Source organism: Periophthalmus magnuspinnatus, chromosome 10 (genome assembly GCF_009829125.3).
Source record: "Periophthalmus magnuspinnatus isolate fPerMag1 chromosome 10, fPerMag1.2.pri, whole genome shotgun sequence".
Classification (NCBI taxonomy): domain Eukaryota; kingdom Metazoa; phylum Chordata; class Actinopteri; order Gobiiformes; family Gobiidae; genus Periophthalmus; species Periophthalmus magnuspinnatus.
This window is the reverse complement of record NC_047135.1, coordinates 27599606-27731584: the sequence shown is the minus strand read 5'-3', so window position 1 is coordinate 27731584 and position 131979 is coordinate 27599606. Positions and strand designations below refer to the sequence as shown.

The window sequence follows — 131979 nt, the reverse complement described above, 5'->3', positions numbered from 1 at the left end:
TTTTTACTTAAAAGTACCTTTACAAGACTCAATGGGCCCATCTCTCTACAGATCTGACTTCACCTGGATGCTTCCATGGAGGAAGATATATTTAATGCCATATAATATTCCGGGTAAAACAAGAACATCACCATGGAGACAAACACCAAAAATGTCACATAGCTTAAAGTGCATATGACAAATTAGACTACTACTTATTTCACCAAAACATAATAAACAAATATGACAATTTTGTTTAAGTTTATCATTTTACTTTCTTATTGGACATGGACAGCACCATAGACATACAATTAGTTAATTACAATTAATTGGAAAATAAAAATAGACAAAGAAACCTTTATTTTGTCACATGGATGTTTATGTTAATGTGTTCCTTGTGAGTAAATTGTCCCCGCGTTTTGGATAGAATTTTGTACACTGATGACAGAGGGACACATCTTTAGAACGTCCTGCCTTTCTTCACAAACTGGCTCTGATGTAAAACTTGTAATAATGTTTACCACAGGTGTCCCACCGAGCAAGCCTAATAATTAAACAACAAAAAACAACAAAAAACCCAAAACATGATCAATCACATGCACTTTAACCAATCGACAACAAACTGATTCAAGGTAGGCCTAATTTATTAGGTCGGGTTGACCATGTCTTTATTTTGAAAACTTTACTAAAGTCTTCCCTTACAACAGAGTAACTATTTAACATAAGGCACTTTATTTTGCATTTAGGTCTATTTCTTTTTTATTAAATAGGGTATTATTATCCCCAAATTATTATTATTAGGCTATTTTATCTCTGTCTGTCTACTTTCCCATACATAAAAATGTGCTTGAATTTTGAGAAACCAAAAATATTGATGGAAACGCGTGTCTAAACTCTAAACCATACAAAGCACTCTCTTTTAAGGCTTCCAAAATGCAACTAAACACTGGTAACCACCTTCCTCGTCTGCGTAATACTTGGATTATAAAGGACTCATCTCAAATACGATTGCAGAAGAGGGATGAGTGGGAGCATCTAAACTCTGCACAAATCAAAGCCCGAGAGACGGTGCGGGTGCTTTACCCACAACCTGACTAGTCTATAAAACAGCAGACAAACCTAGAATATGAAATTGTTAAACATAACGAACGTAATGCAGTTTTTCAGGACGGTGAACACTCTTTAAGTCCCTATGCCATATTGCCAATTAAGGTTACAATTTGATCAAAACAAATCTCAAATTTCCCGGCTGTGTTTAATTAGCCTTATTAACATTCTGCTGTTATTATTATCATTATCATCATTATTATTATTATTCATTATTTATTTTTTTTTACACCAGCGGAAAATGTAGTAAGCCTACATTGTAACATTCATTTTAGCTATGCATGTTTGTATAGCCTGAATCTTAGGATTTACCGCATTATAAAATAGTAAATTATTAAAACTATTACGCGGGGATTATTGGAATATAACATGATTCACTTACATCATAGGTTCAATACGTATTATACCTTAGGTTATGAGATAAATATAGTCTATAGTTATGGAAAGTAAGAGGGAAAACATATTGGGAGCAACATAAAACGCACACACTTGTGCATAATGACGGTGTCATGGGCCTTATAAATTCTACACGTTTGATTTGAAATCTTCTGTCATTTGAACACTAGCCTTTCAATCGACCAAACGTAGGCCTATACGTTAAAAATAAGTAGAAGAGAGGAATGTGGATGTTTGCATTTCAGCGACGGCGGGTTGAAAAGCCAGGTCTTCTATATCGTACCTGCACATGCACATGCACATGCAGGTATGAGCTGAACTCACGGGATCCTTCCTGTCCTGAGTTTCTGTATGGACTAGTATCAGTGCAAGAAGTTCCGCTGGCCTATGGGACTTCTACACTCAAAAAATAGCCCCACAACTATGCACCACAGGGATGTTTTCATGCGTAATAATAATGCAAGTGTCTGGGTCGGACGCACTGTGGATTGTTGGGTACGCAGTGCCCATTTGTAGTGAAGGAGCCGGGCGTCTAGTTCTGCAGTTTCTAATGTTAAAGAACAAACAAACCAAAACAAAAAAACAAAAAAACAACAAAACAAACCCCCCCCCCCCCCCAAAAAAAAAAAAAAAAACCCAAAAAACAAAACATAATTCTAGGACGTTTGTAACAGGACCAGGACGTTAGCAACAAATTAAGCGCGCGTGAATTGCAATAAAATTGTGTGCGTAATATCGCTCCTAAAATCTTGTCGATGCCAAACCATCAGCAGCAGACGATGAGGGTGGTTCCTTAGTGCTTCGTGAACCTTTGTTCACCTCTCTGACTATAGAGAGCACGGTGACATGGGCCTCCTTAACCCCAGCATACTCCCCTCCTCTTGTTGACGCGCAACTTTAAAAGGTACCTGTCAGTTTGCCCTGTCCTGCAATCTCAGGGCTATTCATCATTGTCTGACAGGTGTATCTGGGAAAAGAGGGCAGGAAGAGAGAGTGGGGTTTGGGAATTCAAATTTGATCTTGTTTCAGACATTAGTTGTGGATTATAGTGCACAACCCTGTACAGCAAATATTTAAATATTAATTTGATCCAAATGTAAAGAAAAGGCCTCAAAAATGTAAAAAAAAAAAGATATGTAGATATGTTTTAATAGTTTCAAACAGCACATACATTTTAGAGGGTTTGTCTGTTTTGGTCCCTTTCAGCTACATAGTTTAGCCTGATGCATGAATACAAAATAAAAACGTTTATAATTAACATAGAAATAATGTGTTTAAGCTCAAAGTGCAGATTTTTATACCTTTCCAAACACAAAAGATACATTCTATAATACAAAGATTTTGCCTGTTGCCACTGCAGAGGTAGGAAGGTGAATCTCAAATAGAAACCAAACATGTTTTTTTTTTTCCTTTCAGTCAGAATGATGTTTACCACAGCTCCACTCCAGAAAAGGCCTTCAGAGGCTTACACACTGACACACAGTCCTCGGCCAATAGTTCACTTTGGAGAAGGAGACGTTTTACCACTGCCAATGGAAGATGAGGTTTTTGTTTATAAAAGGAATTGTATCTCCTCTTTAAACAGTTCAATTTCCTATAGATCAGTGGAATAAAACAAATGAATAAATATGATCTAATTGGAGGTGTTCTCACTGATTGCCAGTGCATGCAGATAATGTCCACGCAGGTAGGCAGTACGCATATGGATAGTAATAAGGCGGCTGCAGTGAGAGCAGCGGAGGCCGTAGGATCTCTCCCGGGCTGTACTGTCTCTGGTCGTCTCTCACCAGAACCTTCACTGCCACTTTCTTGGCCGCTGGAGTGGAGGCCATCAGGTCAGCGGCCATCTGGCGCCGCTTGGTCTTGTACCTGCGGTTCTGGAACCAGATCTTCACCTGAGTCTCTGTGAGTTTGAGAGAAGCCGCTAGGTCCGCCCGCTCCGGACCTGACAGGTACCGCTGGTGATTGAAGCGACGCTCCAGCTCAAAGACTTGCGCGTGTGAGAAGGCCGCTCTGGAGCGCTTCTTCCTCTGTTTGGGCTGGTCAAGACTTTTGTCCTCCATTGTGCTTGAATCTGACAGAAACAACACAACATTTGTCACTTTTGAGTTCCTGATCATTAGTTTGCATCCAGCCTACATCATCAGTCCACGAGACCATTAGTCTGTAAAGTAGACAATTTAACGATGTCAAGGTCAAAATAATGCAGTGAATCATTTACTAAGCCCATGTAAATATTTTTTAAACCATTCGATGCTCATGTTAGTGCTGTAATTATAGCAATTGAGCTTATGAGCATACGGCAGGAAAGATCTAAAAAACAAATAATGATACAATGGCACAAGAATCATGCTCAAACGGTCAAACCACAATCACAAGTTTTAATATAAAATAGACCTATTCCAACAAATAACAAATGAATACAGTCCGTGCGCTACAACAGCCTACAGATCGCTACCCAAAAATCAAAACTGTGTGTTGTAGTAAAGATGTACTGTATTACCTGTTGCGTTATTGGGCTCGCTGTCACTTTTAGTGTGTTCCACACACGTGGACTCGTGGTCCGTCTCTTCGTGCAGACTTTCTTCTGGAATATCTGACACATTGTCCGCATCTTTCTCAGATTTACACGCAGACAGAGGTTTGCTCTCGGTGTCGTCGCTCAGTCCCGAGTCAGAATCGTAGATCTTCTGGTCCGCGCGTTCACAAACTTCGCCGTCGTCTCTTCGAGAAACACTGTTCATATCACCAAATATTTTCCAGCACGCTGCCTTAGAGAAGCACATGTCAACCTCAGCAAAGTGTCGACTGTCGTCCTTTTTGTTCAGGATGGCTTGGATGGAAAAAGGCATTAAGGAATTGCCATGAACGGCCATTTTAATAGAGCAAAGTTGCGCGATCTTCAACTAGAATTGACTAACCGTGAACGTGGAAATATCGTCAGTTCATCCGTGTTTTCAGCTTAAATCGCATCAAATGTACTTCCACCAAAGCTGTTTCTTAGTCGCACTCCCCGAGGATAAGCGATGATAAGTTGTTCCTACATCCGCGGGCGTCAGTCGGCTCGTCCTCATAGTTGTGCCATGGACACAGTCGCACTCCGCTCTACGGCCCTTTTCACTACAGCTTCACTATCCCCCCTCACCTGTGACTGACAGGCTCGTACAGCCGCCTCCTATTGGTCTGCAGAGGAGGGCAGGCCTTGTGCGATTGGCCCCTGAAAGCCACGCTACTTTCAATGGGATGAAGCTGAAGTAGGGTATTTGGAAACTTCATATGGGAGAGTTTTAAACGCAAATAAACACTTTGGCTTTAGTGTCGCCTCACGACAATAAGACACAAGCAAATTAACAAATTTAATTAGTTTATGTTAGGCTGACTGTCCTCAAACAATTACACGCACACGTCACAGACACCACTGAGCCCCTACCGTGGATATTCTGTGCGTAAAAGAAGAACATTCTGCTCGGGATTTAAAATTTTAAATATTTTGGTTTAGCTCATCAAGTGATACTTAAAAGGATGATTCCTGTCCTCATGAATCTGAGCTTTTTAAATACAACATTATAACTATCACGGGTCATGCCATTATTTTTTCAAAGCAAGGTCTGTAATGTGCGTTTTAAAAAGGCAGAAAATTAAGATGGCAGATGAATTATTTGGCCTAATATTTTGGCATTAAAGGGGGTACTGAGCAAACGTCTGAACCCAAAAAGACGCAAAACAATTTTGCCAATCCAAAGTTCCAGAAAGAGTGGCACAAGCATCCACAGCGCATTCTTTCAACATCGTGTCATTTAGTTTGATTTTAATGTAGGCCTATGGTGTGCCGTGGCATCTTTAAAAACAAATAAGTGTGCCTCGACTCAACAAAGATATTGTTTGGCTTTTATTTTATTTAGTTTTTTTTTTTTTTTTTACAAGCGATGTCAAATGGCGCTGCTGTTTTCTTAAATCCCTTTTTAATGCTTCTAAATATTTTTCTATATCTTTGTGGCCTTCGTGTACCGCGCAGGTGGAGCGTAAGCACAGATCGGATATATTTCTCAAACTGCTGTATTATTAATAAAAGCTGAGAAGTCTATAAAACTGCTGGATTATATATATATATATTGATTGATTGTTGATTATGATGATTATAATAGCCTTTTCATACAGACTAATTGAGGTGAAAATACGACTGATTTTGCAGGGTGGTACAATTATGTATTAAAATTGTGCTGGTCTTAGATTAGACTATATGGAATCTACTGCATTATTTTAGTTCTGAAAAATATCCTCATAACATATTCAAAGAAATCAAAATATGAACAGGGAAAAAGAAAAGACAGATGAAGTTATTGGTCATCTTAATTACCGACTTGAGGGCAGTCATTAGAACTGTCAATAAAAACACAAATGTGTGTTTCTGAAGGAGTTACACTGATGCTTCTTCATTAACGAGGAGGAGCCCATCAAAGTCCTAGGCTGGGCCCAAGTGAAATAGTCTCGCGGCGGCTTTGACCTTGGATATTACAACTGGTATCAAAGCAGGCAAAGAAAACACAAGTGGAACAGGGGAACACAAACCGCCGACATCGTCTGGATATCTTCACTCCACGCGCCACTGCCTCCATCCAAGGCCTCAGGCATTTTCTCTGTAGGCCTCTTACTTTTTTTATTGCAAATCTGCTTACACCTCTGATAATAATGCAAATGAGTCTTCTCTGAATGCTTAGTGTTATCAGAGCATATCCTATAAAGGCTTAAACAGCGCTACAGCAAAAACACTATGGCTATTGGGTTGGAGTCTGAATGTAACATGAAAACTGTAAACTGATTTTTTTTTTTTTTTTTTTTTTTTTCAAGGCCTATGCCGGTTTCTTACATCAACATGCAGAGCATAGGTAGTGTGATTGCGAATGTACTCAGCGGATTTCTGGGGGCCACGTTAGGTTAAATGTTTTAATTAAATGGACCAATAGGCTATAACGGCTCAAATATAAACCTAAATCTTCCTTCAAACTGAGCTAACAGCCTCGCTATCCACTCATTTGGGTTGAGAGAAGAAAATTGGGATGATTAATTTGTTTTAGACCATTATGTTTTATTTCCTTTTAACGATGTGCAATACTGTCCGTGTGTGCGTATTTTACGCACAAGCGCGCTTCTTGTTAAAAGTACTGATTGTGCTGGTTTTATTATTTCGATTGATAGATTAATACATCAAAAGCAAATGTCGATTACCTTCGCCCTACATAAAGACTTGGCTCCCTCTGGCGGTGTGCGAGGGACTACGGCTCAGACAGAAGGAAGAAAGATGAGATATTAACTACATAATGACTGTGCCGGGAAAAGGTGTATTGTGGTGTCTTTTTCTATCTACAGTGACACTTCCTAATACGCCCAGACTCTTCGTCGACTCTCCCTCTTACAACCGTCCCCATAGCAGCCCCAAGTGAAGCACGGGGTGAAGTTCCCACCACCTTTCCAGTAAAGAAGTAAACTGTAATTGCAAATTACAGCACAGAGCATGGTCTGCCTGTGCACAGCCCCCTTCATCCTGCCTCCTCTTGTAACCATAATGCTAAATATCACAGAAATTTCTCCTGAAGCGGCAATTTGACAGTTTCCATAGTAACCCCTGTGTTTGGCCTCCCTTGCAGGGCGTGTTTATGACAGGTCTTGACTTTCTTATATGGGCCACTAGTCTACATGCGAGGATACACACCATGCCCTCACACGCACACATGTGAGAATAGCCACAAAATTGTATTCAGATGGTGCAAGACACGAAGGTCCTGTGTCGTTTTCAATAAAGGCTCCCAAAATGTCCTCTTTATATTTGTTGTCAGCTTAATATCAGAACCAATGGGAAAGAAACATGGAACAAACTTTGCAGAAAAAACAAGGAGAGGTGCAGGGTTACTACTAGCCTTAAGTGTGCGTTTAGCTGGCAATGTAATGACTGTAGACTGAAGAAACATATCCTTGCATGCAACAGTGAGAGCTCTTGGGATTCTAAACTTAATGCAATAAATGTAACCAAGAGACGTGCAAGGAATACCAACTATTTCCTGGAAGCTGTTCAGAACACTTTACTAAAGATTATGAGCGATACCGGAGACCAAGCACTTTCTTTTAGGGGTTGCCCAAGCTGTTACAGTCCAATTAATGTGTGTAGATAGGGCCGACGTGATTTATAGACAGTTCCAAGGCATGCTAAGCTGACAAATGGATCCTCATACTCTACAAGCATGCCATAGATAATGTACACAGCTCTGTCTGTCTGCTCTATTCTTCTCCACTCACTCTTGACTAAAGACATGTTTAAGAAAGCAGTCAGCATGGTGTAGTGATGATAAAAAAAAAAAAAAAGAAAGGTGAACATGTTGGTTAGTCTTTTGTATCTAACATTGTAGTATGTCAGGGTGGGTTTTCTTACAGGTATTTTTGTTTCCCATCAGATTCACAGGCACAGTAGTCCTAGACCTGGGTACTCTGTGCCAAGATTGTGGATCAACATCTGGAGATGGGTCACATACAAAGGACAATTTTATATGGACCACTGTCTAAAAATCTGATTCATAAATTAGCTTTACAGATCATTTTCATTCTAAAAAAGCCTCTCTGTCACTCAATCATATCCCTCATGTGCTCTAACAGGACTCCTGACATGCTAGATAATTTCTCACTATTTATTAGTTTCAGGCTCCTGTTATATGCAATACTTTTTTTTTTTTTATCATTCTTGAAACCCTTAAGATTCTCACTATTCATGAGTTTCAAATACCCATTACATGCAACACATTTCTATCATTCTGAAACCCTTGGATAGAACGTCAAATTCACACCTAAAAAAAACTAAAATTCAAACTTAGAACCTAATTTTGGTGTAAAGCTACATTTATTTCAACCAAAGAATGTCTAATGTGTATTGCAGATGTGAGATGAAATCCCTGAACTCTTGAATCGGACAAAAGGGAAAACAACTCTTCCTGGTGCTTGTCACTGAACATTTCTGTGCCTCTCATTGGAAACGGTTATGACGTTAAACACCTGTTCACTTTTATACCTTATGAGAGGGTCAGTGAATGGGCTAACATTATTTTCAGTGCCAGCGAGCTCCACCAAATCCCCAGTAGAGGAAAGACCACTCCCCCGTACAGAGAGGCAGCAGTGGGGCAGACGGAGCCCCTTGTCCCAGGCCCTGCGGTGCTCAAACGAACAGCACCACATCACCGGCTAACCACACCTGTACAACCCCAGTGACCTGCCGTACTAAGAAGAAGAGGAAAAGTAATTAGTAAGTAGCTAATAATACATAATGACATGCTATTGAATTGTTTAAGACATTTCACATCAAGTCTCAAGTATCAAGAAATATATTTGGCTCTGCAAGTACCACCACATCTACATTAATCTGTAATGCTATAGTGCAATGCTAGTCAAATCTAGGGCCAAAACAGATCTAAAATTGGAACGTCATAGCTGTAGTAGTCTAACCAAAAACATGCACAAAGGAAGACCAAAAAAATGGATACAATTTACACTTAATTAAGCTAATACGAACAGGGGAACACTAGTATGCCTTGAGGTATTTTCAGATGTGCCTTGAGTTAACAGAATTACACATGGATCTAATGAAATAATACACCATTTTAAAGTGTCCTTCTGTGCCGAAAAAGAAAGCAAAAAATAATTAAAATCACAAAATGTAAAAACCTGACAGTAGCATGAACATTACTGGTGACATTATATACACCACATTATTTACTAAAACGTCTGATTTGGTTGTGTTTTATAGGTGTGCCGTGGATGATTTTTTTCCAACCAAAAAAGTGTGCCCCAACTCAAAACAAGATTGAAAAACACTGCAGTAGAGCACCTCATGTACCACAGTTTGAGAAACACTGGTTTAAGTATTACACAAACAATACTTTTTACATACATTTAATCATCTTTAAAAAATGTACCTATTCAAAGTGGACATTAATAGTTTAAGTTGCCAGCAATTATTGACAACAGCAGCAGCAGCAAATTCTCTCAACATTACACTAGTCTTAATAATGCAGTTAAAACATTGGAAAACTACCTACGTAATAATCTGTAAGTAAAACACCTTTGAGAAAATTTCCAGTGCTGGAAAACTGTCTGCGTTTGTTCCAATTTTAGCATTTAAAAAGCATATTATCACCATTAGTTTTATTGCAGAGTTAAATACATTTGAACATTTATGAAGGCCACACATAGAATAAAAACCTAACTTAGAAATACTAAAAATTATGTGGTGGTGTCTGCTGGCAAAATGCAAAATCACTCAGAACAATAAAAACGCCTATAATAAAATGGTGCAAGTGAGTGAAAGGACTTCTGTTTGTCTGCCAAGGCTTAATAAGGAAATACCTGATATGCTAATACAGTGTGGTCAGAAAACTGCCGGCTGTTTGGAGGTACATGTGTTCAGGTGCAGCAGGATTCGGCCCTGGCGTGAAAAAGATGGTGAATATTTCATCTTTAGTTTGTCAGTTTCTCCTCCATTAGCAGACAGGAATGTCCTCTTCTCCCTCTCTACTCACAAATGTGTCTCTATTTAGGCTCTGTAGACAACACAATCACTTAGAAAGACTGGATAATGACCAGGTACTGATGCAGGAAAATATTTGATGTTTTGAATTTAACATTCCTTTTTAAACAGTTATCTAGATTTTTCATATTTTTTCTGCTGTTGTACTTTGTGTTGAAATGCATCGACTAACAATCTTTAATTAGATATTTTTCCCAAAACCCTACTTTACATGATTGTGATTTTTTTCTGATGAGCAATGTGATTAGATTTGTAATTTAAGTTATAACAAGATTCTGTTCAAAGTTCACAATTTAATGCCTCTAGAAGAAATGACAAAAGACTGAAATATGAACTGCCAATCTAATACAAGAATCACATTTCAGAACATGTTTGTACAGATCTAAACCACAGGGTTAGCAGTTTTTATGCACAATAGGATGAAGAAATTGTGGTACTCCAAAAACAGCAGCCTTTGAGATTTGCTAAATGCATCGTTTCACATAGCTATTTTGATACGATTATGATTAATCTTGCATAGAAACAGACCATTTAATTTACACAAAATGTGTTCACTGGCTGAAATTTATAGATTCAATACACTCAAATAATGAGAAAGAACAACAGGTTTAAACAAAAACATTTATGTAAAAGTTAATGTTCTATTAACATACTGGTAAATGACAAAAACATATTGCGTTTCACTTTTGACAATGTGAAACATAAAAGTATAAAAAAAACAACTGCAATAACAGCAGTATTGTTGCTAATGGACAGACCTATCATGTATAAAAACAAAGTCATTCACAGAATGAATAATATACTTAGAAATGTCTCTGCGTGGCCACTTGGTACAAGGCAGAGATAAAACAAATGACTTGAAACAACATGACATATAAAAGTGAACCTGGTATAATTTACAATTCTACTCGGTTCACTATCTCCAAGAACAACACTACTCCACTACTTACCATTGACCCGAGACTCTATTACAGAGTATTACTGTGAACGTACAGGAGGACTGATTCAAACCATATGGCTGTAAAGTCAAAGGTATTCTGCACAAATCTACAGGTTTAGAAGGAATCAAATTGACTTATACATTTTTTCCCCCAAGTATCAACAAGTTACCTTTTTGTTGACAGCTTTTTGGTGGAATAAACCTGCTTCTTCCTTGAATATGCAGTGGTGAAACAGAGTGTTGAAGGCAGCAGTTTTTCAGTGTCAGACATGTTAGCGTTTAGCTCGCTTAGAAGGGGGCTCCTCTGATTTCTGAGCTCCCCGCGTGCGCACCACGGGGGGGCTGCTCTCCTGTTTGCGGCCCCTCGCTCCACCGCTGCACGGAAACAAGGAGCAAGTGTCAGTCTGTCTGCGAGTGTCATGTTTAAGTGCTGTAAAAACTTGTCTTTGTTAATTCATGGATTACATGCGGCCTATACAAAAAGTGGAACTGACGGGCCTACATGAGAGGGGTCGGAGGAGAGGGAGACACATTTCAAATACGGCATTTGCATTTTGGCTAGCTGAATAGACCACTTGTTATGTTCTGTTTTGTAATAGTTCAACACTTCATGAAAATATGAAATGTGAGTTTAAACTATGACCTCACTATAACCTGATAACTTATTTGAGTACAACTAGTTCCAACTGTTCTCAAATGCTTATAAGTAACAGTACTACAAGTATATACTACAATATTGTCCCTGTGGTGCAATGTAATATCCTAAAATATCTGGTATTTTCCTTTTTTAATAACTACACCTTAATTAGCATAAACAAAGACTTAAATCATAACAAACAGTTAATTAAGAATGCTTCAGGCTCAGTAACTACTTAATAAATACCCTAACGCCTAACTCCTAACCCCAATCCCTTCATTAATGGTGTACTATGTAACTTTTGTGATGGAAGGTCAACTACCTGCTTGTCCCTATCATGTTATTGCTTTAATGTGGTTGTTAAATTAACTTATCTATCTTGTATTGATTTCAATTACAGGTGATTCAATTTGTTAAAAAAATATCTTGAAAACATGCCTCCTTACTGTGACCTCTCCACAGAATTGGCTCATAATTTGGCCTGCTTAGCTCACTGGAGGTGAAAAAGTTTAATGCCATACTGTGTAAAATTCTAACAACTCCTTGGAGAGCAGATGGACCCGAACGTTATAGTGTATGTTTAAGTAGTTACTCAGCCTTAATCCTTCTTAATAAACTATTTGCTCCTAATGAAGTTTTTATTCATCATTTATTAAGACTAATTAAGGTGTAGTTATTATAAAGTGATACCAAACATCTTTTATTTGGACTACACTGTTTACTTTAAAATGTTTTTATTAAACATAACACTCGACTAACTGAAGTTCCAGGAAAAATGCTAAATGTCCTCCTTCGACCTCAATAAGCCCGTAATGGTCAGATTGCTGTTCTAGGCTCGATCCTTGTGGCGTCCGTCGAAAAGCCAAACTCACCGTGTGCCAGCGGTGGTCTCCTCTTTGCCGCTCTGTCGACTTGCCCGGGTGGAGGGTTTACTTGGCTTGTTTCTAAGATCAATAAAAAACAAATATGTATCTACAGCCATTGGTTTAGAGACTTAAATTTTTGCAAGTTAATGTAATAAAATGTGACAGGAACGCTTAGAGGTACAAATACAAAAGCCTGACCACTGTGTGAAGTATGAAAGTTGATTCTTAAACTAATTCATCACAACAGCGTGTTTCTATTTTTTTCCCTTGTTCTTTTTTTATGTACCTCTCGGCCTCCAGACGAGATGCTAGCCGTGTGGTAGCTCGTGTCGCAGTCTCTTTTCCCTCCTCTTTCTCATCATCTTCATCCTCTTCATCCAGATCCCCCTCTTCTTCAATGTCCTCTTCCTTTTTACTCTTATCTGGGGAATTCAACCATTTGTGATAACATGTTTAGCCTTTGCATAATGTCAAAATATTATTTAAAAATGATCATTGAAGTTTGTTTTGTATAAACCCTTCTGATGGACATTGTAAATATGGCTCGGCTACTGGTTTTCAGCTTCAATTATATGCACCATTTTGAGGACTTTTTTTCCAGTCAAAAAATATAATTGTTTTAAGAGTTCAATCAATATAGCAATGACCCTACTTCTTTTATCATTATAAATGTTTGTGTGTGTATGCAGTGGCACTTTTAAGGATTTTTTTTTTTTTTTTTAACAAAAGATAATATAAATTATACTGTTTCCATTTGCTATACCATAAAAAACAAACAAATTAAACCAAACTGTCTAGATGCATCATGTAGTAGAATTTTTGCACCTGGATCCTCTGCCTTTGTGTCAGAATCCTCAGTAGAAGGTGTTGCTTTAGGAGGTCTGCCCCTGCCCCGTGCAGATTTCTTGAGGGTTGCATCTTGTTCCTCTTGTTGCTCATCTTCAGTCTGACGATAAAATTATACATTTATAAAAAACACTATTATAATTACAAATAGCAGCAATATTGTCCACTTACGTCCTCCTGTTTTTCACTATCCTCTTGTTTGGTTTCGGCTTGATTCTCCGTCTTGGTCTCTGATGGGGAACAAACTACCAAAAAAATATTATATCGTATTGTATTATATGATATCATTATAAACAAACATTACATAGTTCAACTGCAGTGTAAATTAACTGAATGTATTCTCACCAGTGTCTTTGACAGGCTGTTCTTCACCTGGTTCTGGTGTAGTGTCTTGCTCTACATCATTTTTAATATCAGGAGCAGGTTCCTGAAAGAAAAGCACACATAATACATATAACATGACTCTTTTTATCATGTGTAAAACAAAGAACAAACCCAACCTCCATAGTTTCTTCTGAGCGCTTCCTCTTTAGTGAAGGTTTCCCTGGTGATGGGTTACAAGTGTTAAAAGAACAATTTTTATAACCTGGATATTACAACTAACATATGCTTAATGAACTGTATAGAATATCCTCACCAGAGTCGGTACTAGAGTCAGTACCAGTGGCTTCTTTGGAGGATTCAGGTTTGCTATGTTCTGTAGGAGAGCTGACTGAATCAACTGCATCAGCCTGACTCAACTTTGCAATTTCTTCTTCAGTCTTCAACAAATTACAATAAACAGGCCATAAGAGTACAAGCAATATGAAATAGTAAATGTTTACATGTTAAATACTTTAAAGGTGCACTATGTAGCACTTAAGCATGTGCTAGCTGCTTGTTTCCATGGAGTCATTGTTTTTCTTTTATTGTTCCACAGTATGGCATTTAACTCATCTATCTACATGAAGACAAGCACGTGTCGCCTTCAGGCCATGCTGCTCACAGTAAAATTGTATGTTTTTGAGCAATGGAGCTAAACAGCCCCGACCACTTCAAAGTCTCCGGTTCTGGAAGTAAAATTTCCCTTAATTTTTCCCACACATTCGAAAATCCATTTTAAAAGTAAGATTTGTGGAAATGTTTCAATAACTTAGCAGGTTACCACATTTCAGAAAGAGATTTTAAATAAAAGTATAGTGAGGACATTATCTACCACATGGTGGATTAGCCCAGAGCAAGCTTTCAAACTTTTAATATACTTTTTTTTTGGAAAGTCTATGAGAAAAATTTATGGGAAATTTACTTCTGGAGCCAGGGACGGGCAGCCACTGGTGAGCTCCATAAACACCTGTATTTGTATAAATGCTTAAGAGATGGGTTTATTTCCATACTGTGGAACATTCCAGGCAAAGTAATATCACCTCCATGTTACCTAGTCAGTCAGAACCACACACTTTGACTAAACTTTGCAAAGACGAGTGGGTCTGGACAATATCTTGTCTCCCAAATGTGAGAAAGAGTGTGGATTTCTGCAGAATCAGCAATTGAAGCACCAAACTGTTATTTATCTGAGGTAAAAAGAAGTTATATATTTTGTTCTGAATGATAAGAGAATTTTTGAAAGGAGATGTATTCTTCATTTGAGAGACACGTGATACAAATCAGTTCCCCACGTTAGGACATAGGTTTTTCACTCTCTGCTAACCTTATTCGACCCCGCCCACTTTTGCTGTAAACTACTAAACTGCACTTTCTTTGTAGTGGCACTTCCGGTTAAGAGGGAATCCCATTAATTTCCCATTGGAGAATTCAAGAAATGTTTTGCGCTAAAATATGATATGAAGCATTTGTGTAAAATGTTCATGTGCACCATGATCTGGTTCCAGGCCCTTCTGGATTCAAATAGAAGGGGCTGGAAGGGACTGGCTGGTCAGGCAAATCTACATGTGCACAAACAAGTGACGGATCCCCACTGGAAAAGTTACATGGTGAACCTTTAGAGTAACACTAACCTGTTCTTCCTTCTCCTCTGTTTTATCAGAGGTAGATTCTTCCGCAATGTCCTTGTCTCCAGCTTCTGTTTTAAATCAAAATTAAATAACTGCGATGAAGCATTTCTAACCTTGAATATATAATACAACTGCCTACAAGTATAATAAAATAATCCAGGAAAGGTTAAAGATGTCTACCATCTATGGTCTGTTTTGCTGCAGCTGAGCGTCTTCCTCTCCTCGCAGATGTCTCCATCTTTTCACTTTGGTTGTTCTCTCCCTCTTCTGTCTTTGTTGACCGTCCTCTTCGTGCGGTTTTGACTTCCACATTTTCCTTAACGATATCATTAAACAATAAGATTTTCATTCATTCATTTACAGTCGTTCTTAAAGAAAGAACCAAACAGTCTACTCTCTCCGTACAGCACTCACCTCCTCTTGACCTTCCTTTCCATCACCTTTAAAAAGCAGAGAAAAAATTGTTTATGCCATCTTGTTATTGGCATGCACTATTCTAAATAATCATAATAAGAAAAAAAAATCGAAATACCAGATTCAGAAACGTTACGGGTTGACAACTTTCGCTTGCGCCTTCCCCTGCCCAAGGCTTTCTCCTCCTTAAAAACAAACAAACACATTTTTAAAAAGAGTAGCAGGAAAAAAAATGTGATTCCTCAAACTGGTTTACAAGAATAGACCTTTTCTGAATCCATTTCTTCTTGACTGTCTGTACTGGACATAATACCTAAATAACATGAGAACGAACATAGAATTATACCTTTAAATTTAAGTTGATGTAGGAAAACCTTAACTTGAAAATAACTTACTAGATTGTTTGAGTAATTTGGACTGATACTCCAATGAACTTTCAGGCATCTGATGAACACTGTCTGGCTTCTCCTAAGAAAAAAAAAAAAGATAAAACATGAAACTGGAGTATTTAAATACGTTTAAAGACTACCTTTTATGGATACTTACCGTCTGTGGCTCACTTTGCTCTACTGCGATGCTTATCTCCTCATTAGCCTTAGTTTCAACTTCGCCTAGTAAAAAGTGATACCTTGATAATAATAGCAAACTGCCTGCTCCAAATTACACCATTTTCTGATCTATGTTATAACGTTGTTACCTCGTCACAAACATACCTGGAGTTGTGTTTCATTTCATTCATATGTCTGACACACAAGCCCTGCACATTAAAGCTGATTTGTTCTCTCAAACTGAAAACACTTTGTTCCACCTTGTGATGTCATGAAGAAATACAGGAAGTGCTCCACTGTGTTTTTAAACTATACACCTTCACTAAAAACATTCGGATAACTTCAGGCCTGGAATTGCCCATCTCTTCTGAACAAAAGGTAAAAGGTAGCTGTTAACTTGAAAACTACTGCTCCATAACATCACAAGGTGGAACAGAGCATTTTGAGCTTTGAAGATGTAAACAGACTAATGATAAAGGGTTTCTCAAACATGCAGGAATGAAATAAAATACAACTCCAGGTGTTTTTTAGAGGAGGTAATAACATAACATGGCTTAAAGTTCACAAGAGTCCGTTTTGTGTAATATAAGACCTTTAAATGTATTTTGGACTGAAGTAAACATTAACCAGAGAAACACAGGTAACATATTATCGTCAATCATTGGCAGTAAAGTGCAGTAAAGATACCTCTTCTTTTTCCATTTTTTGCATTTAACTCAAACATTTCCAGTTGGTTGAAGTAGTATAGTCCTCTCCCTCATAAGAGAGTGTGAGCGCTAAAGTAGTTGTAATTACTATGTGGATACCATTCTGAACACTAAAACTGCAGAAAAACACAAATACCACCAGAGGGAGCCCATGTATCACCAGTGTTACTTTTTATATAGTGCACTTCAAATAACCTTTTATCTACTTACTTGTATCTATGGCCATCTTAGTTACGTGCTCTTCTGCAGTCCCCTCTTCATCCTATAGTTATTGAAATATTACCATTATGTGAAAATGGAATTAATATAGTTATTACGAAATGAACAATTTTGTCTTACTTGTGTGGATTTCTTTTCCGTGCCAATATCACTTTGCTCTGAAATCCACAATAAATCTATAAGCATAATTGGATACTCATTGGTAAATTCTTATTTATGATTGCATACCTTGTCCAAATGGCAAAGTCTCACTCTCACCCTCTCCTGCTGCTTTTTCTTCAACATCTTCAACATTTGCTTCTGTAATGCAAAAATAAACATGTATTAATCCACCCAAAGTATATAGAATGGACATTAATCTTTTAACAGAGACAACCTTCTTGTTTAGCCTCTTCTTGTATATCACTCTCCAGCAGTTGTGGTTTTGCTTCATTTGTATCCTCTTTCTTCTGTGTAGGAGTCTCATCGACTTTTGTACCCTCATCCTAAAATTGCCAAAATGAAAACAAAATGTCAATTTGCTTCCAGATTACTGCTGAAGAACAGGCTAAAAATCATGGAGCTGATCAATACAGTTTGAATGAATACCTTAGGTGCCACCTCTTCTTGTGGTGCTTCTGCTGTTGTGTTTTTAGATACATCTAAAAAAAAATGAAAGGACAACTTATTATATTGGCTAATGTTTCTTTGTATAAATGGTATTTTGGTCACTATTTTACCTGTTATAACTTCACTGTCTTTGACTTCATCTTGTGATATCTGAGCAGGGGATACAACAGAAAGCACACCTGCCTGGTCCGCCACATCAGCTGCACTTGCCTCTATTGGTTCCTCTGCTACATCCCCCTCTTGCCCGATCAAACCAGACGACACTGTACTATCTGGATCCATTGACAGCAGTGTAAGCGCCGCCTCTTTCATCTTCATATCAGCCTCCTGTTGCGCCCTATCCTCCACGCCCTCCGTCTGTTCGCCGGGCTCAGGTAGGCGGGCATCGGCTGAGGTGCACACGTTGACGAGGGCGAGCAGGGCATCGGCTTCAGTGGGCACGGCGGTCATTTTGGGTGGGTCAGTTTCGCCCTCAGAGGGTTCTGGGGTGATGTCGCTCAGAGCATCGCATGTGTCGTCTGATGCAGATGCGGTAACCATGGTAACAGGAGGCTCTGAGTCTTGAGTGCTGGTGTCCAAGAGAAGAGATGTTTTCTTCTGCTGCTCCTCAGTGGATATAGCAGTCTTTTGAGGTTTTGTCTTTTCGAGTTTGGATGGTTTGTCCTTCCGGGTGTCATCTTTACCTTCAAGATCCTTTTTGTCAGTTTTCTTTTTAGAAATTTTATTTTCAAGCTTTGCTGTTTCATCTTTTCGCTGCTCCTTTTTACCTTCCACTTTTTTCTTCTCTTTTGTTGCATCCACTTTGATACTGAGTGAACCTCCTGAACTACTATGACCTTTCTTATCGCTTTTGGATAGCGCAAGACTTTTTGAATCTTCTTTTGATTTTAGCTTAGTTTTCTCCTTCTCTGTAATCTTGGCCTTTTTGAGATCCTTCTCACCTTCATAACCAGATTTGTTAGATTTCTGTGGATCATTTGCTTTAATCTTTTCCCTTTCAGTATCTTTACTATCAGTTTTGGACTTGAGTTTATCATCAGTGTGACTCTTAGATCTTTTAAGAAGCTCTTTCGGGTGTTTGTCCTTCTTTTTAGTAGCATCTGAACCCGGCTCCAAGTCAGATTTGTCCTCAGAGGAGCCACCAGATTCTGGGCGAACCAATTGTTTTGAATCTGTTTTAGTTTTCTCTCCTTTACCTTTGTCCTTGAATGAATCCTTATCTTTCTCCTTGTCTCGTAATTTCTCTGCTTTCTGCTCCACTGACTGCGCTTTGACCTTCTTCACTTCTTTAGAACTCACATCTCCCATCTCCTTTTCAGTTTTCTTTTCAGTTTTGCTTTTTATCTTCTTATCTTCTTTCACTAAGGCACTTTCCTTTTGGGCATTTTCAGCTTCGGCTTGCTTCTGCTTGAGCTTAGCCCGCTGGTTCAATAAATGCCGTTCTTTTTCCTTGCGTTCTTTCAAAATGAGCTCTTTGCGGGACGGACGGTCAAATTTACTGATGGAGCGATACTTGAGGGCCTCTTGAGAACCCTGCTCCAGTTCCAAAATGAAGGAGTGTGTGCGGTTTTTGTCACTGATCTTTTTGGGTTCAGATTCCTCAGAAACGCTGCCACTTGTCCTCCGGCTCCTCTCATCAGGTGATGCCGATTCTGACATATGCCTCATGGGCTTTTGCTGTGGGGTTTTGGAAGAGGTGGGCTTCAATTCCTTGTTGGGGAGAAAACATATACAGTCAGTTACATTTACTAACAGTGCTATACATGCATACAACTGTGAGGTTACATACTACTTTCTTGGTGCCTTCTCCAGTTTCTTTCTTCTTGCTTGTTACGTCATCCTCTTTCCTGCAGGTCAACCAATGCGCAGTTAGTACAATTTAAAGGGTGCACGAACTATGTACCTTTTTGGTGGGTGTTTTACTACCTGCTTGTCTACATGCAGATATTAATGATTTGCCAGAAATGTTCCCCAGTATGGCATTAAACCTATTCATCGTGCATGTGTTTAATTACATGTATGGAACATTCCAGACAAAGCAATAACTTCTTCATGGAGACAAGCAGGTAGCGGACCCTCCACCTGAAAAGTTACATGGAGCGGCTTTAAAATCAACCTACCAACAAATCACACAAAACAATCAAAGTTTAAGGGCATTGGACACACCTTGAATCTAACTTCCTTTTCCTATTTAAAGCCATTTTTTTTTCCAGAACCTTTCGTTCTTTCCGTGCCTCCTTGGCTCTTGGACGCTCAGTTGCAGCAGTGTCTGCACTCTTCTGGTTTTTCTTATCTGAGAATAATTACAATATTTATTCATGGAAAAATACTTGCTTATAATAAATCGCAACACAAACACACCCACACACAACACTAGAAACATACTTTGTTCTTCAGTCTGTGCGGCCTTCTGCTTACGCTTCTCCTCCATTCGTTCTCTGTTTTGCTGCCTTTTCAGTAATCTCTCCTCTTTATCCTTAGCCTGTAAATGTCATAAACAAATGTTAATAACACAAGAACATATAGAAATAATGCATAAAATTCATTTTGTGATATTATACATGAATGATCAATGCAACAAACCACTGATCTCCGACGCTCCTCCACAGTCACTTCATCATCAGAGTCACTATAGTAACGAGAGTACAGAAAGGGCTTGTGCACATAGGCCTTTCGCCGAGGCTTTTGTTTTTCCTCTCCATCGTCACTTGTTTCTTTAGTTTTTTCTTTGTCATCTGTAGGGATTTGGAAAAGATTATGCCAAATAAAAATGTGCAATTTTCCTGAACAAATAAAACAAAAAGACTCACCATCTGGAAGCTCACCCTCCTCAGAGGAGTCAGAGGGTGTCTGCGCGTCATCACTTTCCTCCTCAAAAGATGACAGGTCACTGGTATGAACAGAGCTTACTGTGATGTCACTCAGTCCCTCCAGATCCGAGTCCTCTAAGGAGTACTCTGCACCAAAATAAATGGGGACAATCTACCTAGTACTCATAGAAAACTCTTCATATTCAAATCATAAATCGTAATAGGTTGTGTTCTGGAATCCCTGTAGTTTAAAAGTGAGTTGGAGGACAGGACATTCAAAAGTTGAATTTGCTGTTTATCAGTCAAAATACAGATTGTTTGACCTGATTTATGGTTAATCTCTCTGAACATCTTGCCAGTTTTTGCTTCAGCAGTTGCAGGTTCTTCTTAGTCAATATAAATAAACAAAAAAATGCTTTTTTTCATAATAGCTTCAGAATGTGATGCAATTTATCAACTCTGCAAATGTGATAGTTGCCAGTTAATAACAGGTTTGTGGAGCATATACCAAATAATAAAAAGAGGCAACACTGGTGGCTGCAGTCAGTGGCTCAGGGTTTCACAGAGACGGTTCTTACCAAGCCTCAAGACAAGACTTGAATTACTCAATTTGGACTGATTTTAAGAGGCAAATAGCCTCTGTTATTTTTTTTAATCATACAAGTTAGTTTGAAAGTTGGATGTAATAAGTAACAATTCAAATGTTTTAAATATTTAACATTTAAAGACTGAGTGTGGATTTGTGGATCATAGGCCCCTGCTCTCCACCTAAAAGCATGACATAATCTAATTCAAGAAATTTAACTACTACTTTAAACTACAAATAGTACAAAAGCAACTCACCCTCCTTAATCCTCTCTTTGGCTTTCTGTTTGGCTTGACTTGAGGATTTTAGCTCTTCATCTTGTTTCTCTCCTGTCTTTGCAGTCGTTTTAGTTGAAGATTTGTCCTTCTCCTCCACTGTTTCATCATGAACATCTGACACTTTCTCCTCCATCTTAACCTCTTCTTTGACTTCTTCTTTTTCAAGTTCTGGTTGCGTATTATTCTCACTCTTCACCTCTAATTCTTGCACCTTACTCGCCAGCTTCTCTTCGTCCATGTCTTCAGGAGCCTTGACCTGGGTAGCCTCTTCTTCCTCTGTATGACTTGTGTCCTTCTCACATTCGTCTAGCTCCATGGGTTCCTCTGATGGTTCAGGTTTGGGTCCTTTCTCAGCGGTGGCCCTCTCAGTTGCCTCCTGGCTCAAAGTTGTGATGGTGTCTAAGATCGACATTGCTCCACTCGTAGTAGTGTCCAATGGAGATGAAGGTGCTGCAGCTAAATGTTCATAATGCATTAGTATTTTTAAAGGTGCCCTATGTAACCTTTCTGATGGAGGACTTGCATCTTGCTTGTCTCCATGGAGATGTTACCATTTTGCCCTAATTGTTTTATTGTATTGTATTAAACTTGCATCTGCATCAGTTGCATGTATTTAATTACAGGTATTTTATTGCTAAAAAAATACTTTGAAACATTACTGAGAGCATGATCACATTTCCTAAAATCTAGCTTTTAATTTTCCTCTACTTACATAGAGCAACTTTAAATAATGATAGATATAAGATACAGACCTTGCTCAATGGAATCTGGTTTAGGTTCTATGGCAGTAGGCAGGGCAGTAGGTTCATCAACACAACTTCCAGGTGACAGAAACTCACGGACCACCCGCTCGACCTGGGGCCTAAAGATGTGATTGATTTTGGGATCGACCACTTGAGCCACTATTCTGTCCACTCCCTGCTCCAGCATCCCAGATCTGATGTAAATAATTACCCACATTAAACAATTGTTTGCTGGGACCGTATTTTCATTAAGGTATTCTGTACTATACTGCAACTTACTGCAATACCAACTGACGGATGTTGTTCCTCAACTGGTTCTTGTTCAAATGTGGACTCCATGTGTGATTGGAAAGGTGATTTGAGACGAAGTTGTCCACTCTTTGCTTCAGGTTTAAGTAAGCGGGCTGAAAGGAGAATGACATTTCTAAACTGGACAATATGGCAATAACCAATGTAAGAAAAATACTCCAACACAAATAATTGCAGACCAAACTGCAGAAATATGTATAACCAAGACGTAAATAGCAAAATAGCACAGATTACCTACCATGTTGAAATTAAAAATTGACATTTACCTTTGTATCCACGTCTGCCAAACACTCCCTTCGAAACTGGTCAAACAATCCTTGTGTTTTTAAATGGTTTACTATCATCGAGACCAACTGTGGGTCTCCCGGAGGTAAGCCCGCCATTTCTACACAACTGATGCAAAATAAAATGTATAAAGACTGAAAATGTTAATCATTCATGCGGACAAGAGACGAGTCTATTTTGGTTCTTGATGTTCGAAGTAGAAATAACCCGGAAGAGAAGAATAAGAAACCGGAAGAATATGAAAAATGATGTGGTGTTTTCAAAATAAGTGTAACTTGTGAGTAAACGTGGTTCTCTCAAGGTTTGGTTTCGTAATACATCTAACATTATATGATATGTATTTAGCTAGAAGAAATTATACTAAACTGTAATGAATACAAGAATGCAATATCAATTAGTCTAGCGAATTTACACCCACGAATCTTTAGCGCCCTCAAGTGGACATAGGCAGCCACAACGGGAACATGTTGCTAATTCTAAACTATTTACATTTCATCTGCATTGAAGCATTGTCGTGGTCACGCGGTGGTTTAGTATACTGTTAAAAAGAAATGCAACCGAAATATCTAAACAAAAGATCTGGCAGCGGTGGGATTCGAACCCACGCCCCCGAAGAGACTGGAGCCTTAATCCAGCGCCTTAGACCGCTCGGCCACGCTACCGTATAGGGAAACCATGACCTCGGTGAGATGTTGTTAAATTGTTTGTTGTCCGAATTTACTTGTCTACTGGATAAGAAAGATGGCACAGAATATCACTTGTATAAAGCCATTTTTTAAATTGCATTACAGGTTTCCCCTATAACTTAAGAGGGAACAAACGTTCCTTTTCTCAGTCTTTAATTTATCTCCGTTTATCATATGTTTGAGATTCCAGGCCCATTGCTAGAAGAATTTAACATCAATTCAGGATAGACGTTGATGTTTAGGTTTATACTGAGAAACATACACATGAGTATGTCTGTGTAGTGTGTAGACCCTCAGTCGTCCAGGTCTGATTCATAGCAAACAACGAAGTTAAATCTGTCAACTGGACAAATCTTGTAGGAGTGAAGACGTTTCGCTGCTCATCCAAGCCGCTTCTTCAGTTCTGGTCAGAATGCTGGTGGCCCCTGCCTCTAATCTATCTGAGGGGAGGGGCTAACCACTCTGACAGTGTAAACAGCTATTGTCTTGAGGATGTCTGGAGGATGGAGTTATAGATGGGGGAGAGATTATGTCTCAGGCCCCCATTTCTGTTTAAGGAAGGATTCTCTTTCCTAACAAAAATAGCTTCTTTAACTCCTCTTTCAAACCATTTCTTTTCTCTGGCTAAGATCTGAACTTCACTATCTACAAAAGGGGTGGTTAGTGGCTTTGAGATGGAGATGCACGGTGGACTGGGGTCCAGAGGAACTCTCCCGCCGGTGTTGGTACATCCTCTCATGGCGTAGCTGTTTAGTTTCTCCAATGTAACGCTTACTGCACTCTTCACTACACTGAATGGATTAGACTACATTACTTTGTTTATGGCTCGGGATTTTGTCCCTAGGGTGAACCAGTTTTTGCCTTAAAGTATTTGTGGGTTTGAAAAAGACAGTAATCTCATACTGTCTGAAGATTCTCTGAAGCTTTTCAGACACACCCGCAGTGTAAGGAATGGTAACACCTCTCCGTCTTCACTCCTACAAGATTTGTCCAGTTGACAGATTTAACTTAGTTGTTTGCTATACACATGAGTAGTTTTATCTCTACAAAGAAGTTTGATTTAGTTCAGCATAAAACACCACATAATCTGACATAATACAACATGTATCAGCTATGGGCACTGTAACAGGTCTCACCAACTCAACCAGAAAAAGTGTTTGTTTCGTTTCTGCGCATGTGTGCGTTTTATGTTCGCCCCACACAATATCTGTGGATGTAATAAGTACTGATTCAAAACGTTTTAAATATTTATTAACATTTAAAGATTGAACTGGAAATGTTTCATGCATGGCTCCCTGAACCAATTTGCAAAAAGATTGCTGCTGCCTTACACACCAGCACCAGAAAACAAACTGTGATTCCGTTTAAAAGATATTCTGAAGAGATAAAAACTGACATAAAAAACAACAACATACAAACAGCTAAATATGCCAGAATAATGGCAGTTTGGGGCCCAAGTCAGTACAGTGCATACTGACTAGTCCATTGTGAGAAGTTGCACAGGTACAAAATAAGAGTTTGGTTGTAAATCAGTTAGTCTCAGAACTTTTGGTTGGGCAGATCGGAGGCAAACATCGCCGTGAGTTTGCTTTGACCCAAGGATGATCAATAACACTCTGTAGTGAAAGACGGTCAGTGGGGTTGTGACGAAGCAGTTTTGAAATCAAGTCCTTAGCACCTTCTGAGACAATTCTTGGAAACTTCAAATCCACCTAGATAAAAGACAAATTCAAGTTAGAAATAAACAAAATGTAACAATATTAAAATTAAAAATTATAATTATTATATATATATATATTTTTTTTTTTTTTTTTTTTTTTTTTTACACACACACACACACACACACACAAACACACCCCATGTACAAACCAACCTTCATGATTCTTTTGTATGTTTCAGAGTGGCTTGCTGTTTCAAAGGGTGGGTTGCCAACCAAGCACTCATAACAGAGTACTCCAATGCACCACAAGTCAACCTTTTCACTGTGAGTGTGACCCTCAATCATCTCTGGGGGAAGGTAGTCCAGGGTACCACACATTGTACGACGCCTTAAAAAGACATCATCAAATTGAGGTGGTGGGTGTTTCACAGACACCAAAAATACAATTATAATTTTGCCTTACCTGAGTGATGGGGCATGAACAGACCAGCCAAAGTCTGCAATTTTTAGCTCTCCACGATAACCTAGAAGTAGATTCTCTGGCTTGATGTCACGATGAATCACTTTTTTCTCGTGACAGTACATGAGTGCATCAGAAATTTCCTCCATGTACTGAAATGACAACAAAAGCCAACAACTTAGAACACTAGAATCTCAACTACAAAAATACCACAAATAAAAGCTTACAGTGGCAGAGCGCTGGTCATCAAATCTTCCACATCTTTGTAACTCTTTATACATCTCACCACGTGGTGCATACTCAAGGACCAAAAACACCCTTTTGCGGTCATGAAAATAGTTGTAGAAGCGCAGAATATTGGGGTGTCTGAAAGAAAATGCACACTATAATCCATCCATTTCAATCATACCTTTAAAAGTTAAAACAGTACTTACTTGAGATGGGCTTGAATCTCAATCTCTCTCCTTAGTTGATGCTCCACACCCTCTTTCTCCATTTGTGACTTGAAGAGCACCTTTAGTGCCACTATGGCCTGTAGCTTCTTGACTCGAGCTAAGTAAACATTTCCAAATTTGCCTTTTCCCAGTGGCCGACCAATATCAAAGTCATCAATCGTAATTTTTCTGTGGAAGAGTTGGTGTTTAGTTACCAGATACAACAGCAAAATCTAGTCTCATTTTCAGTAAACAATATTCATATTGATAACAACCATAGCCAACTAAAGGAGTCTTCCACATCATGGACGATAGACATCCATGATGTGTATTGTGAAATAAGCTAACTGGGTGGTGGGAAAAAAAAATACTGCAAGTCTGAAAAGTTCTGAAAAGTGTGTTTGCAATGAATGCTTCAGATTCCCTTCTATTGGTCAGATTCTAGAATGTAATATCAAACTCCCAGATGGGGCTAAGAGCCAGTTTTCCATGAAATCTCAACATCGAACCTTTTCATTTGTATTTTTGACAAGACACAAGAACAGTATATTTCAACAAAAATATGCATTTTGAACAAAAATAAATTCAAGCCACCAATCATCTGTATTAAATATCACTAGCCTAATATCAAATGCAACCATAATATTTACCATTAATAGCTAAAAACTGTTGGTTTACGTGGACCTCTTTTTATGGATTTTTATTAGTTTCATGTCTAGTGGTTACATGGGCCAGTTTAGCAAGTGGATTGCCTTTGTTTGAAATCAAAAAGATGTTCCCATCGGCACCACCAAACCTACCTTAGGTAGTGCACATTTAATGAGAAAAAACGACAGCAGATACATTTCTTTTTTAGACCGCTCTTCATATAGGAAAATTAATTTATATTTCAACCTCTTTATATGGAATGCAGTGCAAAAGACATTATGCCTTGTTCTCTCCACATTCAGGAATCCACACAACCGTGAACTAATTTCTTGTAATCTACCGTTTGGAGTTGTGAATGTACCTTGCGACAGAACTGGACGAGGAGGCATCTGCTCTTGGTTTCACAATTGGAACACGCTGAGGACCTCCCATGTTTGGTGTTGCCATCTGTAAAAGAACAAATTTAGATAAATTTCCAATGAATAAGGAGAATTATTACTTTTATAACCGCAATACACTTTTCCTCAACTTACTGGTCTTTGAAAACCTCTGGGCTCATAATTTTCTTTGTTCTGTAGGGTAGAGACAGGAGAAATACAAGAATAGGTTACAATTAGTGATGGATGAAGAGCGATATATGTATATTTTTTACATTTATGATTGGAACAGTTAATTGTAGTTTTAAACCAAACTGGACACTTGTACCGGTATACCATTACATTTCAGTCAAGTATCAACCACACTCTGTAGCTATGATATCCCTGTTGTAGTACTGATGTAGTTATCAGTTAGCAGCTAGTATGTGGACTTTCAAGAGGAACACTAGTTTGATCCGTGTAGGACGATAGAACAAAGATGTTAGAACAACAGTCTGGTGAGAGTAGCTGTAGGAGCATGAGACGGAAGCCAGGTAGCGTTAGCATCTAGGCTAACAACATAAGCTATCGTTAGTTTTATTCCAGCCGCTTTGACGCGACGAAAAGATTCTAAACAAATAACACGTGTCTTAAGTTTTGCTGTTCAATATCAGCGTGAAAATAAGAACAATAATTACCTGCATTTTGCCACGACCCAACTATTGCACGGAGAAGTCAGTATATGTGTACGCTTGGACTCAACCGCCAACGTTTTCAAAAAGACAACATTGTCGCACGCGATTGGGTGAATGTTTATAAATCTGTCCTCCCCATTGGTCAGATGAGTTCCAGAGCCAGCTTCTGATTGGTCGATATGACCCTTTCACACGTGACCCGCCCTTGCTTTTGTCGCCGACATACTTCGTAAAAGTAAACAAAAAAGTGGTCTAGTCCACATTCTTTGATTGCTGATCTTATTATTCCATAGGCAGTTTACACATATATAAAATACAAAATACTACTTGTCATTTCAAAACATGTAAGTTTACATTTAAGTAAAAAAGACCACACTATGTTCAAAATACATTTATTTACCAAATCTGTGTTCAAAGACACACCTTCAAACGCACTAAAACACTATTGTCTTATAATAAGCATTCATAAAACTCTCCTTTTTTGTATAGTCAGATAATTATTTTTTTACGGGGCAGAAATTGGATAATACAATCCATCAGCCTCAGAGTGATAATTCAATTTGATAAAAATAGGGATACTCTAGCTAAAAAGACACTATTGTATTCATAATTGTGTTTCAGAAGCTTAAAAAATGTATTCACTTTAATTATAATTTTTTATTTCATTGTGTTGTCTCATATTTTTTGAAAGCAAACATTTGAGTAATATACAGTTGTTTGGAGTGTGCTCACACTTGCACAAACACCATATCAAAACTGGGACTAAAATGGAGCTAAACCTAGACCCTTGGCTGGACCAGGAATACCCTTGGCCTAAAACAGGACTAAACCACATTTACATCAGGACTGAACTAGGCTCAGACCAAGACCAAACAAGAACAAGTGTGAACACACCTTTAGTTTGATGTGATATAGCCTAATAACTGACTTCATTACAATTAGAAAGTAAATATACATGGACACATGTATAAGCAATTGAAGCAACTAGAGTAGTCTTTATTCTGCATTACTCTGTACTGAGCAGTTAGTGAAAACCAGAGTGCAACATGGCAGCATGGCTCCAAGTGTGCGACGCAAACTTGGAATAGGATCTACTACATCTTGTTTCCGTTGGTTTTCATTGGTACCGTTGTCTTCACTCACTGCTTCTTCACCATCTTGCTCCTCCTCAGCATTACCCTCCTCTGATGGACACTGGCGAGGCTGGAAGACTACATCTAAAAACTCAAGGCGGCTTAGGCCTCGAAGCATTCTGCAACTTTTGCATATTTGTAAATTACTAAGTGTGCAAGACCAGAGACATAGGCGTTTCAAGTCTTTTAGGCGGCTCGCACAGAGCAGACCTGGCCCTACTTCTTTACCTCCCAAACTAAGCTCTTCCAGGCCAAGCCATCCTGAGCCTAAACCAAGAGAAGCCATCTGCAAATGGTAGCCCTGTCGACCGGTGATGCCCAGCTCCAACTTCCTAAGCCTGAAAAGCCCTTCCACGCCAGACACACCATCTTTAGCAGCACAGTTTCTCAAACCATTTGCTGTTATTCTAAATGTGTCCCGCAACTCCAAGTGACTCAGTTTTTGCCATGATGTCAAACTTTGGAGGTGCTGGTCTGTAAACGATGGCACATTGTTAAGGATCAAACTCTCAATAGTAATCCCGGAATGACCTGAAGGTCCTTTCCCAACTCTTTCCCGACTAGTTGTAGCTTCTGAGTCACTGTTAGGGGGTACGGTCGGCAGTGTTTGCTCAAAAAAGCCACGGGGCAACTCACAGCCACGAAGCTCTAAGACCTGCAAAGATGGAGGTAGAATCTGGCACGAAGGGAGACTTCTGAGGTCAGCGTGGAGGAGACAAAGTCTTCTTAGACGAGGGCACTTGGTGGACAAAGCTTTAAGCCATGACTCAGACAGAAATGTCCCACCTCTGGCAGATAGCAGCAAACCACGCATTCGAAGGCACCGTAGGCCACATCCTAAGTATTGACGGAGCAAGACCCACAGTATCCGAGATGTGACCTAGCAAACAGAAAAATACAAACATACGCCACTAATACTCAATAAAAATTATGAAACATCTTGGTAAGGCTTCACATAAACATTCAGCTCATTAACTACTGTGGCTAGGATTTAAAAAAATAAAAATAAACCAATTAAGAGGCATATGGCTGCAGACCCTTATCTACCAATTGGGGTTTTAATTAGACATTACATAAGGACTTATTGTGTGAGAAGCCAAAATAAAAGTCCACAAGTGTTTGCCAAGTGTTAATGTCAATGCATTGTTTCCCATTTTAAAACAAAAAATGTTTCTACTTAATACACAGAGTATAACAGTAATAATGGCGACATAACTATGGGTTTCTTGTGTCATAATTTACCCCTTTCCACGCTGTCAGATCCACGACCCTCCAAAGCCTCTGGTCTTTCACAAGACGTCTCCATCTCTTACACACTCTACAAACACAAATCATATGACATGAATAACAGAGTACGTCGACAAACAAAACATGTCTTGGGTTTTGTTACACCTTGGCATTATATCTATGAATATTATTCTCACCTCCCAGCTCTGACAAGCTCTCGCACTCCAAGAAAAGACAATATATCTATTAAAAGGTTTTCAGGAAAATAATCAAGATTGTACCCATTTAACACATCCATTTTGTTTATAAAAAATCACAAGCTCTGACGGAATAGTTTTCCGGTGCACAAAGGGTTGCGTCCGGAAGAAAAATCCCAAGGAAACAATTTACTAAAGAGAGCAGTGCCGCTTGAAAAAAGAAGATGAAAAGTAGGCCCCAGTTCGCCGCTACATGTCTTTACCCTTTTAGGGCACTATCTATAAACACCTGGCAAACTGGGGCACAAGAGCGAAGCAAATATGCAAATGACAAACATAAACTCTGACAAAGGCATAAGCCGAATACGCCATCTATCGTTGGCTGTTAGTACAATGCAACACGCATGCGCATTGCATCGGCGAAGATGGCGACGAACGGAGGAGGAATGGAAGTGGACGGGGCAGGCGAGTTTTATTTAAAAAACACCCCTTTTAAGTTTCTGAATTAATGTAATCTATGCCGGGTATTCGTAAATGTTATGTGTACCCCAATCACCAGCGGCTTGGCATGCTGTGACTGATTTAGACCCGGATTATCCCCCTTTATCAGAGCACTCTTTCTCATTCTTTGCTCTTACTATGTTGTGTTTATGAAACTGATATATACTGATTGCAAAACTTCTCTTTTCAATTTGAATGTAACAGGTAGACTATACCTGAAGTAGCCTACCCACCTGCCCTGTATGCTTACATAGAGGGCCAGAACCTTATAGTAATATGGCTTCATATTATTCTGAATTCTGAGTTATTACAAATGAGTCTGTCATAACATACTCTGGACCATAATGTATCCATTATGGTGTGTAAATGTATTAATATCTCTGCAGACACTATAACAAAAAAAATCAAGGTTATAAGCTTGGATGAGCTATTGCACATACAGTTTAACTGTGTATGTATTTGTATGCTTGCAGCCAGCCCTAGTGTTATGGCTTCAGGGGTCACAGGGAGTGTGTCAGTAGCTCTGCATCCCCTCGTAATTCTCAACATATCTGACCACTGGATACGGATTCGTTCACAGGAAGGGCGCCCCATGCAAGGTAAATGGTAAATGGTAAATGGTAAATGGTCACATTTTTCTATAGCGCTTTTCTACCTTCAAGGCACTCAAAGCGCTTTACAACAAGGAACCACTCACCCATTCACACACACATTCATACACCAGTGTACGCAGACACTGAGGGCGAGGTGGGTTATGTGTCTTGCCCAAGGACACAATGGCAGCATTCATCTGTGTGAGTTAGAATCGCACCGCCAACCTATGGATCAGTGGATCTGACCACTCAACCAATGATGTTTATGTCGAGAGCGGGATTTGAACCACCAACCAGTATTATTGTAGTAGTATTGATAGATGTTCCAAACCTAAACTAGTCAGGTACTAAACACTTTTTGTTTGTTTTGATTGTTTCTTAGTGATTGGTGCCCTTATTGGAAAGCAGGAGGGTAGAAACATAGAAGTAATGAACTCCTTTGAGCTCCTGTCTCATACTATAGATGACCGAGTACACATTGATAAGGAATACTATTATACCAAGGAAGAACAATGTAAGTATCAAAAATGTATATATGAAAGGAAAATGAAATGCCACTTTCTAGCACTGTTATTGTTAATAATTTTATTCTTTGGCAGTCAAACAGGTTTTCAAAGAAATGGAGTTCCTTGGCTGGTACACCACTGGCGGTCCTCCTGATTCGTCAGATATTCACATTCACAAGCAGGTAAGCAATGCTTACAATTGTTGCACATAGATAACAGGAATCTGTTTTTTATTTTGTTTTTTGTTCGTTTAGGTATGTGAAATAATTGAGAGCCCCCTGTTCCTCAAGCTCAACCCAATGACTAAACACACTGATGTAAGTTTTCTCATGTAATGTAGAATTCAAGTCAAATTTAAAGTTTACTCAATTACGTTATTTGTTCTCCAGCTTCCAGTCAGTGTCTTTGAATCTGTGATTGACATAATTAACGGCGAGGTACAACTCTTTTATTCTATCAACCATAATGTAAATATAGTTTGTACATGTACAGTTGAATTATTTTTTTCTGTAATCAGGCCACCATGTTGTTTGCTGAGCTGACATACACTCTGGCCACTGAAGAAGCCGAGAGAATTGGTGTTGATCATGTAGCTCGCATGACAGCAACAGGCACAGGGGAAAACTCAACAGGTATTTTAAAAACAATTACACCAAAGCATTTTGTCAGCAATCTGTGTGAACGCCTGAATGGACAGTTAGAACTGCATGGAGCAGTAATGGGCAAAATTCCACTCTTCATTGTGTTTGTCTTCTTTTGTAGTTGCTGAACATCTTATAGCCCAACACAGTGCAATAAAGATGCTGCACAGTCGAGTGAAAATCATTCTAGAGTATGTCAAAGCTGTGGAAGCAGGTAAGGGCACCTTTTATGGGAAGAAAAGTGTCATGTGCGTGAGCATAAGTGTGGAGAACAGCTGTTTTTAAATCAGCGGCTTCCGATTTCTCATGTGTATGTTTTAAAAAGAGGCCTCAGAACATGTGTTCATAATTACAGACCTGTTTATCATGTGGAAAAGCACAATTTTGCCTCAACCCATGTCTGTTTTTTGTCTGTGTGCCACAGGAGAGGTGCCATTTAATCATGAGATTCTCAGAGAAGCAAACGCTCTCTGCCACAGACTTCCTGTCCTCAGCACCATGAAGTTTAAAACAGACTTCTATGATGTAAGATGTTCAATATTACATTTTTTTGAGAAGGCTCTTGAGTAGAACTGCAACTATTATTTTAGTAGTAGACTAGTTGGCCATTCCTTTTTTTCGATTAGTTGACTAGTCAAAGGATTATTTCTGTTGTACAGTGGAACTTCTTAAGTAGCCCACTTTATCAGCAAATAAAAGTTGAAATATGGTGACTGAAGGCTTCTAAAAAGAGAATATTTACGATACAAGTGTATTATTAACTAATCATAGTCATTTCTTTTATTTAAAAAAAAAAAAAATTTATATATATATATATATATATATATATATATATATATATATATATATATATATATATATATAAAATAGTGTATGCATTTCAAAATCTGTATTGTCCAGATAACAATTATGATTATCAAAATACAATTATTATTTTTGAATTTCCACTAGTCACAATTAGCTGATAAATTGTTGCAGCCCTACTCTTGAGTGCTTACCAATAGAGTGCTTTGTGTAATAATGGTCTTTTATAGCTGTACTTAGACATTACTAACCTTTACTGTAGGTGACTGTATGTGTATGAGACACCTGACTAATCAGATGGTAATGAGCTGATTGCTGAAGCCAGATACCATTAAAGGATATATAGTTGAGTCACTCCAATTACCTTATGCTTCTGCATAGTGCTGGGTGTTTCATGTGCTTGTTTACACAGTTAATTAATGGCTCCTAAACAGTGAAGTCTTGTTTTAGTCTTATGTAAAATCTTTGCCAGAGGGAGCGCTGTGTAACTGTGTCTCTGTTTCCCCCACAGCAATGTAATGACGTGGGTCTGATGGCCTACTTAGGCACCATCACCAAGACTTGTAACAGTATGAATCAGTTCATCAACAAGTTTAACGTCCTGTACGACAGACAGGGCATTGGCCGTAGGATGAGAGGACTTTTCTTTTGAGCTGGCATTAGCTAAATAGACAGACAAGCAGCAGTTTTGGTCTTTTTGGGTTTGTGAATTGATTACCACACCTCAACTTAAGAAACAGTAGCTACTCAACCAGATTGTCTTTTTCAACCACACAAACATAAAAGCACTTATTGATTCATCACTCAATACAAAATTGTTTTAGGTTCCAATATAGTATTTCACTGTTTGTTTTATTGTTCCACTTATCTATATGTAATAAATGATATGTTTTTCATGGGACTCGTGTCAGATTATTTGTAAGTTAAGTGCGGTGACTGTGCAGACAGGCATTTAAGGTCCTGTGTACCCTGCACTTTTGAATGAGCCTGTAAATCAGCTATGTGATATTACTGTAGTTGCAAGTTTAATGTCTGGAGCCAAGTGTTTGCAGTTAGCTGGATGTTTGAAGTGATTCTCCTGCTGTTCCATGCCCTCAGAGGTTGGAATATAGGCTTACACAGCAGGGAAGACCTATTAACAGCTCCAGACGTGTAGGAGTAGCAGAATTTATAAAGGTATTAAATATATAGCGGAACCAGGGATAATGACCATTGGCTTACACGTTGGCACTTGTACTTTACAGGAGTCACTAACTTTAGGCATATGAAAGAGCCAGCAAAAATCCAAAAAAGGGAGAAATTTACTTTTATTCTCATAGTAAAATGTTTAATTACATTGCTACTTGACATGTAAAAATATCAAAATCATATTGGTAGATCTTTAAATTATAGTATTTTACCATATTTATTGCATAAACCTTGAAGTTGGACCAATATGAATTTTATATTAGATACCTGTAACAAATAATGTATTCACAGTGGTGTTTACCTTGAAATGTCATTGAGGTCATATTCTTGGTCTTAACAGTAAATGTGGTAGACTCTACTAGAAACCTTTGATTTTTGACTTGTGCATGTTACAAACCAGTCTTTTTATTATTGTGTCTTACTCAGCATCTTCTGAGGGCTCATCAGCAGGGTCTGCAGGCTGGGGGTAGTTGAAGCGGGCTGGGTCATACAGCTCATCCCTCGGGTCATATGGCAGAGGATAGTAGTAGTGGTAGGGATATGGATACAAGGGAACTTTCTTTTCAATCGGAGCTGGAGGTTCTGGTTCCTCTACTGGCTCCTCTTTCTCTACCTTTGGAGGCGGTGGGGGCACTACCACTATCTTCCCTTTTACGGGCCGGGGTGGGTTGTCAATGAGGCAATCGGGATCCCAGTAAGGGTCGCAGTCGTACTCCATACCCTTTACCATAACTGGAGGAGGTGGAGGGGCCTTCTTTAACAGGACAGGGGGAGGGGGGGCAGACTTTTTGGTATACTGGATCACTGGCACTGGCTCGGGGGCTTTCTGCGGTGTGCAATGAGGGTGGTAGCGTGGGTCGCACAACACTGGAACAGCACCGGTAGGCAGGTACACAATGTGGGGCTTACACATGGGGTCTTTGGCGTTGCACAGGAACATGACATCGGCCTGGGAGGCAAGAGGGGGAGGAGGGGGGGTCACTGGAAGCTCTGTGGACTTTGCCTTCATCGGGGGTGGAGGGGGGAGCAATTTGCATTTCTTGTCTGTGGTGGGGTCACACATTAGCAGGGGCAGCCCCAGCTTGTTCTGGTAGTATGAGGCGTTGGGACCGTACACGTGCTCCAGGTATCTCATCTGTTGGTACAGCATACGCAGCTTGTCTGTCTCATACAGCTGTAAAAAAAGTGGTATGAGATTAGTCAAACATGTCAGAGTAAAGGAAACATGATTCTTCTGTAGCCATGTTCAAAACCAAGTGTCTCAGTATAATTTAACTAAATTATAACTCTATGTAAATTGGTTTATACTTTTCAAAGGTAGGTAGATTAGCCAAAAATACTACTCAAGTAAGAGTAATGTTACTTCAAAACAATATTACTCAAGTAGAAGTATGAAGTAGTGGTCCATGAAAGCGTGTACAAAAAAAAAAGTATTTGGGGAAACTACTACTCAAGTAAGAGTAATTGTAAGATTAACTGTTTGTACATATTTGGACAATTTGAAAAAAAAAATCAAATAATTAAATAATGCACAAAATGACTTGGACTTACTTGCAGTGGGAAGAGTAACCGAAACGTTTGCTGAAGTAAGAGTAATGTTACATTGTAAAATATATTACACCATACTTACACCAAAAAGGTACTCAAGTAATACTTTCACAAATAGTAAATTTTAGTAAACAGCTGAAGATATGAATTAGCTCCTGTTTGGCACATTCATATTTTACATAGATTGACCCAGACTCTTTTGTTCAAATAGACTGTATTCTCTTACCCCCTCTGTGTGACCAATGCTACTGTAATAGCGGTAGTAAGCCTGGAAGTCAGGGTTGGACCGGTACCACTTTGGATCCACATTGCGCTTGGGTCTGGAGTGACTCAGAAAACCATTTGCTTTTTCTGAGTCTATGTTGACATGGTCCACTGGAACCATCTCTGAATAAACATAAACATAAGCAAGACATTAGCAGACAAATAAAGTGGGTATAGAAGGTAAAGAAGACTGTGTCATACAATACCTTCTTGCTGGATAACATTCAGCAGTGACTTGGCATCCAGTAGACCTAAAGAAAAACATGATATTAATATTTTAAATATTTTATAACTGCACTAAAACAATTACTCAAAACTAACCTGGAAGCCAAAGCACACAGCATATTGTCAGCTTTAATGTTGAAATCATCTTGAACCACCAATCTAAATCAATAAACAAGCACAAATTAAAATCTCTTTTTAAAATTGTTGCAAATCTGGTGTGAAATATTGCTTTAAAAAATCAATGGCTTACCTGGCCCAAGAGGTTGCGTTGTCAAACGAAACAGAGCAAGGGTTTAAATACAAGCTTGAGTGTTGTCACTGAGGAATATTTTCACTCAACCAATGAGATTTCTGTATTTTTGAAGCCAAAATCTGTCTCCTCCCCTCTATAAATATGGTTAAACATGGGGCTTTGGCCACCAATTAGGGATAAAGCCCCCTGGTCCTGAACAGCAAACCTGTAAAGTGCTACTTCAAATGAAAACTCCCTGTGAAGTCTGGGGTAAAAACTCTTACCTGCTGTGACAACTGCTACGTTGAGGAAAAAACTGCCTACTAACAAGATGCAGTTTTCCAACCATACAACCAATTTAGTATGGAAAGGTGGAGTATCTCAACAACATGGCTGGTGTTTTGGAATTTTTTTAATGTATGCTTTGGGAGATTTTTCAGCTACAATTTGCTAGAGGTCAGCTCAAGTTGGCACATTTGAACTAATTAAGGTTACACCTAAAAAAAGGGTGTCAAACCAAGTATAAAAAGACACCTGTGTCTAGTCTCATTCCACCATTCTGCCCATTTTCTTATTCTACAGAATTGCCCCTTGTTTTAATCAGTGAATATCCAGTTGTCATATATGGTTGTGTGGTTAGTCACCTGCTTAAAAGATAGGAACAATATTTTCCATATCCTAGGATACCCAATTCGGTTAAAATAATGCAAAATGTAATCAGTAATAGTTACCAAACATTTGACCCAACTGTTTGGGGTTCATGTTCATAAAACTAGGACTGGTATTTTCCTATATTTCCTAAAAATGCAGTTAACTACCTCTGACCAAATTATTACTTTGCAGGTTTTTACAGCCAAGACATAAATTCTAAGTGGGTACAGCAGTTTTGTTGAGAAACTGCAGAAACAAACCAGGTGTTCATAAACTAGCGTGGCACAGTTCAGCTTTGACCCACGTTCCAAAAATAAGAAAGACCAAATAATTGAACCATCAGTTTATTATAACCAGCCAGTCACAATACAAGGCTCAATGTCAAGCTCTAGTCCAAATCCTCAATAAAATATACAGGAATACTATCAAAAGCTGGAAAGATCATTGCAGTTTGGATACTTCTTATGGCATACATATTTACAATAGTGACTTGTATTTTAATACAACATAAAAATCAACGGGCATTCTTGTGAACGTATAAAAATGTCCCATTATAGCATAATAGAAAATTTCGGCAAATCCATCAAAAACTTTTCCAAAGTTCTAGTTAGCACCAAGTTCAGTCAGTTCAGACAAAGGTGATGCGAGTGCGTGTGTGGTTGATCTGCCACACATTCAGTTCCTCGTACTCCTCCAGGGCCTCCTGGAACTGAGCTGGAGTATAGCCCCGTGAGATGCACCTCTGCTCGGCTTCGGACATACGGACCACCCCTCCGGCACCTCCACGGCCCGCCACACCTTCTGTGGCCAGCTCTCTCACCAGGGAGAAGATGACATCAGCAGGTCTCTGGGTCCTATAGTCAAAGTGGGGAAAAACACATTTTAAATGCAGCTCAATGCAAATGCAGCTGTTTTTAATGTTGTATAGCACTTTGGGCAGCTTTGGTTGTTGGAAGTCGCTATAGAAAAAGTTTGATTGAGCTCAAGTCTTTTTTTTTTTTTTTTTTTTTAAATTTAAAAACAAAAGTGACATATCCTGATTTTTTTTTATACTTCTGTTCCCAGGCTACCGTGTGAACCTTTGCCTGTAAACCAATTTACTGCTTCCTCCAGGATACAGCAACTCTTGTAGCTAAATATGAGAAGCCCATAAAGATACTTGAGGTGCTGCACCCCCATCCCCCTCACGTGTCTCATTAGGGTATTCAATATGTCCCAAACATCTTAACCAAAACAAACCTTGTGGATGTGGACTTGTCAGCCTGAAGTGAATCCTTGGACATTTCCATCAGTCTCATTGCCTCATTAACATCCTCCTTTTCCACTGTATCCATCATACGAAGGCGAGCCTGGGGACAACAGTTCATGATGATAGATGAAGGTGATTGTTAGTCTTCAACATAAAAAAGGTGAGCGCAAGATTGCCAAAGCTGCGCTGTGCCGGCACTGTCAGACCGAGACAAGTGCAATGCCCTCTAGGATGGCCAGCAATTGCCCAAGTCTCCGCCTCTCAACACCAGCTAGTCTCCACACACATTACATAGTACAGCATTACTGTTCATGTTGAGCCAATCTGCTGTCGATTCTAACCATGATCAGTTTTGCATGGGTTTGCACAGCTGCTCCTAACGCACAAAGGCTGACTGCCCACCCTGCAAAGCTGACCAGAGCAAGACTAATGGTCAAAACTGCTTAGGGAGGCACTTAAGGTGGAATAAAACTCCTGTAATCTTGACTCAAAAGTTGGAGTTTGCCCTCTTGTGGTCAAAGCGATAGTGCATCTCCAGTCTGCCTGAAGTGCTGGTTTTGCAGTAGGGTAGGTAACTACTACCTGCACAAACAGCACTTTTGGAAGCCAGGGACCAAAAACCAGCAAACATTAGTTTGATCAAGTTGTAGACCTTTCGCCAACGTAGGAAAGAAGTGCTCACATTGCAGTAGGATCCATTAATGCTACCTGCACTGTAAGCACTTTACCACACATTGGGTATAAACTTCAAAGTTTCAGCAACTGCCACAAAAACATGTTAAATGGAAAAATACAAATCCTCACCAGAGCAGTGGAAATTCGCAGAATGGACAGCAGGGTACGAGCGGAGGTGAAGGTGGTGTCTTTGCTAACACGTGCCTCTTTCCTCATCTCAACATAAGCAGCAGTGATGTAGTCTGCTAGATTCTCAGGTACCACAGGCTGTTTCTTCTTACAAAGAGAAATGTAGCGCCTGGACACAATTTAAAGAACATGCTTTCAAAAGGGGTTTTTACATCATAGTGAAGTTTGGCTGGACCCCACATACCTCATCAGTTTCATGTCAATGGGGGTGAAGTGGGTGGGCGGCTGCCGGGAGTGTTGATGGACATAGGTGATGTGCTGAGCTAGGCGCAGATCTGCATCAGCATCTGGTTTGTCTTGAATTAACCACAGGAGGTCAAAACGGGACAGCAGAGCTGCTGGCAGCTGGATGTTTTGCTCAATAGTTTTCTTAGGATTATAGCGGCCATAGGCAGGGTTAGCAGCTGCAAGAATGGAGCAACGGGCATTCAGGGAGGTCATGATCCCAGCCTGCAGACAAAAATACATTTGAGTAAAGCTTGTGTACTACAGTCTGCAGCATATTGTGGCAGTCCCAAACTCCTCACCTTAGCAATAGAAATGGTTTGTTGTTCCATGACCTCATGAATAGCTGTGCGGTCAGCATCAGCCATCTTATCAAACTCATCGATGCAGCAAATACCCAAATCAGCAAGAACTAAAGCACCTCCTTCCAGAGTCATTTCCCCAGTCAGAGGGTCACGCATAACTGCAGCAGTCAAACCTACACCTGATGATCCTCGTCCAGTGGTGTACTGGCCTGAAATTCACAGTTAACACTTTTAGTAAAGGGAAACTGAAAATCTGGGCCAAAACAAATTGTTTGGCACACTGTCTGACAGTACTCACTTCGTGGAGCTAAACGGTCAATGTATGACAGCAGTTGGGACTTTGCTACACCAGGATCTCCCATCAAACAGATGTTGATATTGCCTGAACAAAAAAAAGAACAATGAATAAAATGCTAGAACATGTAAACATTTCTTAAAATCTACAGGACCAACCAATTCAATACCCACCTCTTATTTTCATGCCTTTAGGGGCTTGCTCAACACCTCCAACCAGGAGCAAAAGAAGAGCTTTTTTAACATCTTCATGTCCGTAGATTTCTGGTGCAATTGATCCAGCCAGTTTCTCATAAAACCCTTCATCTGCAATTAACGACAATTTATATGGCTTCATTTCATCATCAGTATTACAGTTAATGTTTTGAAATGTAAATGGCAGAAACATCTCATCTGCCTCAATGGCATATTGTTTAAAACTGAATACTTTCCATTTGACACATTACCTGTGATGCTTCGCAGCTCTTCCTCACTCAGTTCCTCATTGCCAAGTTCATCGTCCTCAGTTTTATTCATAAGTATGATGCTGTGTGCTTCCATGTACGTTTCTGACAGAAGACCCTGGTACAATTAAATAAGTTATCAATTTTTTTTCAAATGACTGCACTGAAGTTAGAATATTCAGATCAACTACAATAAAGAAAAAGCATCTCACTTGAGTGGCCTGCGCAAAGCCAGTGCGCAGCAGAGGGAGGAAGACCCCTGTGATGGCCACATGGTCACCAGGCTGAGCCAGACGAGTGTTTTCGCCTCTGGCAAATACTGTCATACACCGCGGAATGTTTCCCACGGGCACCTGGTCACTCTAGTCACAGTCAAAAACATAACTCAGGATTTTTCAGTGCAAAATGTTAAAACTGTAATTGCTGTGCTGGAAATACATCCTTACATGTTCCTGAATTTTCAGCTCCTGGAACTTTACAAACTTTGAGCCTCTGGTCTGAAGGTATAAGCGCCCTCCAGATTTGTTGGTGACACACTCTTGACTGGGGCACATCACCAGGGGCATGAAGGAGGGGGACTGGATCTGAGGAACAGGACAATTACATTAGACACATACATAGACCAGTTTACACAGAGTGCCTTCAGTTACACTTACAGGCTGATAGGTCTCTGCACCGCACTGGTCACAGGTGTACGTTGCGACAGCCATCATTGGTTTGACCTCTGTGGCCCGGGTCACTATACCTCTGACAGTCACCAGATGCCCAATGCTGTCTGCTCGAACGTCACGCACCACTTTAGGCTTACCAGTGCTGGGAGCCTTAAAGTATACCTCACTGAAAATAAAAGTTCACATTTTAAAAAGGTTTGTTAACAAGCTCAAGTAAAATTTGAAAAGCTAAAAAAACAACAACATACAATCGTCTCATGAGCTCCGGTGGGTATTGGTTGCGTGGGTCCCGGGTGTCTGCAGGGTCACGTCCCCTTTGCTCCATCATCAGCCTGTGCTCAATGTATACATCCAATGAGTCCTTGGCCACCACCTGGATAACCAGTAAAAAATTAAAAGTCAACCTTAAACCATTGAAAGAAAAAATAAAATTCTTAATGCCGTACATCTTTCTCTTTATATTCCGGCAGCAGCTCATGAACAGCATCAGCTATGAGGCCACTGTAGCGTTTAGCGTTCTCACAAATGCTCTCAACCAGGTCAGGGTCCTCCTCCGCCACATCATCGAGGTCCACTTGAAGAGATACCTGCTCCCTATGGGCCAGAGCCACCTGCAAAACAGACCCATCAAGTTTCCGTACACTTACAAAATAAGTCTGGGGGGGGGGGGGGGGGGGGGGGGAAGTCCTAGTCCTAATCTACTCCAATTCAAACATGCTTACAAGTTGTGCTCCATATTTGAACTGCTTCTTCCCATTATCATCTTCTGTGTAAAACTCCTGCAGGAACCTCTTCAGCTTATCTGTGGGCAAAATATACAATAATTAACATGATTTCACACACCATCCAACAATGAAAGCAAAAAAATTGTTCGGAATCAGGCCCCTGGGCAGTGGGCCTATACACCATTAGATCGTTTGTTGTCCTGCTCCGACCCCCTTTGTTGAGTAACACGGCATCCTGTAATCTCGATGAGTCACTATTACCTTTAACGCAACGTAAACAGCCCAGGATGCGCTGTACACTTTTATTTTCTGCACCCATCAATACTTTGGCTGGATACAACAAAAAGCTGTCACTGTGCAGTAAAGACCTTAGATGATAGTGTAAACAAGACAGACGCACTCCGTGTTCGTTTGCGAAAGATACCCTACTTCCCGAAAGAACTACAACAACAAACCCCATTTCCACTGAAAATCCAACAAAGACGCTCTGAAAAGAACACGAGTAATAATCCACTTACTTTAAGGCAATCTCCGCTGATGTGCGCCTCTACTTTACCATTTCTCTGCTCGAGGATGTTATTGTAAACAAAGCAGCACATGGCTTTGTGCCTCGCCACCCCAAAATCCCTCCGCCACCGTTCCGCTTTTAAAAGTAGTCCTTATTTAAATCGCGCCTATGTCTTATCACCGGGATGAAAGATTAGAGTAAGACATAGGGTAATATTAGGCAATACTAGGGAATAATGAGACGCAAAGTAGCAATGGTTTAAGTTGGTGCAGGTGAGAAATATAGTCGATACATTTTTGTCACTTTTTACCCCCATCCGAGCTCCACTCTATTGCAATCATTTCAGCCTTTCTAATGAGATTTCTGCTGTGCTGCCACTTTGATTTACAACTACTACTTCTATGGTAGATCTAGCTTTGAATTGGGCTAGTTTTATCACCCCCTTTGAGCTGTGGCGATTGCATACTAAAAGGGTAAAATGGCTGGTGTTAAGAGACCACAACAATCGTTCTACAAACTTGAAATCCAAGGAACCGGGCCGCCACATTAGGGCCCCACCACTGCAATACAGAGTAAACCCACGCTCAGAATGTGAATACACCATGGTGCAAGTCACACATAAGCACAAAAGGAGGAGTAAACTGTGGCAGACCGCGCAATTGTACATTTAACACAACTTGACGCGTGCTAGTTTGGCTGCGCTCCTAAGCCCCACGCTATCGCCAACAAAGCTAAGTGTGGAAACCTCTCAATGTGTGATTTGCAAGCCAATCACTGCGATTAGTTTTCTTTATCCGATCCAATTCAATATTCTGTGATATTAGGTCATAGAGATGGGCCTTTCCCGGTCGTTAAACTGACACGGATAGTCATTTTGGGACATGTGCTGCTGCAAACACTGGCGCCTGCTCCTTTGTTTAAGAACATCCATCCGGGTCACTGCTCGCGGCGTCCTGCACTCACACAGCGAGGTGATTACACAAGACCAGTGCAGAAAAGTTTGAATGTAACAAGTTCATGCGTCCAAAAATCAATCAATCCTGCTTGTAAAGTGGAAAAAATAAAATTAAAAAATCTCCGTCAATGGCAACTGAACTTTGATCAATCAGAAATCAAAGTATACTCTTAACAGTATGATGTTAAACAAGAAAATACTCATAAAAGAAACACGGCGACATGAATGAACACAATGTCCACATCGATCTGAAAACTACACAACTTTTACCACGATTTCTGCTTACACTGGATGGATATAAAGTGCAGACAACCTGTTGCTACCATGTAACTGTGAAGCATGCGAGTACATTACCTTTCTCTGCCGCATAATCCTTACGAGCCATTACTGCAGCAGAGGAGAAGTACAAAGATCAGCGAGTAAACGTAAAAAAAAAACAACGCAAAAATAGCAGATCGTGGGTGAAATAGTGAGTTTTGCGCCGGTAATATGGACAAGACGAGCACTCATTCACACTAGTCCTCCCTGCAGCACGGTGAGAAGTGGCGCCAGTCTGACGTCTCCCGCAGCCAATCGCGTGGCTTAATCTGGTGAAAAGAGGCGGGTTTTAGACATGGCGGGAAAACTGGGGCGCACGCTGTGTCACGTGACTTACGTTACTTCCGTTGTGCTCATCACAGTTGGCGCGAAAGTTGAGGGCATTCCTTTCACCAATAAAAAGGGCTGTCATAATCACTGACAACGTCACAGTACTAAAACTATCAACAGTCAGGGCAGTAATCCTGTTATATACATGTATGTCAGAGGTATGACTCATAAGGCTTAATTACATTAGGTTTTTTTCAGCTGCTTGCATTACTTCATTACAACACTATACCTGTTATTCCTGCAATCACATACTTTCTTTCATTTAGTTATACAATAAGTGTCCAACTAATAATAATAATAATAATACAAGTTCATGACAAATATGCATGTTTAATGAAATACAAAAGTGCAACACCATTTTAAATACACAACAATAACAATATCTTAAATGACTATGTTATAGAACAATGACAGATTAGATGTGTAACATTAACAAAAACATTAGGCTGAACCAACTTAAACAAATCATTTCATTAGTGTTGCACATTTTCACATAAACGTCATAATCGCTTGACAACATCAAACATCTGAAACAAGAAGATGTTCATGGATTGTAAAGAAATCCAACAATCAAGTTTGCAAAAAACAATGCAGTAGGCACATTTTGAAAGAATTCCTTTGCTTCGAGATTAATGTCTTCAGTCAAAGAGTTCATCAAGGACACTTGGTGTTGTCTGACGGTTGGACACCTGATGAGAAAAAGCATTAATGCTTGTGGCCCCAAGTAGCAATTTATGTAGTCTTTTTCCTTCACCTGTGAATGAATAGTGTGATCACTGTCACTTTCATAATCCTCAATGTTAGGCTCCTCTTCTTCAATGTCGTCAATTAGAGACAGCCTGGAAGCGGATTTGTAAATTAGTATTATATAATCTCATCTCTATTATGAATGGACTACTTCCTAAATGTGTCTTACAAAGTGAGATGGGAGTTCAGATCAGCCTGTTCTGCTGTGCGCTGTCTGATGGTCGGCACGCATCGCTTGTTTCTCTTTACTGCTTTCATCTGTGTCCTACAAGGAGGCATCATGATGAGGCACAGAACTAAGCATTTTGGTTTGAAACATGCATTTCTCACCCAGGAAAAAACAAAACAAAACAAGAAATATCCCACAAAACCATTCTAACTACTAAGGGTTAAGACATTGTTTACAAAACAAAAAAGAGCTTAAGTGTAAATTAACATGAACCTATCTTACCTGGGTGAAAACTCCTCCTCAGACTGAGGCTCGGTTAAAGTGATGTCATTGTGGGACTCAGCACCTTGGAAGTCCCCAGATCCCAGAGCTTTGGAGGGCTCTTTAAGCACAGTGGAGGTTAGGACTGGAGTGGGCAGAGAGCTGTGGAGACTGCTGTTGTCCAAGGCTGATGCTGTGTTCAAAAGACATATCAAATCATGTATTAAGTAATGTTTAGGATGTATGTTTGATTTAAAGAGCTGAAATGCATTGTACCATTTGCAGTAGTTCTTTTGCGTTTTGTCACAGGACTGTTGTGGGCAGAGACTGCTTCACTTTGCTCCCCCCCTTCGTGGTCCTTGGGTTTAGAAACGGTTCGATCCTGTAAAGAGCGCTGGTACAGTCTGACAGACGACCAGCAGAGGGCAGCCTCGGGACACTCTGATTTCAGAAATGAAGCTCTGTAACAAGGGATGACAGGAATGAGGACAAAGAAAGAGGCCAGCCTAATGTTTGTGCACTTGGAATTTAAATGAATTTAAATAATAGTAATATATACATTGTAAATGAATGATATCAAATTACCATTCCAAGTATCCACTAACATAAAAGCTTGTAGTAAAGAAATCTGTATAAAAGATTCATAAATACCCTGACATGTATTTAAGAATTATTATGCTTTAATGAGTATTGCTAACAATTGGGCACGGTCCTTTGGCAGCAGCTTGAAACTAAACTCGCTGAGGACCTCTAGGAAAAGCACATTTTGGAGTTCCTCCTCTCCTTGTGAGGCCCGAAATGCAAAACGAATACCATCCCTAAAAAGCAAAGATAAAAAAAATAAATAACTACTTTATTACGCTTGAAACTGTGATTAAACATTATCCTCACATATGCAATGCCACCAGTGGTTTGCGGGCGCGATGTAGATCAATGCCAAAGCTCATAGCGAGCCTTTTGGCAAGATCCCGAATCTCGCTAATATCCTGTTTGCTGCGCTCCTCTGTTAGCATCTCTGAGAAAAGCTGGAAACGCACATGCACAATTATAACACGTAAGATATATGTAAATCATTGCAAACAAGTATTAATGTTCAATTAAAAACTGAAATGTGAAATAAACTGTAATTATCAATATTATTAAGGAAAGGAATTACCTGTTGCAAACTCAGGCAGATGGTTTTTGCGCTCTGAACAGAATTGATGAGCTTGGTCTTGCTTATTGTCTCCTTAATGATGTCACCGTAGTCTTTACAGTACTAATTGAGGAGGATAAGGAATAAATTGTTTTGCATGGTCTAATAAAAAATGGCTCTTCTGTAGTCAATGTTCTAACTCTTGTCACTTGTAGTTCTAAAACTATGACACACTCCACCCTTTTATATGTCCTTCAAAACTAAAAATGAAATTGCATAATTAATTTAACAAGACAAATCCATCATTATATAAACTAAATAAAAATGCTCAATTGTCCCTTCTATTAACCCTGTGTTCCCCAAACCTTGCTGTAGTGTTTGAAGACGTCAGTCGCAGCAGATAGATCGAAAACCCCATAGATGACTAGTTTGCAATAGCCAGCCAGCTGATTGCGCTTTCTCTGAAGCTGGATTATTATTGTCTCTTTGTCAACTTCTTCTGCAAACACAAAAATACAGATCAATAAATGTCAAGTCAAAGTGATATTATTGGACCAAACACAGAGGTGGCATTCACGTTGTAGAATTTGATGGTAAAATAATTTCAGAAGGAGGGAAACTCTATGGAAGAGGCACTGTTATTTGCTCCACATAGAAGGCACATATTTTGCCATTTTCTGATCGGTTATAATGTTGTTTCCACATCACAAACATACCTGGAGTTTTGTTTTGTTTCATTTACACATGTTTAACACACCAGTTCTTCATATTTATGCTGAGTTCTCTCAAACAAAAAACACTTTGTTCCAGCGTGTGATCTCATGTGGTAATACAGGAAGTGCTCCAGTGTGTTTTAAACTCCATACAATTTCACTGGAATTATTTGGATAATTTCAGCCCTGGAATTGCCAACCTATACTGAACAATAGTAAAAGGTTATGGTTTGAAAACTACCGCTCCGTGACATCACAAGGTGGAACAGAGCATTTTGAGCTTTGGAGATGTAAACAGACTATAATAATAAACTATTACTCAAACATGTGTGAATGAAACAAAACACAACTCCAGGTATGTTTTTGATGAGGTGACAGCATTATAACGTGACTTAAAGCTCACAACAATACATTTTGTGCAATATAGGATCTTTCAACTAACAATAATTACATCTTTAGGCTTGAATGACGGCACCACTTTGTGAAGCTATTGTTATTAATTATAATAATAATAATAATAATAATAATAATAATAACAACTAACTAAAACTAACCCTTCTGAGAGAAAGATGTCAACTTTTGTCTTTGTTGTTTATTGACCATAAATCAATTATAGGAATTGTAGAATGTTATGTGAAGGCAACCTATTTAAATTTTTTAAAAGCATACCATTTAGTTCGTCATCATCAGTGTCAGTGAATACATAATCCAGGAGGAAAGCAGCCATCTCTGAGCGCAGGGCGTCTGAGGGCAGGTGCACCAAGGTCTGCAGTGCGGGTTCAGAGCGCACAGAAGTCTCACTGAACAGCAGCAGCAGGTCACACAGCAGCTCAAATGCCTGGAGATAAGACAACACACCAGGTAGACTTTCAAATATATCTGAACTGACCCATGCAGTTACCAGTTGTGATGAGACTCTAACACATTGCCATACGTATTTAGATACACACGTTTCTAAATAGAGCCCCAATTGTTACGCAGTTCTTAATCATTTAAACATAACTAAGCACTCACCTGATTTCTGATCTCAGCCTGAGTCACAGACAAATAGGTCTGACAGACTTTACAGAAGGAGCGGACCTCTCTTTTAAGGATCTTAATTTCTTCCTGTGCAGGATATAGTCAAACAAAAAGCAAGTAATTATAGATCTTTTAAATACATGCTAAGATTTTAGAACTGAGATACCAGGGAAAAAAAGTGGAAGAGTTTCAACAGAGAAACTAAATACTAAAATGCAATTTTAAAGCTGTTAAGTTGTATTTTTCCATTCTTTGTAATAGAAAAACAAGATGGCTCTACCGTGACATTCATTCATTAATAATACTTATACTACATTAGCATTTAGATCTGGTGTCAATCATTTACAATGTATTCTGGGCAATTTAATTTGGCTTCCAGTTGTCCCCATTTTGAAATTTGAACATTCTGATGATATAACATGACTGTTTAAGTCAACAAATTGAGACACCTCCTCTATGTAACCTTATGGCTGTATCCACAAAACAAATAGCTTTTCTAATTGCCCTGTGTCTGTGCAGCTGGTGTGGGTCAGCTGTGATGTAGGGGGCTTTTACTTTATTTAAATATATGTCACACATCATTAAGCAAAGCAATGCATGTGAGAGTAATGTATAGGTGAACCTTTTTTGGTGTGGAGTTGACTGCTTTGACTTTGAACCACATCAAATGAAAAGCAGCACATTTGAGCGCAGAGACCATGAGCTACAATTTTACAAGAAGGGAGAAAAGCTAGTTATTGATCATAGAAAGATAAGTAAATGTATTTAATTTAGCCTGAAAGTGTAGCTACCTCTTCTTCCGGCTGTATAGTCTCTACTCTGCTGTTCAGGAGCTGGAGGCAACCATCAAAGAGCTTCCAGGCAGTAGGATCTTTAGCACTGGAAATGCAAGCCAATTCAGATATATGCACACTCACTTTGGTATCAAAGCTATGTGAGTGAGTGTTACAAATACTAACCAGCTCAACGCTCCAATCCTCTTCAAGGCAATGGCAGCACTATACACATCATCTTCATCGGCACTTCCCTATACAGGAACAAGCATTTTATTGTATTGTTTATAAACATGTAAATTGTGTGCAAAGTAAAAACTTAAAAACTGGGTCTACGCAATTAAATACAATTTTAAATCAAGATTGAAATTCAGTCATTTCAAATTGATAATGATCAGCTTGAGTTTTTTTTTTTTTACTCATAGGTCTACAGCCTCCATCACTAAAAACCATGTCGTTTGGAGCAGAGTTCAAACTTTGGAGAAAGAAATTTGACTTGAAAAAATATTATTAATAATTTCACATTTTTTGTGTTAATAATTAAAGGTCTTGTTTTTGTTCAAGAAAATAGTATTGAAAGACATGTTTAAGACAAAATACAACTGAAACAAAAACTGTGATGAATCAATGAGGGGGGCGGGGGTTCTGATTAATTTATCTCCCCGCCCTAATAAATATTATAATGGATTTTTGCTTTACCTGTAGTAGCTCACTCAAGTAGCTGTTGAAGCAGTCAGTGAGGGTGTCCAATAACTGACTAAACGTGGTGTGAGCGCGTGAGGAGAAGGTGTACCGGTCCGAGCACAGAATGCTGACTAAATGTGCACACGCCTCCAACACAGCCGCATCCGTGTGCTTTTCCACAATGACACAGACCTGAGCCAGGAGCTGATCCAAGTGCTGGAACAGAGATATTAACATGATGCCAATATGTACTAGGCCTGCAGAATATGTCACTAAATTAGTGATATAGCAATATTGGCCAATGTAATAATTATTACAGTAAGCAAAAAAAAATACAGCAATAAAAAGTAATAAAAATAAAGTGACAGAAATTTACTATTTTGTGAAAGTAAATTGTAAAAAAAGGTAGATTTGATTCATTTCAATTTTCCTTATGTCATATTTTTGCATTGTTTTGGTATAGTATGTTTTTCTTTTGACAGTTTGACTAGTAATTTTACTTCAATTACACTTATTGTGTCGCAAAAGTAAATTTAACTCCATCAACTGGACTGAAGTTTTTAAGAGTGTATAAGCTTCGCCACGTCATCCACATCCAAGAATTTTTTTCAGTTCTAATGGAGTTTGAAGGAAGGAACTAACTACATTGAAACTAACACCCTATGTGATGTTGAAATGTGCTAAAAAAGTGCTCATTTCAACATCACAATAATATTGTTCTCAGAAAAGAAAAACATAGTTATTATCAATATATTGCATCTCTTTCACATACAACCTTAATATGCACAATGTGATAACAAAACGACTGCTTTGGTTTCATTTCCAAACAGCGTGGCTTACATTTGACATGCGTGGGGCACTACTGAACAACTCTAGGTCGAAATAGAGGGGAACTTTCAGGAGTAGGGTCACCTTCGCTGCATCTGCTGAGTACTGCAGAAAAAGATCAGATAATGGTGACATGTTTTTTTGTTCTAAATAAAAGAAACAATAAAAGTGAGTATCACGCTTTACTTTGGTTAGTAATTGAGGGAGGAGAGGAATGAAGTGAGCTGTAATGCGTCCGCGGTCCTGCTCTTGGATCTTCTTGTCCTTAATACTCAGAATCTACACCCAGTTACACACTGGTCATTTTTTATACATAAATATACGACAGGTACACTATGTATCTTTTCTAGACGAGGGTCTGCCACCTGCTTGTTTCCATGGAGATGCTATTACTTTGCTTTACAGCGTCACCTGCTTATCTCCATTCCAGGCAAAGTAACAGGTCAGATCTTCTCCATGGAGACGAGCAGTTGGCAGTCCTTCCACCAGAAAACTTACATAGTGCACCTTTAAAATATTCAGTATTTGGTATGTGGATACAACCAAGCATATACAATTACGTTTCATAGAATATTTAATAGAGAACATGAGTAAAATACTGTATATTTTTATATTTCAAGTGTTCATACCTTTTTGCCCTGCGTTCTCCCAACAGGTGGTGTAGCCTGTGACGCCCGCTGAATGGCACACACCATCAACTCGATCAGGGCCCCCTCCTCCTCATCCAACAAACCTGACATTAGGAGAGGTGGAGATAGGCAGAAATGTGTGGGTGGTATGTAAGGAGAGACAGGAAGAAAACATAACAGACAGATGGGTGTGCTACAGCTGGCAATGCAAAACATGTGATTTATATTGAAACTGTGACCTCATACTTGACCCTCACCGGTTTCAACAAGAAGATATGCAGTCATAGTCTCCCAGTTTCTCAGCTCCGATCCAGCCACGTCCCAAAGGCTGTCTACCAGGTATGTACCATGCTCATGAAACTACACCAAACCAAAGTAAGCAGAATTTTGATGAGTAATTGCATTTGTATTGCATTGTCTATCTCTCTATATCCGTGGAATCATGTAAGTGACATGCCACCTACAGAAGGTTACATAGTGCAAAGTGCAATTTAAGTGAAAACGGCTTAGTCCATACATTATTTCAAAACAAGATCAAAATTCTGAAATCAAGCCACTGAATGTATGTTTTCTGCAGCGTAAAACTTACTTCACATTGGATGTAAAAAGCTATCATCATCTGAATAAAGGCAGCACTGTTACTCTTAAAACTCTCCTGATTTTGTTCAGCGTACATCAGTTTCATTCTGAGGAAAACACAAAGCAATTAATAATGACTTCTTAATATCTTAATGCTGAGATGTCGTTTTTAAACCAATATATTATAGCTATCATGCAAATGTATTAGATACTTGGAACCTGTGGTAAAGGAAGTTGCCAGCAGCACAAGCCAAACCCCGATGAGAAGCATATACAAGAGGATAGATGTGACCGTGCTCATCTTCCGTCAGACCTTCCTCTGTGCTCCTGTATGTGACAAGATAGGATCAACATAAATGTAGCAGGTACATCCCAAGTAGCACAAAAGAAATCGATCTGGACATTTATTTTGTACAGTAATTAGTTATTCATGTCTAATCTAATATGAGTCAGTGTTGCTAGTTGACAGAAAACCTGAGAAAATCGTGACACAAATGTGAATCACTGGTGGATATGACAAAGAGTGTTATCACAGCCATGAATCAGTAGTTTTATAATAGATTAGGTGGACACAGAAGCGTACATTTACCTCACAATATCAAATGCTTTCTGAACTAATATACCACATTTACCAGCTATACTCCTTATGTTTAGGGATGTCAGGATATACATTTGCATTAATGTCAGAAGAAACATCATGATTTCTTTTCCAACAATAATTAAATTCTTTCGTATCTATTATTTAGTTTATATATATATATATATATATATATATATATATATATATATATATATATATATATATATATATATATATATATATATATATATATATATATATATATATATATATATAATATGTATTTGAGTAAATTGTCTCGCAACAGTACAGGTATATTGTATGAGCATCTGGGTACTGGCTACATCTAATTCTAAGGTGTGTTAATCAGGAAGTGCGTGTTAGTATGCTAGGTACCATCACAGTAGTTCTGTTTTTCACATCCTTAAGACAAAAAAAAACAAAAAAACAACAACAAAAAACTCACTGTTGGATCAGCAGCAACAGACTGACGACTTCCAATGCCACGTCTGGTTCCTTGTCCAGTACCATGCTGAGGATCCTCTCCTGAACACACACAAAGCAATAATAAGCATAATCATATCACATATTTACACTTAGAGACACACTGATTGAAAAAGCCTTTATCAACAGATGCACATGTGGTTTCAATAAGGTTTTTTTTTGTATTTGTGAAGAGATTATTAGTCAATGACAGTAATTAACGCTCCAAGATCCAGACACAGACCCAGACAAAAATGAGAGCAAAAAGCTCACATGAATGACATAAAAAGAATGGAACAAAACACACATGGCTTCAAGAGTACCAACGCATGAACAATAGATGAAAAAGAGACAGACAGACAGAGGCAGAAACAGGCAAATGAAGGGTCTGGCTAATCCACCGGGGATGGTTTACTTTAAATCTGCTGGTGAAAAGCTCCAGGCGGCCAATGAACTCTTTCTCTTGGTACAGACCCTGCAGGGCGCGCACACACTGCAGACGCACTGGACTTTGCTGAAACACAAACAATATAACAACCAGCACACTTAACATTCAACATACACTTTCATACAGTACAACCCCCTTTAATGTTTATCTAGTATTGGTGTGTAGTGTGTGGGAGACGTAGCCAAAATGAATATAATATTGTGGCAGTTACTGTCATTGAGATGCAAAAAGGTGTCTGTACGATTTGGGTAAATGTCTAATTGCAATATTTCAGGCAAGCACTGCAATTGCAATTAGATTTGCAATTTATGTTTTAATAATACAATTCTGTTCAAAGTTAACATTTTAAACTCGTCCAGAAGAACTGACAGAAAGAATGAAATATAAACTGACAAACTAATACAAGAATCACCTTTCAGAACATGTTTGTACAAATCTAAACTACAGGGTAGCAGTTTCCATGCAGAATAAGACAGGACATTTTGTTGTTTATGGAGGAAATTATACTTGAACACTTGAAAAATCTCAGCCTTTGTAATTTACTGATAGAGTACATTGAAATTTGTGATTTCAAGTCAGTTGCAGTTTATTTTGCAGCCCTAACACAGACTTAGAATATAATTGTCTATAATTGTCAGCAAATAGCGACGATTAAAAATAAAAAGAACATAAACATGTTGTGTAATCTTCCAAATCAATATTTTTGACTTTTTGTGGTTAATTTCATGGTCCAAGTTTTGTGGGTGCACCTAAACCAAGGCATTTAAAGAAAACACTTTAGCATATTCACAATGCAATGTTGTCTACACTCACCTAAAGGATTATTAGGAACACCTGTTCAATTTCCCCTTAATGCAATTATCTAATCAACCAATCACATGGCAGTTGCTCCAATGCATTTAGGGGTGTGGTCCTGGTCAAGACAATCTCCTGAACTCCAAACTGAATGTCAGAATGGGAAAGAAAGGTGATTTAAGCAATTTTGAGCGTGGCATGTTTGTTGGTGCCAGACAGGCCGGTCTGAGTATTTCACAATCTGCCCAGTTACTGGGATTTTCACGCACAACCATTTCTAGGGTTTACAAAGAATGGTGTGAAAAGGGAAAAAACATCCAGTATGCAGCAGTCCTGAGGGCGAAAATGCCTTGTTGATGCTAGAGGTCAGAGGAGAATGGGCCGAGTGATTCAAGCTGACAGAAGAGCAACATTGACTGAAATAACCACTCGTTACAACCGAGGAATGCAGCAAAGCATTTGTGAAGCCACAACATGCACAACCTTGAGGCGGATGGGCTACAACAGCAGAAGACCCCACCGGGTACCACTCATCTCCACTACAAATAGGAAAAGGAGGTGTCATGATGTCAGTTTTCCCTGTCCTCCCATGCTCTCTCCCCCTCCCCTACCTGTGTGTCTGGAGCTGGGTGGAGTGCCTGACTCCTCCCGTGCACACCTGGGGTGCATCAGCCTAATCACCACCACCTGCTGCTGAGTACAAGAAGGCTTGGCAGTCTACACTCGGTGCCAGACCGTCCGCGTGTAAAACGTGAATGTTTCTAGCTAAGCTTTGTTATTTGGTACTTTCCTGCAAATGCTCATTTGGATTTATGCACCCTCCAGATTCCTGCCTCCACTCGCCCAGCTCCTGCCGTCACGTTCCAGTCCCGGTATCGTCTCCTGCTCGTCTCGTCTCCGGCTCGTCTCGTCTCCTGCTCGTCTCGTCTCCTGCTCGTCTCGTCTCCTGCTCGTCTCGTCTCCTGTCCGGTCCTGGTCTCTGGTTTGTCACCCGCTCCCCGCTCTGGTCTTCGTCTGCTCCGCCCGCCCTGGTACCGCACCTGCTTCTATCCCCGTCCTGGTCCTGTCCTGCCCGCCTCTACCTGCACCGCACCCGCCTGACCCGTCTCCCGCTCCCCGGTTCCTGTACCTGCTCTTGTGACCTGTTTAAAGACTGCATTTTCACCGCTGTAAATAAACACTGTTAAAACTGCTCTGGTCTGCATCCTTTGGTCCTATCCGCACCGTTACGACAGAACGGTCTGGCCACTATGGACCAAGCAGGCTCAGACCCGGACCAGACGCGCCGCCTCACGCACTCTCACCCCGAGGCGGTGCTGGGTCAGCATGAACAATCCATTCGAACTCTATTGGAGCTAAATCAGACATTGTCCCAGCAGGTGGCACAGCTTAACCACCAGGTGGCCGCGCTCCTCGTCACCCCGCCTGCTGCAGCTGGAGCGCCGCCACGCCTCCCGGAGCCGAGAGGCACGGATCCGGAGCCGTATGCTGGACAACCTCACCTCTGTCGCGGATTCCTGTTCCAGTGCGAGTTCATGTTCCAGCAATGCCCTTCTCGTTTCAGCTCGGGGGCCACCAAGATCCGGTATATATGTGGATTACTCCGGGGCAGAGCTCTCCAGTGGGCAGAGGCGCGCCTAATGAAGACGTCTGTGGATAGCCTGGATTTTAATGAATTTGTGTCCACGTTTAAGCTGGTGTTTGACCACCCGCACTACCAGGACAATGCTGCCTCCCGGTTATTGACTCTCAGCCAGGGCTCCAGGACGGTAGCGGATTATTCCATTGAATTCTGGACACATGCGGCGGAGCTGGACTGGACGGACAGCGTGCTGCGGGCTGTGTTTGTGCGGGGCCTGAACGAGACTTTGAAAGATGAATTGGTTTCCCGGGACGAACCCCCCGACCTGCGGACCCTCATCTCCCTCACTCACCGTATAGACAACCGGCTACGGGCTCGTCGCCGAGAGAGACGCTGGTCACCGGTCCCGCCGGAGCCACGCGCTGCCCCGCCCCCGCCGGATGAGCCCATGCAACTCGACAGGACCCTTGTGTCGGCCGAGGAGCGTCAACGGAGGCGTCGCCTGGCCGGGGCTTGCCTCTACTGCGGTGAGCACGGACATTATGTGGTCACTTGCCCAGTTCGGCCAAAAGGGGGGGCCCACCAGTAGCGCTGGGAGTACTGGTGGGCGAGCAACACATCCTGGACTCTACTAATAGACTGCGGCTCAGCGCCACCCTGTGCGTTCGCACAGAGACTTTATGCGTTTCCGCCCTTATCGACTCCGGGGCTGAGAAGGACTTTATTGATGCCCAAGTCGCGGAGCAGCTCGGGGTCTACCTGGAGCCCCTCGAACGCCCCTTAAATGCCCAGGGGCTCAATGGACGTTTTCTGGGGCACATCACCCACATCACAGAACCTGTCACCGTGATTCTGTCCGGCAACCACCAAGAGAACCGTCAGTTTCATGTCCTGTCCTCCTCCGCTTCTCCTCTGGTCCTTGGTTACCCCTGGCTACGCGCCCACAACCCTGTTTTCGATTGGGCCAGGGGCGGAGTTTCGGGCTGGAGTCCCGATTGCCACGCCAAGTGCCTTCGGTCCGCCCTCCCTCCGGCCGGGAGGTCCGTTCCTGTCGCCGATCCGTCCCCAGACACCCCCAATCTGTCCTCGGTGCCTGCTGAATATCACGACCTGGGGGAGGTTTTTAGCAAGAGCAAGGCCCTCTCTTTACCGCCCCACCGCCCATATGACTGCGCCATTGACCTCCTGCCGGGTGCCCCACTACCATCTAGCAGGCTATATAACCTGTCTAAACCTGAACGCGAGTCAATGGAGGACTATATCCGTGGGTCCCTTGCTGCCAGAATCATCCGCCCGTCCACTTCACCCGTGGGAGCGGGGTTCTTCTTTGTGGCCAAGAAGGACAAATCCCTGCGGCCTTGCATTGATTATCGGGGTCTGAACAATATAACTGTAAAGAATAAATACCCGCTACCCCTACTGGACTCGGCATTTACGCCCCTCCACGGTGCGACCATCTTTTCCAAGTTGGATTTGCGGAATGCGTACCACCTGGTGCGCATCAGGGAGGGAGACGAATGGAAGACGGCCTTCAAGACACCCCTGGGACATTTCGAATACTTGGTTATGCCCTTCGGTCTCACCAACGCCCCTGCCGTATTCCAAGCCCTCATCAACGATGTGCTCCGTGATTTCCTTAACCGATTCGTCTTTGTTTACTTGGATGACATCTTGATTTTCTCGCGGTCCCCCCAGGAGCATCACCAGCACGTTCGCCAGGTTCTCCAGCGCCTCCTCGAGAATAAACTGTTCGTGAAAGCTGAGAAATGCGAGTTTCACGCAGAGGAGGTCAGCTTTTTGGGCTTCATTGTGGGGCGGGGCCAAGTAAGAGCTGATCCTGAAAAGATCCAGGCTGTCACTGAGTGGCCCATTCCTACCAACCGGAGACAGCTCCAGAGATTTATCGGCTTTGCCAATTTTTATAGACGTTTCATCCGGGATTTTAGTAGGGTTATCTCGCCCTTAACTAAACTCACCTCTCCTGCTTTGCAGTTTGCCTGGTCCCCTGAGGCGCAGACAGCCTTCGAGAAGCTTAAGAGACTATTTACCTCCGCTCCCATCCTGCACCAGCCCGACCCTTCACGGCAATTCATCGTGGAGGTCGACGCCTCCGACTCGGGAGTGGGGGCCGTGCTTTCACAGAGGTTCGACCCCCACAACCGCCTCTGTCCCTGCGCCTTCTTTTCCCGGCGATTGTCCTCGGCCGAGGTCAATTATGACGTGGGGGATCGGGAGCTCCTTGCCGTAAAGCTGGCCTTGGAGGAGTGGCGCCACTGGCTCGAAGGGGCGGAGCAACCATTCATCGTCTGGACCGACCATAAAAACTTGGAGTACATCCAGTCCGCCAGGCGCCTCAATCCCCGTCAAGCTCGTTGGTCCCTCTTCTTCAGCCGCTTCAACTTTCTCCTCACCTACCGCCCCGGATCTCGGAACGTCAAACCAGATGCCCTCTCCCGCCAGTTCGCCCTGGAGGATAGCCCGGTCACCGCAGAAACAATTATCCCCTCCTCGTGTGTGGTGGCCGCGGTCCATTGGGAAATCGAGGACACCGTCCGAGAGGCCCAGACCAACGACCCCGACCCAGGTAACGGCCCTCCAGATAAACTGTTTGTTCCCGATTCTGTCCGGTCTCAGGTGCTCCAGTGGGTCCACGCCTCCCGTTTCGCCTGCCATCCTGGTGCCGGTCGCTCTCTCTCCCTCCTCAGGAGACGCTTCTGGTGGCCCACGATGGACACAGACACCCGGGCTTATGTCGCCGCCTGCCAGGTATGTGCTCGGGCCAAGGCCTCCCACTCACCCCCTTCTGGTCTCTTGCATCCTCTCCCAGTTCCTCGTCGCCCTTGGTCCCACATCGCCTTGGACTTCGTGACGGGCCTTCCCCCTTCCCAGGGGAACACGGTGGTTCTCACCATTGTGGACCGCTTCTCCAAGGCCGCCCATTTCGTTGCCCTGCCTAAGCTCCCCACAGCCAAAGAAACTGCCGACCAGCTGACCAGTCATGTCTTCCGACTCCACGGCATCCCGGTGGACATCGTGTCCGACAGAGGGACCCAATTCACCTCTCAGGTATGGCGGTCTTTCTGCGACAGTTTGGGGGCCACGGTCAGCCTCACGTCCGGGTTCCACCCACAATCTAATGGGCAGACGGAGCGGGCCAACCAAGACCTGGAGTCGGCTCTACGGTGCACAGCCTCCGCCAACCCCGCGACCTGGAGTACTCACCTGCCCTGGATAGAGTACGCTCACAACTCCCTCGTGAGTTCCGCCACTGGTATGTCCCCCTTCGAGGCATCGCTGGGATACCAACCCCCTCTCTTCCCCACGGAGGAGAGGGACCTCGCCGTCCCGTCTGTTCAGCGCCATCTCCAGCGCTGTCGCCGGATCTGGAAGAAGGCCAGGGCGGCCCTTCTTCGGGCTGGAGCGCGCACTAAGGCGACGGCCGATCGCCACCGTGTCCCGGCGCCCGTATACCAACCTGGCCAGATGGTTTGGCTCTCCGCCAAGACGGTCCCGCTGAAGACGGACTCCCGTAAGCTGTCCCCCCGATTCCTGGGACCGTTTAAGATTGTGAGGATCATAAATCCATCGGCGGTGCGCCTCCAGTTACCCCCGTCTCTCCGGATTCATCCGACCTTTCACGTCTCCCAGGTTAAACCAGTCCGGACCAGCGACCTGTGCCCTCCGGCCGATCCCCCACCGCCCGCCCGAGTCATTGACGGCCACCCGGCGTTCACCGTCCGCCGCCTGATTGACGTTCGTCGCCGTGGTAGGGGCCTCCAGTACCTCGTCGATTGGGAGGGTTACGGTCCGGAGGAGCGATCCTGGGTGCCCAGGGCACGCATTCTGGACCCCGACATGGTGAGAGACTTCCACCGCGCTCATCCTGACAAGCCTGGGGGCCCACCAGGAGGTGGACCTTAGGGGGGGGGTACTGTCATGATGTCAGTTTTCCCTGTCCTCCCATGCTCTCTCCCCCTCCCCTACCTGTGTGTCTGGAGCTGGGTGGAGTGCCTGACTCCTCCCGTGCACACCTGGGGTGCATCAGCCTAATCACCACCACCTGCTGCTGAGTACAAGAAGGCTTGGCAGTCTACACTCGGTGCCAGACCGTCCGCGTGTAAAACGTGAATGTTTCTAGCTAAGCTTTGTTATTTGGTACTTTCCTGCAAATGCTCATTTGGATTTATGCACCCTCCAGATTCCTGCCTCCACTCGCCCAGCTCCTGCCGTCACGTTCCAGTCCCGGTATCGTCTCCTGCTCGTCTCGTCTCCGGCTCGTCTCGTCTCCTGCTCGTCTCGTCTCCTGCTCGTCTCGTCTCCTGCTCGTCTCGTCTCCTGTCCGGTCCTGGTCTCTGGTTTGTCACCCGCTCCCCGCTCTGGTCTTCGTCTGCTCCGCCCGCCCTGGTACCGCACCTGCTTCTATCCCCGTCCTGGTCCTGTCCTGCCCGCCTCTACCTGCACCGCACCCGCCTGACCCGTCTCCCGCTCCCCGGTTCCTGTACCTGCTCTTGTGACCTGTTTAAAGACTGCATTTTCACCGCTGTAAATAAACACTGTTAAAACTGCTCTGGTCTGCATCCTTTGGTCCTATCCGCACCGTTACGACAGGAGGCTACAATTTGTACGAGCTCACCAAAATTGGACAGTTGAAGACTGGAAAAATGTTGCCTGGTCTGATGAGTCTCGATTTCTGTTGAGACATTCAAGAGGTAGAGTCAGAATTTGGCGTAAACAGAATGAGTACATGGATCCATCATGCCTTGTTACCACTGTGCAGGCTGGTGGTGGTGGTGTAATGGCGTGGGGGATGTTTTCTTGGCACACTTAAGGTCCCTTAGTGCCAATTGGGCATCGTTTAAATGCCACGGGCTACCTGAACATTGTTTCTGACCATGTCCATCCCTTCATGACCACCATGTACCATCCTCTGATGGCTACTTCCAGCAGGATAATGCACCATGTCATAAAGCTCGAATCATTTCAAATTGGTTTCTTGAACATGACAATGAGTTCACTGTACTACAATGGCCCCCACAGTCACCAGATCTCAACCCGATAGAGCATCTTTGGGATGTGGTGGAACGGGAGTTTCGTGCCCTGGATGTGCATCCCACAAATCTCCATCAACTGCAAGATGCTCCTATCAATATGGGCCAACATTTCTAAAGAATGCTTTCAGCAACTTGTTGAATCAATGCCACGTAGAATTAAGGCAGTTCTGAAGGCGAAAGGGGGTAAAACACCGTATTAGTATGGTGTTCCTAATAATCCTTCAGGTGAGTGTATATGGCCCACTGCAATTGGTATGTATTGAATGAAAACACATATTCCCCACTGTGAACATATTAGAGTAAACCTTGTCATGAAGAGTCCACCCAAGGTACTTGAGACATCCATCGTTGAGAAAGTCCTCGGGGTCAGTTTTCAGCCACTTTCCTAGTTCCTCAATACAAGCCACACGGATTTCAGGAAGTTTGTCCCGATAGCGATGAACAAACACTCCACGGAATGTCGCGTTCATCAAGGACGACAGCTCTTCTCTATTTTCATGCATCTTTATACATTTTGGAACAAATAGAAAATCTGTAGTAAAATGTTGTCAGTGACGATATACAGTAATATAGATAATTTTTTTTATAGGCAATTTTTGCTCATGGATTTGATCAAAATCTGTCTTGCTCCAAATATACAAACTGTACAGATATATTGTATTAGCAGCTCTTGACGTAAAAATATGTCCGCTGTGTAATCAGGAACTCTACTGAGAGTTGTGAAAAGCCCTTATAAACTCATCACGGTGAATAATTTGTGTGTTTGGAATGTATAAGGTAAGTGAGGACTAACTTTGGACCACAGTTAAAAATGTGAGAAACAGAAGTACTTCATTTTAAAGACCATAAAAATCAGGTACAGGTTCTATGTCCATATACCTGACTTAAGGTGCCCTGAAGCTCCTCTAGTCTTTGAGGTACTTTTTCAAATGCTGCCTTATTGTTCTCAATGTCATACCGCCTTTGAATGGTCTGTATTTGAACTGACAAGACAGCAGCAACCTCTACCAGCCCTGTCATCAGCTTCATGGCTGTGAGGGAACAAAAAAGTAAACAAGCATTAAGATTCATGCATTTTCTGAATTCATATTGTGGCTTATGGACTTACCAAGCAGAGTGCTGGTGTGTCTAAAAGCTCTGACCTGAGAGTCCGACAGACCAGTGAGCAGAGCCAGAAGTGAGGGAAACAGGTATTCATCATACACTAGACTGTTCCGACACGAACGCACTAGAACTTTTGCAAATTCACATAAACTGGCTTTGAAGCGCTTTAAGTGGGGTCCTGGGGTAGACAGGGGATAGTTCACTGAATCCTGAGAAGAAAATACAAGAGGACAAAAAAAGTCATATGAGCATACTGTTATTTGTAAAAAATAATAATAATCATGATGTGAAAAAATAGCTGTTGCCCATGTTGATAGATAGGTCTAATGCCATACTGTGCAACAGAATGGCAGTTCTAAGTAATAACATCTTCATGGAGACAATAAGGTGGCAAACAGTTCACCAGAAAAGTTACGTTATTGCATTTTTACTATCAACATTGTTTTTTTTTGTCTTTCATAGTTTTAAAGAAAAAAAAAAAAAAAGAATTCCCTGACTTCAAGTGTCATTTGGTTTAAACCAAAGCAATAAGAAAGTGTGAGGAACAGTACCATTCTCCCTCACCTCACTGAACTCTTTGGTCAGGGTGCTTATGATCTCTGCATTTTGCATACTGCTGAACATCTCCTCTGTAACCACACCTGTAAGAAGTGAGAACAGTACAGGATAACTGTAATATTTAGAAGATGAATAATTTACTCAAGTCACTTTCAGAGGGAAGATACCACAAAACAGTGTGAACAGAAAGGAGACAAAGAATGTGTTGATCTTTGACGCCTTTTGATGATGATGATGATTACTGACCTTTACAGCCACACGCCTGAACAATGAAGTTGATGAGCACCAGAAGTCCTGCCTCACGACTTTGCTTGTAGGTGTCCAACCACTCGTCCACCACAGTCTTTGTAATGACAGATTCAGTAGTTAGTTTGTATGATTTGACCTGCACTGCAACTATTGACGTATACCAAATTGGGACAGACCACCATTATTAAAAAAGACAAACATATTTACTAACAATTTTTTTGTTTAAATCACAACTAAAAGATTGTGATCTGTATGACTAAGCTGCTATGTACTATGGCAAGTGTGGACAATATTGTGACTAAGGTTGTGCAGTTAATAAAATTTTAATTCTGATCGAAATTCAGGCATTAATGATTTGCTCCTTGGAATTGAGAGGTCTAAGAATGGTGGAAAATTGTTGCCATAGGAAATGTTGTTGCCATAGCAATCAGCAATTCAAAACCAAATATTGTATCTTTTGAAGGGTCAACCATCCTCAAAATGGTACTATAAGAAGCTGAAAACCATTAAATAAAAGTATGTTGTAATCAGTCAATGAGGGAAAAAATATTAACTTTTGTTTTAAATCATATCACTCAGCCCTAACTGTAACCATTTTTCTTGTTTTTAGTAAAAATAGAAGACCACAACACAAACCATTACCTTCAGAGCCTAAAAAGACACCCCCCCCCCCTTTGCCTATCAAAGGATATTCTGAAGGGTCACATCCGTCAGCCAGTGACAACACATAATAATCGCCTCCATTGTTAGCGCTGAGAGCTTATTCCTCTTCAGCATTCAGTTATTTGTTCACACTTTTAAGCTGTGATGTGTTTGCATTTTGCTTACCACCATGGCACTCTTCCCAGAGAGCACTGCATTATAGATATTCTCTGCAGTTATATTCTGGTTAGCATCTCTGGCTCTGGCCACCGGGTGAGGAGGGGGCTGTCTGGATAAACCCCGAGAGGGCTTTTGTGGGGGGACGTCCACAGTGGACACAGAGCTGTCAGAGGGACTGGACACCTCCCTCACAGCAGCTCTAAGCCGGGACCTCTTGGGTGGCTGTGGATGAAAGGGGACAGAAGGGCAGCTCAGCAGGGAACATTGAGTGAATTGATCTAAGTGACCATATTACAGGCAGCAAAAACAAGGTAGAAGGCAATCTTTAATATCTGTTTTTTCCAGACAAAACAATGTACATTACTGAAACTGAACAAAAACACACTTATATTACCTGTATCCCATGGGTTGAACTCTTTTTTCGCTTAGTCGTCTTTAGTTCAGTCTCAGAATCACTTCCTACGTCTGAAAAGTCATCCATCTTATCTAGACTATAAGAAAGAAGGGAATGAATGCTTGTAATGCGTTACATTTTAAGTCCTGTCCTACCTGTCCACAGTAGTGTCTCCACCTGCCAGGTTTCTTGATTGGTTCATCTTGGGGTGAATAATCCTGCGGCAAATGGCCTTCAATAAAATAAAAACAAACGTTGGATCTTGGCTGCCTTGTATTCTCTGCTAAAGGAGAGGCCTAATGATAAAGGAACATTTTATTTGCATAAAAAGTTAAAAATGTATTTATTTCCATGCCACATTTTTTAGTTAAACGAGGTAGTTGTACCTCGTCATTGTGCTGTTTTAGCCTAATGTTAAGCACTACAAGAAAGAGCTATTTTAATGAATTCAAGATGAAGTTAACAATAACAATTAACGAAATACCTGTTGATGAAATTACTTATGTCTCTCCAAATAGTTTTATTTAAAACTTCTGGAGCTGGGTAATTGTTTTTTTCAGAAAGACGAAAACGCGCGCAAAAATCCCAATAATCTTCATGTTGATTGGCTGGTGCGTCTGTGGCTTTGGCATAAAAATTAGAAGATTAGAATATTGTTTGATATAAATCAGATTTTGTCGACACTGTACTATTGAGCCATACTGATATGCTTTGGCTTTGCTAATAGTAGTTCGCTGATAGTATTTCAAATAATTCAAATTCTTCAGTTTTGTTTCTGAGCACACACGCAAAACTTTCGCTTTCAAAATAAAATTAAATAGGCTTTTTTATATTTTTTAAAGCAAACAACATGATGAGGTTGGCATTTAGATTAGATGTTTCGAAAATATAACACTTATGGTGTTAAAATGGGTTAAAAAGCTCAGGAAGAAATATCAGGGGAAAGTGATATATTCTGAAGATCCCATATCCGGTTTTAAAGCGCTCCTCGCGTGAGCTTTATTGTTCAGTCTGATGATGCTCAGAGGATGCTCTGCTGATTCTTGGGGAGTGTCCCTCTGTGCTACAGACACTCGTTCTGTAGCGGAGCTCTTGTGAAAGGGAAACTAACTGGATACTGCAGTGTGGAAACATATGCGTGATGCCTAAACTGTCATTTCTTCAGTGTTCAGTGAGGACAAAGCAATGACCATTTTAATCGGCTGAATTTGTAATTTTTGACTTTTGCTTTTTCGGTGAAAGGCAGAGACAACGCTGTTCTGTTTCCAAGCTCTTCCTGCGGGTGTCCTGAGTAAAATGCATTTTCCGTGGGCTTTCATACACTGTCCCCTCGCAGTGCTTCTGTGGACTGCACCTGTCCTGCTGGGGGCAGGACAGCGGGTCTCTGCGCTCCGAGGCTGCGCTGACACGCGGCAGGTGTACGCGGAGAAGGGCTACAGCACTGCCAACGCTCCGGTCTCTCAGATCTCCGGTAAGTAAGGATGGTGTTTTAAAATGTGACAGTCCATTCAGTTCTTTAGAAGCTGGAAAAGTAGGCTACAAACTTAGACGTTGTATTTCACATTTTGGCCATCCCAACCTACCATAAATGTCAATGAGTAATTTCCAGAGGGAATGAGAATGCTGGTGCTCTAAAGCCGGCCACCCCGCCCCTCTTTTCATGGTGAGGCTCAAATTAGATGATTAGGGGATGAGCAAATTGCCAACACCGGTGCAACAAAGAACCTCGCCCCTAATTAGTCTTTTCCTAATGTCCTGCTATAACAAATCTCACTATCAGCTTACTTACAGCACTGGGCACTGATGATAAACTAATCTGATGAAGAGGCATAATAGCATATAGGTTTTGCATGATTTAATGTGAAGGCTATTATTCTGTGTGTGGGTGAGACTGATGGATGGAAGCACAATAAATGAATACAATATTTAGGGGAACTTAATGTTGATATCTTTTTATATCACACCATATGCTTTTATGTGGTGTATTCTCAAACTGATTAACGCAGCAGCAGTTTAGCCCATACTGAGGCAAGAGACCTATTGATTTATTTAGTGTGTGTGTCTGCTGCAGGGCTATTACCGCTTGGACCTGGCTCACCGTCCCGTGGGCCAGGGGAGCAGATGGCCTGGAGAGGAAGGGATGCGGGGAGGCAGTTTAGAAATGGAAATGGTGTGATGAGAGCAAACTAATAGTGAGACAGAACAAAAGAGCCCCCCACAAAACATCAACCAGGGTGGAGCGGCTGCAAGAAGTCTTTACACAATTATAACAACGGCATTCTACAGCAGTGCGAAAATCAACCATTCTATAGGCTATTTACTCTTACCTCAGTTCCCTTTGCATTTCATTACCTTTGACATATTAAAGCCTTAAAATGGGCTGACAAAGAGAGACAGATTGAGGTTGAATTATTCATGTAGGGACAATTTTCTGTTACATCTTTATCTTTGATTGTGCAATAAGTAAACAGAGTGACTGATCTTCAAATGGCTAAAAAAACAGATGCTTAAAGGTGCACTAAGAAACGTTTCCTTAGTATGGCATTAAACATATCTATCCCCATGGAGACAAGACCAAGTTACTGGTTAGATCTGTGGAGAGGTGACCCTACTCACAGTAAGAATACAAGTTTTTCAAGGGATTTTTGAGCAGTGAAAGCACACATAATAAATGCCATTTCCAGGGAAACAACCTTCCACCAGTAAATTTGGTGCACATTTAGTTTATTTAGGTTGGTGAATTTGAAGATGACAAGCAAGGGCAGGACCCACCCACCAGAAAAGTTACACAGTGCACCTTTAAAGAAATGTCTGCCCTGTAATATCGTCTTTATGTATTTTCTGTGGTCCTGTTTCAAAGTGCTGTTTGAAGATGAATCACGTTTACTCTGTACTTTCTCTGGGCTCAGGTGAGCACTTACGGCTGTGCCCTCAGGACTACACCTGCTGCTCCAGTCACATGGAGGAGACTCTCGCCCTTCAAAGTGAGAGGGACTTCCTCAAAGCAGTGGAAGATGGCAGCCAGTTTCTGCTGACTACTTTTACACAGAGACATCGTAGGTTTGATGGTGAGAAGATTTTGTTATTTTGGTGTTGTTTTATTTACATGTTTCAGGTGTCAGTATTACCCGTAGAACTGGGACTGGGACACTAAAATGTGCCATGATTTTATTTTTTAATCATATTGATGATTCTTGTCTTTTAGTTTTAGATTGTATGGTTTCTTTCAGATAATAGAATGATTTAAAGGTGCAGGTAGAACACAGTGGACTTATTTGGACATCAAGAGTTGCTTATACAATATATCTGTGCTGGGGAAAGACAAATGCATGAAAAAATCTGGTACAGGTCCTTTTAAGATGAATAAAAAAACAATTTTTGTACAAAAACAAGGAAGACTTTCTAACAAAGATAATTTGCCAGTTTATTCCCCCAGTTGAACTCCTCTTGAAACATGTTTGTACTAACTGAGGATTGGCATTAAAAACGCCAAGCCAAGTATGCAATCTAGATACTGGATACATCTTGATTCAATAAAAATGTGGTCAGTCCTATGTAGAAACATAAATCACAAAACATTACTAATAAATGACAAGTCTATTCATCCCATTTCTTCCTCTAACAGTACATACATAATCAAGATACATTATGTCTTCTCCTTTGTAACTGTTGTAACATCTTTTTTACATAAAGGGCATGATGAATCACTTAAGCAGGTTCAATGAGTGGGAGAGAGAGTGTACTAAAGATAATCTAACATGCAGAACATTTTGTTATTTACCAGTGTACAGAATATGGTGCAATGTAACACCATGTAGCTGTTAATTTTAGAGGGAAAAAAACTGTATGTGTTGATGGATTTGCGCATAATTTGTCCTGTATTTATTTCAGAGTTTTTCAGAGAGCTTATAGACCTGTCGGAGAAGTCAATGAACCAGATGTTTACCAAGACGTATGGGAGACTCTTCACTCAGAACTCTCACGTTTTCCAGGAGCTGTTTGTGGAGCTGCGCAGTTATTATTCAGGTTGGTTGAGTCACCGTTAGGGTTTTTGCTGCTGTCAAAGATGTAGGTGTCAAATTGTGTACATTTTATTGGCACATTTCAAAATTAGTTTGATCGTTTCGAGAATAAAATATTAAGCAATTGTGTAGTTTGTTCACAAAAGATCACTACATTGTAGAATCCTCATAGCTTAATATTGAGCTATTACTGGGCATATCCACATTAAACAAAATGGGCTCAAAGTTCAATGTCTTCTCTGTTCAGCATAAATACTTTTTTTTTTCACATTGGCTTTAGAATGTGGTGTCAGTATTTCAACCCAAAGATTGTTATCATTTGAAATTACTTTAAGTCATAAGATTAATATGGCAAGTTTGTTTCTGTTAAAAATAATGAGAACGTATAACATTTGTGGATCATATGTTTGGTTATTTCTTTCAAAAATGTAAATCTCCCATAGAGTTATATAGGTCCCTGCTCTCCATCTGAAACAGCTATTAAAATCTATGTTGTGAAAATTGCCTAATGAGATGATTTTGGTGTAAGGCAGTAATAAAAAGAATTTCATGCCAAATACAGACACCAAAAAGTATGTACTATTTTGGTTTCTTATGGCTATGCTTTGGCATAATCATCATGAAGTGACAGTATTCCCTACAGGCTGTCGCTTTGACTGCTTGGAGTCTACCAGACAGATCACAGATGCACTGCTTATTCAAGTCTTGTCTGACTGTTGACTCATTTAAAAACATGGAACGAAAATGGAGCAACAGGAAGTATTTCAGTACTTTCCTTCAGTATTATGTACTATGGCTGGGCAAAATGACATTGTTGATCCCAATTTTTTTCAATTCAATTTAACTTTGTCATATTAAAAACAAATAAAAGTTGCTATATTCATTTTGAAAACTGGAATGACAATAATCAAAACTCTGGATAAAGACATTTGACTATTTTTTTGTCTGAACTCTGCTCCAAACCACATGATTTTAAAGACCCAAGTTGATCACTGACAGCAGGAAATTTGTTTAACTGCACAACCCTAACCCTTATTCATTATCTACCGCAATGCATTACTGGGGAGACTGTTGAGAGTAACTGTATGTCACTGTTGGGTAATTGGGATGTAAACTCAGCTGGCACATGAACAAGGGTCTCCAGTCTAATGTGATGACCATTGCTTTCTACAGGGGGCAGTGTAAGTCTCTCTGAGGTCCTGTCTGACTTCTGGGCCCGTCTGGTGGAGAGGGTCTTCTCTCTGGTCAATCCCCAGTATCATTTCACAGAGGACTACTTGGAGTGTGTCAGCAAACACGCAGAACAACTACAGCCTTTTGGAGATGTGCCACGCAAGCTGCGCATCCAAGTGTGTATTCTCAAACTGGTCTATTTGCATCATTATGACCATGCATGCTAACATGGCAAAAGAAAAATTGTCAACTGAACGAAAGTTTAAGTGTGAAGATGTTTAACCGCTCATCCAAGCTTCAGTTCTGGTCAGATTGTTGGTGGAGACAGCTTTATATCTGTCTGAAGGGACACTGAAGCTAACCCAGCTTTATTGACCTACACTAAGTGTGAACTGTGCCTGAGTCATATTTTACATAATCATTCAGGCCCCTAATGGTTACACAATAGCAAGTATACTAACACCTATTAGTATACTTGCTATTATTTTCCTTGTTTTGACTTATGTCTGGGGATTGAGTTATAAATAGAAGATAAATGATGTCGAAGCCAACCGCTCCTGTTCAAAGATAGAAGAGAAGAAGGTTGTCTTTCCTAAAAAAAAAAAAATGCTTCTTTTACTCCCCTCTCAAACCATTTCTTTTTTTTTTTGGCTAAGATCTGTACCTCACTATCTTCTAAGGAGTGGTTAGTGACTTTGAGATGAAGATGTTTCGCAGACTGGGGTCCCAAGTGCTCTCATGATGATGGTACATTCTCTTATGGAGTGGCTGTTTTGTTTCTACAGTATAATGCTCACTTTAGTCTTTGCTACACTGAATGGAGTAGACCACATTACTTTCTTTGGTTCTCGGGGTTTTGTCCTAGTTTGATTTTCAGACACACCAACTGTGTAGGAAATAGTTACCTTTTCTCATATGTTTTGATTTTACGTTTCTTTGGTTTAATGTTTGAATAACTCAGACTTGTGCTGCAGTGGATGGTGTGAATCAAAGCATACATGCTAACAAAGTAAACTAATTAAACATCTTTGTGTTACTGTTTAGATTTCAAGAGCTTTTATTGCAGCTAGAGCTCTCTCACAAGGCTTGGCAACAGGCCGGGATATTGTCAACAAAGCAACAAAAGTAAGTGTATACTGCAGAAATCCTGTGCTCTGCTTATTTAAAGGGCTGGGGGCATATGTAGAATCTTTCATAAGCTTTTATCCATGTTATAACAGTGTCCCTTATAATTATATGAAGAGGCAGGACCATTCAGTTCTGCAGTGTTTGTGACATATGTTTGTTTCAATTATTAAGCCATTTTAGATCAACACTGCAGTTTACAATGCCATAACTTAATTCTAATTACTTAAAAAAATATCATAATGTCTTCAATAAATGTCTTGTTTTGTAGTTGACAGCAGATCCAGAGTGTGTGCGTGGTCTGATGCGCCAGTGGTACTGCCCCCTGTGTCGTGGGATGACCTCACTGCGGCCCTGCCACTCTCTGTGTCTGAACGTGATGAAGGGCTGCCTGGCCAATCAAGCTGATCTGGGCACCGAGTGGAACAATTTTATTGGTGAGTGAGATAATGTTCTGACTTTTTAATTAATATGCTGTTATCTTCTCTTATCGCACATGCACCATGTTTATTGTGCTAACATATTGAACAACAGTGGTACAGTGATTAAGCAGACAAACAGATGCCCAATGAAGGTTAAAAAAAAGATCTGGTTTTCACTTACACTTCACTTTTCTACTAATGAATTCTGCATTAATCATTCATGGCTCTCTGTTCCACCACAATTGATCTGTCTTCCTAAGTTTCCTTGCCTCCCTCGGCTCCATACGTTCCTTCCATTGTTCTTTTCATGTTCACTCCTTGCTGTCACTCCAAACGCTAACCAATAACCTTCTCCATTTTTTACAACTTCCATCAACCAACTTCCATTAACTAAATCCCTTCACATATTTGTAACTGGAGTTTTTCCCTGTGTTGTTGTCCACATGCAGATGTTCTGTACCAAGTTGCTGAGAAGTTGGAAGGGCCATTTAACATAGAACTTGCAGCAGACTCAATCTCCATAAAAGTTTCTGAAGCTATCATGCACATGCAAGAGAACAGTGTGAGCATCTCAAGTAAGGTAAGAATATGAGTGTGTGAATTAACTGTGGTGTTTCGTAGAATAATCCTTCCTTGAGAATACTTCACATATTTGTCTCTGTTTAGACAGACTATGAGTATGATTCAAAGCATGGCAATTGTCCCAGAAGCTAAAGCATTTGAGGCTTTGAATATTTTTTGGCCCCTCTTTCACAAAGCAGGTTGTAACTAATCTTGAGTTTAATTGGCTGGCATGGTGGCATCACAGTAAATTGTGTGAGTTTACATGTGCCAGGACTCCTCTGAAAATGAGATTCCAAATCTCAGTGGCACTAAATAAAGAACTAAAAAAAAGAAGATGACTAAGACTAAAAAAGTCTTATCACACTGAGACTCTTGTTCCCAGTTTCAGAAAACAGGTTTGTAGTTAAGACCACTCAGAGGTTATTCACCTTGTTCAGAATGAGTTCAGAGTCACACTGGGGCTTTTGGTCTGTGAAACTGAAAACTTTAATTCAATTAACCACTTTGCAGGATTAAAACCAGGGCTAAACCTGCTTCATGAAAGGGGGCCCTTTCCTGCTGGTAACAGCCATTTACTGTTTTCAGAAAGCTCTGCAATGACCAGATTTATCTTTTTTTTTTGTTCAGGTATTTCAGGGTTGTGGGAACCCTCGTCCAACTCGTTCCAAGCGATCATCCAAAGACTCCGAAGGAAACCGGAGACCCTTCAGGACCTACACTCCCGAAGAGAAACCCACAACTGCTGCAGGCACCAATCTGGACCGACTGGTGAGGAAGAAACCACTCTCCAATGAATTGATGACTGTTTACATTAATCAGCCTTTTAATTTTATGCATTTTTACACACATTTTTATTTAACATGCTGTCCTTAAAGAATAAAACATGGAATGGCAGCAGTGACAATGCAGAAAGATGATGCACAAAGCAAGTGTGAACTCCGTGGGAGTTTTCAGCAGCTATAGAGTGGTCAAATATCATGGAGGTTGAAATGAAGCAAAAGAGCAGGGTCAAAGGAGGGCACCTGAACCAAAATAAATCTTTACTTGTATTTCAGAGAGTGAAAAAACTCTAATTGAGGGTCAGAGCATAGACTTTCACTTCGACCAGTTTGCACACCGCCTGCATCTGTATGTTTTATTCAGCTCTCTCCAAACAAGGACAGTTTTCAAAGCAGCATTGAGTCATCATACCTAGTTTGTTCCTCACGCCCCCTCTGTGCAGGTCACTGAGCTGAAGGAACGTCTCCGGCCCATGCAGGGCTTCTGGGTGTCCCTCCCACACACCATCTGCAGTGAGGAGAAGATGGCTGCCGACGTCACCAACGAGGACCGCTGCTGGAACGGGCAGACGCGGGGGAGGTGAGGGAGAGCTAAGCTTAGGGCCCGGGGAGAGAGGGAATGGGGGTGGAGAGGTGGAGAGGGAGGAGGAGTGAGCAATGGTGAAGAGGTGGTAGGATGCAATAGCAAAGGCAGAGGTTATTTCTTGTTTACCCACCTGTGTTCTGTGTGGGCCTGCTTCAATCACAGACAAAATGACACTCTGCTGCTGGCAAAGTCTGCAGCCCAAAAAGGATGGTTTAATTATAACTACACTGGAAAACTCTCAGAGAAAAATGTGTTAATTCTAAAATCTATATAATAAAAGTATCAAGAAAATTGTAACCTTGTTCAAGATAAATGGATTTGAGATGTCTTTAGTCAAAAAACTGCTTTGCTTTTGCCACATTATTAACTGCAGTGGGACTGAAATTACTTAATTGATTACCGAAATAATTGTCATCTAATAAGTAGTAATCAAGGACAGTAATCGTTATCTGGACTCCAAAACATGTCATGAGCTGAGAAGAGATGTTTTATGAATTGGACAACGCGATTATAATTTCAGAATCACAGAATGTGTAAATGTAACCTTTTTTGCAGAAAGCCTATTCTCTGTAAATACTCCATTGGGATGTCCTCACCTTATATTTATCTGGGTCAAATTTTGTAAAAAAAACAAACTCATTCTCATTTGCAGTCTAAACAACTAATTGATTAACTAAAAGCAATAAGCAATTACCAAAATAATAGTGAGTTGCAGCCCTAAATTTTAGTGTCAAGTTTACAACTTAGCAGCTGATGAGACCCTATAACCTTTTTTACAATGCAAATACCCCAATTGTCATTTATATTGTATGTTTGTGTCACTCTCTTCTTGCTGACAGGTACTTACCAGATGTCACTGGGGATGGCCTCATCAATCAGATCAATAACCCCGAGGTGGAAGTGGACACAAGCCGGCCAGATGTTCGCACCAGACAGCTGATTATGGAGCTGCGCATGGCCTCGAATAAACTCAAACATGCTCTGACAGGACAAGATATGGACTTTGTGGACAATGAGGGTAACTTTTCTTTCTTTCTTTTTTTTCTTACACCCATGTAGAGCTGAATAACTAACTTGCAAATTTTCTGACAAGCATTAAATGTGTGATTATTGAATTAATTTATATTTCAGTCTTTTTGTCAATGTATTTCAGAACATGTTTGTACAGATCTAAACTAGCAGCTTTTATGTAGAATAAGACTAGATAATTTGTGGTTTGTGGAAGAAATTGTGGTACTTAAAAAAATGTATTTGCAGTTTTCTAATTGCATCCATTAAAATTGTGATTTCCATCCTCCCGTAATTAGTCTGTAAGCAGCTCTACCACTATATCTGTTTTTTATGCATTAACATTGGGTCTTTCTTGTGTTAGGTGAGGAGGGCAGCGGATCTGGAGGTGGAGAGCACATTGAAAGATACAATGACGACTGGCCAGGCTATGGACCACACTCTCCATCTTTCAACAAACCTCCACACAACTCTAACCCGGTGAAGCCCTCTCGGAACCGGGACAGAAACGGCTCCAAGTGGAACAAAAGTGGTCATGGCAGAGCCAAATCAGCATCCTGTCTGCCCACCCTCTCTGGGCTTCCTTTGTTGTGTCTGCCTTTTATGGCCAATATTGCCCCCATATGGAGATAGTTGGTCACTACGTCCCAGAGATTGTATACTATGCTGCAGTGTTGAAGCACAACATAAAGAATTCATTACATTTGGGTACACCAGCAAAAAAAAATTACAGTTGTTCCAGCAATATATAATCATTCTGAGAAAAACGCAATTGCATTTTATAAGGAAGTAGTTTTTTTTTGTTTTTTTTTAATATGAGCACAATTTGTAAAACTAATCAGCGCAACTGTTGAATCAAGTTAAATTTTGATAAGATGCAGGAATGACAGTGTTGAGTCTACTGTGCCACTGATTGGAAGTTCATCATACTGTATTTTGGCACTACACTATGAACTCTTTATTTTTGTTGTAATGCAAACCCAATGGACATTTTGGACAATACCCAAAGCTCTTTGAATGTTTTTAATTTGTTTATTTTTGTGTTGTTTTGTAATCAAATGTCTTGCTGTTGCTCTTTTTATAAATCCTAGTTTTTTTTGTAAGATCAAAATTGTTGCATCTCAGAATACTGACTACATTTTCGGTAGTGTGTACTTTTTGTATGGTTGTTTTATACTGTGTTTGCACCGGCTGTGTTATTGAAGTGTGATTTTACACGAGTGCTTTTTCAAATATTTTTAAAGAGAGGGCTGACTTTGAGAATGAGGAATTTTGAATGTTTAAAAGATAATACTGTGCTTAAATCATATCAGAAAGGTTGTCTTGATGCAGAAATGGGTCATGATAGTTGGGTAGCCTATTCAATTGAAAAATATGTGACGATCTGCAAAATCTGCATTTGGAAATAATAAGCACACTTGAACGCTTTTCGTGTAATTATAAAAAAGACCCAAACTTTTATTTTCGTCACCCCTTTCATTATTTGCTTTTCATGCAAGGCTTAAAATGTCAATGTTTACATGGCAACATCCTTTGGGGTAATGAAATCTTACATGTGTATGATGCATACTGTTTGTTCTAACTGTTTTGTTATAATTCCCTGCTACAAATTAACTGAATTTCGGCTAAAGGTTTGTTCAGCACACTGGATGTAAAGCACAGCACTTTGTACATTGTAACAGTTTTGGTATGAATGTGATTCTTCATTCTCTTATTAAATGTTTTGAGACAACCAAACTTTTGGTTATTATTTGAAAAATGATTTATTAACTAAAGTCATTTAAAGAAGCACTATGTAACTTTTCTGGTGGAGAGTCTACCACTTGCTTGCCTACATTATTGAACAATATGCCATAAAACGCATCTTGTGTTTCTTCTATTACAAGCGTTATTCACCTTATTCCAGAAGTTGCTCTGGGCACCATTGTCATTTGGGTTGTACTTTGCATGTGGCTGTCGATCTTTACAGCAAATAAGTTCTACATGGACTAGAAAGCCTCCAAGAGAATTGGTGCAGTGTTTTACACACATCAACCTACTTTATATCATATTTTAGTTGCAAAACTTTTCCCAAATTCTCCATTGAAATGAATGAAATTCCCGCTTAACCGGAAGTGCCACCACAAAGAAAGTGAAGTTTACGGCAAAAGTGAGCAGGGCATAAAGAAGTCAATGAGTAGGTTGCCAGGCTTCTTTGAGACCAATCACTGACATACATTCATACCCTTAAAACCAAGCATTCCTACTGTGTGTGGGCTAGAAAAGTTACATAGTGCATCATTAATATGGAAGTGCACTAGAGTTTGACAGGGGTTCCATCTGCTCTTCATTATTCTGTTTCTTGTTGGGAGAAAAGAAGTTGGCAGGCCCATACTAGAAACAAAATATTAGAAGACATAATGTAATAATAATATTTTACAACTAAATCAGTAAAAATTTTGAATTACCTTGCACATGATAAAAGTTGCAAACACCAGCAACAGCAGCAACGCAATGACCGTCAAAAGAATGATCCACCAAGCCACTTTGGTCAAGTATTCAACTTCCTTCTCAAGGAACACTGTTAGTTTGACCTGGAGAAACAAATCAAAATATATTACAGTTTTATTCAAAATTATTTTGTATTTAGTAAGTACAAATGTATTCATCAATTTACCTTGGCTACAGACTCATCAGATATCAGTCCAATATTCTCTGGGGACTGTGTTAAACTGAGAGCTGCATCCACTACGATTTCAAGGTAATTTAATGAGCTATAATCCTGTAATTGAAAAAAAAAAAAAAATATATATATATATATATATATATATATATATATATATATATATATATATATATATATATATATATATATATATATATATAAAATACACTTGAAACTTGAAGCCATTACATGGCTAGAATTATACACAATTTCAAGTGTATTTTAAAAATGTACCGGTACTCAATAAGTACAATTACCACCAAAAATTGACTCAGTTACAATGTAAATATTTGTGATTAATTACTTCCCACCCCTGTTGAAAAGATGTAGCACCTCTGTAAATGTAGTATTCCACAAATATGAGTGCAGCATAATGAAAGCGTTGCTGTCCAAACCGTGTAGGGGGCACCGTATCTCCACACACCCCAGTCCATCTGAACATGTCTGAAAACACACAAACAATAATATATAGAGATTATAAACAGTCTAATCCAAATACTTACCAAAGTTTTGTGTGTTCTCTTCAGAGGCTGAAATAGGATATCCTCAGTGGACAGTGGTTCAAGTTCACCTTCTACTTGACGTTTCCTTCTTTGTTTGTCAGACCAGCCCTTCAGATGAAACAGGAGCATTAGAGATCACAAAATGGAAAATGTGTATAGGAACTAGTTGGGTCTCATGCCACAAGATAAAACTGCACATGTACTTTTGCTAGGGGTAAAAACCGTGCTGGTGAGTTATATTTTGAAAAGCCATAGTTCAAAAAAGCAGTTCTTCAATGACAGAAAAAATATAAAATTACAAATTGTGAAAAGTGAATTTAGTTATTATAAAAATATGTCCTTATCTCGTCTCATGGACCCAATCTTGTGTCTTCTGCTGCAATTATCAAACCACAAATGCTACAGCTGTTCAATAAATAGAACATTCTCTTTAAACAGCAATGTCCATTTGTTGTAGTTTGTTCTTCCACCAAAAAAAAGTTATGAAATGTTTAGTTGCTTACCTTGATTTCCTTGAGTGGGTTGATCTCAGTAGCAGGTGAACATAGGCTGGGCTGTACACCTTTACTGCTTATATGAGTCAAATACAGCAACCACTTCCCCACAGCATTTTCTTTGGGCCAAAAGATGTTCAACGAAATATTTGCAAACGATTTGAGTGGCCTACCCAAATTTGTTATCTGCAGAAAAATATAATGTCATTCACAATAATGCAGTTGGAAAATGGAAAATAGATTAACCTACTCGAAACTCATACTGAACAGGTGTCCCGATTTCCTGGAGTGAATTGATGGCACTTTCGCCTTTCCAGCTTTCACCCATAGATACTTGGGAGGGCCTGGTGAGTCTAAAGACAGATAAAGACCAAAATAAAAGTATTATTGCCAAATTGAATTCTATCAAAACATTTCTAGATTACCTACCCATGTACCTGCAGTTTCAATTCAAACATAACTCTGGCAAAAGCTTCTACTGGCCTTATGAGCTGCTCACTTGTCCTACAGTACAAACATTCTTAGACAATTTCAAATACAATATCCACAATCAGGCGTATAGTGCTTTTAATTACTTACGTTTCGAGTAAAAGAGTGACGTTAACATGCTTTGTGCTTAATGAGATGCCAGATGTTGCAAGAATGACATAGAAGGTAACCTGCAGGAAGCAAGGGTGTGCCAGTATGATTGTAGTCAAACCAATTCCAAACCAATTAGGTTAGAGGATAGTGGTCCTCACCTCACCATCTCTCTGCAGTGGGTTTCCCAGTTCACAGTTGATCAGAGTTCCTTTTTTGTTAGCTGTGCAACTTACTGGGCTTTTCTAAAATAAAAAAGTATCTTTTAAATGACTGAAAGTAACAAATAAACAATGGAATTACAACATAGTAGAACTGTTCACTTGTACGCATCAGTTTTCTATGCAGTACATGTACTTAACCAGCAGGTGGTACTGTAAGCTTTTCCTGTAAATTACCATGTAACACAACATCCTCAAGAGAGATAAAACTTGACCAAGCAGGAATATCACAAGGAAGTCAAACAGATAAGGAGTCAAGAAATTTAAGTGCCTTTAACAACTAAAGTTATACTGAAAGTAAAGTTGTTATGTTCACTGTTTGTGCAGTAGATTGGCCTATATAGGGTGAAACAAACATAGATGTGGCTTACAACTACATATCTGTACATCCGGCTAGCAGCATGATAGGGAAAAAGAAGCCTTGTGAACCAATGACTCAGCCAGTCTGTGCGCAAAACTTCACTAAAATGAAGCCTAAAAACACTGCCATCTACTGGTGGTTCTAATGTATTACAAAGAATATAATATTAACCTTTCATCCATGTGTATGAACTTACAGCAACCAGAGGATTTATGACATATTTGTTGATCCTCTTGCATTCACACAAACCGAGGCTTGACATTTGACCCACTTGTTGCTGACACACTTCAGGTTTCATTTGGCACACCACATTTGCTTGAAACATGTTTTGAACCCTTGCTTTTTTTTTTACCCATCACCCACAATACTCACTGCTTGTGTGTGGTAGACAGTGGTGTAATGCAGAGTATCTGGCAGTGTGATGCTCAATCCACTCTGATGTGCGTCATCTCCGTTCCTGTTTGTGGCAGTTATTTCCAATGCAATGTCCCCATCAGAGGGTGTGATTACAGCAAGCCCATTGTCTCTATGCAAATACAGTTCAAAATATTATTATAATGACTGCAGTGACAATTCAAAATATTACTTTTACTTTACCTGTGGAGTGATTTAAATACATTCTTGCTTTTCTGTTTCTGTACAGAGCAGAACTTGTATTCAATTGCTAACTGGCTTTGGCATACATTGTCTAAACCGCAGCCTGTATTTATCAAAGTAATCTGTTGGCAAGTTCAAAAATGAGGTATTAAAATATTTATAGTTTAGTAAAAGGCCTATTTGGACAGTACCTCAGAGACAGCATTCTTCCGCTGGTAGAGGTTTAGCACAGGAGACAGATCAGATTGGCTGGTTTGGAGGCTGGGGGAGGAGCTCACCAAGGATATAGTCACAGAAATGGGAATCTTGCGTAGTTTGTCTGTGATTTCACGCTGTTGAAGGTTAAAAGTGTAAAGTGTAAAGTAGGACTGCAACTAACAGTTATTTAAGCAGTCATAACCATTTGACATAGTTGACTAGTCAAACGATTATTTATATTATACAGTGAGAAGACATTTTCAATCAAATAAAGGTTGAAAGATGGTGAATGAAGGTTTTGAGATAGAGAATATTTTTGGATTAATTGTACTAAAGGTCTTTTGTCATGTTTTTAGAGTCCGTGTAGTGCATGTAGCAATAACAATGATCAAAATACAATTCATCTCATTTTAATAGTCTCCTAGTCACAATTATACCTGTTAATCATTGCAGCCCTTTTGTAAAAGACTGTTAAAGCCCCTGTACCACTCTTCTTTAGCTAAATCTGTCTTAACCCATTACAGAAATATTGTATAAGCAGCTCTCGAGGTCAAAATAAGTTCACTGCACGCTGTCTGCATTATAAAGCGTTTTATTGTTGGATAATCAGGAAGTGCGTATTAGCATGATATAAATATCCATCCACCCATCCATTTTCTTCCGCTTATCCGGAGACGGGTCGCGGGGGCAGCAGTCTAAGCAGGGACTCCCAGACTTCCCTCACCCCGGACACGTCCTCCAGCTCCTCCGGTGGGACCCCAAGGCGTTCCCAGGCCAGCCGGGAGACATAGTCCCTCCAGCGTGTCCTGGGTCTTCCCCGGGGCCTCCTCCCGGTGGGACATGCCCAGAACACCTCCCTAGGGAGGCGTCCAGGAGGCATCCTGAGCAGATGCCCGAGCCACCTCAACTGGTTCCTCTCAACGTGTAGGAGCAGCGGCTCTACTCCGAGCTCCTCCCGTGTGACCGAGCTCCTCACCCTATCCCTAAGGGTGCGCCCGGCCACTCTGCGGAGGAAGCCCATTTCAGCCGCTTGTATCCGCGATCTTGTCCTTTCGGTCATTACCCAGAGCTCATGACCATAGGTGAGGGTAGGAACGTAGATTGACCGGTAAATCGAGAGCTTCGCCTTCCGGCTCAGCTCCTTCTTTACCACAACGGACCGATACAGCGACCGCATCACTGCAGACGCTGCACCGATCCGCCTGTCAATCTCATGCTCCATCCTTCCCTCACTCGTGAACAAGACCCCGAGATACTTGAACTCCTCCACTTGGGGCAGAGACTCACCACCCACCCGGAGAGAGCAAACCACCTTTTTCCGGTCGAGAACCATGGCCTCGGATTTGGAGGAGCTGATTCTCATCCCAGCCACTTCACACTCGGCTGCAAACCGCCCCAGTGCCTGCTGCAGGTCCTGGCTCGAAGAAGCCATCAGGACAACATCATCTGCAAACAGCAGAGATGAAATCCTGTGGTTCCCAAACCAGGCCCCTTCCGGCCCCTGACTGCGCCTAGAAATTCTGTCCATAAATATAATGAACAGAACCGGTGACAAAGGACAGCCCTGGCGGAGTCCAACATGCACCGGGAACAGGTCTGACTTACTGCCGGCAATGCGAACACAGCTCCTGCTCCGGTCATACAGGGACCGGACAGCCCTTAGCAAAGAGCCCCGGACCCCATACTCCTGGAGCACCCCCCAAAGGACACCACGAGGGACACGGTCGAATGCCTTCTCCAGATCCACAAAACACATGTGGACTGGTTGGGCATACTCCCATGAGCCCTCAAGGACCCGATGAAGAATATGGAGCTGGTCCAGTGTTCCATGACCAGGACGAAAACCACACTGCTCCTCCTGAATCCGAGGTTCGACTATCGGTCGGATTCTCCTCTCCAGTACCCTGGAATAGACCTTACCGGGAAGGCTGAGGAGTGTGATATAAATATGTAATGTTATAAAGCTGTTAGATTTACTGTGATGGCAAACTCCTATCTGGTCTTTAAAAGTTAATTAGGATGCTTGGAATGCATATGGTAAGTGAGGAATAAGTTTAGCCCATTGCAAAGTGTTTCAAATAAATTAATTCAATTTTTCATGTTTTCAAGACTGTGAAAATCTGGTACAGAGCCTTTAACTGGTAACTGACATTTGTGCACACGCAGATGAGCAAATCCAAAACCAGTTTCATTCATAAAAAAAAAAAAAAAACATACCACAAGTTTGAGCCTGGTGGTAGTACATTTCTCCACATTCTGTGCAGGTAGTTCCAGCAGTCCTCTGTTTGGGTCCAAGAAGTCCATCCGAGGAGAGAGCCGAACCTTCCTCCTCTCAGAGTCGGCCTCAAAAGTATAGTTTAACACTGCAGCACGTTAAGTATATTTGTAGTAGATTTACTTTTACTCATGTTATAAAGTGATGGAAGCAGTACTTACACAGTTTGGGGCTGAATGTCTCTAGGTTTGCTGTGTACCTATAGCAAGCTTTAGCTGTAAAATAACTTGGAAGAGTAATACAGTAAAGATTAAATGAAGAAAAACACTCAGCTTTTACTTAACATTTCAATGGGGGAATGTTTCATTGTCTTACCAAGTCTGTGTTTGGCATTGCTCCTTTGTTATATCAATTGTATTTGGTGTTACTTTGAGAGAGATAGAGATGCTAACAACTGGCTTTGCTCTAAACAATAAAGAGTAAGAATAAAGTGTGTTGGGATTAGATATTAGGATTAATCATTTATTCTGAATATTTTGTGTGAACTTGAAGTAATACTTGACCTAAGCACCTGTAAACAAAGACTGTTCCAGAGAGCGCTCCTACAGCTAGGTCAGGGTAGTGGTTGTTGTCCACGTCCATATTACCAGACAAAGAATAGCCAAACAGAGTGACTGTATCTGATGCTGGTGAAATTACCTGAAAATAATAGTTGATTTAGTGACAAGAAAAGATAAGATAAGTTATGCCTTTATTAGTTCCACAGTAGGGAAATTCCAGTACTGCACCACACAGTTTAAGAACAGAAGGAAAATGGTACATGCAATAAAACAAGATAATAGATAAATAGCTTAAAATAATTTAAAAAATAGACTTAAAAATAAACTAAAAATAGACTCTAATGAGTTAAGAATAATATGGGAATAATATAATCTGTCTCACCTGTGCAGACTTTTGGTTAATACCTTTTGACGATCCACAGTAAATGTAAACACGTCCAGAACCTTCATATGGTGCTCCAACTGCGATGTCTGTCAAAAAACAAATAAAGCAAACCTCAAATACTTTTGGTCATCATTGCAATTGATTCCAAGTTTTAAAGCTGTGTCATGTAACATTTCTGGTGTGTGGCCAAGCAGGAGACAACAGCAGGTTACCTTACCGGTCAGTAGAGAGGTGAATATTTCAGGGTATATTTCAGCAATAAACTTTGCACAAAATAAATTTTGTGCAAAGCAAAAACACCTCCATGAAGATGGACCTACTCCAGAAAAGTTGCATAATGCACCTCTAATGAATGTTGAAAGGGTATTTTGCAGCACTTCCTACATTTGAATTGCTGAGATCTGTGTCGCCCCCTCTGCTTTGTATATAGGTGTATGACACATGCTTTTATTGTTGAAACAGTAATTTAGAATATTAGCAACATAATTCTTTGAAGTGAAGACATTTTAAGCAGTGAAATTATCGACAAAGAATATAGTTACAATGTGAATGTGCAATATGAATTTTTTTAAAATGGTCTTTTAACCCATAAAGTAAGTGTTTACCTCCAAATCCATCTTGATTGATGTCTCCTATGTTCTCCACAGCGAGGCCAAACATTGAGTCTGTATGTCCCAGTAGCTGAATGGGCTTTGTATGCCCCCAGTTTGTTCCTTTATTGTTAATATAAATATACACTGCTCCTCCGACCTCACCGTCTTTGACAAAGTATTGTGGTGCTCCAACAACCAAGTCATCCCACCTGGAATAATATACACAGATCAGTTTTTATTATTATTTTTAATCTAATAGAACAAACATTATTTTCCTCATATTGATTGATCATGATTTTTGATTCAGTTTTGTTTTGTCTCTTTAAAAACAAACAAAAATGGCTTCCAATCTCACTTTCATGAACATAATCAAGACAGATGTTGAATCAGCACCATTTAATAAATAAATAAATAAATAAATAAATATCTCCGGGTGGGTGGTGAGTCTCTGCCCCAAGTGGAGGAGTTCAAGTATCTCGGGGTCTTGTTCACGAGTGAGGGAAGGATGGAGCGGGAGATTGACAGGCGGATCGGTGCAGCGTCTGCAGTGATGCGGTCGCTGTATCGGTCCGTTGTGGTAAAGAAGGAGCTGAGCCGGAAGGCGAAGCTCTCGATTTACCGGTCAATCTACGTTCCTACCCTCACCTATGGTCATGAGCTCTGGGTCATGACCGAAAGGACAAGATCGCGGATACAAGCGGCTGAAATGGGCTTCCTCCGCAGAGTGGCCGGGCGCACCCTTAGGGATAGGGTGAGGAGCGCGGTCACACGGGAGGAGCTCGGAGTAGAGCCGCTGCTCCTACACGTTGAGAGGAACCAGCTGAGGTGGCTCGGCCATCTGCTCAGGATGCCTCCTGGACGCCTCCCTAGGGAGGTGTTCTGGGCATGTCCCACCGGGAGGAGGCCCCGGGGAAGACCCAGGACACGCTGGAGGGACTATGTCTCTCGGCTGGCCTGGGAACGCCTTGGGGTCCCACCGGAGGAGCTGGAGGACGTGTCCGGGGTGAGGGAAGTCTGGGAGTCCCTGCTTAGACTGCTGCCCCCGCGACCCGGCCCCGGATAAAGCGGAAGAAGATGGATGGATGGATGGATGGATAAATAAATAAATAAGAACCCATCTCCAAAGCACTTGCTTTTAGGGCTGCAAACATTAATCAATTAATTTAGTCAACTTAAAAGTAACTGGACTATACAAAGTAGAAAACAAAGATATTACATCAAATGTCAAAAAAGAATAAACTATTTCTGATTTTAATCAATAAAGCACTGAAGATCAATTGCCATATTTAAATCTTTTTCTGTGTGTTTTGAAAATCTAAATTTACAGAAATAATCAACTAAATGCAAAAAGAATCCCTGACTAAGAAACAAAGTAATTGTTAGTTGCCATATTTGCTGCAAGTCTCTTGATTAAAAACCTACGTACTTGTCTATATAAAACAACTGAATCTTGAACCAGTAAAGATTTGACTAATTGACTGAACAGCCTTGCTTCATATAAAATACTTACCCATCCCCATTCAGGTCCACTACAGCTAAATCGTAGCCAAAAGATGAGGCCAGTCCGGGACCAGATAAGATGAACTCTACAGACAGGTTCTTTCTTGCCACAGGGTCCACTTTCAGAAATGTCACCTGTCCACTGTAGCCTCCTCTGGGTGCTCCCGACACTATGGTCAGCTCACCCTTTCTGACCAAGGACAGCCCAGTGTCAATAGAAAATCCTGGTGAAAAAATATACAATTGCACAGAAGGCACTCAAATTCAGGTTTACAATCGTCTGTCCGCCTTCATCTTAAAGCCAGAAATCACCCATTTTAAGACAGTGCTGAAGACAAGAACACTATAAGATAAGTAGATCCATATATTATGGTTTGATTTAAAAATACCTTATACAATTAAAGGAAATATTCTTTGTAAATGCAGTGTTCAGTGAAGAAGGACTGACCTAAGTAGCTGCTTCGGTGAAGAGGAATGAGCTTTGGGTTGAACTGGTTAACGTCTCCAGTCTCACGCGGGTCTTCACTGTCAATATCCGTGTTGTCCAAAGGCTCCATGCGTACTATTCCTAATGAGTATGATAGGAATAAAGCAAGTTATAGTTTGCATAGACTGTACAGAACTAGACGATAAATATTGAGTTGAGATTTGATTCCTGTGACACTTCTATGCCCAAACAGACTTTTCCCTGCCCGCTCCTCCTATAGGCCGGTTTCCGTCTGGTTCCAATTGACTGACAGGTGGATTTGACTGATCACAGTGAAGTAGCAGATCACTTTATTTGCCTCTTACAGCAATATAAATATATATGTTAGCCTCATAGCATAATAGCCTAATTCGTTTGTTCAAGGTTTTTGGGAAAATACAAAAATGAGAATTGTTGTTGAGTTTGTGTTGTTTTGGCAGTAAAAATCTTTCTGATTGGCTGAGCTTGGAAACAATGAAAACTACAGATGCAGCAGGGTCTGGATTGCACAATGAGATAGAAAATACCCAAATTTGTCTTGCCCCAGCACAGATATATTATAAACGCAGCTGTTGAGGTGAACAAACAAAACAAAACAAAGAAAAAACGTGTACTTTCTTCATCTTATTATAAAACGTTTTACTGTCTGAGAATCAGGAAGCGCTCAGTTATCATGCTAGTTGTTAGCATTAACATGACGGCAAAACTCTGCTTTGGTCTCTTAAAGCTATGAAAAGCACTTATAAACCCATCACTGTAAATAATCAGGATATTCAGAATGCATAAGGTAAGTGATGAATAACTTTTGATCACTGCTATCTATTTTATTTGTTTCTTTCCAACATAACATGCCAAATCATTCTACCTTTCCACTGGTATGCCCCCGGTGCTCCAAATATCACAGAAGTATTATCCTTTGCAAAAGTTGCCCCGTGACCTTGTTGGCAGTATGCAAACCATTCATGGTCCATGCGTCTGCTCAGGAGGTGTTGGGAGTCACACACTACCCTCCTCCAGGTCCTCTCTTCTCCCCCTGCCCGCAGATCATCCCCCAGGAGGTAGCACTGTCCAGTCAGCACGTGAGGCACATACTGCCCCGGGATCCACTCTCTGTACCGATGAGCGCACATCTGCAAAATCAACACAGGTAGGGGGCAAGTTCACCTTATTGATTACATTGCACTATGCCAAGAAATATCCAAAAGGTAAATTCACAAATATTGAACTTGTCATTTCTACGAGTGATAAGATTCAAGAAACAAGAAAAAACACAAATCTCAATTTTAACTACATTCATTTTAGCTGCAGCTCATCTGGATCAAATATTATTGGCCTATATATGTTGTGATGTCATCGAAAACCCAGCAATAGCAACAATACAACTTTTGAGACTGTTTGGTGGCGATTCAATGCTTTTCTGATTATTGCAGCTCTATGCTCATATTGCGCTTATGTTGTCTAGTTTTCCACACCTACTTCTTTCTGTTGCCTTTCATAATGAGTGATGGAAGGATTTAACCAGTTACAAGTGCAGTGTAGGAGGGCGACAGTAGCGAAGTTGCAGAGCGTTTGTAGAGTGAACCGAGGGTGAGCGGATCAAAACTCTCTCTTGACATAAACATCATTGGAAGAGCGGTCAGATCCATTGACCCACAGGTTGAAGGTGCTGTCAGTGTGTCCTCAGGCAAGACACCTAAGCCACCTCACCCCCAGTGTCTGTCTACAGTGATGCATGAATGGGTTTGTGAATGGGTGAGTGTTTACTTGATGTAAAGTGTTTTGAGGGCCTTGAAGGTGGAAAAGCTCTAAAAATGTGACAATTTAACTGATGTGACTTTAGCTCTTAAGGCAATATAAGACTATTCAGTATAAATTGTGTGATGTAGTTTCAATTATTTTTAAAAGTTCAGTTATTGCCACGTTGCCCATATGAAATAGTGACATGATCTATTATATATAATTTACTAAATGCCAGTTGCTCCCTCATTTGTTACTGTAGTTTGCGTGACATGTAATCTTTCAATTATTTGTGTATTGTTTTGGCATAGCTATAACATGCAGCACCATTTTTGATATAAGTCTTATTTATACAGGATTGGGACCATGGATTGCATATTTAAATGGACATGGCAAACCTCCTAAACATCCCTTTCGAAATAGGAAGTGAACATTAATGCGCTTTTGGCTCCATCGACTGGCGCCAATTGACTTTCTATTGAAAAATGTTACAATGTTTATTAACCTGCTCTACATGATCGTGTTGTTTTTATTTTGCAATTGTGTCCATAACTCAAGATATGAACATTAATAACAGACAAATCAGGTCTTCTTTCTTTGAGGTCACTTCCACTAGTGTTAGCAACAGGTCTGACTGACAGCGCTCCCTGAGAAACAGCGATGTAGGCGGGATGGGGCGATACTTGTGGTTGGAAGTCAAAATATGAAACTCTGCTCCAAATTTGCCCGTATAACTGCTAGCATCGATGATCTTCATTTGACTGGAGCCCAACGTAATGTCCTTAGTCCATTTGTTTATACAGTCTATTATTGGGACAAGCACAATTACAGAAATAGACATATATAGACTAAGTAAATGTATCTTACCATTACATTCCTCCCTGGACCTTGACTTGTTACTCTCACTCCCATCCATTGGCCATTTATGCCTTTGCTATCAAGGAACTCTAGAAATGTTCAAAAATATACACAGATGAAAATATAAACATTCACTAGAAATAAATGAACTGCTGACCCTATTTAAATATAGTTGCTGTCTCATCAAATCTGATTCTCGCTAAAACAAGTGCATAGAAAAGTGTGAAAACAGCATACCTTCATTGTCAAACTGTATGGGCTGGCAGTGCTGTGACGCATCCCCTAGCTCACATTTGTAAACCACACCAGTCGCATTCTCATGATGTTGATGTTTCGATTGTGGTGCTCCTACCAACAAACTGCAACCAGGTTTTACAATATACACTCAAATACTTTGTCAAGCAATTTCTAGGGTTGTAGTCAGCTAAAGAAATTCTTGGTCACTCAAACTGCACTCAGAAAAACTACAACTGCACAGGAGTTCATGCAAAAACAATGTATTTATATAAAGACATTAAACTTATGGATCATGAGTTTAATCTGCCTTGTTAACTCACTCACTAACGTCCTTTCTGCTATTGTCCCATATTAATCCTTATAATCTCAATATAATCTAAAGGCATGCAACTTCCTAGCAACTTCACTTACAGATTCTTCCTTGTAGGACTTAGCTGTTGGTGGAAGGCAATAGAAAATCCAAACAAGCTATCCGGATCTCCATGTTTTTGCAGTGCATGCTCAGTCTCAATGTTAAAGCATGAAATTCCAGCTATCCAAGAATAAATCCAAAGATACGCAATACTAGTTTTCTTCACCATGGTTCAAGTAAATAGTTGCAGTCCCATAGCGTGAAATGCAGTGAATGATTGGCCAAAGCAGGTGCGAGTTGGTTAACTGTAAGTACACAAACAGGGTGTGGTTATGGGAAATTTATCTTCAACTTACAATGCTCCAATGTTCAACTTTATGGGCTCAGGCTGCAGTGTGTGGGTTATTATTAACTCATTCAGCAGAGGTTGCATTTAAATAAAAATACAATTCAGACAAACTGGAATGAGTCAGATTTGTGGGTATATTTTGTGCATGCGGCAAATTTAAAGGTACTATATTATGAAAAAAAATTGACTCTTGTCATGTTATAATGTTGTTACCTCAACAAAAACATACCTGGAGTTGTGTTTTGTTTCATTTGCACATGTTTGAGTAATAGTTTGTTATTAGTCTGTCTACATCTCCAAAGTTCAAAATGCTCTGTTCCACCTTGTGATGTCATGGAGCGGTAGTTTTCAAGTTAACTGCTACCTTTTAGCTTTTGTAAAAGGAGTTTAAAGACACAGTGGAGCACTTCCTGTATCACCACATGACATCACAAGGTAGAGCAGAGTGTTTTCCATATGCAGGGTATGTGTGTTAAACATGTGTGAATAAAACAAAACACAACTTCAGGTACGTTTGTGATGAGGAAACAACATTATAACATAGAGCAGAAAATGTAATATGGACCCTTTAAATTTTACTTGTTACTGTAACTTGTCTGCTACTGCAATATTGTCAAACAGTAATTCAAATTTATAAATATCTTTCTACTTTTTCAAGTCAATTTTGAGCATAAACACCTGAAATAAATAAATGTTGAATAGATATATTTAATACCATACTTTGAAACATTCTATAGACAAAGCAATAACATCTCCATGGAGACAAGTAAATAAGTTTGTGCTTTAAATGGAACAGCATTTATACTGTAACCTCAAATTTTAGTTACTTAATCTAAAAAGTATGATTTAAAAAAAAAAAAATGAAAATGAAATTAATTGCTGAAAGTAGCTTGCCAGAGTGACATTTTGAGAGCTAACAGCCACTAACGCCCTGACTTCCTGAACCTGGTACTGAAACAGGATACAGGAAATAATAGCATTGTTTCAGAATGGGCACCTTGTTGATTTGGAGATTACATGTGGCCTACTTAACCTGTTTACATTACCCCACAACCCATGCAACTTTATCAATATTCTACCCTGTTAAATTTAACGGTTTGGCTGTTGTGGGTGGGCCTCCTTCTCTCCCTTAGTTGAGTGGCTCTGGCCCCATAAACTTGAACTCTATCTGCAAATGGATGCACATTAGTCCTGGACACATCTGCAGCCTGGACATCCATGGGAATTGATCTCTCCTTCACTGTGGTTCTCTTCGAGGTTTCTCTTTTTCCCACTGTTTTTTTTTTCTTTTCTTTTTTTTCTCTAGCTTTTCCTTGCTGAGAGGGACAGTCTAAGGACAAGGGATGTTCTGGGACAGTTATCCATTTGCTTGTTTTCTGTTTATTAATTTTCTTATCTGTTTCTGTTTCATGGTTTATTTTCTAACTTTTCGTTGGTTAAATCAGTTCTCATGTTCAGCCCTAAGAGGCAACTGCTGTTGTGATTTTGGTCTTTACAAAAATAAATTGAACTGAACTGAATGCATAAGTTACATGCAATGTATGTGTAGTATTTCTGTAAATGTGCCTTCCGCACCTTTACAGAAATACCACAGCTATGCTGCGAACAGTAGCTGGGGCAGTTGGGGGAAGTGGTTTGTTTTGTCTTTTAAAAATGTTTCTGTCTGACTGATGTCATGGTAGCGTAGATTTATGTTCCCACATAGATTCTCACCTTCAGGTCTTACAATAAAAACTTTTACAATTGAGAGAAAGAGAGAAACCTACTACTGGTAATGTAAGGTAATATGCTCTCTCTGGCTTTTTTACATATAAAAATGGTCAAAAGCTGAGCTAGACAGGGAAAAGTGAACAATAATTAATTAATAATAATAATAATACATTTTATTTGTTAGGCGCCTTTCAAGGCTCTCAAGGTTGCCGTACATACATACATACACAATACAAATTGAACAATGTAAAATGATTAAAAATACATTTAAAAACAAATATAGATTAAAAGACAGAGCAGTTATGGTCAGAGTGGTCAGGATGAGAAGGCCTTTCTAAACAGATGAGTTTTGAGTTTAGATTTGAAGTGTGGGAGTGAGTGTGTGTTGCGGAGGTCATGGGGGAGGGAGTTCCAGAGCTGGGGAGCAGAGCAGCTGAAGGCTCTGCTCCCCATAGTGACAAGACGGGCAGGAGGGACAGTGAGGTGCAGGGAAGAGGAGGAGCAGAGGGAGCGGGCAGGTGTGGAGATGTGAATGAGGTCAGACAGGTATGGAGGGGCCAGGTTGTGGAGAGCTTTGTATGTGAGGAGTATGATTTTGTAGTGTATGCGGTGCGTGATGGGGAGCCAGTGGAGCTGTTGCAGGACAGGTGTGATGTGGTGATGGGAGGGTGTGTGTGTGATAATGCGGGCAGCTGAGTTTTGGACCAGTTGGAGTTTATGGAGTGATTTCTGTGGGAGTCCGAACAGAAGAGAATTGCAATAGTCAATACGGGAAGTGACCAGGCTATGGATGAGGATGGCGGTGGTGTGTGGGGTGAGTGAGGGACGGAGGCGGTGGATGTTTCTGATGTGGAAATAGGCGGACCGGGTGATGTTGTTGATATGGGAGGTGAAGGAAAGTGTGCTGTCGAGGATGACACCCAGACTCTTTACTTGAGGGGAGGGGGAGATAGAGGAACCATCAATGGATATGGAAAAAGGATTTATTTTGCTTAGGGTGGATTTGGTGCCGATGAGTAGGAGTTCTGTTTTATTGCCGTGCATTATACTGGTGGAGGGTCTGTCACTTGCTCCTCTTCATGGCTATATGGCCTCGAATGTTCAACATTATGCAGCCATATCTATCTTGCATTTATTGAATTAGTGTTTTTATTGCACAGATCTGACCTGTAACTTGGGCCAGTGACATCAACCGATTTAAGGCATTTAAAGCAATACTGTGGAACATTCCAAGGCAAAGCAATAACTCTCCACCAGAAAAGGTTTAAGGTTTAAGATGTTTCTTTAAGATGTTTCTTTTGTGATGTACTGTATGGTAACAATTGTGGGAGAAGTCTTACATTACCTTACATAACTTTGATGTCTTCAAATCAGTGTTTCCGTTTTATTCTCTGTTTTACTTTCTTTGAGTACCTAGTTTCCAAGATTTCGCGACCATTTCATGTCAGTCCAGTCCAGGTATCACCTTTTAGCATGAGCAGTGTACTGTTGATGCGGGCTGTGCTGTTCTGGTAAAAAAATAAGCTAGTGATCTGTCACAATACAAGAAACAGTTTAAGAAGTGAAGGGCTCCACAATATCGCTCTCAAGTCAAAATTTTAATTTGCCATTTCGCTTGGCACAGTGATCAAATCACAAAGCCTACAGTTATTTAGACAATACAATGTTCTCTGGGGAAGAAAACAAAGCTAAGTAACAAAATGGAAAAGTTTACATTGCATTCTCCTCTGATATTATTGTGCCTGGATATGTTCAAAATATGCATCCGATAACATGATTTTATAATTTGAAAGATGGAGTTTTGTGATTATGTAGATTGCCATATAGGTTTCAATACAATCCACTTTCTTTGTACAAAAAGTTTGGACACACTATTTCATTTATTTCTCCTTTATTTCCATGATTATTTAAACTGTAGATTCTCACTGAAGACATCAATGGGCACACATGGAATATAATAAACAAAAAGTAAACTCAAAATAACACAAAACGTGTTTTATATTTTAAAAATGTTTAAAAGTAATCACTCTTTGTTTTGAACCCTGGTTTGCATTTCATGACCCTGACATGACACACCTGCAAAGTGAAAACCATTTCTGGAAACTTCATCAAGAAGCTCATTGAGAGAAGGCCAAGGGTTTGCAGTGCTGTCGACAAATCAAAGGATAGATACAAATATACTAGAAAATATAAAAATTCTATAGTTGCATTATTTCACTTTTTTATTTATTTCACTATATTATTCCAAATATCTTGCATCATATATTAGATGTCTTCCGTATCTGTATATTGAGAAAAAACCCCCCCCAAAAAACCCAAAAACAAAAACATTGAAAGCAAGGATGAGACCTAACTTTTGACTGGTAGTACAGCAAATTTCATAAACAAAAACAAAGTGTTTCACAATACAAAAATGATACCATGGAAACATAACATAAAGCTTTATTTAATGTCACTATTCCTCATTAAGGTAATAAAACTGGTAAAAAACATAAAAAAATACATTAAAATTAAATAAAAGGCACAGAGGACCAACAACTCATGTGGTTTAGGCAGTGTCAGTAAACAGGATAAAGCACTGCACCTGAAAAATAACTGTTCAAACAGATCGACTTTGATGTGGTGACATATAGTTCAAGTGAGATTTGTTCTTTGATGGACAGTTTCAGCCTAAATTACATTCATATTACAAGATGCTGGTTTGCAATAGTTATTTTTTTTCAGATGTTCAACAAGGATGCTGCTTTTCTATTTATTGTTTTTGATTTGACAGTTTTAACATCCATAATTGCATAGTTTGTTCTCAACATCATGATAAAGAGATATTAATTAATATATTTAAACTGAAGTTATAAATTCAACACTGAGTTTGACAAAAAGATGAAATTGTAGTTTAGACCAAAAAATAAAAAAATGTATACAAATTTCACCAAAACCTTACAATCTGCTGTTTAAATATGTACATTAATCTTACTAACACAACTGGTACAAAGACGTATTCACATGATGTATGTACATGTTTCTGTGTGAAAAGAATAAGATAGTAACAGGAAGTGTATTTCTTTGCACAGCCAATCATAGAGATTTCAAGTATTTTGACTGTGTGACTAAAGCTTCCATTCGGGTGGGCAGATGTCAGTTGTGCAACAGAGTGATCCGCCGCAATGAGACAAAGACTGGGTCCTTTGATACTTCTGAGCACTTTAAGTAAGTTTTGTAATATACTAGTCAGCCCCATCTATTTTAATGTTTAAATTTTTCATTCTGGGTGTGTTTAAAATGTTGAATGTTTCTACATTTGTGAATGGTAAATGTTGGTGTTGTTTTTTCAGCTCTCAGTCAGACCAAAGGAGATGGCCAGATTACTCAGACCACGCTCAACTCTGGAGATAATTTTACTATGTCCTGTTCAGTAAAGAGGACTGAAGCTGGACTACTTTATTTCTACAAAATGAATTTAGAATCACTGGTCCAAACCGTTGCAGAGGGATCCTATGAGAAAATAACACTTAACGGAAATTTCCACAATTCAAAATTTGAAATATATAAAACTGAATTAAACATGGAAATTGTGTATACCTTCACAATTTTTAATGTGACCAGGGAAGATGCAGCCTCTTACGTTTGTCAAGTTGGATCATCATACAAAATGAGTTTTGTCAATACGACTCTTTTGATCATTCTTGGTAAGATTTTTAAATTAAGATCTTCAGTTACATGTTCTTTCTGTTCTTGTTTTAATAGTTCTATTTTAATGAATCTACAGAACAACGGCATCACACTTTCTATGTGAAACAAATCCCACAAGCATCAGTCACTCTGGGACGTCCAGTGCAGCTCCAGTGTTCTCTTGTGTCCAAGAACAGCTCCACACTGCAGTGTCCTTCTAAACGTAACGTGCACTGGTTCAGATCTGGAGCAGGAGAATCTCCAGGCAGCATCATCTACACTTATGAAGAGCAGACTGAGGAGCAGAACCAGAGGAGATGTGTCTACAGTCTGTCCACAACTATACAGGACGTCAATGATACTGGGACGTACTACTGCGCCGTGACCACATGTGGACATATCCTGTTTGGACCAGGGACAAGAGTGGAGATAAGCCCAGGTAACTTGAAACATTCAAACAATACTTGAATTTAAAGTGGTTGTGTTCTTTAGCATATTGTTAATTTCCATATGCATCAATTTGCACAGTACATGCACAGCTTTAGAACAGATTTTTTAGATGGATAGAAGTGAAATTGGGTGGCGAGCCCAATGATGAAAAATAAAAATACTTAACTATTAACTACTTAACTAGTTTTGCTTTCATAATACTTAAACTGTTACACTCCAAAAAAGTCAGCTTTAATCCAAATCTTACACTATGCTTTTTCAAGCATGATAAAAGGGAAACTCATGCACATTAGCCTATGGTTTGATGAAGGTTCACTCTGGTCACTGTAAAAAGCCCATCAGAGCCACAGAGGTTTAACGCCGGAAAACCATGTCTATAGTCCAGGCAGACGCACAAGAATACAGTTGTCATTTGAACTCTTTGTTGTGACTTCTCTACAGTCTCTGGCCCTCTGCTCTAAAGGTTTGGTTGGTGAATGTTGTGAACCAAGATTCAAGTTACACAACCCATACTACATTTAGTCACACACTTCATTTTTACACACCTTGGAATTTAATCTTATAATACTTGATCTTTTCATTTAAAACACTGTTGTATTATCAATTACTTTCATTATCAAGTCAACAAGCAATGCAAGAATGAGTGAGAAGATTCTGTTCATTTCTAAGTAAAACCCCACTGTGTAACTTTTAGCCAAAGAATAGACAAAAATAAAAGCATGCTTTTTTCATTTTTGTATAAAACACATAAACAGACATGTCCTTAATGTGAGCGTTCTTGCTTCTCCACAAACCTCCTCCTCTCTATGGAATTATTGTTTATTTAGCTATAATGTCCCACAGAATCACATAAACCTCATCTATCTCCATGGAGAATGTTCCTAAGTATGGTTGTAACTCTATTTCCATGACATCATGCAGGTGACACGATACCTGAAGAAAGTTACAGGGTTTGCTTTAATGTTGAGTAGACTATACAACTGCTCAGCCTTACCCCACTGTTTAAAGCTAAGACTTTTTACCTTGTTGCACTGCTTACTAGCTTATATTGTTTTACTTTCAAGGTAGCATTGCTTTTCATGTAACTCCATTTAATGTATTTGTGTTACTGACATGCTTCTTATTTATCAAATTAACTGCTCTTTTCAGCTCTGTAATATGGTTTCAGTGTGTTGCATGTGAAATGACAGACACATTGTTAAACGAGAACATGAGCACTGGCACTTTGCTTCTTTAAAGGGCCCATATTACACTATTTCCCGATCTATGTTATTATAATGTTGTAACCTCATCAAAAACATATGTGGAGTTGTGTTTTGTTTCTTTTCACACATGTTTAGCACACAAATCAGTCTCTCAAACAGAACGCAGAAAAGACTCTCTTCCACCTTGTGATGTCATGTGGTAATACAGGAAGTGCTCCACTGTGTTTTTAAACTGCATCCACCTTCACCAGAATCATTTGGTTTATTTCAGTCTCGGAACTGCCAATCTCCATTGAACTAAAGGTAAAGGTAAAGGGGCTGTTAGCTTAAAAACTACCACTGCATCATTTTGGAGATCTAGACAGGCTAATAATGCAGGATTACTCAAACATGTGTGAATGAAACAAAACACAAACAATTCCTGAACCTGACTGATTGTAATGTTCATGTCCCTACAGATTTGCTGCCAGTTTGTTTGGCCCTTGGGGTCCTGCTGCTCTGCTCTGCTGTCATCAATGCTGTGATGTTCTGCCTATACCGAAAAGCTGCTGCTCGCAAAGGTGTGTGTATAGTCCTGCTCAAAATCTTAAAACCAAGCAAACTTTGTCCCAGTACAGATATAGTGTATTAGCATCTCTTGAGGTCAAAATAAGCCTGTTGTGTACTGTCTGCATCAAATTATAAAGGTATCATTGTCCAAGTATTAGAGAATGCGTGATTAGCATGCTGGTCATTAGCATACCGTGATACCAAAACTCTGCTACGGCCTCTATGGTTGTGAAAGCGCTTATAAACTCATTGAGGTGAATAATTAGGATGCTCTGAATTCATATGGCAGGAAGTCAGGAATAAATTCACATTTTTTTTCAAGTTTTTAAAGAAATCTGGTACAGTCCTTTTAAGTATGACTTTGATATGCAAATAAATGACCTCTTCATGGCAAAGCTAAACAGTTTTTTCTCATTTTGGCACATTTCAGAACATGCTACTAAGAGTTAGAACAAAAAAGTTGTAACTCCTGACAGTAGTTAGCAGCATATGAAGAAAGCACAGGACAATCCTTCAACCACATTAAGGCACTAAAATTTGAAGCCAATATGTTACACATATGCAAGTTACAACATTGATTAATTTCACATTGAACACTTTTTTTTTTAAACAGATGTAATACCTGCTTCCAGCTCCTTTGAACTCATGAACACAGTTATGGAGGATCCATCCAACAATGAGGTGAAATTCATCAACATTCTGAGGAGTCTGGACGAAACAAGACAATTTTTGTACGATAAAGTGTATAATAAATGTAATTGGATATTTAAAATAAGCAAGGTCAAACTTGGCTCTCCAGGGGGCCTAATTTGACCTGTGAAAGGATAGTGAGATTTGTTTGATTTGCACTGAAAACATTTACCATAATTGCAAAGGGGATGAAATACCCTTAAAAACACAGTAATAAAAGACAACTATAAAGCTCTTTGGAGACAAAAAAAACTGTTTAATATAATACATAAATAAGTTTTGCCCTTGACACAATAGTATGTATTAATTTTGGCCTGTCAAGGAAAGACGTTTAAGCACTCGTGTTTAAAATTAACATAACATCTGTACATTGCATTTTCAAAAGTGAAATGACACAAATTCTTGCTGCATTGGATATCGATTCTTGTTGCGTTGGAAGCATCTAAATAGTGCCATTCATAGAGTTCAGGGGAATATTGTACATTTTGGGGAAATTGATTCCAGACTCACAAGAATGACTGATAAATGTATTATCAAAGGATACACATAAATAAACTTGTCATACAGTAATATAGTTTGTCTACTTTTCACAGGAGGGCAAAGAAGCAGGTGTCAACTATGTCGCTCTGGAGTTTCCTCAGAGAAAAGTGAAGAGATCAAACATGAAAAATGGATCACAGCCAGAATGTTTCTACTCAGCCACCAGGGAATATACTTGAAACATTATCTATATAGTGAAAAAGCAGTTCCTATCTATCTATCTATCTATCTATCTATCTATCTATCTATCTATCTATCTATCTATCTATCTATCTATCTATCTATCTATCTATCTATCTATCTATCTATCTATCTATCTATCTATCTATCTATCTATCTATCTATCTATCTATCTATCTATCTATCTATCTATCTATCTATCTATCTATCTATCTATCTATCTATCTATCTATCTATCTATCTATCTATCTATCTATCTATCTATCTATCTATCTGTCTGTCTGTCTGTCTGTCTGTCTGTCTGTCTGTCTGTCTGTCTGTCTGTCTGTCTGTCTGTCTGTCTGTCTGTCTGTCTGTCTGTCTGTCTGTCTGTCTGTCTGTCTGTCTGTCTGTCTGTCTGTCTGTCTGTCTGTCTGTCTGTCTGTCTGTCTGTCTATCTATCTATCTATCTATCTATCTATCTATCTATCTATCTATCTGTCTGTCTGTCTGTCTGTCTGTCTGTCTGTCTGTCTGTCTGTCTGTCTGTCTGTCTGTCTGTCTGTCTGTCTGTCTGTCTGTCTATCTATCTATCTATCTATCTATCTATCTATCTATCTATGTATCTATCTATCTATCGCAGACATATTGTACAGAAAACTTGCATACAAACTAATAGGGGGAAGGACTTTTTATTTTAATGTTCCATTTAACACTTTGATAATTGGACTTTTTTTGCATTTATACTTTATTGAATGCCAATTTTTTTTAAATCATAGACTATTCAGATATGTGATCATGTCCATAACGCTGTTTTTTTCAGTATTGTTTTAAAACTCAACACTTCAATAAAATTTACAGTTTTTGGGAAAAGTTCATGTGAAAACTATCTCCAGAACCTTGAAGTGAGCGGTCACTGTTGAGCTTTATTTCCACATCTGGCTACTGTAGCCTCCAGGCTCTACCAGGAGAGGCCTCATGTCACTTACCTCTATCCACAGGTCCCTTGAATATTTTACACTTTTATCCTGCTTGGGATCTGCATGGTCCATCTGCATCAAAACAAATATGGCTGCTTATGGGAATATATATATATATATATATATATATATATATATATATATATATATATATATATATATATATATATATATATATATATATATATCTCACAGGGGACTAAAAACAACACCAGCAACACCTCAAAAATTTGTTTCATGGTGCCAATATGAGCCTGACCAGCAAAAAAATCAACATAGAAAGACAAAACATAGCATGAAAAATAGAACATGTCAGGACATGCAAAAAATTGTATTATATTTGCCGTAGAAGTACATGGGTTTTTTTAACAAAAAATTTGAACGGGATGAAGCAAAAAATGTTTGACCATTGAAATTTAAAAAAAGTTAAAGAGGACATACATCTATCTCCAACCATGCGAGCATGACAATATGTCTTGTCAGAATATGGCTCGTTGGAATGACTGGAGTAGTGTACTATATACACCGACACTGTGGGTGAGAGGTGATGTAGGCGCAGATGAGAGCCTGGCTCTTTATGGTGACATATACCCCACAGTCGTGAGGGTCGAGGGCATTTTTATTATTTTTAACTGTTAATTTGAGGTGATATAAGTTTGAATTTGTGCTAAATGATTGGTGACCAATGAGCTCCTCCATTTCACCCGTGTCTCTGAAATAAACAAACCTGATTGTATTTTGAGCCTAGGTCAAGGCGCGATGGTGGGAGTGGTGACCAGACTGCTATCCCTCTGTATAAGAAACATAGAGATACAGATATAATATAGAGCTTTAATCTGCTGTTATTTAAGGCGAGAAAGCCAGCCAAATTCATTGGCTCTTTGGTTGCTATGATACACATGCTCAGATTTCCAAATATGGATCTTGGTTCCAAATGAGCCACTATAATTGCTACCCTGAACTGGCTTCATTTGGACGTCACATTCCCTCAGTCCACTTATATATAACTCCTCTAGTGTACACAGAAATTATTATTTGCCAAATAAAAATATCAGAAGGAATTTGTTCCTTGCGTTGTAAATTGTGCCTAACTTTCTGATACAATTCTCTAGTGTGATCAATATGTTCTACTTCCTGTAATTTTCAACATATTTATCAACTTTCCTTTGCATATTGCTCCTTGATTGATGCAAAACTATCATTTATAGTTTCAACATCTATTATCCCCCAAAAATTAAGTAAAAATGAGCAAATCATAAAAACATGTCACTGTAAGTTCTATGGAGAATACCTACCTACTTTACAGACTTTCATTATGTTTAGGGTGTGATAAATTTCTATTTCAACCGCTACTTTTTCCGCTTTTCAAATACTCCTTCTTGGTTAAGTATTAGAATACTGAGTGAATTGTAAAGAGTACCTGCTGACACTGGGTGCTCTTGTCTTTGGCCCAGATGGAGCAGACTCACAGAGCTGTGTTCATGTGACACAGAGTCCATCCTCAGCTTCAGTGGTCCCAGGAGGCTCAGTGTCTCTTCAGTGCTCACTTCAGCCCAAAAACAACAAGAACCAAATCCAGTGTCCACAACAGCAGCAGGTGCACTGGTTCAGAGCTGGATCTGTGGAGCCTCACACTGGACTCATGTCCCACTTTACAAACTACAGCTGTGTCTACAGTCTGTCTAAAACTATAGGACACTCCTCTGAGGCTGGGACATACTACTGCGCTGTGCACACATGTGGACATATCCTGTTTGGGACAGGAACCACACTGGACATAGGTACATCATATCTGTTCTAAAAGTGTTATTTTAAGGCCGCAAATAACTGTCGCCTCTGAAGAGAACATTTGATTGACTGAGTGTGCAACTATGACTTCCTGAGCATCTGAAGAATGCCATTGTTCTATCATTGTTTCATAAATAAATGTTTACCTGTGACTTAGTACCACAAATTTTTGCAATCTTTGCGAATTTGTTTCTTGGTGGACTCCACACACCTGACTGGACGACAGGTGCAGAGGAGATCCATTTAGATAAGAAAAAAAAAAAAAACACCCACTATGCTGGTGTTTTTCACAAAGATATTTGTGGATTCACAAGATACATCCTGTTTCCAGCTCCATCCACTCCAGCTTAGGTGTTTACCTCAAATACAATGAAGGATCAGTTTATTTGATTTTAGCTAAATTTTAGCCAAACAACTAAAAATAGTATTTCTTTCACCCCAAACACATAACCATCCCAGATTGTCTCTGATTCCAGTCATAGTGCTATACATATAAAATCAATTTGTAATCTATCTATTTTCAAATGAGCGCCCAGATTTGCAGCTGGTGCCAGTCACTGTGACTCTGTCAGTCCTGTTGTGTGTCTGTGTGCTTGCGATCATCCTCTATGTTCACTGCAGAGGTACAATATACTAAATGTGGAGTATTTCCTAGGAGAGTCTCTGTTGTAATATGGCAAAATATATTTTATAGATTCTCCTGATACTATAACTGGTCCACACTGAGAGTTCTGAAAATATTGTACCTGAAAATATTGACACATTTTGAAATTAGTTTATGACTGAGCAAATTAAAAACAACAGACAACTGTATATGGGTGAGATTTTAGTGGTTACATGTTTATTTTGTCTTCATATTTGCAGGGCCCAAATGTAAATGTCAATTATGCTCCTCTAGAAAAGTGAGACAGAGCAGTAACACAAGAGGAGAGCAGGAGTGTGTGTACTCCAGTGTGAGAGCAGAGCAGCACTGACAGACTGATCCTCACAGGGCCCAGTCACAAATATACTGTGTGACATTTGGATTTTTCAAGTCAAGTTCTTTTTTGTTTCCTTATTTTGATGATTGTGCTGATCATCATGCTATTTTTCTTTAACATCCTACTCAAATATAATACCAAAATTGAACAGAAAATGTGACACTCTATGGCCAAATGCTGAAATAAATGTTTAATACTTTAGATATGTAGTTAAGTCAGTTCATTTGGCATCTTAAAGTGAGTCAGTTGAAAATGTGGTTGATGACACGATCCTGAGCTACAGACCTACATGATTCCCCAATATGTACAAATGTGAAGAAAATATAGTATGTGTACAATTTTAAAATGTTATTGATCACAACTTTGTTGTGGAAAGCTTTTGACTATTAGATTAAAATGGCGTGAGAACAAAGGTGTGTGCCGCACTTCCTGTATCAGGTTGGCCAACATGGATCAATGTGACAATAATGTAGCAAAACAGAAACATCTTGTGTTTATCATTTATAGTCATCCTGTGTTAGCCCTTACCCAGTCTACTCTGAGTTTTTTCTGCTTTTAGAATGCAGTGGTCACAAAATCTATAAACCCTCCTCTCTGTGAAGCTGCAGCGTGTGGTTAGGCTTGTTGTTCTTTAGATAGATGCAGTTTGCGGAAACTGCGGTTTTGACATGGAAAACCTAGTCAGTACTTAGTGAACACTGCAATCGTTTCAACTCAAAATGCATCTCAGTTATCATGTCTCTTTGCTGTCTTTAAGGTCCTATAAGTTTTTCACTTGTATTTCAGCTAAATATGTCTTGCCACATTACAGATATATTGTATAAGCTGTTCAAAATAAGTCTGCTGCATGCTTTCTGCATCTAATTGCAAAGCATTTTATTGTTAGATAATCAGAAAGTGCATGTTAGCATGCTAGTTTTATCTTGTTGGCAAACTTTGCTCTGTTCTCTCAGAGTTTTCGAAAATGACTCATTGATGTGGCGCTCACAATGCATAAGGTAGTGAGAAATAACTCTGGACCACTGCAAGCTGTTTAAAATTAATGAATAACACTGCCTCATGCTCTGAGAGAGACAGAGAGCTGGTGCTATCAAAGGACCAAGAGGCCAGTAGGTCACATGAACATGGCTTTGATCATAAGGAAAAATATTGGGCTTTTTTTAATTTTAGGAGCTGGAAACGCACCTCAAACATCTGAAAATCTGATAAAATAACAACAAAAGAAAGGATAAAGGATTCATCCCAGTCTGGTAACTCACATCATTACCCATCAGCTTATCTTCTTCATTTTTCCTTTGATTTAAATTACAGTTTTTAAATTATATGTTTTTGTAAAACATCCAATAAAGAAATTATTGTTGTAGATGCTTCTTTAATGTTCATTAAAGGTGCACTATGAAACTTTTCTGGTGAGGTCCACCACCTACTTGTCTCCTGCTGAAGTTATATTTTAGCCTGGAATCTTCCTCTGTGTGGCATTTAACTTATCTGTTGTGCATTTATTCAACTGCACAAAAGTAGCTCAAAAACAAAGTGGTGCCACCTGCTTGTCTCCATAGAGACGGAAAGTTAATACATACTCTGGAACATTCCTCACGGTAATAGATGTTGTCATTTTAATATACATCTATGCCACTTGGTCAAACATTTTTGGGCAAAGCAATAAGAAGAATGGAGTCAGAAAGGTGACATAATGCGCCTGGGGTAGAAGATCTGTGCTTCAGCCAATCACTTTGATTTCCGCTTTTCAAAGCTCGCTTTAAGATGAGGAGACTTCAAATACAGATGCAAGTCTGCCTGGAACGTCAGAAGAAACATGTTTGGACCCCTCATTGCCTTCATCTTCTTAAGCACCTTGAGTAAGTGAAACTACACTAACAAAGTATAAAAAATACATGATGATTCATGGCTGTGTTTTTACAGGTCAAAGTGCAGGAGACCAAATACCTGTGACGATGGTTCATCCTGGAGACACTGTCACATTTACATGTTCTTTTAATTATGAACATGTTTACTGGTACAAACAAACTCCAGGACACATGATGCAGTTTATTGGATATTTATATAATGATCTTAAAATATTTGGTCCTTCATGTGAAGATCGTTTTAAATTCAACACAGTGGACATTCAGCAAGTTTTTACAATACAAAATATCAGGAAAGAGGACGAAGCAATTTACTATTGTGTACTGACTGATGGATATGGACAGACCTTTGTGAACGGCACCTTCTTGGTTGTTAATGGTAAAGTATTAGAATACTGAATGAATTGTAAAGAGTACCTGCTGACACTGGGTGCTCTTGTCTTTGGCACAGATGGAGCAGACTCACAGAGCTGTGTTCATGTGACACAGAGTCCATCCTCAGCTTCAGTGGTCCCAGGAGGCTCAGTGTCTCTTCAGTGCTCACTTCAGCCCCAAAACAACAAGAACCAAATCCAGTGTCCACAACAGCAGCAGGTGCACTGGTTCAGAGCTGGATCTGTGGAGCCTCACACTGGACTCATGTCCCACTTTACAAACTACAGCTGTGTCTACAGTCTGTCTAAAACTATAGGACACTCCTCTGAGGCTGGGACATACTACTGCGCTGTGCACACATGTGGACATATCCTGTTTGGGACAGGAACCACACTGGACATAGGTACGTCATATATGTTCTGAAAGTCACATTTAAGTCTGCAGATAATTGTAGACTCTGAAGAGAATATTTGATTTACTGTAATACCAACGCAGTGTGCGTGAATAAAAAAAAAAAAAAAAAAAATATATATATATATATATATATATATATATATATATATATATATATATATATATATATATATATATATATATATGTATATATATATATATATATATATATATATATATATATATATATATATATATATATATATATATATATATATATTGTGAATTCACAAACTCTAGGGAATACATCTTTTTACAGTCCAGTGTAACAGAGTTTAAAAGTAAATTAATTTAACCAAGCTCTAACCAGCTCTCGGCCTCCCTGACAGAACTCTCTAGAACCTGGTACAGAGACTGGAGTTGTGTGTTAATGAAATATAGTCTGGAATATAGTTTAAGTCAAAGTATGAGTGAACATTCGATACTTGCTGGGCATCTAAATAATGTCACGTGTATGTATATCTATAAAACCCATTTAACAGCCTCATAAATAAGCATTGGTCTTGCTCAGCAACATTAAGTCAATACTTGTGAATTAAATATTTCACTGGAACACATCTTGTCACACTCCAGTTTAGGTGTTTAGCTCAAATACACAGGTGAATCAGTTTGCTTTACTTTCTGCCTGTCAAGTAGTATTTCACAAAATCTTCCACCTCTTAATACAAATATGAATGTGGCTTCTACAAGGTGTAAAATGAGACATAAATGTATTCTATATATTTTCAGATGAGCTTCCAGAGCTGCAGTTGGAGCCAGTGACTGTGGCTCTGTCAGTCCTGTTGTGTGTCTGTGTGCTCGTGATCATCGTCCTCTGTGTGAAGAGAGGGAGGCTCTGTGCACACTGCAGAGGTGAGATGGTTTACATGGCTAACAGCTTAATAAATCTGTTTAACATAATGCTCTTTTACAGATTCTCCAGATAATATTAATAGTACACAGTGTGAGATGTCAGAAAATATGGTAGGCTACTATGTTTTTCTTATATATTATTAATGCATTTGTTTATGATGAAATGACAAGTCAAAAAACTTTTCATTCTGGATTTTGGAAATAGCATCTTTATTTAATTTCCAACACACATTTACAGGGCACACGTGCAGATGTCAACTACGCAGCACTGAACTTCTCCTCTAGAAAAGTGAAACGGAGCAGTAACACAAGAGGAGAGCAGGAGTGTGTGTACTCCAGTGTGAGAGCAGAGCAGCACTGACAGACTGATCCTCACAGGGCCCAGTCACAAATATACAGACAACATGATTTGTGTTGTTTTTATATGTATGTTTATGTATTCAGCTTTTGTGCAAGTACGCCTACATTTTTAAATTTTATTTTACTTCTATGGGGTATTAATTGTTATTAGATAATATTTAGATCACCATGTAAGTTTTTACAGTTTTGAAAATATTATAGTCACCAAAAATAACATTAACATGTCTTAAAAGTTAATTTTTTGATGCTCTGAGACTCTTCTCCATTTGATCTTTATGCTAAGTCACTTCCCTTTCAGAGCCCTATCATGTTTTTATGTTTTTTTATGTTTTTATTTTTATGTATTTATGGAGAATTGTCACGTGTGGAGCATGGGCGACGTAGGCTTGTGGGCTGAGCATTGCACAGAATCTTACAGCTAAACATAAGAAAGAAATGAATAGGGCCCAGGAGAGATGGCTAAAATACTCAAACATGCACGAGTGAAACCTAAAAAACCTAAAAAAAAAAAAAAAAAAAAAATTGACTTTTTTTTTTTTTTTTTTTTTTTTTTTTTTACAAATTTGAATGTCTATTGCATGAAATCAAATGTTGTGTGAAATGTTTAAAAATATGTCAAATAAAATGCACCATACATTGGCTTCCTGCCGTTTTCAGTGATTTCTTTGATTTTTTTGCTATTAGAAGTCTGTTCAAAATACACATTCATGTACCAGCAGTGTTAGCATTTATTCATTATTCACATTCATATATTGCACTTACATTAGCCCATATTGAAACTTTGCAGTGACATTACACTTGCGGTGATCTACATGTATGTCTGTGGTTGAATGTTCAGCAGTTACTATGGAGATAAACACACTGCCAAAAAAGTTTGTCTGTTGGCAAGTGCTAGCTAGCTTGTGAGAGACTTGTTTATTATCTTACCTGTTGTAGTTCCAACTAACTTAGCTCTTTCTGGAAAAAAAATATGTTAAAATTGAGCTTAGTCTAAAAGAGCTTCAGACAGAGTAGTGCCTTAAGTAAGCATCGCACTCCCAGGGTGTGTTGATGACATCAGCTGCAAAGTATCAGTTCTTCATGAAAAAATAGTTCTTTAGTCTAATTGCATTGCTAGTCCTGGAGTCTATATTTACGCATTTTACCTTATCACATTTTAAATTCAAATGAGAAAGTAAGTAAGAAATTCTGGGAACCAGGTCTGAGGTGGATGCTGGTCAGTGAGCGTCTGGTGGCTGGGCCTTCCCCATGGGGCCCAGCTGGGCACAGCCCCCATGGACCTCCCACCTGCAGGAGGATCCGTAAGGGGCCGGTGCAGAGGGATCTGGACAGTAGTTGAAGGTGGACATCTCGACGACCGGATCTCCGTACGTGAAAACTGGCTCTGGGGAGGTCTTCAAGAGTGAGGGAAGGATGGAGCATGAGATTAAGAGGCAGATCAGTGCAGTGTTGCAATGATGCGGTCGCTGCACTGGACTGTTGTGGTAAAGAATTAGAGCTGAGTGGAAAAGCCAGTCAGTCTATGCTCCTAACCTCATCTATGGTCATGAGCTTTGGGTAATGACCAATAATGACCAAAACAACAAAATGAGGAATACAACCAGTTGGAATGAGTTTCCTTTGCCGGGTGGCCGGATGCTCCTTTAAAGATAGGGTGAGGAGCTCAGGCACACAGGAGGAGCTCGGAGTAGACCCGCTGCTCCTCAACATCGAGAGGAGCCAGTTGAGGTGGCTCGGGCATCTGTTCCGGATGCCTGGGGAGGTGTCCCGGGGATGTCCCACTGCATACTAAAAAGTTCAAACATGAGACTTTTTGGACCAATTATGGCCAGTAAACTGTCTTATTACATCGATTTATATGTCCAACCAGGATATTAGCTGAACCGGTATTTGGAAGATGATAGAGTGATACATCAAATATTTCAGTATTAGCACCGATATCCAATATCAGCATTGGATTGGTGGATCCACAAGAGGGGCAAAACTTTCAGTTTGGTCTGGGGAGGGGGGTGAGGGAGCAATAAAACGATGGAAATCAGAATTATCCTTCAAAGGGAGTTGTAACAACACCTAATACTAAATTCGATAACTATGTTATTATGATGAGGCTACTATTTGCCATTTGAACCATGAAAAGGTATTCAGTAAACAGTTGGCAGGATTTGATATTTTACCCCAGAACACCCTGATCACACTGACTGTCCAGAAGCACAGCATCATACGAGTTCAGATACTGCACCTAGCAAGTGTATACTCATCGTTTCCCTCTGGTATTGTGTCCTAAATTTCTAAACCAAAACTTATAAATTTAACTGAGACAGAGCGTGGTTAAAGTTTTGTAAGAGCCTACCTCTTCCTTCCTTTTCAGGATCCCATGCCTTTGACATTAAGTTATATATATTCACTCTTGAAAGTTAATAACATTATATTTGGCAAACCATGGACTTTAGTAACTTAGAAAGCGTTTTGGAGGACAGATATATAATCTAATATCCACTCGCTGTTTGGACATTACTGTGAAATGTTTTACATAAAGCAGGAGTGTCCAAACTTTTTGCACAGAGGGCCAGATTTGGTGAGGTGAAAAGCTGCAGGGGCCGAACATTCACCCTGATCAGTCTTTGAACCATTAATATTAAATGCACATTAACTATTTAATAATTTTTACCTTTTATTGCAAATGGCTTTCACTTTTCAAAAACAAAATTAATTATACACAGATTATAAATATGAAAAAGTGAACATTTAATCTGTGGTTTTGATTATCACAATAAAATAAATTCACTGAGATTTTCAAATTTATTCACCTCAAAAGGCAAACAAATTAAAAACTGAGACTCCAACTGAGATCTGGACTGTAGTAAATAAACCAGGTCTGGCTCAAAGATGGTGGTTTGGATGAGCAAAGCGTCACGCAGGTGAGTCAGGCTTGTTCTCACACGGTTCTTGTTAAAGTTCATAACCGAGAACCAAACAAACTCAGCATTTTCTTAGCAAATGTTTGAATTTCTTTAAACTTATCTTTATCTAGTTGGCGATAAACATCAGCGAGAGCACGGCCCGGATCTGCTGCCATCTTCTGGTGAAATATAATATTGCTTGTACATGTATATTTTACATAGGTCAACAGTGCAACAGGCCACACATAATTATTTTTTTTCCGGAGGCTGTGGGCCAGTGGAAATTTGTACAATTAGTCACACATTACTTTTATACATACTTTCACTTTATACTTATTTACTATTTTGTAATGATAAAGCACATAACATACATGTTACATGTTGCAACTATTGAATCTTACAATCAATAAGGCCATGAATTAAAAGACATATTTATGTATATAATATTGCCTGTACTATTTCCTAACATCAGAGTAAACCGCAAAATCCTCTGACTTCACCTTCCTGCAGTGGGATTTCTCTTTTTTTTTTCTTGTTGAACTTTGGGGCAGAATACTTCAGTTAATCTTCTCTTAGTAAATAAATTTAGTAAATTATAGTTAATAGTAAATTTATTTGTAATAGAAAGGGGGAAAAGTTGATACATTTCTATCTTACCTTAAGACATGTGTGTTCACTGATGTTTACATCATCAGCATTTTGTCCAACTGAAATTAAAGTGGGACATTTCAGTGTCTTATTCATGGTGTCATTTTTTAAATGTTCTTAAACATTAAGTACCATAAAAACAATTGCATAATTTTCTCTTTATAATGGAATAACTGAGGACCGTTATAACAATGAGACTGACGGTTAATAGAACAATTAGCACAGTAATGATGGTCTTGTCAAAATCACACTGGTTCTCTGTAAGAATGGACAAAAGGGACAAATGAGACGTTGAAATCAATGATATATTCAATCCATCCATCCATCCATTTTCTTCCGCTTATCCGGGGCCGGGTCGCGGGGGCATCAGTCTAAGCAGGGACTCCCAGACTTCCCTCACCCCGGACACGTCCTCCAGCTCCTCCGGTGGGACCTCAAGGCGTTCCCAGGCCAGCCGAGAGACATAGTCCCTCCAGCGTGTCCTGGGTCTTCCCCGGGGCCTCCTCCCGGTGGGACATGCCCAGAACACCTCTCTAGGGAGGCGTCCAGGAGGCATCCTGAGCAGATGCCCGAGCCACCTCAGCTGGCTCCTCTCAACGTGTAGGAGCAGCGGCTCCACTCCGAGCTCCTCCAGTGTGACCGAGCTCCTCACCCTATCCCTAAGGGTGCACCCGGCCACCCTGCGGAGGAAACCCCTTTCGGCCGCTTGTATCCGCGACCTTGTCCTTTCGGTCATTACCCAGAGCTCATGACCATAGGTGAGGGTAGGAATGTAGATTGACCGGTAAATCAAGAGCTTCGCCTTTGGGCTCAGCTCCTTCTTCACCACAATGGACCGATACAGCGACCGCATCACTGCAGATGCTGCACCGATCCGCCTGTCAATCTCACGCTCCATCCTTCCCTCACTCGTGAACAAGACCCCGAGATACTTGAACTCCTCCACTTGGGGCAGAGACTCACCACCCACCCGGAGAGAGCAAACCACTTTTTTCCGGTCGAGAACCATGGCCTCGGATTTGGAGGAGCTGATTCTCATCCCAGCCGCTTCACACTTGGCTGCAAACCGCCCCAGTGCCTGCTGCAGGTCCTGGCTCGAAGAAGCCATCAGGACAACATCATCTGCAAACAGCAGAAATGAAATCCTGTGGAACCCTTGACCTCAAACTTAAGATGACCAAATTAGATTTATGAAAAAGTTGCTGTGTACTGTTTTGTATCCTGCTTTTGTATATTTATGGAGAATTGTCATGTGGGAGTATGGATGACATAGACTTGTGGATTGAGCATTGGACAGAATTCTTATAGCTAACCCTAAGGAGGGTTCCAGTCAGGCCTTGATCAGATCTCTAAATTACTGAAACATACATGGATGATATCTGAAACTCTCCAACCTGTTATTGATTTTCCTGGTCAATTTCAAACCTACAAACTCTTTAAAACTGAAACTGGTTCACCCAAAGGACTAAACCCAAGCCACAAACAAAGGAATGTGGTCTACTCCATTCAGTGTAGTGAAGAGTGCAGTGAGCGTTACATTGGAGAAACAATCCACTCCATAAGAGGATGTACCAACATCATTGCAAGAGTTCCTCAGGACCTCCAGTCTGCCATACATTGCCATGTCAAAGCCACTAACCACTCCTTTGAAGATAGTGAGGTACAGATCTTAGCCAAAGAAAATAAATGGTTTAAGAGGGGAGTTAAAGAGGCAATTTTTCTTAGGAAAAGCAGTCCATCTTTGAATTGGGGGCATAAACATCATCTATCTGTGAGAACAGCCATTAGGGGCCTGAGTGATTATGCAAACTATGACTCACGCCACAATTCACAGTTAGTGTAGGTCAGTGTAGGTGTAGACCTAGCTAAAACAGAAACTGTAAACAAATACGTGTGTTAGTGCCAGTGCAGTTAGTTTCTCTCTTCAGATAGATATAAGACAGTGTCCACCAGCAATCTGACCTGAACTGAAGAAACCACTTGGATGAGCTGCGAAATGTCTTCTCTTTAAAACTTTTGTACATTTGACAGAATAGATTTTTTTCTTTTGCTATGGCTGACCAGTGGCCAGTTGTGACAGAAACTGACCAATGAAATCACAATTGTCACATAGTTTGTGGTGCATTATTTTGATGACAGATTAATTTAATCTCCAGCAACAAAAAGGCTACTTTTGATAAAACTACTCAAAAAGAAATAGTAAATATTAAATATGACTATGTAACACAAGAGACCATGACAACTTTGCACATACTGGATGGAAAATGTGGTTTGTGTCTCAGAATGAGGTGTGAATGTAACCTTCCTCTGTTGTTAAGTAAACACTTTTTGAAAACACACCAACAAACCAAAACTGTACATATCAAATGAAAACTGTAGCACATACGTTATATATCGTCCATTGCACTGCCACTTTTAAAAGAATGTGGTTTTCTTTCTTTGTTTCTCTTTCGGAAGGCTTTGGGGGGTGGGTCAGTTAGTCTCCTCTTTGTGAAACTGCTGCTTGGTTTTTCTGAACAGTCTGAGGTTGACTGGTGGAAAACTTTGTACTAACAACTCACATGCATGTTTAGTGATGCAGCGGTGCTTTTCATGTACAGGGTCGGCCCAGCCTATAAGCAGACTAGGCAGCTCCTTAGGGCCACGAGGCCACTAGAGTTCCCCCAAGAGCCCATACATTTATATTGAAAATAATATATCAATTTTTATTGGACACAGGGCTTGTGAGTTTACAGCAGCCTAAATGTCTCTCTAAAACCATTGCATTTGTTTTATACCTGTGGAAGCAAAATATCTAATGCTGCCTGGATTTGTTTTTGAGCTGGGCATAGGTGAGGAAAGTTTGCATTTACACCAGTGCAAGGACTCTTTATAATGTAAATTTAAGACCTCTGTCGCCAACTGGAACAGATTGTTTGTGTACTGTTCTTGTGACTATGGTAGTTGTGACATTCTGGATGTTTTCGATGTGATGTTGGTCATATAAACACAAATACAAATGCTCAAGATGATGAGCTCTGAGTCATAATGTCAAATGTGAATCACCAATAGCTGAGCCAGGAAGCATCCGCTGTTGAGGGCCCCAGAGACAAATTCAGCTTAGGGCTCCCGAAAATAACTTCCTTATCTCATGGACAGAACCGGAAGTGTTTGCTTTGCTAGCTGTCTTAGAAAGAGTTTGAAACTGACCCACTGCTCCATGGTATTAAGAAAGAAAGAAAGAAAGAAACAAACAAACAAACAAAAGATAAGTATTTTAGAGATTTTTAATGTACTGTAATATACTTGAGTCAACATACACAAATCTTGAAATTGTCCATTGTGTGACAAATCTTAAGTTGCTACACACTACTACATACTACATACTACTGGAATAATACAGAATGGCTCAATATCCCGAAGGACATTGGTAAAGTCTTAATGACTTGATTTTAATGTTTAACTCTCACATCAGAATAGAGCACTTGTTCCTCTGTCTTCACTGCTCTGCGCTGGGACCTGTCAGCTTTGCTCTTGTACTTAGGGGCAGAGTACATCACCTCAGCATCTCCCTGTGAAAGAGACTCCATTTAAAATGTATTATTTAAATTTTTATGTATTTATTTTGTCATTTAGAACATCTTACCAACTGTCTTGTATGTTCATCCCTGGCTCTTTCATCAATGTGATTTTGTCCAACTAAATGAATAAGATATTAAAGTTTTAACTTGAGACATACCTTTTGGCAGAATTTGGGAAGTTGAATTACCATGGAAACAGTGTCCAGTCCTCTTCTTGATGAAATAAATAAGAACTAGTATAACCATAATACTTATGGTAAGAGCAACACTCAGCAAGATAAGAATGGTATTCTCTAAAGACAATGTTTCCTCTTCTGTAATAAACAATATATTTTTGTGTGATAGATACATAAATAGATAAATAAATAACTATAATACCTTTGAATTTGACTTTAGTTCCATTCCCAAAGAGAATGTGTCCACAGGCTGCCACAGCACAGCGGTACGTCCCTGCGTCAGAGGGGCTCATGGTTTTGGAGAAAGTGTATAGACATTTGTGAGGACCAGGATCTTCTGTGCTCCTGTCACACTGAGCAGAGCTGTTCCTCTGAGTGTAGACTAAACCCGGACCAGATTGGTCCAGTCCAGACCTGAACCACAAAACCATGGGCTCCTCAAAACACTGAGCATTCTCCATCTGGACCCAACACTGAAGATCCACAGAGTCTCCTGAGTCCACTGGACCAGACAGATCTGCACTCTCCACTCTCACGGCTGAGGCTGGGTCTGAGAAGCAAAGCAACAACTAGAATCATATCGTACTATACAATACAACGAATAACCAAATATAGTTGTTACCCTTAATTATTAGAAATATTCCAAATACTAATTCCATCTCAAGATCTTCTACTTTCACACAGTAGTAAAATCCAGTATCAGTGAGAGACAACTGATGTATGATCAGATCAAACGTTCCATCTCCTTGTTTTGTCGTGGTGTGAGGAGTCTTGTTAACAGGTTCATATTTAAATGAGAAAGTTCCTCCTAAAAATTCTGGGTAAGTTCCAGAAAGAACTCTGATCCAATGAAATGTTGGAAACTCTGGAGTTTTGACAGAACGTGGACAGGTGAGAGTAAGTGTTTCTCCAGGGTCATGAGCTCTTGTCTCAAATAGAGACATGTCCGTACATCCTGCAGCATAAATGTAGTTAAACAAACAATGAGCAGACACAACATCTTATGAAAGTGTCAATACTTACGGGCCACTTGGAAGACAAGTGCTGCGTATAATAAAGAGCACATTTTCTGGATCTTGTAGTATTACGTCGTTGAGTACGTTGTGTGAAGTGTAATATAAACAGGCATCTTTGTCTTATTATATTGATATCAAAAGGGAGGAGCTGTCTCTGATTGGTCTGTACTTAGCTTTATGTGACCACAGTGGAAATAACGTCTCCAAAAGACACTGTAAACAGCAGATGACTTTTGTTTTACTGAGGGAGGACAACAAAAGCAAATATACACACAGAATTAATATGTAATTAAATGTATGTAGAGGTAAAGTAAGTTTTATATGCCATTACATAAAATAAACAATGCCGTAATAACAGTGTTGAGGTAGATATAGTCTAATATAATAGTGCAGTGTTTGTACATCTCAAAGTCTTATAATCAAGTAGTTTGTAGTAATGGTTTTGCGTTGAATAGGAAAAGCTGAATTTGGTTAAATGTTTTTCAGAACAGATTCAAATTTATTCAGTGAATTTCCTTCTAGAGGAGATTAATTTATTTATGACTGAAATTGTGGTTCGGTGCTCATGATGTTAGATGCTGTTTAAAGGGCCAATATTACGCTATTTTCTGGTCTATGGTATAATGTTGTTTTCTCATCAGTTCCTCAACTGAGTTCTTCTCTTAAACACTCTGTTTCACCTTGTGATGTCATGTGGTAATACAAGAAGTGCTCCACTGTGTTTTTAATTTCCACACACCTTCAATAGAATCATTTGGATAATTTCAGCCCTGGATTTGGCAGTCTTCACAGAACAAAAGAGCTTTAGAGATGTAGACAGACAAATAATAAAGGATTTTTCAAACATGTGTGAATGAAACGAAACACTCCAGGTAAGTTTTTGATGAGGTAACAACATTATAACATGGCTTTAAGTTCTCAAGAGTCAATTATGTGTAATATAGGAACTTTAACTCTAACAGTAACAATTAATTTATTCTTTAAGCTTCTTCAAATGAGCTAAAATCAACATTGTAGTGTTCACATATTGAAAAAGCATGTTCAACATATCAGAAATAAATACCGATAATAACTTTTCATATAATAAATGTGAGGTGGAGCCTGGAAAGAGTTCAATAATCTGATGAGTGAGTATGTCTCACTTAATATCTGCCTTTGTAACAATGTGGAGGTGCTACTTCTACTCTACCACACACAGGTACTCTACACCTCTATGTGTCCTGAAAAACAACTTAAAGTCTTATCTGTCACCTGAGTCGAACCAAGTACCATCTTGTTGTGAGGCTGAAGTGCTAAACATTCTGTGGCCTGATCCCATCAGAGGAGTGGACAAGCATTACACTGTTTGTTATTCTAAGGTTTAATTTATTATGAGCAGCTGTATTTTTCATATCACATTCATGATTCTTTTCCCCTCATATTTTATGAATAAAAATCACAAACATTCTTTATTAAAAATATGCTGAACTTCAGAAAAGGCATGTGGACTATGCCATGTTAGCATATGTAATCTCACATCTTCGTTATTGTCACAGTGACAACCGTGTGAGGGCACTCTAGGCCTGTGTACGAGTATCTAGGTCTCAGATTTTGTAAAATAAATTTCCCCCAAAAATGTGACTTTTTCTTCTTCAAAGTTCAATGGTCCGGACCGGTTTGATCTGAGAAACTTGGAAGGTTGGGTGGATCCGGAGAGACGGGGGCAACTGGATTTTTACAATCTTAAATGGCCCCAGGAAGCGGGGAGACAACTTGCGGGAGTCGGTCTTCAGCGGGATGGTCCCGGATGAGAGCCAAACCATTTGGCCAGGCTGGTATGTGGGTGCCGAGATGTGGTGGCGATCGGCCGCTGCCTTGGTGCGCGCCCCGGACCGAAGGAGGGCCGCCCTGGTCTTGCTCCAGACCCGGCAGAGGTGATGCTGGACAGATGGAACGGCAAGGTCCTTCTCCTCCGTGGGAAAGAGCGGAGGCTGGTATCCCAGGGATGCTTGGAACGGGGACATTCCGGTGGCCGAGCTCACAAGAGAGTTGTGGACGTACTCTATCCAGGGCAGGTGAGAACTCCAGGTTGCGGGATTAGCGAAGACAGTGCATCGCAGTACCGATTCTAGGTCCTGGTTGGCCCGCTCTGTCTGCCCATTTGACTGCGGGTGAAAGCCGGATGTGAGACTCACCGTGGCTCCTAACCCCTCGCAGAAGACCCGCCACACCTGGGACGTGAATTGAGTCCCCCTGTCGGAAACGATGTCCACCGGGATGCCGTGAAGGCAGAAGACATGGTTAGTGAGCTGGTCTCCTTGGCAGTTGGGAGATTGGGCAGGGCTATAAAGTGAGCGGCCTTGGAGAACCGGTCCACCACCGTGAGGATGACCGTGTTCCCCTGAGAGGTAGGTAGTCCCGTCACAAAGTCCACTGCGATATGGGACCAAGGCCGCCGAGGAACTGTGAGGGGATACAAGAGACCAGAAAGGGGTGAATGGGAGGCCTTGGCCTGAGCACATACCTGGCAAGCTGAGACAAAGGCCCGGGTGTCCGTGTCTATGGTGGGCCACCAGAAGTGTCTCTTGAGCAGGGAGAGGGAGTGACTCGCACCGAGATGGCAGGCAAACCTAGAGGCGTGGACCCACTGGAGCACCTGGGATCGAACAGAGTCGGGGACAAACAATTTACCAGGTGGGCCATTACCTGGGTCAGGGTCGTTGGTCTGGGCCTCATGGACGGTGTCCTCGATCTCCCAGTGGACAACGTATGAGGGGGGAATGATTGTCTCCGCGGGACCCGGGCTGTCCTCCAGGGTAAACTGGTGGGAAAGCGCGTCCAGTTTGACGTTCCAGGATCCGGGACGGTAGTTCAGGAGGAAATTAAAGCGACTGAAAAACAGGGACCAACGAGCCTGACAGGAGTTGAGTCGCTTGGCGGACTGGATATATTCCAAGTTCTTGTGGTCTGTCCAAACTACGAACGGCTGTTCCGCCTCCTACAGCCAGTGGCGCCACTCCTCTAGGGCGAGTTTGACGGCCAGGAGCTCCCTGTCCCCCACGTCATAGTTGGCCTCAGTCGAGGACAACCGGCGGGAGAAGAAGGCGCAGGGGCAGAGGCGATTGTGGGGTTCAAACCTCTGCGACAGCATGGCCCCCACTCCAGAGTCGGAGGCGTCTACTTCCACGACGAATTAGCGCCGAGGGTCGGGCTGGTGCAGGATGGGAGCAGAGGTGAACAGCTTCTTGAGCTTCTCGAAAGCTGATTGCGCCTCGGAGGACCAGGAAAACTGCAACGAAGGAGAGGTAATTTTAGTAAGGGGTGAGATAACCCTACTAAAATCCTGTATAAACCGAATGTCATCCAGATAAACGAAGACAAAACGGTTCAAAAAATCACGGAGAACATCGTTAATCAGTGCTTGAAACACCGCAGGGGCGTTGGTAAGGCCAAAGGGCATAACCAGATATTCGAAGTGGCCCAGGGGGGTCTTAAACGCCGTCTTCCACTCGTCCCCGTCCGAAACTCCACCCCGGGCCCAATCAAAGATGGGGTTATGAGTTCCTAACCAGGGGTAGCCTAAAACTTGCAAGGAAGCGGAGGAAGACAGAACATGAAACTGCCGGGTCTCGCGGTGGTTGCCGGACAAAACCACGGTGACGGGTTTCGTGACATGGGTCACACGGCCCAGGAAGCGTCCATTAAGTCCCTGGGCGTTTAGGGGGCGTTCGAGGGGTTCCAGACGTACACCGAGCTGCTCCGCGACTTGGGCATCGATAAAATCCTTCTCGGCCCCAGAATCAACAAGAGCGGAAACAGGTAAAGTCTCTGAGCATACACACAGGTTGGCACTGAGCCGCAGTCTATTATTGGTATCCAGGATGTGAGGCTCACCCACCAGTACTCCCAGCGCTACTGGTGGGCGCCCCCTTTTGGCCGAGCCGGACAAGTGGCTACAAAGTGCCCGCGCTCGCCGCAGTAGAGGCAGGCTCCGGCCAGGCGACGCCTCCGCTGATGTTCCTCGGCCGAAACGAGGGTCCGGTCGACCTGCATGGGCTCCTCCGGCCGCGGCGGGGCAGCGCGTAGCTCCGGCGGGACTGGTGAGCGGCGTCTCTCTCTCCGACGCGCCCATAGCCGACTGTCGATCTGGTTGGTGAGGGTGATGAGCGACCGTAGGTCGGAGGGTTCGTCACGAGACACCAGCTCATCCTTCAGGTGCTCATTCAGACCCCGCACGAAAACGGCTCGCAGCGTGCTGTCCGTCCAGTCCACCTCTGCCGCGTGCATCCAGAAGTCGATGGTGTAGTCCGCTACCGTCCTGGAGCCCTGGTTGAGAGTCAGTAGGCGGGACGCCGCATTGTCCCGGTAGTGCGGGTGGTCGAACACCAATTTAAAGTTAGTGATGAACTCGTTAAAATCCAATGTCTCTACAGGTGTGTGGGTTAGCCGTGCCTCAGCCCACTGGAGAGCCCTTCCCCGAAGTAATCCACATACGTAGCGAATCTTCGTGGCTCCAGAGTTAAAGCGTGTAGGAGGAAACAGGAATCCCCGACAGAGGTGAGGCTGGCCAGAATATGGCTCCGGGTCCGTGCCTCTCGGCTCCGAAGGACGCGGCGGCACCCCAGCGGCCGCAGGCGGGGCAACAAGGAGCGCGGCCACTTGGTGGTTGAGCTGCACCACTTGTTGGGTCAAAGTCTGATTTAAATCCAACAGAGTCCGGATTGATTGTTCATGCTGTCCCAACACCGCCTCATGGTGGGAGCGCGCTTGCCGGAGCGCCTGATCCGGACCCGAGTCTGCTTGATCCATCGTGGCCAGACCGTTTTGTCGTAACGGTGCGGGTAGGACCAAGAGATGCAGACTCGGGGCAAGTTTACAGTGTTTATTATACAATTGGTGAATAATACAATCAAATATACACGAGGAATCACGGAGCGGAAGGCAGACCAGGCGGGCGGAGTGCAGGTCGGGGACGGAGAAACCAGGACCGGACTGAAGACACGAGTGGGACGTCCTCCTGTAGAGAGCACAGGAGGACAGGAACAAACGGGCATCATGACATCAGCTTTTGTGCAAGTTTTGATTTGTGTAACATCCTGCTCAAATTCATACACCTACATTTTTTAAAAAAGAGGGAGCTATTTCATTTCTATGGGGTATTAATAGCTATTACATAATATATTTAGATCACCATGTCACCATGTTTTTACTGTTTTGAAAATGCTATAGTTGCCAAAAATAAGATATTAACATTGGCAAATAAAGCTAGTTTCATTTTTGTCTCCTCTCCTTTTCCTCTCCGTGTTAAGTCACTCCCTTTCAGAGCAATTTCATAACACAGTCAGTGTGCATCCAACTAATGAAACTACTGCACATCGTATCTGGTTTGTGAAGTTATGCTCAGTTTTGTATAATGTTTTTGTGTATTTATGGAGTATTGCAGAGAATCACATAAAATGCACCATACGTTGGGTTCAGGCTGTATTCAATGATTTCATTGATTTTATTTGCTGTTAGAAGTAAATTCAAAATACACATTCATATGCACCAGCAGTGTTAGCATTTATAATTACATTCATACATTTCAATTACATTAGCTTATATACTTTCCAGTGACATCACACTGGGGGTGTTTCACATGTATCTCTACGGTGGAATGTTCAGCAGTTACAAAGGAGGGACATTGCACACTCACGCAAGCTGTCAAAAAAGGTTTTCTGAAAACTCAAGAAAAAAATACAAAATGGATTTAAACAGCACTTTTTCAGGAGCCTGTGATGAATACAAGCGTTCACAGTCCTGTTTAGGTGTTTTTCATCAACAAACTAAAAAACTGTTGGCTAATGCTAGCTAGCTTGTGACTGTAATCTTATGAGTGTGAGATTTCTATAACAGCATAAACTTCTCACCTGTTGTAGTTCCAACTAAAACTCTTTCTGGTCAGATTGTGTTAAAACAAAGCTCAGATTAAGTCTAACAGAACTTCAGACAGAGTAGTGCCTTCAGTTAGCATCATATCCCCAGGGAATGTCGATGACGTCAGCTGCAAAGAATCAGTTGTTCAAGAAAAAATTACATTATTTGTTCACTACTCCTAGTCCTGGAGAGACAGATCCACTTTTAAAACTAGTCAACACAGCTCCATATTTACACATTTTATTATTTTATCATCAAAATGCTTCCAAAAAGATTTCTTTAAGTTTACTGCACCAGAAGGAGAGATTTGATTCTACTTGACGTGAACAAAAGTGACGTAGGTGTAGACCCATTCTGTTTCAGACGCTTCAATCGCCCGATGCAGTGCAGCTTCACAGTCTGACCTTTTTACCTCCACCTTTGTTGGAGGAAATAATATTTAAAAAATATCATAAAATCAACATGAACTTTTTTACATGAACAATCTGTTTAAATATACTTTTGTACCTGTAGTTTTTGTTGATCGTGGCCTTGGTTTGGTTTGTTGAGCTTCTTCATGGTCAGACAAATGGGAGTAATAATGACAATGAGACCCAAGACAGTACTCAGCAGGATAAGAGCGATATTAGCTGTGTGTAAATTACTGTTCTCTGTTTGAGAAAAACAATGCATTTTAGACCTGTAAATATCAACAATACTATCTATTCATTGTGTAAATACCTTTTTTATAGACATTAGTTCCATTCCCAAAGAGAATGTGTCCACAGGCTGCCACAGCACAGCGGTACGTCCCTGCGTCAGAGGGGCTCATGGTTTTGGAGAAAGTGTAGAGACATTTGTGAGGACCAGGATCTTCTGTGCTCCTGTCACACTGAGCAGAGCTGTTCCTCTGAGTGTAGACTAAACCAGGACCAGACTGGTCCAGTCCAGACCTGAACCACCAAACCATGTGCTCCTCAAAACACTGAGCATTCTCCATCTGGACCCAACACTGAAGATCCACAGAGTCTCCTGAGTCCACTGGACCAGACAGATCTGGACTCTCCACTCTCACGGCTGAGGCTGGGTCTGAAGAATGCCAGAATAAGTGAAATAATTTTACTCAAATATATATGTGTATATATATATATATATATATATATATATATATATATATATATATATATATATATATATATATATATATATATATATATATATATATATATATAGAGAGAGAGAGAGAGAGAGAGAGAGACAGAGAGAGAGAGATGTTTTTAATCAAAGTAGTTTACCTTTAATATTTAAAAATGTGACATTGGCAAAGACCATGGTTTTGATAAGATTTTGTACTCTCACACAGTAGTAAAGTCCAGTGTCACTCAGCTGTGGTCTCTCAATACTCAGAATAAAGGATCCAGGTTCTTGCTTTGTTTTAATGGAAGAGTGCAAAGGTCCATGTGAGTTATCATCATATCCCGGTGTTCCTCCTAAAGACTCAGGCACATTTCCAGAGAGAAGTCTGATCCAGTACAAATATGTGTTACTCTCAGAGGGAACACGGGGACATCGTAGAGTCACTGTTTGTCCCACATCGGAGGTCTTTGTCTCAAACACAGGACCACTGGTACATCCTGTAAATAAACAGTAAGGAATGTAGCTGTTACAAGAGTTTGCAGAGCAATATAGTTTTGCATAAATATATATGTAAATACTTACGTGACAATCTGAGGAATGCCATTGCATATAAGAGATACAACACTGTCATTTTAACCTACTGGCTAAATGCACTATGCTTCTGCATATTGATATGGTGCATCAAGATACTCATATTAGGGGGAGGAGCATGTCATAACAGTCTGATTGGTCTGAGACTATTCTCTTCATACAAACCACACAAATCACAAATCAGTGTATGGTTCTGAGGGACTGCTCTTTGCAGAAAATTTTGTGCAAGTTTCGACAAGGAAAATAGGACAAACTGATGTGGCAACAAAAATGACACAGAAATGTGAATCGAATATAAAATATTAAATAAAATAGGACATAGATAACTTAATCTTGAAAAATAACTTAAGAGGAGTCAAACCAAATACCTTCTCGCTGTGGTCTGATCCCAACAGAGGAGTGGACAAGCATTACACGGTTATTCTAAAATTTAATTTATTATGGGCAGCATTATTTTTCATCCCATTCATGATTTTTTACCCTCATAATTTATGAATAAAAATCACAAACTTTCTTCATTAGGCGTGTGGACTATGTAATGTTTTTTTTAAATATTTGTACATTTGGTTTAGTTGTGTATGGTGTTGTTCTCTCTCTGTGGGTAGTATCAGTGTGCTGTAAAAAGGAAGCCTGAACATGAGTGCTGATGCTTCGGGCAGTGGCCTCTTTGTAACTTCAGTCACACAAACAAACCTAGGAGTGTCAGAGAAATTATGAGGCGCTGTGGTTTGAACAAAAATACTTTGGTAACCGTCTTTGAGCAACAGGTGTGAGGCTAAGCAGCATCCAGCCCTATTTTCTGAAGTGTGATGTAACGGTTCCAGTAACAGTATTGGTCTGTATTTGTCAACGACACTAGACCAGGGGTATACAAACTTTTTCCACTGAGGGCCACATCTTGACATATATTTGAAGCGGAGAGCCATAGACCGGTGGTCAGTAGTTGATCCTTCATGGGTGCATTGCATAGCTTTAAATGAGCTGCCATAACATGAGGCTTGAAACATGAATTTTAGGTCTATAACACAAGGAAGTGTGATGTTGTGTAGGTTATAGTGGTAGAATTATGTAAAGCAGGCCTGTTATACAAAATCAATCTTTTACAGCTATTAACTATGTTATACTTCTACCTCTAAAAGTTGTTTTTCGAGTGATTCTTGCATGTTTGAGCAATCTTTAATTGCTTATTTTCAAGACGCCATATTGCCAGCCAATCCTGGTTTTCACCCTCACTGGCATCTGCCCACTGCTCTGTACTTACTTAGTTCTCCAATTTTATTTTCTTAATCAGTGATAGGCGCATGATTTGGCAGTGTTGCATTTTCATTTTGGTACAAATGGAAAAAAATCTGCTACTTGCTAGTGTGATCTGCAGCTGACTCTTTGTTGTGATGATGTTTACAGCAAAGTCAGATCACATTGTGCACTGCGGTTTTCTAACGTGAAAGTTTAAAATGTGCAAATTTTAACATAATGTCATAGATTATAGCTGTATTACAGACACAAGCACAATAGGTTTTCTTAAAATTTGCTATAAAAAGTTCTGCATATGATCAGAAGGCCTGAGGGTCAATAAAAATCTTGTCTGAGGGTGGCATTTGTCTCCTGGGCCATAGCTTGGACACCCCTGCACTAGACTAAATGTATTATGTCCTTTTTCATGTAAATTCCCATGAGAATTATTACTGTAAGGATGAGGATGTCGGAGCCTGACACGTAGGGCTACGGCGTTTTCCACTTACAACGTCTTGCATTCAGTGTAACGTCTGCATGTTCACTTTATTATATCTTGTTGGAGATTGTAGATGGTGCAGTTATATTAATGAGCAGTGAACAGGAAAGGCGGTAAAAGTGACTATTATGAGTTTGTATGTGGCTAGTGTTGTGTTTAATGTCCAGATGTGGGTAGAGCAGCCAAAAAATGTACTAAAGTAAGAGAAACATTACTTCAAAATAATATTACTCAAGTAGAAGTGCAAACTGCTACTCAAGTAAGAGTAACTTAAAGAGTAACTAATTTGAAGTTTATATCATTTGAAGGACAAAGCATTGAATGATGCACAGAATCTGATATATTCAAAGCATAGGCACAAAAATAAGAAAACTACATTATTGCAGAAGGAGCAATGCAGGAAACACAAATGTTCAAATCATTTAATTTTGTCAGCATTAAGCTTTTGTCACTCACAGTGGGAAGAGAACCAAAACCTTTACTCAAGTAAGAGTATTGTTACTTTAATATAAATATTACTCGAGTAGAAAGAAAAGTATGCTACTAGAAAAGTACTAAAGCAAATGTAACTAAATAAATATAGCTGAGTTACAGAGTACTACCTGTCTCATCCATGTTTGAGCAATGAACTGCCTACTTATGATGTTCCTAACCACTTTAACCAGTCACATTACTTGAATACTTGTTTTTTCAATGATGTGCATTCCACAGCTCTTCAAGTTTTGCTGTTATTTTTGACAAATTTTGATACATTTTCGTGTATTTATTGCTACTCCTCATATTTTTCTTCATGATTTTGATGGATACCACAATCAGGTTTGTGCCTCATAGATCTGCTGGATCTTCGAGGCAGTAGTATACTGGTGTTCGTCATCTGGTTCCAGTGGACAAAAAGAGGAGATACAGAGGCTGCAGAGCTGAGCAGAGAAACAAAGGAGGAACAGAAGATGGCGGTGTAAGCCATTTGTGTCAAGGACTTTAATAGGAAATGTAAACTACTTACCAAATAAGATGGATGAACTAGAGGCTCTAATGAAAAACAACACATCCTATTTTGAGTGAGGCATTTTGCTTTTCACTTGGTCTTGGTTAAACAGTAACATCCCAGACTCATCTGTGGGCTTAAATAGATTCACACTGATTGATAGAAATAGATAGAGACTCAATTGGGAGAAGTAAAGGAGGAGGACTTGTTGTGTAACTAAACAACTGATGGTGCTGTCCAGGGCATGTAACAGTAAAGGAGAAGATCTGCTGTCAAGATGCTGAACTTGTGGCTCTAGGCCTGAGGCCATACTATGTGCTTAGAGAGTTCTCACATGTCAATTTATATTCCACCAAGAGCTGTACCAGACACTGCCTGTGACATCGTCAGTGGAGCTGTTTCCAGGTGACAGACCCAGCATCCATTTCAACGTTTGGACGCGTGAACAAAGCGTCGGATGCCTAGATGTTCAACCCCCTGCTTCAACCCCAGATTCGTGCTGCTCTGACGCTTGAAGATGTGCTGCAAAAACGCAGAACGGCCAAGATGCGCATCTACCACAAACTTTGCATACAAACTTGATGCCCCTGACTCCCCAGTGTGAACACACCATTATAGAGAACTTTTTTAGAAGGAGCCAAGAAAACAGTCTCATTCTAAACACCTTCAAAATGAAAGAGATGGTCATTGATGTTAGGCCCAATACACTCCCAATTCAAACTGGGGTCCATCTGGACAAGCTGGACTGGTCCCAAATACAGATGCACTTTATAGGAAAGGCCAAAGCAGGCTGTATTTTCTAAGAAAGCTAAGGTCTTTTAGTGTAATACATGTTTTATCAGGCGTTAAGGGCTGGTTCAACTACAGGAAGAAGTTTAGAGACTCTAACTGACCTAGTGGAGCAACAAACACTCAACAGGATGAATGCTGTACTGAACAACATGGACCATCCACTGAATTCAGCTTTTGAACAACAGAGAGCAGACAGTGGACGTCTGAGATCAGTCACAAGAACTCCTTCTTCCCATCTGCCATAAGACTTTACAATAAAGAGGTTAATGGCAGATGAAGATTTGAGGAGACCTACAATCTGAATTTATAGGTCTCCTCCTTGAGGATAAATAAAGTCTTTTTTTAAATATTTATATTTGATTTGAATCCAGCCCAATTTAAACCATTTGAGCTGTTCACTATGAAATGGAAAACACCAATGCTAAGATGCTTATGGTTATCAATTGGGAAAAAAATGGATATCTGCTTGAATAAAGTAATACAATGTCTGATGTTTGTGGATTGGGCTTGGCAATACGGTGATAAAAATCAAACTGTTATATCATCCCTGTGACGATCTGTTATTTTGGTGAAATAGCTAAATTGTGATTCTGTATTTAACGCAAAAGGATGCCCCAACAGACACTTTCCCCATCCTCTTCTCTTTTTGCTTGGTATCTGAGTGACAACTGGATTTTTCCAGTCACAGTGAAGTGTGAAGTCTCAGAAGGAATTGACTTTATTTCCTCTTAAAAAAATTAGAACATTTACAGCCAAGTTACTAACATACATGTTTTTTATGATAAAGTACTTAAATAGATACAGAGAACACAAACTAAAATCTATTACGAGAATTAGTATCAAAACATTCATACAGTACATTGTTTAAGTACATGTTACACGTATTAATACTTACAGTCAATATGGTCATGAATTAAAACACATATTTATGTATATAATTTTGTGTGTACTATTTCCTAACATCAGAGTAAACCACAAAATCCTCTGCTTTCACCTTCCTGCAATGGGATTTCTCATCTTTTTTCTTGTTGAACTTTGGGGCAGAATACGTCAGCTCAACTTCCTTCTATAAAGCAAATTAATTTGTAATAGAAAGGGGGGAAAAAAAGTTAAGCTTTTTTTTTTTTTTTTTGTCTTACCTGTTGTCTTGTGTGTTCACTTATGCTTACATCATCTGCATTTTGTCCAACTGAAATTAAAGTGAGACATTTTAGTGTCTTATTCAGTATATTAGTCTTATTCATTGGCGTCATTTTCATAAATGTTCTTAAAAATTGAGTACCATAAAAACAACTACAACACTTCCTCTTTATAATGGAATAACTGAGAACCATTATAACAATGAGACTGACGGTTAATAGAGCACTGAGCACAATAATGATGGTCTTGTCAAAATCACACTGGTTCTCTATAAGAACGAACAAAAGGGACAAATGAGACATTGAAATCAATGATATATTCAAACTATGAGTAAATTGTGAATACCTTTTTTATTGACTTTAGTTCCATTCCCAAAGAGAATGTGTCCACAGGCTGCCACAGCACAGCGGTACGTCCCTGCGTCAGAGGGGCTCATGGTTTTGGAGAAAGTGTAGAGACATTTATGAGGACCAGGATCTTCTGTGCTCCTGTCACACTGAGCAGAGCTGTTCCTCTGAGTGTAGACTAAACCAGGACCAGACTGGTCCAGTCCAGACCTGAACCACCAAACCATGTGCTCCTCAAAACACTGAGCATTCTCCATCTGGACCCAACACTGAAGATCCACAGAGTCTCCTGAGTCCACTGGACCAGACAGATCTGGACTCTCCACTCTCACGGCTGAGGCTGGGTCTGAAGAATGCAGGAGTATGTCAAATAGTTATAGTCAACTATGAACAGAGAGTCTATTAAAAAATAGTTTACCTTTAATATTTAAAAATGTGACATTGGTAAAGACCATGGTTTTCTCAATATGTTGTACTCTCACACAGTAGTAAAGTCCAGTGTCACTCAGCTGTGGTCTCTCAATGCTCAGTACAAATGATCCAGGTTCTTGCTTTGTTTTAATGGAAGAGTACAAAGGTACATAGGATTTTTTATCATTAAATGATCCTGTTCCTCCTAAAGACTCCGGCACATTTCCAGAGAGAAGTCTGATCCAGTACAAATTTGTGTTGCTCTTAGAGGGATCACGGGGACATCGTAGAGTCACTGTTTGTCCCACATCAGAGGTTTGTGTCTCAAACACAGGACCACTGGCACAATCTATGAAGTAAACAATACAAATTATAATTAATTTACTCTAAAACATTATATCATTATGTTATATGCTGCATAAACATATCTTAAATACTTACGTGCCAGTGTGAGGAAGACCAGTGCACATAAAAGGTAGAACAGTATCATTTTGACCCAGTGGATAGAATAGTCCTCTGCAAGCGCATTATAAAATGTTGTCTTGTTGTAATGATATCAGTGGGAGGAGCACTTCAAAACAATCTGACTGGTCTGTGATTCTGTGCCTCATATTTCAGTAACACAGTGACTTATATGCTTTCTTAATTCATTGAGATGCATTTTCTGATCAAAGGAGCAGGCGGCGTTTAGACACCCTGAAGAGAACTTGTTTTATCTGATCTGTTGAGCCACGACTGTAAAACTTAGTAAAGTGGCCCACACAATGATACCAAGTGATAGAGAATTCAAATCCTAATTTCCTAACTTTTTTTGGGTCCCAAATGGAGGAAAAATCTGGGAAAAAGTGAACGTCTGGCCACCCTACTCCAGTGGTTCCCAAACTTTTCACTCATGTACTACTGGTCTATGCAAACCCAGAAGAAAGGACCAGATAAGTTTATGTTATTTTCAGATTTGAAGCAGATGTGTCATGTGAGGGTCATCTACACTGTTCTATTTTGCAGTCTGAAATAGCAATGCACATGCTTGATGAATTCATGCATGTGAATACTAGCGATGTGCCAATAGGTTTGTGAGAGGCTTTCAGGGACATTTTGTCACAGATGACCATTACATTCCTCCTTTCATGGTTTGAAAATCAGGTACCCCAGAAACCCCATTGTCTTAAAATGAAATTACATTGTAAACTAGGATATAATAGTAAATATCTCTCACTCTCTCTCCCCTTTTTTGAGCTGAGAAAGAAAGAAGCTGACAACTTTTCATGGTTTGACATTTTTGTAAAGTGAGGACAGGAGATGCTTTTTGTTTATAGATGCGTTCTATATTCATATTTCACATTTACTACTGACATTATTGACAGTTCACATGTGAAGATATTTCAGTTGAAATATAACAGGTCTGTTATATTTCAACTGAAATATCCTCACATTATCTTTGTTGAGATAAAAAACTGGCTCCTCCCTTCAGAGCAATCTTTTAACAGAGCTTGGCCAGAATTGAATTAGCTACTTGGATGAGTGATGAAACAGATGTTAAAAATGTTGTTCGGTGTTGTCCAGTTGACATAATTTAACCTTATTTTGCCACTGAAACTATTTAAAACTGACAAATGAGAGCACAATCATCACATAATTTGTTGTACACCATTTTGATGACAGATTAACGTAATTTAACCAACACCAACAAAAAGGTTGATTTTGATAAAAGTACTCAAAAATGAATCCCTTAAATAATGTTTTAACAGACTGAGAAATATTAAATAGTAAAAATGACTCTGTAACACAAAGCACCATGACAGCTCTGCACATGATGGATTGAAAGTTGTGGTTTGTGTCTCAAAATGAGGTGTGAATGTAACTGTCTTGTGTTGTTAAGTAAACACTTTTAAAAACTCAAGTAGATTTCTCATGCATTAGGAGGTCCTGTAAAACAACATACCAACACTGCACATATCAAATGAAAACTGTAGCATGTACATTATATCGTCCATTGCACTGGCACTTTTAAAAGAATGTGGTTTCTTTCTTTGTTTCTCTTTCAGAAGGCTTTGGGGGTGGGTCAGTTAGTCTCCTGTTTGTGAAACTGCTGCTTGGTTTGTCTGCACAGTCTGAGGTTGACTGGTGGAAAACTTTATATTAACACCTCACATGCATGTTTAGTGATGCAACGATGCCCATCACGAATAGTCTAACATTTATGGCATTTAAGTGCATGAGATGTGTGCCAGAAGTGACCCTGGTGTTTACTGGTTAAAAGAAGATACAACACAATGTGAGCAGTTTGTAGCATATCTGAAAATCAAATGCAAACAAATGGGATGTCGCTGACCACACCACCGTGTGGTTATGTATGATAGCCGTTTTTATTAGCAATTATTGCTGCCAAGTCTTAGTACTAATGCTAAATAAATCTTAACATTAACCTGAAAGTACTTTAGCCCCTTGTTCGTACTTATTTGGTTCTTTGACCTTCATGTAAGCTGAGACAAAAGAGATGTGTCATTTCTGGGGGATGATGTTTAGTGAACTGGAAGATTTCTGTGCATGTAAACGTAGTGAGTGACAATGTTGGGACCACTGAAAATGAACATGTGAAGCCGCATTTGATATTGTGGGGGATTTGATCTGAACTGTGGACCTTGGCACACTCAGTCTTTCTATTGATGCTCTGAAGCTGTGGTTGAAAGATACAATCAGTGAATGAGAACTGACTTCCTTATCTCATAGACAGAACAGCAAGTGTTTGCTTTTATAGCTGTCTTAGAAAGAGCTTGAAGCTGACCCACTGCTCCATGGTATTAAGAAACAAACAAACAAAATATAAGTATTTTAATGTACTGTAATATACACACACATACACAACATATACAAATCTTGAATTTGTCCAATGTGCTACACACTACTACATACTACATACTACTGGAATAATACAGAATGGCTCAATATCCTGAAGGACATTGGTAAAGTCTTAATGACTTGATTTTAATGTTTAACTCTCACATCAGAATAGAGCACTTGTTCCTCTGTCTTCACCGCTCTGCGCTGGGACCTGTCAGCTTTGCTCTTGTACTTAGGGGCAGAGTACATCACCTCAGCATCTCCCTGTGAAAGAGACTCCATTTAAAATGTATTATTATAATTTTTATGTATTTATTTTGTCATTTAGAACATCTTACCAACTGTCTTGTATGTTCATCCCTGGCTCTTTCATCAATGTGATTTTGTCCAACTAAATGAATAAGATATTAAAGTTTTAACTTGAGACATATCTTTTGACAGAATTTGGGAACTTGAATTACCATGGAAACAGTGTCCAGTCCTCTTCTTGATGAAATAAATGAGAACTAGTATAACCGTAATACTTATGGTAAGAGCAACACTCAGCAAGATAAGAATGGTATTCTCTAAAGACAATGTTTCCTCTACTGTAATAAACAATATATTTTTATGCAATATATAAATAAATACATAAATAAATAACTATAATACCTTTGACTGTGACTTCAGTTCCATTCCCAAAGAGAATGTGTCCACAGGCTGCCACAGCACAGCGGTACGTCCCTGCGTCAGAGGGGCTCATGGTTTTGGAGAAAGTGTAGAGACATTTGTGAGGACCAGGATCTTCTGTGCTCCTGTCACACTGAGCAGAGCTGTTCCTCTGAGTGTAGACTAAACCAGGACCAGACTGGTCCAGTCCAGACCTGAACCACCAAACCATGTGCTCCTCAAAACACTGAGCATTCTCCATCTGGACCCAACACTGAAGATCCACAGAGTCTCCTGAGTCCACTGGACCAGACAGATCTGGACTCTCCACTCTCACGATTGAAGCTGGGTCTGAGGAGCAAAACAACAACTAGAATCATATCGTACGGTACAAAACAATGAATTATGTATTGTTGTTACCCTTAATTATTAGAAATATTCCAAATACTAATTCCATCTTAAGTTCTTGTTCTTTCACACAGTAGTAAAATCCAGTATCAGTGAGAGACAACTGATGTATGATCAGATCGAACGTTCCATCTCCTTGTTTTGTCGTGGTGTGAGGAGTCTTGTTAACACCTTCATATTCAAATGAGTAAGTTCCTCCTAAAAATTCTGGGTAACTTCCAGAAACAACTCTGATCCAATGAAATGTTGGTGACCCTGTAGTTTTGACAGAACGTGGACAGGTGAGAGTAAGTGTTTCTCCAGGGTCATGAGCTCTTGTCTCAAATAAAGACATGTCCGTACATCCTGCAGCATAAATGTAGTTAAACAAACAATGAGCAGACACAACGTCTTATTAAAGTGTCAATACTTACGGGCCACTTGGAAGACAAGTGCTGCGTATAATAAAGAGCACATTTTCTGGATCTTATAGTATGTCAATGACTACATTGTGTGAAGTGTAATATAAACAGGCATCTCTGTCTTATTATATTGATATCAAAAGGGAGGAGCTGTCTCTGATTGGTCTGTACTTAGCTTTATGTGACCACAGTGGAAATAACGTCTCCAAAAGACACTGTAAACAGCAGATGACTTTTGTTTTACTGAGGGAGGACAACAAAAGGAAACACTTAAATTTGCTTTTCCTGTTCTTTTCACCTTTACAGTCAAATCTACACACAGAAGAATATGCGATTAAATGTATGTTGAGTTAGTACATTTTTAGATATACAATAATTTATAAAATCAATAATAACAATTCCAAGTTTTTTTTTGTTTTTTTTTGAGACAATCCACAAATATATCAAGCTGTGTTTGCTGATGTGTGCATTATGTTACCATTGATGTAAGTGCCGTCCAAACCATAAACATTCATAAATGAGAAATTCTCCATCTCAGCCCGGTGCTACATTTCACTTGAGTCAATGCTACTTAGAGTTATGTCAACTCAAATGTTCCATTCCATATAAATTAATGGTGAAGCCAGTCCCCATATTAAAGTATGTAAAATGTTTCTTTCATGATATTTATGCTATTTATCTGGCCTCCCTGTCTGAGGAGTCCAGGACAAAGTCTAAGACCTGCCTCTCTGAAGCTGCTGTGTGGTTTGGTCTGAAGTTCATAGACAGATGCAAAACCTCGTGAATATTCTGTGTTGTGTTGTAACAAAAAAAAAAACCTTGATAATAAGCTGTGGGGAGGAGCCTGGAAAGAGTTCAATAACCTGACGAATGAGTATGTCTCAATTAATATTCGCCTTTGTAACGATGTGGCAGTGGTACTTCTAGTCGACCACATACAAGTACTCTACACCTCTACATGGTGTCACTGACATCTGTCTCAGCTATGATGACCAAAGGAGATGGCCAAATTACTCAGGCCACTCCCAACTCTGGGGATAATTTCACTATGCCCTGTTTAGTAGACAGGACTGAAGCCGGAATACTTCTGTACAGAATGACTTTGGAATCACTGGTCCAAACCGTTGCAGAGGTATCCCATGAGAAAATAACACTTAAAGGAATCTTCAACAATTGAAGATTC

The 131979-nt window shown here is 40.2% G+C and overlaps 14 protein-coding genes and 1 non-coding gene across 18 annotated transcripts; 4 read left to right on the top strand and 11 right to left on the bottom strand.

Annotated features, from left to right (window-relative positions):
- Positions 1-2604: 2604 nt before the first annotated feature.
- On the bottom strand, positions 2605-4611 carry nkx3-2 (NK3 homeobox 2). 2 transcript variants are annotated; one of them, XM_055224752.1, is made up of 3 exons: positions 4404-4606; positions 3986-4315; positions 2617-3556 (listed from the first exon to the last, which is right to left on the bottom strand). In XM_055224752.1, the coding sequence occupies exons 2-3, from the start codon at positions 4266-4268 to the stop codon at positions 3132-3134; spliced, it is 708 nt and encodes a 235-aa protein (XP_055080727.1). In that variant the 5' UTR covers positions 4269-4315; positions 4404-4606; the 3' UTR covers positions 2617-3131. The 2 variants fall into 2 exon arrangements, with proteins under 2 accessions (XP_033830168.1, XP_055080727.1); XM_033974277.2 differs by having other exon boundaries at positions 2605-3556; positions 3986-4611.
- A 6171-nt stretch (positions 4612-10782) lies between these two features.
- On the bottom strand, positions 10783-23046 carry bod1l1 (biorientation of chromosomes in cell division 1-like 1). The gene is made up of 30 exons (XM_055224849.1): positions 22818-23046; positions 22522-22646; positions 22252-22436; positions 21479-21955; positions 20636-20782; positions 20409-20560; positions 20211-20307; positions 19992-20118; positions 19615-19672; positions 17936-19535; positions 17805-17857; positions 17593-17701; positions 17445-17516; positions 17337-17374; positions 17208-17259; positions 16289-16353; positions 16138-16210; positions 16009-16055; positions 15861-15927; positions 15743-15768; positions 15509-15644; positions 15332-15396; positions 13975-14098; positions 13838-13881; positions 13683-13764; positions 13509-13582; positions 13317-13437; positions 12778-12913; positions 12498-12569; positions 10783-11363 (listed from the first exon to the last, which is right to left on the bottom strand). Exons 1-30 carry the CDS (start codon positions 22932-22934, stop codon positions 11261-11263), a joined length of 4644 nt encoding a protein of 1547 aa, XP_055080824.1. The 5' UTR covers positions 22935-23046; the 3' UTR covers positions 10783-11260.
- A 370-nt stretch (positions 23047-23416) lies between these two features.
- Positions 23417-23498, bottom strand: trnal-aag (transfer RNA leucine (anticodon AAG)). The gene has a single exon. It is a non-coding gene; the product is annotated as a tRNA-Leu (tRNA).
- Positions 23499-24969: 1471 nt separating this feature from the next.
- Positions 24970-27861, bottom strand: aurkb (aurora kinase B). Its single transcript, XM_033973593.2, has 8 exons — positions 27779-27861; positions 27258-27296; positions 27086-27171; positions 26077-26265; positions 25870-26008; positions 25646-25794; positions 25396-25570; positions 24970-25234 (listed from the first exon to the last, which is right to left on the bottom strand). The coding sequence occupies exons 1-8, from the start codon at positions 27782-27784 to the stop codon at positions 25052-25054; spliced, it is 966 nt and encodes a 321-aa protein (XP_033829484.1). The 5' UTR covers positions 27785-27861; the 3' UTR covers positions 24970-25051.
- A 290-nt stretch (positions 27862-28151) lies between these two features.
- LOC117377220 (F-box/LRR-repeat protein 12-like) lies at positions 28152-30704 on the bottom strand. Its single transcript, XM_033973591.2, has 3 exons — positions 30333-30704; positions 30151-30226; positions 28152-29788 (listed from the first exon to the last, which is right to left on the bottom strand). The coding sequence occupies exons 1-3, from the start codon at positions 30431-30433 to the stop codon at positions 28772-28774; spliced, it is 1194 nt and encodes a 397-aa protein (XP_033829482.1). The 5' UTR covers positions 30434-30704; the 3' UTR covers positions 28152-28771.
- Positions 30705-30727: 23 nt separating this feature from the next.
- On the top strand, positions 30728-34107 carry cops6 (COP9 signalosome subunit 6). Its single transcript, XM_055224807.1, has 10 exons — positions 30728-30801; positions 31311-31432; positions 31809-31940; positions 32026-32114; positions 32187-32249; positions 32322-32369; positions 32450-32564; positions 32695-32787; positions 32998-33098; positions 33889-34107. The coding sequence occupies exons 1-10, from the start codon at positions 30737-30739 to the stop codon at positions 34027-34029; spliced, it is 969 nt and encodes a 322-aa protein (XP_055080782.1). The 5' UTR covers positions 30728-30736; the 3' UTR covers positions 34030-34107.
- Positions 34108-34792: 685 nt separating this feature from the next.
- On the bottom strand, positions 34793-36757 carry LOC117377349 (uncharacterized). Its single transcript, XM_055224772.1, has 4 exons — positions 36699-36757; positions 36584-36628; positions 36340-36500; positions 34793-35739 (listed from the first exon to the last, which is right to left on the bottom strand). The coding sequence occupies exons 1-4, from the start codon at positions 36745-36747 to the stop codon at positions 34984-34986; spliced, it is 1011 nt and encodes a 336-aa protein (XP_055080747.1). The 5' UTR covers positions 36748-36757; the 3' UTR covers positions 34793-34983.
- A 1155-nt stretch (positions 36758-37912) lies between these two features.
- On the bottom strand, positions 37913-44287 carry mcm7 (minichromosome maintenance complex component 7). The gene is made up of 15 exons (XM_033974066.2): positions 44079-44287; positions 42259-42338; positions 41983-42147; positions 41785-41909; positions 41522-41702; positions 41312-41449; positions 41078-41227; positions 40869-40983; positions 40597-40728; positions 40427-40510; positions 40126-40337; positions 39783-40048; positions 39539-39707; positions 38725-38834; positions 37913-38339 (listed from the first exon to the last, which is right to left on the bottom strand). Exons 1-15 carry the CDS (start codon positions 44107-44109, stop codon positions 38114-38116), a joined length of 2184 nt encoding a protein of 727 aa, XP_033829957.1. The 5' UTR covers positions 44110-44287; the 3' UTR covers positions 37913-38113.
- A 397-nt stretch (positions 44288-44684) lies between these two features.
- On the bottom strand, positions 44685-65602 carry LOC117377348 (cohesin subunit SA-1). The gene is made up of 32 exons (XM_055224612.1): positions 65560-65602; positions 64132-64208; positions 63977-64073; positions 63589-63804; positions 62758-62854; positions 62518-62594; positions 61958-62162; positions 61729-61880; positions 61155-61352; positions 53389-53487; positions 52957-53036; positions 52130-52237; positions 51921-52017; positions 51589-51691; positions 51332-51435; positions 50889-50981; positions 50715-50807; positions 49890-50090; positions 49377-49444; positions 49209-49296; positions 49040-49120; positions 48412-48504; positions 48067-48235; positions 47050-47183; positions 46706-46807; positions 46441-46574; positions 46248-46367; positions 45826-46010; positions 45571-45742; positions 45289-45384; positions 45127-45211; positions 44685-45061 (listed from the first exon to the last, which is right to left on the bottom strand). The coding sequence occupies exons 1-32, from the start codon at positions 65560-65562 to the stop codon at positions 45011-45013; spliced, it is 3678 nt and encodes a 1225-aa protein (XP_055080587.1). The 5' UTR covers positions 65563-65602; the 3' UTR covers positions 44685-45010.
- gpc2 (glypican 2) lies at positions 64981-75131 on the top strand. Its single transcript, XM_033974035.2, has 12 exons — positions 64981-65147; positions 65219-65447; positions 66886-67044; positions 67868-68002; positions 69172-69347; positions 70216-70296; positions 70568-70733; positions 71168-71298; positions 71910-72050; positions 72505-72641; positions 73487-73665; positions 74020-75131. The coding sequence occupies exons 1-12, from the start codon at positions 65118-65120 to the stop codon at positions 74286-74288; spliced, it is 1833 nt and encodes a 610-aa protein (XP_033829926.2). The 5' UTR covers positions 64981-65117; the 3' UTR covers positions 74289-75131.
- Positions 75132-75369: 238 nt separating this feature from the next.
- LOC117377583 (integrin alpha-6-like) lies at positions 75370-88468 on the bottom strand. The gene is made up of 25 exons (XM_033974034.2): positions 88275-88468; positions 87864-87985; positions 87636-87715; positions 85897-86161; positions 85014-85133; positions 84576-84789; positions 83078-83274; positions 82470-82558; positions 82099-82226; positions 81903-81992; positions 81749-81813; positions 81530-81675; positions 79306-79446; positions 79115-79236; positions 78890-79043; positions 78097-78180; positions 77936-78015; positions 77786-77860; positions 77607-77709; positions 77366-77542; positions 76863-76970; positions 76693-76803; positions 76312-76416; positions 76103-76228; positions 75370-76028 (listed from the first exon to the last, which is right to left on the bottom strand). The coding sequence occupies exons 1-25, from the start codon at positions 88442-88444 to the stop codon at positions 75936-75938; spliced, it is 3165 nt and encodes a 1054-aa protein (XP_033829925.1). The 5' UTR covers positions 88445-88468; the 3' UTR covers positions 75370-75935.
- A 5386-nt stretch (positions 88469-93854) lies between these two features.
- On the top strand, positions 93855-97577 carry LOC117378176 (uncharacterized). Its single transcript, XM_055224798.1, has 5 exons — positions 93855-93960; positions 94041-94382; positions 96057-96158; positions 96761-96828; positions 97431-97577. The coding sequence occupies exons 1-5, from the start codon at positions 93924-93926 to the stop codon at positions 97554-97556; spliced, it is 675 nt and encodes a 224-aa protein (XP_055080773.1). The 5' UTR covers positions 93855-93923; the 3' UTR covers positions 97557-97577.
- Positions 97578-103227: 5650 nt separating this feature from the next.
- Positions 103228-105205, top strand: LOC117378149 (uncharacterized). 2 transcript variants are annotated; one of them, XM_055224806.1, is made up of 5 exons: positions 103228-103528; positions 103601-103927; positions 104719-104829; positions 104891-104940; positions 105068-105205. In XM_055224806.1, the coding sequence occupies exons 1-5, from the start codon at positions 103240-103242 to the stop codon at positions 105188-105190; spliced, it is 900 nt and encodes a 299-aa protein (XP_055080781.1). In that variant the 5' UTR covers positions 103228-103239; the 3' UTR covers positions 105191-105205. The 2 variants fall into 2 exon arrangements, with proteins under 2 accessions (XP_055080781.1, XP_055080780.1); XM_055224805.1 differs by having other exon boundaries at positions 104707-104829.
- A 1201-nt stretch (positions 105206-106406) lies between these two features.
- On the bottom strand, positions 106407-126984 carry LOC129456572 (uncharacterized). The gene is made up of 6 exons (XM_055224691.1): positions 126940-126984; positions 126506-126847; positions 126086-126433; positions 125883-126008; positions 108747-108796; positions 106407-106583 (listed from the first exon to the last, which is right to left on the bottom strand). Exons 2-6 carry the CDS (start codon positions 126540-126542, stop codon positions 106407-106409), a joined length of 738 nt encoding a protein of 245 aa, XP_055080666.1. The 5' UTR covers positions 126543-126847; positions 126940-126984.
- Positions 126985-129399: 2415 nt separating this feature from the next.
- LOC129456556 (uncharacterized) lies at positions 129400-130872 on the bottom strand. 2 transcript variants are annotated; one of them, XM_055224604.1, is made up of 6 exons: positions 130809-130872; positions 130408-130740; positions 129991-130338; positions 129801-129926; positions 129678-129730; positions 129400-129603 (listed from the first exon to the last, which is right to left on the bottom strand). In XM_055224604.1, the coding sequence occupies exons 1-6, from the start codon at positions 130849-130851 to the stop codon at positions 129484-129486; spliced, it is 1023 nt and encodes a 340-aa protein (XP_055080579.1). In that variant the 5' UTR covers positions 130852-130872; the 3' UTR covers positions 129400-129483. The 2 variants fall into 2 exon arrangements, with proteins under 2 accessions (XP_055080579.1, XP_055080580.1); XM_055224605.1 differs by having other exon boundaries at positions 129801-129923.
- Positions 130873-131979: the final 1107 nt, after the last annotated feature.

Bases quoted from the DNA above. Each gene is read 5' to 3' on its own strand.
- mcm7 (XM_033974066.2), bottom strand. From the start codon at position 44,109: ATGGCTCGTAAGGATTATGCGGCAGAGAAAG. The intron at 42,148-42,258 runs GTAAGCATGTTT...TCTGTTTTGCAG, and splicing joins TCAAATATGGAGCACAACTT to GTGGCTCTGGCCCATAGGGA. The intron at 41,228-41,311 runs GTAAGGATGTAT...GACTGTGACTAG, and splicing joins AGCTGAAAATTCAGGAACAT to AGTGACCAGGTGCCCGTGGG.
- LOC117377348 (XM_055224612.1), bottom strand. The intron at 61,353-61,728 runs GTATATGGACAT...AAATGTATAAAG, and splicing joins TTCAGGGCACCTTAAGTCAG to ATGCATGAAAATAGAGAAGA. The intron at 45,743-45,825 runs GTACAATGCATT...TTTTGAACACAG, and splicing joins CAAAAGAACTACTGCAAATG to CATCAGCCTTGGACAACAGC.
- LOC129456572 (XM_055224691.1), bottom strand. From the start codon at position 126,542: ATGGTCTTTACCAATGTCACATTTTTAAATATTAAAG. The intron at 126,434-126,505 runs GTAAACTATTTT...TGCATTCTTCAG, and splicing joins CACATTTTTAAATATTAAAG to ACCCAGCCTCAGCCGTGAGA. The intron at 106,584-108,746 runs GTAAGATAGAAA...TCACTCTTGAAG, and splicing joins GTGAACACACATGTCTTAAG to ACCTCCCCAGAGCCAGTTTT.
- LOC117378149 (XM_055224805.1), top strand. From the start codon at position 103,240: ATGGTTCATCCTGGAGACACTGTCACATTTACATGTTCTTTTAATTAT. The intron at 103,529-103,600 runs GTAAAGTATTAG...TCTTTGGCACAG, and splicing joins CACCTTCTTGGTTGTTAATG to ATGGAGCAGACTCACAGAGC. The intron at 104,830-104,890 runs GTGAGATGGTTT...GCTCTTTTACAG, and splicing joins GCTCTGTGCACACTGCAGAG to ATTCTCCAGATAATATTAAT.
- aurkb (XM_033973593.2), bottom strand. The intron at 27,172-27,257 runs GTAAGTTGAGGA...GTTCTTTTACAG, and splicing joins CCAGAGGTTTTCAAAGACCA to ATGGCAACACCAAACATGGG. The intron at 25,571-25,645 runs GTAAGGCAAAAT...TGTCTTTTTAAG, and splicing joins GTTCATGCCCCATCACTCAG to GCGTCGTACAATGTGTGGTA.
- LOC117377583 (XM_033974034.2), bottom strand. From the start codon at position 88,444: ATGGTGAAGAAAACTAGTATTGCGTATCTTTGGATTTATTCTTGGATA. The intron at 81,676-81,748 runs GTAAGTACTGCT...AACGTGCTGCAG, and splicing joins GACATTCAGCCCCAAACTGT to TGTTAAACTATACTTTTGAG. The intron at 78,181-78,889 runs GTGAGTATTGTG...TTTTTATTTTAG, and splicing joins CTGTCTACCACACACAAGCA to AAAAGCCCAGTAAGTTGCAC.
- nkx3-2 (XM_033974277.2), bottom strand. From the start codon at position 4,358: ATGGCCGTTCATGGCAATTCCTTAATGCCTTTTTCCATCCAAGCCATC. The intron at 3,557-3,985 runs GTAATACAGTAC...TGTTTCTGTCAG, and splicing joins CGAGCCCAATAACGCAACAG to ATTCAAGCACAATGGAGGAC.
- cops6 (XM_055224807.1), top strand. From the start codon at position 30,737: ATGCGCATTGCATCGGCGAAGATGGCGACGAACGGAGGAGGAATGGAA. The intron at 30,802-31,310 runs GTTTTATTTAAA...GCTTGCAGCCAG, and splicing joins GAAGTGGACGGGGCAGGCGA to CCCTAGTGTTATGGCTTCAG. The intron at 33,099-33,888 runs GTAAGATGTTCA...TTTCCCCCACAG, and splicing joins TTAAAACAGACTTCTATGAT to CAATGTAATGACGTGGGTCT.
- LOC117377349 (XM_055224772.1), bottom strand. From the start codon at position 36,747: ATGATTTCAACATTAAAGCTGACAATATGCTGTGTGCTTTGGCTTCCA. The intron at 36,629-36,698 runs GTTAGTTTTGAG...GTTTTTCTTTAG, and splicing joins CTGTGTGCTTTGGCTTCCAG to GTCTACTGGATGCCAAGTCA. The intron at 35,740-36,339 runs GTAAGAGAATAC...CTTTTTTTACAG, and splicing joins GCATTGGTCACACAGAGGGG to CTGTATGAGACAGACAAGCT.
- gpc2 (XM_033974035.2), top strand. From the start codon at position 65,118: ATGCCTAAACTGTCATTTCTTCAGTGTTCA. The intron at 65,148-65,218 runs GTGAGGACAAAG...TTTCGGTGAAAG, and splicing joins TGTCATTTCTTCAGTGTTCA to GCAGAGACAACGCTGTTCTG. The intron at 73,666-74,019 runs GTAACTTTTCTT...TTCTTGTGTTAG, and splicing joins GGACTTTGTGGACAATGAGG to GTGAGGAGGGCAGCGGATCT.
- LOC117378176 (XM_055224798.1), top strand. From the start codon at position 93,924: ATGAGTTTTGTCAATACGACTCTTTTGATCATTCTTG. The intron at 93,961-94,040 runs GTAAGATTTTTA...ATGAATCTACAG, and splicing joins GACTCTTTTGATCATTCTTG to AACAACGGCATCACACTTTC. The intron at 94,383-96,056 runs GTAACTTGAAAC...ATGTCCCTACAG, and splicing joins AAGAGTGGAGATAAGCCCAG to ATTTGCTGCCAGTTTGTTTG.
- LOC117377220 (XM_033973591.2), bottom strand. From the start codon at position 30,433: ATGGATGTGTTAAATGGGTACAATCTTGATTATTTTCCTGAAAACCTT. The intron at 30,227-30,332 runs GTGAGAATAATA...TTGTGTTTGTAG, and splicing joins GAGCTTGTCAGAGCTGGGAG to AGTGTGTAAGAGATGGAGAC. The intron at 29,789-30,150 runs GTAAATTATGAC...TCTGTTTGCTAG, and splicing joins ATCTGACAGCGTGGAAAGGG to GTCACATCTCGGATACTGTG.
- bod1l1 (XM_055224849.1), bottom strand. From the start codon at position 22,934: ATGGCGGGCTTACCTCCGGGAGACCCACAGTTGGTCTCGATGATAGTA. The intron at 16,354-17,207 runs GTAAGTAGATAA...ACTTTTTACTAG, and splicing joins TAAGATGGCCATAGATACAA to GCGAAGTTGAAACTAAGGCT. The intron at 13,765-13,837 runs GTTGGGTTTGTT...CTTTTCTTTCAG, and splicing joins GCTCAGAAGAAACTATGGAG to GAACCTGCTCCTGATATTAA.
- LOC129456556 (XM_055224604.1), bottom strand. From the start codon at position 130,851: ATGTGCTCTTTATTATACGCAGCACTTGTCTTCCAAGTGGCCC. The intron at 129,927-129,990 runs GTATTATAGTTA...TGTTTATTACAG, and splicing joins AACTGAAGTCACAGTCAAAG to TAGAGGAAACATTGTCTTTA. The intron at 129,731-129,800 runs GTAATTCAAGTT...TTATTCATTTAG, and splicing joins GACTGGACACTGTTTCCATG to TTGGACAAAATCACATTGAT.